Source organism: Schistocerca gregaria, chromosome 1 (assembly GCF_023897955.1).
Source record: "Schistocerca gregaria isolate iqSchGreg1 chromosome 1, iqSchGreg1.2, whole genome shotgun sequence".
Classification (NCBI taxonomy): Eukaryota; Metazoa; Arthropoda; class Insecta; order Orthoptera; family Acrididae; genus Schistocerca; species Schistocerca gregaria.
Genome location: NC_064920.1, coordinates 341,823,095 through 341,967,273, shown reverse-complemented (window position 1 = coordinate 341,967,273; position 144,179 = coordinate 341,823,095). Strand labels below are relative to the sequence as shown.

Genomic DNA, 144,179 nt, shown 5'->3' with positions numbered 1-144,179 from the left:
CCTCATTGTTTTCATTTCTGTTGTCAATAATCTAGGCACCCAATGTGCACAGATTTTTCTGTACCCTAGTGACTGTACCGGTGATACCACGCTACCCAATGACAAACGAGACATTTCAGCAAGCTGTCGTGTAGTAACACATCATTCATTTTGGATGATTTGATCAATGGTCTCCTTATTCACATCACTCACTGCCGTCGATGGTCTACCGCATCTTGGAATGTCCAGTAGAGAGAAATCATCTTCTTTAAACCTCTGCAACCACCATTGGATACTGCTGCGATCCACTGAGTCCTCCCCATATTCAAGGAGCAACTTCCTATGAATCGATGTGGCAGAGTCATAGCCGGTCTTGAAGAGTAACTCCATCATCGACCATTGTCGAAACCTGACATCTACTTCACGATCCGTTATGGCTCAGCTGTAAATAAAAGAAAATACATTTATATACCAACTTCAAGCTAAATGTTCCAAGTATGTTCACAAACAATTTCACTCTCCTCCTGCAAAAAAATTTAAAAAAATAGAGACGACTGTGCAAAACTTTTTGAACGCCCTTTGTAAGACAACAAGGTATAATGTCAGGTTCACATATTGGTCACTCTGTATATGGATTAGCAGGAATTCTGCTATTCCTGATCAATCAAGACGCTTTCTTTGGATTATGTATAGCTACATACAAATTTTCTCCTTGGCATCCCTTTCCTTCCTACGAAGCTTTGATAACTAGACAGAAATAAAAATAATCTACTTGTTATGGACACCAACTGTAACCGTTCTCCAAAGAAATATAAATGACAAAACAGTGCAAGATAAAACCAGAAAGGAAAAAAAGTTGTGAATTATGTAAAACTGGCTCAGAATGGATTGCGGGAGAAGACAAATGAAGAGTGACAGGAAAATAGTGTAAGACGGACGAAGAGGCGAGCAACGGGTATCGCTTCGCGAGGATGGGTTTTACAAGACCGACAGAGGTTCGGGCCAAAGGGAATTCATCCGGTTGACCGAAAAGTGAGAGGGAGACTTGCTTGTCAGGATGAAATTTCGTGAGGCAGATGTAGAGGACCTTATTATGACAAGAAGGGTAATCATCTCAGAAGATACAGTAAATTTGTAACTTTTTTTCCGAACCTCAGTTACAGAAGTGACTTCCCTAAAAGGGGTATACACACGATAGAAAAGTCCTTTCACAGAGACATGCCTCCATTCTGTCTGTTTAATGAAATGTAAGACCAGCAGAGCCGTACAGCTGACTGACTTCTTCCCAGCGACTCCAACCTGTAATTCTGGCCGCGTCCGTCCGTGACTTCTTCTCACTGACTCCAATGTCGGAAGGACTCCTTTTCTTGTAGCTACTAGACTCTGGACTGTCAGCCGTAGAGTTTTGTCTGGGTTCCCTCTTCGACACCTCCTGTCCCTGACATGACGTAATGCCGAAGAGGTCCTCATAGCCTTATCGATTGCCCTGGTGCGTTGTTTTTCAGGTACTCTTCAGTGACTTAAGTGGAGAGGATAGGCAGCTCCTCCGTATATGATCTCAAAATATGTCCTAAGTCCTACACTGGCTTAGCAGGACGCAGTGTGTCCCTCACCACGAACCTTCTCTCTTTCTCTCCTGCAGCTTCCGCTTTCTGTCTCAATTCTCACCTCTTTTTTCTCTTTCTTCATAATTTCTGTCACGTTACTTGTTTGCTCATGCCTGTGGTCCGTCTATGTAGCGCCCAAACTCTAATTTTACTTCAGTGTTGCTTCCAGGACTTTACTTTTTGTTCTGCGCACCAGACTGTTTGTCAGTGGTGTACGACAGTTTAGCCTAATAAAAACAGTACCTATATGACGCAACCGGGTTCATTTTTTTGTGTTATGAAAGAAAATGGAGTAACTAGGAAGACTAGGACTACGGTTTGCAGGAAGATCGATAATAGTCTTCGCTCTAGTGTCACAGACCACTTGTCCTTCAAATTTTGTATTTGTCCTTCACCTCAGAATGACGCAAACAGGTTCACTTGTTTGTGATGGATAAAGTAGGGTTACGGCTTGCAGGATGATTGATAAAACTTTTTGCTATATTGTCTCAGACCTTGTACTTCGTCTCAGAATGGTAAATAGTGTTCGGGACAACATTACGCCGTACTATAGCGTGACGCTCAAGGGAGAGCGAACAGGTGTTGGAAATGGGGCAACCACGTTCAGCCACTCACGCAACTCTCGTTGGCTTTGCTTCTGATGACACGGCAGCTACGGGACAACGATGTAACGGAAAATATCTTCCTAGGAAAGCAAATGTAAACAGCTGATGTCTATTGGTATTTGTCATAGTGCGATTCTTACGTAAATGCGATGTCTGTCGCATAGTTCTGGAATGTTCGCCTGCACCGGAGAACAGAAGACTCCGTAATTGTATCTTGTAGACGCCAAGAGCGGCTGTCCTTGCTTTTAGCAGTACTAGCTTATTCTGAGTCTTCTAATATGAATCCCGTGACCTATTTCATGGACTTGCGTGTAACATACGTCAACACTGAGTAACTTGTCAAGAGTGTATCTACGTCTTGTGCGTGGCTTGGGAAAAGAATAGCACAGGAAAGATAATTCAATGTCTATTCGATGTCCAGATCACTATATTGTTTCAGCATGTGCAATGATATCGAAGGAGTATCATCATCTGTGCAGAAGTCCCTGCACCAGCTACTGAAAACTTACATTGCAGCAGGAGGTGGTCATTCTAACAACCCTACCACAACAAAGGTCAAAAATTAATTATGATTGTAGTGTTGCTCACGCTGCTAAATATTGCATTTTCTGGCAACAACAAAGTTATATTATGTGGCAGATATCATTAGAGCACAGTTAATAAAGTCATTTCATGAAGTGATGAATAAACTAGGCACTCATCTTTTCGTGTTTCCCACGCTGGTCTCGTAGTGAACTCATGGCTCAGTCGTCGAAAACCTAGGTAGTGATGATTCCAAGCTCGGATGCAAAGAGGCCTAGGTGTTATACTGCGATATTCAAAAGTTTTATAGATGCCCTTCACAAACCATTATTGAAGATTAAACTTTTTCAAGTTAAGACAATGGTGTTGTTGTTGTTGTTGTCTTCAGTCCTGAGACTGGTTTGATGCAGCTCTCCATGCTACTCTATCCTGTGCAAGCTGCTTCATCTCCCAGTACCTACTGCAACCTACATCCTTCTGAATCTGCTTAGTGTACTCATCTCTCGGTCTCCCTCTACGATTTTTACCCTCCACGCTGCCCTCCAATGCTAAATTTGTGATCCCTTGATGCCTCAAAACATGTCCTACCAACCGATCCCTTCTTCTAGTCAAGTTGTGCCACAAACTTCTCTTCTCCCCAATCCTATTCAATACCTCCTCATTAGTTACGTGCTCTATCCACCTTATCTTCAGTATTCTTCTGTAGCACCGCATTTCGAAAGCTTCTATTCTCTTCTTGTCCAAACTAGTTATCGTCCATGTTTCACTTCCATACATGGCTACACTCCAAACAAATACTTTCAGAAACGACTTCCTGATACATAAATCTATATTCGATGTTAACAAATTTCTCTTCTTGAGAAACGCTTTCCTTGCCATTGCCAGTCTACATTTTATATCCTCTCTACTTCGACCATCATCAGTTATTTTACTTCCTAAATAGCAAAACTCCTTTACTACTTTAAGTGTCTCATTTCCTAATCTAATTCCCTCAGCATCACCCAATTTAATTTGACTACATTCCATTATCCTCGTTTTGCTTTTGTTAATGTTCATCTTATATCTTCCTTTCAAGACACTGTCCATTCCGTTCAACTGCTCTTCCAAGTCCTTTGCCGTCTCTGACAGAATTACAATGTCATCGGCGAACCTCAAAGTTTTTACTTCGTCTCCATGAATTTTAATACCTACTCCAAATTTTTCTTTTGTTTCCTTTACTGCTTGCACAATATACAGATTGAATAACATCGGGGAGAGGCTACAACCCTGTCTCACTCCTTTCCCAACCACTGCTTCCCTTTCATGCCCCTCGACTCTTATGACTGCCATCTGGTTTCTGTACAAATTATAAATAGCCTTTCGCTCCCTGTATTTTACCCCTGCCACCTTTAGAATTTGAAAAAGAGTATTCCAATCAACCTTGTCAAAAGCTTTCTCTAAGTCTACAAATTCTAGAAACGTAGGTTTGCCTTTTCTTAATCTTTCTTCTAAGATAAGTCGTAAGGTCAGTATTGCCTGACGTGTTCCAACATTTCGACGGAATCCAAACTGATCCTCCCCGAGGTCTGCATCTACCAGTTTTTCCATTCGTCTGTAAAGAATTCGCGTTAGTATTTTGCAGCCGTGGCTTATTAAAGTGATAGTTCGGTAATTTTCACATCTGTCAGCACCTGGTTTCTTTGGGATTGGAATTATTATAGTCTTCTTGAAGTCTGAGGGTATTTCGCCTGTCTCATACATCTTGCTCACCAGCTGGTAGAGTTTTGTCAGGACTGGTTGTCCCAAGGCCGTCAGTAGTTCTAATGGAATGTTGTCTACTCCGGGGGCCTTGTTTCGACTAAGGTCTTTCAGTGCTCTGTCAAACTCTTCACGCAGTATCGTATCTCCCATTTCGTCTTCATCTACATCCTCTTCCATTTCCATAATATTGTCCTCAAGTACATCGCCCTTGTATAAACCTTCTATATACTCCTTCCATCTTTCTGCCTTCCCTTCTTTGCTTAGAACTGGGCTGGCATCTGAGCACTTGATATTCATACACGTGGTTCTCTTCTCTCCAAAGGTCTCATTAATTTTCCTGTAGGCAGTATCTATCTTACCACTAGTGAGATAAGCTTCTACATCCTTACATTTGTCCTCTAACCATCCCTGTTTAGCCATTTTGCACTTCCTGTCGATCTCATTTTTGAGACGTTTGTATTCCTTTTTGCCTGCTTCATTTACTGCGCTTTTATATTTTCTCCTTTCATCAGTTAAATTCAGTATTTCTTCTGTTACCCAAGGATTTCTAGCAGCCCTCGTCTTTGTACCTACTTTATCCTCTGCTGCCTTCACTACTACATCCCTCAGAGCTACCCATTCTTCTTCTACTGTATTTTTTTCCCCTATTCCTGTCAATTGTTCCCTTATGCTCTCCCTGAAACTCTGTACAACCTCTGGTTCTTTCAGTTTATCCAGGTCCCATCTCCTTAATTTCCCACATTTTTGCAGTTTCTTCAGTTTTAATCTACAGGTCATAACCAATAGATTGTGGTCAGAGTCCACAACTGCCCCTGGAAATGTCTTACAACTTAAAACCTGGTTCCTACATCTCTGTCTTACCATTATATAATCTATCTGATACCTTTTAGTATCTCCAGGGTTCTTCCACGTATACAACCTTCTTTCATGATTCTTAAACCAAATGTTAGCTATGATTAAGTTGTGCTCTGTGCAAAATTCTACTAGGCGGCTTCCTCTTTCATTTCTTAGCCCCAATCCATATTCACCTACTATGTTTCCTTCTCTCCCTTTTCCTACACTCGAATTCCAGTCACCCATTACTATTAAATTTTCGTCTCCATTCACTATCTGAATAATTTCTTTTATTTCATCGTACATTTCTTCAATTTCTTCATCATCTGCAGAGCTAGTTGGCATATAAACTTGTACTACTGTAGTAGGTGTGGGCTTCGTATTTATCTTTGCCACAATAATGCGTTCACTATGCCGTTTGTAGTAGCTTACCCGCATTCCTATTTTCCTATTCATTATTAAACCTACTCCTGCATTACCCCTATTTGATTTTGTGTTTATAAGCCTGTAGTCACCTGACCAGAAGTCTTGTTCCTCCTGCCACCGAACTTCACTAATTCGCACTATATCTAACTTTAACCTATCCATTTCCCTTTTTAAATTTTCTAACCTACCTGCCCGATTAAGGGATCTGACATTCCACGCTCCGATCCGTAGAACGCCAGTTTTCTTTCTCCTGATAACGACATCCTCCTGAGTAGTCCCCGCCCGGAGATCCGAATGGGGGACTACTTTACCTCCGGAATATTTTACCCAAGAGGATGCCATCATCATTTAATCATACAGTAAAGCTCCATGTCCTCGGGAAAAATTACGGCTGTAGTTTCCCCTTGCTTTCAGCCGTTCGCAGTACCAGCACAGCAAGGCCGTTTTGGTTAATGTTGCAAGGCCAGATCAGTCAATCATCCAGACTGTTGCCCCTGCAACTACTGAAAAGGCTGCTGCCCCTCTTCAGGAACCACACGTTTGTCTGGCCTCTCAACAGATACCCCTCCGTTGTGGTTGCACCTACGGTACGGCCATCTGTATCGCTGAGGCACGCAAGACAATGGTGATGTAAAAAAAAGTAATCAGCACTCCGAATTTAAGTTACACTTGTTTTTTATTACTTTTGTTGCAACATCACTTCACAATATAAAACATACTTGAAAACATCTTCCTTACTGTTAAAGTTCACATTTAATAAACTGACTACAATTTGCTTCGTTTCAACATGACCACCAAAACTTGACTCTCTAATAACCGCTTACGTACCCCAAAAATCTGAGTTACAAGTACGTCAAAGATCATAGTGACAAAAGAAAGAATACACATAAGGATAATATCATTGCAATATATACATATCGATGTATCAATGTACCTCTACATTAATGAAATCATATCTGAATGTTGTCACAGAAATATGTTAACTATTTTATAGAAACACAGTAGAATATTGCTGGTATCGAGAGGTTGAGGTGAGATGGCGTAATGGTTACGTAATTCAAGTACCATTACAACATGTCGTAAGTTCACTGTTGAGACACTGTAAAGGTGATTGGAGACAATTGTGATGAGTACTTGTGCAGTGTAATGTTGTGTCTATACAAATGCAAAAAAATCAACGCACATTTTGATCAACAGAACATACGACGTATTTAACGTACTAGAGTAAAGTAGAAGATCGAGTAAACGTAGTAAAATCGCAAAATGCTTAGTATTTTCCTCATTAAACAAGTAATGTTTTACGAGATTGAGTGTTGGAAGTGAGACCCTAACTGCCCGTCGACGTTAACTTTGAATGACGACAATTTCTTTGTTATCTTTATTTTCCTGATGACAATCTGCTTTTGTTGTATCCACTCGTGATGAATATCTACTTGTTATACTCCCGTCAAGCACGGGAAGGTGTAGCTATGACACTGAAAATCACGAGTGTCAAATGTCAGCAGAATGTGCTGAGAACGAAAACACGTTGTACTTGTCACATTCTTGCCGAAGAAAAAAGTTGAAAAAGGAGGAAAACGAGGTGGAAAGAACCGAAAGGATCTAAAAGTTAAAATAACTATATTTCTCCAACAATAAAGAAATTTCACTGGATGTATGGCTCATTAATCACTCATGAAATACAAGTGATTGCAGAGGCGTGAAAAAAGTGAATAAAAAGCTTGAAACGAACAACCTAATCAAAAATTAGGCTTCGAGGATTTATTGAAGGGTAGATATGTGTACTAGATAAAATTATCGATTACACAGACCTAAAGGAAAGGGTGAATTATTTAACGAACGTATTACCTAAAGACTGCTTACTTAGTTCCCTAAGGCCTGTAAACAGTGTCTTCTTAGGCAGACGATGACATTGTAATGGTACTTGAATTACGTAACAATTGCGGCACCTCACCTCAAACTCTCGATACCAGCAATAGTCTACTGTGTTTCTATAAAATAGTTAACATATTTCTGTGACAACATTCAGATTTGATTTCATTAATGTAGAGGTACTATGATACATTGGTATGTTCATATTGTAATGATATTATTCTTATGTGTATTCTTTCTGTTGTCACTATGCTCTTTGTCGTACTTGTAACTCTGATTTTTGGGCGCGTAAGAGGTTATTAGAGAGACTCAAGTCTTGGTCGTCATGTTGAAAAGACGCAAAATTGTAGTCAGTTTATAAAATGTGAACTTTAACAGTGAGGAAGATATTTTTAAGTATGGTTTATATTGTGAAGTGATGTTTTGTGAGTTACGTGATATTGCAACAAAAGTAATAAAAAAGAAGTGTAACTTAAATTCGGTGTGCTGATTACTTTTTTACATCACCATTGTGGTAACTTGCAAAAGTTTAATCTTCAAGAATGGTTTATGAAAGACATCTATAAAAGTTTTGAATATCGCAGAATAACACGTAGCCCTCTTTGCATCCGAGCTTGGAATCATCACGACCTAGATTATCGACGACTGAGCCATGAGTTCACAACGAGACCAGCGTGGGAAACAAGAAAAGATGAGTGCCTAGTTTATCCAACATTTCATGAAATGACCTTATTAATTGTGCTCTAATGACACCTGTCACATAATACAACGGTGTTGTTGCCCGAAAATGTAATATTTAGTAGCGTGAACAACACCATAATCATAATTAATTTTTGACCCTTGTTGTGGTAGGTTTGTTAGAACATTCATCTTCTAAAATTTTCTCGTTTCCTTTTCTAAACCTTATATAAACGGGCAGAATCTTTCTAGAGAAGTTTTCCAGAGGAGTTTGCTGAATAACTCTGTAGAATTTTAGTTCTGCATGGAGACGGAATACGTGGACCACAGAGCGTCCTTTTGAGCGTCACCGAAATACACAATTATCAAGCGATGAGGAACGGTGATAAGCTCAAATTCGAGATGGCTGAGTTAAATTTACCGTCCAGCAATCTAGATTCGATTTTTCCTTGATTTCCTATAATTTTCCTTGGTTTTCCATGTTCTTATTATAAATGTCTGAAAACTGTCACCCATCGTGTGTTCACATACGTCTTGATGGTATGAATAAAAGGAAGATAGAGATGGATACTGGGACCTATCCTATACCTGTTTCATACCTAGTGACAGCTTCTATAGAGTGGCCAATTACTCCTTGTCTGGAAAACTAGCTGTTTATATTAAATTGTAACGAAAGGTCCAAAAACTATCCCGGAATGTTCTAGTTTGGTCGTGCTGCAGCAGTTAAGTATTCCTTCTCCGGTTGTTCTCTGCATGATTCGCGGAACCTGAGTCCCTTTTCCTTTTTACTTGCTCCGATGCACTGCGTGTATTAAGCAATGGTCGTCTCTAACAGTTGTTGTTTGTGACTTTCGACTACTGTTTAATAATATTCAGTGAATACACATTCGTGGAATTAAATTTTCTGACACAGAATTTCCAATATTACGCTGTGACTGAATAGATTCTGTCGCCCTCATGGTTGGTCATACCATAGATTCCAACATACGTTCCATATCTATTGAACTAATATTATCTTTATTCGTATCAAACAATACCGCTGAACATCAAGGATTCTTGGGGTACCAACACTTGAAAGATACTGCTTCTTCAGTCACTTATCTTGTTTACACATTAGCTGAACGCAGTGATCCGTTTCCTCTTCATATGGTGATAGATGTTCGAGACACAACTGTTTTCTCAAAATGGGCAAATATAACTTGCAGTATCCCGTTACTGATTTGAGCAGAACAGTTAAAGCGGAGATGCCATAAGCAAAGGCTGACACGAACAAACTCACAGCTAATTGACGGATTTCTACGGAAGAAACAAACGATAATATTGAAAACGTATACAATACCTCGTTTACTGAATTGTGTACAACCTGAAAAGTTCTCTTTTGTTTTCAGACATTCCTTTCGTTTGGTGCCATCTTCAATCAATGGTTTTAATGATGAATCCGAAAGTTCGCGTTTCAGTTGTAAGTATAACTGTGGTAGTTGGCAGTTGCGAATCTACTCGTCACATCCCATCCACATCAAATCTTTCGAAGGTGTCTTACAAGGCTAGCCCACCATAGGTTACACTCTCTGACACAGTCCAAACTTGGCAGGTGGTGGAAGGATGAATATGAAGGGACACTTGTTTTTGGTTAGGCACTAGCAATCTATAGCTTCCGAAGAATGAGATTCATATCAAAAGAAATAATGATTTCAAATCGGGCTAAAAGGAACTCGTCAAACTTCGGTTACACGATAAAGCAGTCTAATCTAAAAGCCGTAAATTCAACTAAATACCTTGGTATTACAATTACTAACACATAGAAACTGTAATGGGGAAGGCTAACCAAAGATTGCTTTTTATTAGAAGGACACTTAGAGGAGGTAACAGACCTACTAAGGAGACTGCCTGCACTACGCTTGTCCGTCCTCTTTTAGAATACTGCTGTGCGGTGTGGGATCCTTACCAGATAGGATTGACGGAGTACATCGGAAAAGTTCAAAGAAAGGCAGTAAGTTTTGTATTATCGGGAAATATGGGAGAGAGTGTCACAGAAATGAAACAGGATTTGGGCTGGACATCATTAAAAGAAAGGCGTTTTTCGCTGCGACGGAATATTCTCACGAAATTCCAATCACCAACTTTCTCCTCCGAATGCGAAAAAATATTGTTGACACCGACCTACATAGGAAGGAACGATCACTACGATAAAATAAGGGAAATCAGAGCTCTTACGGAAAGGTATAGGTGTTCATTCTTCCCGCGCGCTATACGAGATAGGAATAATAGAGAATTGTGGAGGTCGTTCGATGCACCCTCTGCCAGGCACTTAAATGTGAGTTGCAGAGTATCCATGTAGAGGTAGATGTATAAAAATAAAATCTTAACAATTTACACGGATTAACACCTTCCAGAAAACTGATACCAACAGTTTTCGTTTGTCTCCAAGAAGTTAGCGACACATTTGGTCCTCGAATTCAACGAGACATAAACCAGTTAATGGAAAAACATTAGAATGTGCATACGATAAGCACAAAAAGTGAAAAGTTCACAGACGATACCATCAGTTTCCCAAAAAAACTTTTGCGACCTTACGTAAAAATGGAGACGTTTACGCACATCATTGACACGTGGGACCCCCAGGGGCTCAGCATTCACTTGCTGAGTACGGGCTTGGCGACCCCGGGGTCCTGAGCTGGGGACTGGTCTGCGCCGCCAGTGTCCTGTCACCGTAACCCCCGGACATGCTTCAGCGACCACCGTACGGCGCGGCGGTGAAATGTTGTGTGCTGCGGGGAATGGTAATCTTGGCTTGACCGCCTGGATTGCGAGGAAGGCCAACCTCTATAAAAACCCCTCAATCTTTCGGTGTGCTCCGCGCCTAGAAGATACATGGCTGTTGGGGTGGAACAGTCGCAAGCGGGCAACCTCTGGGGCACTTGCCGCACCCCACTTGCATAAGGCTTACTCAGGCACGCGGGGCTCTGTCTGAGCGGACTTTTAGTTCCCTAGCTGCTCGTGGGACCGCAATGGACCCTTCGACCTCTACATTTCCCCCTACCAGTGGCTTGGGTGGGCCGCTGGTAGGAAAACACACCCCATCGAAAAAGCGGCTACGCGCTGCGAGTCCTCCAGCGCCTGGTGTTGCTAGAGATTTAACAGAATGTAGTAACGGAGCACATGCTGATAATCAGAATGTGTTTTTGATTATTAAAAGGAAGGAGGGTAGCTTTGAGAGGGTTTCTCCCTTTTACATCCACAAGGGTCTTGAGGGAATTGCAGGAACACTGAAATCTGTAAAGCGACTGCGCAATGGGACTCTGTTAGTTGAAACTTCTAGTTCCCGTCAAGTCGCTGCCCTTCGGAAAGCAAATTGTCTAGGAGAGTACGCTGTCGAGACCGAGCTCCACTCCACTTTGAATTATAGTAAGGGTGTTGTGACGTGTAGGGACTTGGTGGATATCCCCATAGACGTGCTAAAATCTGAGTGGGCTGACGAAGGAATTGTTGACGTGCAGCACATTATGAAACGAGTCAATGGGGACCTCGTCAAATCTGACTCGTTTATTCTCACATTCAGTTGCCCGAGACTCCCGGAGCATGTTAAAGCGGGGTTCTTACGTTTGCCCGTACGGCCATATTTCCCCAACCCAATGCGCTGTTTTAAATGTCAGCGCTTTGGGCATACTACGTTGGGGTGCAATGGGATAGCCACGTGTGGTAAATGTGGTCAGCCTGCCCATGACGGAGCCGATTGTTCATCGCCTGTGAAGTGCGTGAATTGCTCTGGGAGTCACCCTGTCTGGAGCCGGATCTGCCCCATCTATCTCGAAGAGCGGAAGGTACAGGAGATTAAAACATCTAAGCGCATCCCCTATGGTGAGGCAAAGAAGATCTTTAAGGCCATGCAACCTCCTGTGTTTTCAACATCTTTCGCTTCCGCTCTCAAAAAACCGGTACAACTGGCCACTGTTGCTACACAAACGGAGGTTGCTAGTGTTAGCACTAAAACCTGCGCTTGCCAGTGCACTTGTGCTGCTGCGGTTGTTTTGCAATCTGCGGCTCTCCCCGCTACATCGGACAAGGCCGTGGTTGCTGACATTGAGGTACTTCCAGCCTCCCCCCATATGGCGCCTTCTGCCCAGGCGAGTCAACCTCCAACTGTTGACAAGACTCTGCATTCCAAGCCCCCCAAGACAAAGCCTCAGAAGATGAAGGTTCTGCCACCTGAGGAGACTAGTCAGCGTCGGTCCGATGATGATGCCATCGTACTGTCTGACATCTCCCGTGGGTCGTCATCGGATCTTATGGACATTGATGTCGACCGGGGGCGATCTTCTCGCCCCAGGAATAAATCTCCGGCCAGTACGGTCTCTCCTCCAAAGCACAGAGGCACGGTGAAAGTTCAGCCACCCTGATCACTGGCTCCCATATTACAGTGGAACCTGAATGGTTTCAGGACGCATGTGGCCGAATTACAACTCCTTATACGAGAGTGCCCCTTGTGCTTATGTCTCCAAGAGACACTTTTCGGGCCACTGATTCTCCTTCTTTACGCGGCTATACCGTATATCGAAAAGATGATCTGACGGGACAAAGGGCAAAGGGTGGTGTTGCGGTTTTTGTCCGTGACGTGCACCCCTCATCTGAGCTCCCTCTCGTCACCGACTTGCAAGCAGTTGCAGTTGACATTCTTGTGGGTCGGAGGCTCACAGTCTGTTCTGTTTATTTACCACCTCCGGATGCGATAGACTCTGAGGCTCTCACGGACCTTATTAGCCAACTCCCTCGCCCATTTCTTCTTCTGGGGGACTTCAACGCTCATAATGTCTTACGGGGCTCTCCGACTACTTGCCCCAGGGGTCGCATTCTGGAAAGCGTCATGATGTCTGAAGAACTGTGCCTCCTCAACTCTGGTGCTCCCACTCATTTCTGTACTGCTTCCGGATCGTCATCGGCTATTGACCTTTCCTTTTGCTCTCCAGCACTCGCGGATTCTGCTCTGTGGGAGGCTGCAGCTGACCTCCATTCTAGTGACCACTTCCCCCTCTGGATTCGCCTCCTGGATGAGGCTGTGGCATTACCAGTGCCGCCCCGGTGGCACCTTTGCAGAGCTGACTGGACACTTTTCAGCCAACTGGCTGTTTTGGAACACCGTGCCAGTGTCCACGAATGGGTAGCCCATGTTGCAGCCGTGATCTCACATGCTGCTGAATTGTCAATCCCACGGTCATCCGGTCATCCCAAGAGGCGTCCTGTCCCTTGGTGGACCACTGAGTGCCACTCAGCCATCCGCGCCAGCCGTGCAGCACTGCGCCGCTTCAAGTGCCGTCCCTCAGCTGACAATCTTGCGGCCTTTCGGGTGGCAAGGGCCAGAGCGCGGCGAGTGATTAAAGAGAGCAAACGACGGTCATGGCAATCGTTCTTGAATTCCATCTCTCGCTCCACTAGTTCTACGAAAGTATGGGAAGCCATCAGGAGGATTTCCGGGAAACTCAGCCAGCTACCTGTCACGGCATTGCTGCATCAGGGATGTCTCCTCACGGCGCCGAGAGACATTGACCAGACACTGGCCATGCATTTTGCGGAATCTACCGCCACTATTAACTGTGATCCAGATTTCTGCCGCTATCGCACTGCCGTCGAAAGGGGTCACTTGGACTTCCGGTCTCTAAATTCTGAACCCTATAACTGCCCCTTCACAATGTGGGAACTGGATTCTGCGCTGTCTGTGGCTCATGATACTGCGCCTGGTCATGATCAAATCCGGTACAGCATGCTGCGGCACCTGTTGCTGCCATCCAAGGAAGTTCTCCTGAACTGTTTCAATATGATATGGTTATCTGGCACGTACCCTGACTCGTGGAGGGAGGCAATTTTGATTCCCCTCCTCAAACCAGGGAAGGACCGAACGCATCCCAGTAGTTATCGGAGTATTGCCTTGACGAGCTGTGTTGGGAAGACGTTGGAACGCATGGTCAACCGCCGCCTGGTTTGGCTGCTCGAGACCAGGCAGCTCCTTAGCCCCTCTCAGTGTGGCTTTCGGAGATGTCGTTCCACTATAGACAACTTGACCCTGCTTGAGGCCGCCATCCAGCAGGCCTTTCTACGTAACCAGCATTGTCTAGGGGTCTTCTTTGACATTAATCAGGCTTATGACACTACTTGGCGCCGCCTTATCCTCAATCAACTCCATGAGTGGGGCTTTCGTGGCCGTCTCCCCATCTTCATTCGGTCCTTTCTTTCTCACCGCCTCTTTCGGTATCGGGTTGGTAAGGTGCTATCGGATTTGTACGTGCAGGAGAATGGTGTTCCTCAGGGCAGCGTTTTAAGTGTCACCCTCTTTGCCGTTGCTATTAACAGTATCACGTCCACTATCCGGAGTCCTGCCCAATGCTCCTTGTTTGTGGACGATTTTGCTGTTTTCTGTTCTTCCTCCAGTCTTGTCAGTGCTAGTCGGCAGTTCCAGCTTACGATAAAGCGCTTAGAGGCATGGACTGCAAAGACGGGTTTTACCTTTTATGCAGACAAATCTGTGTGTGTTCATTTTAATCGTTCTCGGCGTCTTTTTACCTCCCCTGAATTGCGTCTGAGGGACACCGTTCTTCCCTTTAGAGACACTGTGAGGTTCCTGGGCCTCACTTTTGATTCCAAGTTGTCGTGGTTGCCTCACCTTAAAGACCTCAAGGTGCGGGCCCTGAAGGCACTGAATATTTTGAAGTGTCTGAGCCATCGGTCCTGGGGAGCAGATCGGGCGCGTCTGCTGCAGTTTTATAGGGCTTTCGTCCGATCGCGTCTTGACTATGCTTGCACTGTGTATGGGTCAGCAAGGCCTTCGTATCTGAAGATCCTTGACGCAGTACACCATGAGGGTATCAGGCTGGCCACTGGTGCCTTCCGTACCAGTCCCATCCCCAGCCTGTGTGCTGAGGCAGGGGAACCGCCGCTCGCCATCCGGCGGAAACTCCTCATGGTGCGACGGGTGTGTCATTTCCTTGCCTGTCCTACCTCCCCTGCGTACCCTACCGTTGCCCGACCGCCTATGGAACGTCTCTTTTCCAGTCGTCCCAGGGCAACAAAACCATTTGGGATTCGTGCCAAGCATTTGCTTGAGTCCCTTGGTGTGGAGCGTGTGGCCCCCCAACGACAAGGTTTTACTCGCCTGCCTCCCTGGTTGCTCCAGAGGCCCAGCATCCTTTTAGACTTGTCGGAGAACCGGAGGAACTGCACTCCGGCGTTTGTTTGTACCTCCTTATTTTACGATATTTTAAACCAGCATCCGGACCATGTACCTGTATTCACAGATGGCTCTAAACAGGGGGCACTGTTGGTTGTGCTGTTGTTTTCCCTGACCGAGTCGTCAAGTTACGGCTTCCTGCGGCGTTTACCATCCTCGATGCCGAATTGTTTGCAATCTTGCGGGCATTGGAGCAGATGAGATGTGTTACCAGTCTTAAGTTCCTCATCTTTTCTGACTCCCTGAGTGCCCTTCAGACCATGCAACACTTGTACCCAGCGGATACGGTCGTCCAGAACATCCATGATGCCCTACTCCACCTGCAACGGCAGGGGAAGGAGGTTTCTTTCTACTGGGTGCCGGGGCACGTGGGTATTAGGGGAAACGAACTGGCGGATGTGGCTGCCAAAGATGCATGTTCCCTCCCTCACGTTGTTGAATGTGCCGTCCCCCTCCATGCTGTAACCTCCCTTTTGCGTTTTCGTGTTATGCATCAATGGGAAGAGGAGTGGTTGGCAGTTTCTGACAATAAGCTGCGTCTGGTAAAGGCCACTACGCGACCATGGCGTACGTCCTACCAGTCATACAGGCGGGATGAGGTTCTCCTCACTCGCCTCCGCATTGGACACAGTCCCTTCAAGCATGGTTTTTTACTCCGGCGGGAGGACCCCCCAATCTGCAGTGCTTGTGGCGTCCAGATTACTGTCCGCCACATTTTACTTGACTGTCTTTTATTCTCTGACCAGAGGGCGGTGGTTTCCTTGCCACCGCATTTGCCCTCTATTTTGCAAGACGACGCAGTGACTGTGGTTAAGGTCTTACGGTTTTGTGTCCTGTCCAATCTGTTGCCTCGGATTTTAGGGAGAAGGTTTTAATGTGCTGCTGGGTGACTGGCTCACCCAGGTTTTAGGTAAGAGGTCCGCCAGTCACGATTACCTCCTTGTTTCCCTTCGGTATCTGTTCTCTTTTCCTTGTGTTTCCTTTCCTTTTTTAGTGTGTTTCTTCTCCTCTTGTTTTGCCTCTGTATGTGCGCATTTGGAACTGCGTCAGGCCTGTGTCTTTTAGGCGTTCTCCTTGTTCGGCGTCCGTCTTCGTCCCTTCGCCGCTTGTGTTCCTGTTTCTATGCGTTTGGGCGCTGATGACCACGCTGTTTAGCGCCCGTAAACCTCAAACACACACACACACACACACACACACACGACATGTGGGGTGGGTAAAACGGTCCATCCCGACAGGCTGTTTGTGGATTAAATAGGAGTACCGACATGTTCACGCCTTTACCCACAATCCTGCTTTCGAGAAAATGTTTCGATAATGGTGGCTGCCCTATCGCCGGCTCGTGAATTTATTTTCCTAACGATATCCACACAAAAAAAATTGTACTGTTGTATATGTACCTTTGCAAGTTACTCGTGGTGTTCCGAACTTTTATGTTTTTAGTGTTTTTATGAATGCAGTAGTTCTGTAGAAGTTACAAAAGTAAAATCCAAAACCAGAACTGGAACGCTAGAATTTTTTTATAATTTTAATTTTCAATTGTTGTGTTCCGAACAGCCCTTGGAAGGCGCAACGGTGCCGACCGGCCTCCGTGTCATCCTCAGCCCACAGGCGTCACTGGATGGGGATATGGAGGGGCATGTGGTCAGCACACCGCTCTCCCGTCCGTAGGTCAGTTTCCGAGAACGGAGCCGCTGCTTCTCAGTCAAGTAGCTCCTCAGTTTGCCTCACAAGGGCTGAGTGCATCCCGCTTGCCAACAGCGCTCGGCAGACCGGATGGTCAGCCATCCAAGTGCTAGCCCAGCCCGACAGCGCTTAACTTCGGTGATCTGACGGGACCCGGTGTTACCACTGCGACAAGGCCGTTGGCTTCAGTTACTGTTATTTATATAAAATTATATAAGATCTGTAATGCAACAATCTATTTTCGATAAGGTCTCAAACGATTATTTCTTTTGTCAAAAATTCCTCAGTATTTTACATCACATAAATATTGATGTGACATACTGCTGCGACAACAAAAGAAAAACGAAACAAGGCTCGATTTGAATTCAGGGCGCAGAATTTCAGAACTCTGTCCTTGGTCACTGCGCTACCAACTCACTCGGTCTTACGATGACCGAGTGGACTGATGATGTCGCATAGAAAGTTTGACCGACATTACCTCGAAAATTACTGAGTGTTGGCACCTGAGCCGAAACAACTATCTCGTTATTATTTTCATCCTTCTTTCACAACACTAAGTTTTTATTGTTCCAGAGAGCGACCTATAGCTTGTTCTCCTTGTTAGTATGACACTAAACTATGCAAGTCATTACCGCCAACCACGTAGCGTGTGGAAGCCAGGATCGACGCTTAGTCGAGAATCGAAGTCGCAATAAAGAAGGAGCTTTACGACAACAAGTGACAGGGGTCCGGGGCACTAACGGTGAACGAAAGCCGGAACTGTTACAGAATAACACATACTCCGAAAAAGTTACAAAATTAGGGTCCTGTTCCAGAAAGCGAGTCAGTTGTTGTATCTGTAAGCTGACGTAACTATTGCTCCAAAAATGAAATGTGCTACCCTGGATCTATTTTTTTTTTGTTGTTGTTGATACTTCTTGCGCTCTAGATAGTTCTTGCTTCAAATGGCTCTGAGCACTATGCGACTTAACTTCTGAGGTCATCAGTCGCCTAGAAATTAGAGCTAATTAAACATAACTAACCTAAGGACATCATACACATCCATGCCCGAGGTAGGATTCGAACCTGCGACCGTAGCTGTCGCTAGGCTCCAGACTATAGCGCCTAGAACCGCACGGCCACTCTGGCCGGCTAGTTGATTACGTACACATTCTAAAACAAAACAAAACAAGAAAAGGATGCACCACGTAGGCTATATGCAACTGCAGAGCAGTTTCACCACGTTTGAGTTGGACTCTTACCACGCTAGGTCAATCCTGTTTCTTGCATCAGCTGAACAACGATTAAGAAGGGCTACCAGTCCTCTGCCAGGAAGAAATAGGGAGAATGTCTCTCTCGCCACTATAACAGATTCCCCACAATTACACGCCTATAAACGCTAAATTCCCAGCACAGAATTGAGACTGATGCTTGCAGCGTAAGGATGTTGAATTATTTTATAAATGTGTAACTATATTGTAAATGAGAAACAAGACCAGCTCTACTTCTAATGATGTAAAATTGTATGTACGAGGGTCAGTCAAAAAGTAATGCCTCCTATTTTTTTTTCTATGTTTAATTGTCAGGAAATTTAAATGCAATTACATAGGTTGAAAACCACAACATTGAGGATCATTTTGTCATTTTTCAATGTAATCTCCGCCCATCTCTACAGTTTTGGTCCATCTTTGAACAAGGGCATGTATCCCAGCACGGTAAAAATCACAGCTCTGCTTCCTAAGCCATTGACGCACGGATGTTTTGACGGCCTCCTCATCTTCAAAATGAATCCCACGATGAGCTTCTTTTAGTGGCCCGAACAGATGGAAGTCTGATGGTGCCAGGTCAGGGCTGTATGGGGGATGAGGCAAAACTTCCCATCCAATTTTGACAATCTCGTCAGAGGTGTGACGACTGGTGTGTGGTCTTGCATTGTCATGCAAAAGAAGAACATCTGCCATTGATTTTGTTGGGCGAACTCGCTGAAGACGTGCTTTAAGTTTTTTGAGGGTTGTGACGTATTGAACAGAATTTATTGTGCATCCCTGCTCCAAAAAATCAACCAGAATCACACCCTCTGTATCCCAGAAAACTGTTGCCATAACTTTCCCTGCCGATCGCACAGTTTTGAATTTTTTCTTCCTCGGCGAGCTTATGTGATGCCACTCCATTCACTGCCTCTTTGATTCAGGTTCAAAAAAATGCACCCATGTTTCGTCCCCGGTCACAATTTTTTTCAGAAACTCATGTCCCTCCAAACGGAAGCGCTGCAAGTGTTGGGAGGCTATTGTTTTCCTTGCCTCTTTATTCTGATCGGTTAACATTCTTGGAACCCACCGTGCACAAACTTTTGAGTACCCCAATTGTTTAATAATCGTGATCACACTGCCTTTACTAAGAGAAATAATGCGACACACTTCATCTGCAGTCACCCGACGGTCACCACGAATGATGTCATCAACTTGCTGAATGTTGTGTGGAGTCACTGCACTCACCGGCCTGCCGCTCCGCTTTTCGTCAGTCAACGGTGTTTGCCCTTCAGCTTCCTTACAACGACGAACCCATCGTCTAACAGTGCTGACATCCACTGTCACAACACCATACACCTTCTTCTGTCTTCCATGAATGCGTATGGGCGTTTCACCTTCTGCATTCAAGAATTCAATCACACAACGCTCTCTCAAACGAACATCGATGTCGGCCATCTTACAAACTTCTGCTGTGCTGCCACCTGTTGACACAGAAAGTTACTACTGCAGTGGATTGCAGAAGAAGGTTTGAGGAATGGCGCCAAATTCAAATTTTTCACTTAACTTAATTTTTTTAAGTAGAAAAAAAATGGGAGGCATTACTTTTTGACCGACCCTCGTAATATTGCCTAATCCTGTTGACAATGAGAAAACGAATGGTCACATGTAATGATGTATGTCATGTTGCATAATTCTGCTGACAGTTCGGAACGAATGTGATAAACGGAACCAGTGATCCGATGGCACCGCTCATGATGCAAACAAAAAATTTTATAGTCCATCAGGACAGATTTCATGAAATTTTTCCTGAGGGATGGGAGGTGTCGTGAAATTCGCTATGAAGGGGTGGATACGGCACTAAATTCAAAGTTGTAAGCAAGGGTCTGCTTGAGAAGGAGTTGGCGCAATCGGGTATTCAAACAGCGACAGACTACCGACGGTGGGTGCACAGGCTGTGTACACATGGAAACAGCCTCTGATCAGCCAGCGCGTGACCGAGGTCTCGTACAGCAGCTAGTGACACAGACACAAGTGACTCGTGAGTTTTCCATATATGGTAATGGACACTCCTCGTTGATGATGTGCGTCAGAGGGAATGTTCTAGAATCTCGACGAGCGTTATAAAAAGGGTACTCGCCCCAACCAAAAGAGGGATCACAGTTGGTAGTCGTCTGGGACGCTACCCCTGTGGCAGGCGTCTCCATGCTGAGAGCTTAGAACATTTAGAGTCTCGTCGGGATCGAGATATCACTGAGAAGATAGAAGGCAGCTGACAGTTAGTTACGTGAAGCCGTATATCGTAACATTGTGTATTGAACAGAAGAAGCTAAAGTCAGTAGTAAGAGAAGTGAACTTCCACCTAACTTTATTAGTCTGAGTTTTATTAGACCTGAGTTTTCTTGCGCTGCACCTAGGGACACGACATACTGGCCACATTTTCGCGCGTTTCGCTGGTTAGAAGGGAAAAAGCTTACTGACGGGACAACAAATATCTGCCGGCCGCTGGTGGCCGATCGGTTCTAGGCGCTTCAGTCTGGAACCGCGGGAGCCTACGGTCGCAGGTTCGAATCCTGCCTCGGGCATGGATGTGTGTGATGTCAGGTTAGGTAGGTTTAAGTAGTTCTAAGTTCTAGGGTACTGATGTCCTCAGATGTTAAGTCCCATAGTGGTCAGAGCCATTTGAGCCAACTAAGCTCTCAGAAGGATAGCAGGGACGAAATAAAACCTCTCGTTTTGGGAGGTCAAATAGTTCAAATGGCTCTGAGCACTATGGCACTTAACTGCTGAGGTCATCAGTCTCCTAGAACTTAGAACTATTTAAGCCTAATTAACCTAAGGACATCACACACATCCATTCCCGAGGCAGGATTCGAGCCTGCGATTGTAGCGGTCGCGCGGTTCCAGACTGTAGCGCCTAGAACCGCTCGGTCACTGCGGCCGGCGTTTACGAGGTAATATGACTTTTATTTCAGTGATTATAAAATGAAGAGAACAGTGACGTTGGCAGTACCACCACACTGTTGGTGTCAGTATGACGTTGCATTACCTGCGGCCTGAAATGAAGTAAAGCCAGTTTACTTCAGCAATGTACTTAAATTTATGCTACGACAGTGTTTTATTCTGCTATTCGTAACCGTTACTTTCTCATGAAATTATTGTTGGAACATAGTTGTAGAGCCTAGTAAATTAACTACTTTTTTGCGGTGAAAGAGAGCATTAGCAAACAGTCTTTCCTACATCATTTTACTGAAACCAGTGTTCCACAAAGTTAGATCTCTGGTTGGCAACTACCTGTAAGCCGAGTCAGATGTGAGTTTAGCAACGTTGAAAAATGTTCGTACATTGTTGAATAGGATATTACAGTAAGACTAGTTCCCCGAAAATGTCAACTTGTACAACGCAGAATGATTGTGCTTCAACGGAAAACAGTTGATCTTCTGCAATATTTTCTTCCTTGTTCTACTTGAAATAGATGATGCGACCAAGTCATCTCCAGAGAACGACAGTGACATTTAACAGAAGGCATAAACGTCCCCTGGCTATGAAAGTGGCGTTTACTGCGCCAGTTTTAGCAGTTGACAAGCGTTGTTGCTAAACGCAAGTAAATGAAGTAATGGAAAGCTCTTTTTTTATGAAGTAGCGTCTCCATTAGGTAATTTTATTTTAATGTAAACTACCAGCAACTGGAGACATCGGGTATGTCTGATAAACAAAGTAAGAACCTACGGAATATCAGACCAGCTGTGTGGCTGGATTGAAGAGTTTTTAGCAAACAGAACACAGCATGTTGTTCTCAATGGAGAGACGTCTACAGACGTTAAACTAACCTCTAGCGTGCCACAGGGGAGTGTTATGGTACCATTGCTTTTTACACTATATATAAATGACCTGAGTCGAAACAAGGCCCCCGGAGTTGACAACATTCCATTAGAACTACTGACGGCCTTGGGAGAGCCAGTCATGACAAAACTCTACCAGCTGGTGAGCAAGATGTATGAGACAGGCGAAATACCCTCAGACTTCAAGAAGAATACAATAATTCCAATCCCAAAGAAAGCAGTGCTGACAGATGTGAAAATTACCGAACTATCAGTTTAATAAGTCACAGCTGCAAAATACTAACGCGAATTCTTTACAGACGAATGGAAAAACTGGTAGATGCGGACCTCGGGGAGGATCAGTTCGGATTCCGTCGAAATGTTGGAACACGTGAGGCAATACTGACCTTACGACTTATCTTAGAAGAAAGATTAAGAAAAGGCAAACCTACGTTTCTAGCATTTGTAGACTTAGAGAAAGCTTTTGACAACGTTGACTGGAATACTCTTTTTCAAATTCTAAAGGTGGCAGGGGTAAAATACAGGCAGCGAAAGGCTATTTACAATTTGTACAGAAACCAGATGGCAGTCATAAGAGTCGAGGGGCATGAAAGGGAAGCAGTGGTTGGTAAAGGAGTGAGACAGGGTTGTAGCCTCTCCCCGATGTTATTCAATCTGTATACTGAGCAAGCAGTAAAGAAAACAAAAGAAAAATTTGGAGTAGGTATTAAAATTCATGGAGACGAAGTAAAAACTTTGAGGTTCGCCGATGACATTGTAATTTTGTCAGAGATGGCAAAGGACTTGGAAGAGCAGTTGAACGGAATGAACAGTGTCTTGAAAGGAGGATATAAGATGAACATCAACAAAAGCAAAACGAGGATAATGGAATGTAGTCAAATTAAATCGGGTGATGCTGAGGGAATTAGATTAGGAAATGAGACACTTAAAGTAGTAAAGGAGTTTTGCTATTTAGGAAGTAAAATAACTGATGATGGTGGAAGTAGAGAGAATATAAAATGTAGACTGGCAATGGCAAGGAAAGCGTTTCTGAAGAAGAGAAATTTGTTAACATCGAATATAGATTCAAGTGTCAGGAAATCATTTCTGAAAATATTTGTTTGGAGTGTAGCCATGTATGGAAGTGAAACATGGACGATAACTAATTTGGACAAGAAGAGAATAGAAGCTTTTGAAATGTGGTGCTACAGAAGAATACTGAAGATAAGGTGGATAGATCACGTAACTAATGAGGAGATATTGAATAGGATTGGGGAGAAGAGAAGTTTGTGGCACAACTTGACTAGAAGAAGGTATCGGTTGGTAGGACATGTTTTGAGGCATCAAGGGATCACAAATTTAGCATTGGAGGGCAGTGTGGAGGGTAAAAATCGTAGAGGGAGACCGAGAGATGAGTACACTAAGCAGATTCAGAAGGATGTAGGTTGTAGTAGGTACTGGGAGATGAAGCAGCTTGCACAGGATAGAGTAGCATGGAGAGCAGCATCAAACCAGTCTCAGGACTGAAGACAACAACAACAACAACAACAGTAGATAGTGTCGGAAGTTTCATGCGGCTTTTCGTGGGTGATACTGTAGTATACAGAAAAGTTGCAGCATTAGAAAATTGCAGCGAAATGCAGGAAGATCTGCTGCGGATAGGCACTAGGTGCAGGGAGTGGAAACTGACCCTTAACACAGACAAATGTAGTGAATTGCGCATACATAGAAAGAAGGATCCTTTATTGTATGATTATATGATAGCAGAACAAACACAGGTAGCAGTTACTTCTGTATAATATCTGGGAGTATCCGTACGGAACGATTTGAAGTGGAATGATCTTATAAAATTACTTGTTGGTAAGGCGGGTGCCAGGGTGAGATTCATTGGGAAAGTCCTTAGAAAATGTCCATCAACAAAGAAGGTGGCTTACAAAACACTCGTTCGACCTATACTTGAGTATTGCTCATCAGCGTGGGATCCGTACCAGGTCGGGTAGACAGAGAAGATAGGTAAGATCCAAAGAAGACAGGCGCGTTTCGTTACAGGATTATTCGGTAAGCATGATAGCGTTACGGAGATGTTTAGCAAACTCGAGTGGCAGACTCTGCAAGAGAGGCCCTATGCATCGCGGTGTAGCTTGCTGTCCAGGTTTCGAGAGGATGCGTTTCTGGATGAGGTATCGAATGTATTGCTTCCCCCTACTTATACCTCCCGAGGAGATCACGAATGTAAAATTAGAGAGATTAGAGCGCGCATGGAGGCTTTCCGGCTGTCGTTCTTCCCGCGAACCATACCCGACTGGAACAGGAAAGGGAGGAAATGACAATGGTACCCTCCGCCACACACCGCTGGGTTGCTTGTGGAGTATAAATGTAGATGTAGATGTAGATATTAACTTGAAAAGTATTTCCTAGACATAGAAGGAACTCGTTACCGTACCGTTGCCGTAGAAGTCGAAGCCATTTGTAACCAATTAAATAGTTACCTGTTTTTGGGCATCTGCTTCTAAAAATGACCAGGAAGCGTTAAATGCTTCCTTCATTCAAGCACATAGCAACAACAGAAGAAATTAATAGCGATAATGGCATTAATAATCGTAACATTTGATAACTTCACACTCTGCAATGGTTTTTCTCTAGTTAAGTACCGAAAGTATCAAAATGGCTTCGAAGCGAGACTATGATGGCTAAAAGTGTCTTTACATCCTTCTAACGTGAGACTAGCATAGTTTCCGTTTCAGAAGCCTGCTGATAATTAACCAGTTAATAGAGAACAGAATTGTTTTCACCGTGGCTAGTTTGCAAGACATGCGCCTCGTATATTATGAAACAATCATAAAAATAGCATATGTGGGCTTCCGTGGTCTGTTAGATTGGTGCTGCCTTCTTAATTTCGAGGCATGTCTTCGATTCCCACTTCCGACGCGTATTTTAAACACGCACGAACAGATTCCTTCATCTCTAATAACGCCAAATGAAGAACGTCAGGTTGCACCCTAATTCAGAATCCGCATTATAAAAATCACATCCCTTCGCTACCAACTGGGGCAGAGCCAGTTTAGGTTGAGCCATAGCAAAGCCGAAAGTCGTGACAGACAGAAACTCTGATACAAGGAACTTTATATTATTTAAGGGGAGCCGGAGGTGCCTATGCTGCCCGTGTTAAAATCACTAAGTCTGAGGAACATTTTTGAAAAAACTACCAAATATAGAGTGGTATTGCAGTTATGACAGAGGGATTTTGGAGTATCTTTTCTAGTTTCCTCCCAATTATTGTTTTATTAATGACCCAATTTTTTTACAAATAATTGCTTTATAATTAAATTGAAATGAAACTACTGAACATATTGCCAAATGGCTGTGTTACAATGTAAGTTTGAACACTAGGAGTGCTGTATAAAAATTTCATCTCTGTAGCTTGAGTGGATTTTGAGAAAATGTTCCTTATATTCAAAAAATTCTAATTTACGGAAAATGGCTATCAAAGTTTCTCAATACATTCGTGCACTATAGGATGAATTATCAGGGTCTTCTTCTTCATCCTCCAAAAGCTTCCTCTTCTGTCTTCTTTTCTGTCCTGTTGTTCCACCGTACTTCACATGTCTTTCTCTTCTTTCTGCTCCTCTTATCCTTTCTCTGTCAATATTGCTTAGTGCTTGTACAGTGTTCACCCCAGCTGTAAATCCTAATGCCTTAAGAACTTCACACTTCACACTGTTCCCTTGGTTGTAGGTTGCTATTGCATCACAAATGCCAAAGTGCAGTGTTTTTATGCTTACAAACACCCTTTTAGCAATCACTTTCCAAATCAAATTGTTTACGCTCTCATTAGGATACTGTGTCTTTCCGTGTAGACATTTGTGTAACAATTCTGGCTGTGCTAAGTCTCTCTCTGTCTCTTGGATTCTACTTCGACATCGCTTTTGCCCATCAATCATTATTCTCATGGTGACATGACAGGCCTATTTCCGTTTCGTAGTGTCTGATCTCTCCAAGATGTCTTTGACGTCAGTAATTGATCTCATGTCTTTTGTCCTATTTTTTGTATTTCCTTGTAAATACCGACTTGGGTCTTCCCATGACTCACTATGCAGTTCTAAATTTTCGTCTTGTATATTCATGAAGTGTTCAGGTTTCACAGTTGTAAGACAACGCGGATAGGACACACTGATCAGAAACTGATTTTTTTTCTGCTTTACTGCCGCAAGGTCTTTCCCAGGAAAGCTCACGGCACCAGGAACCTGTGTTCGTTATGTCTGTGATGTTCGATTCTTTGATCATATTTCACCATTATATACACTCTATCCTGGCTGCGTGTAGACAAGCGCCGAGATCTCCGTACCATCTGTCTTACCATCGTACATTGTTCCTCGTATCTCTCCTCGGGTTTGACGCTTGAACAACTTGGCAGAAACACCCCTTCCCATGCGAGCAATATGCTTTGTGTCATATTCCACCGTTCAGCCACTGTCTCAAGGCCCTTCTCAGTAGGAGGAAACCGACTCTAGAATAACTCAGAGAACCAAACAACATTTCCATCTTCGGAAGACAGTTAATGACATAGCTACTAAAGCAACAATAATTATTACCATTGTCACTATAAGCACTCGTTACCTTTTACACCCTTGTTACCAGCCTAATTTTCTTCGTTTCCCATTGTTCTTAACTGTTGGTCTGCTTAAATCTTGTTTCTTCAAAACTCGCTATATCAGAAAACATCTGCTTTTTACACCTCAAATTCTTAACATTTCTATCATTTTTATTATTATTTCTTTCTTATCTCAGACGTTATGTATGGTCAAAAGTGGAAAGTGACGTGGACCTTGATCAAGTATGACATCCTTTTTACTGTGCGGTACATATTATATTGCATTTAGGAACTTTCAGGTAATTGAACATGTATCAATAATCATGGATTTCTGTAGTTGTATATATAAGTTTGGATGTAGCTGTATTGCATTGATGTACTGGAGGATATTGTGTGGTATGACTCCTGTAGTTGATAGTATAATTGGTATAATGTCAACTTTATCCTGATGCCACATATCCTTGACTTCCTCAGCCAGTTGGATGTATTTTTCAATTTTTTCTCCTGTTTTCTTTTGTATATTTCTTGTATTGGGTATGGATATTTCGATTAGTTGTGTTAATTTCTTCTTTTTATTGGTGAGTATGATGTCAGGTTTGTTATGTGGTGTTGTATTATCTGTTATAATGGTTCTGTTCCAGTTTAATTTGTATTCATCATTCTCCAGTACATTTTGTGGTGCATACTTGTATGTGGGAACGTGTTGTTTTATAAGTTTATGTTGCAAGGCAAGCTGTTGATGTATTATTTTTGCTACATTGTTATGTCTTCTGGGGTATTTTGCATTTGCTAGTATTGTACATCCGCTTGTGATGTGATCTACTGTTTCTATTTGTTGTTTGCAAAGTCTGCATTTATCTGTTGTGGTATTGAGATCTTTAATAATATGCTTGCTATAAGATCTGGTGTTTATTGTTTGACCCTGTATTGCAATCATGAATCCTTCCATCTCACTGTATATATTGCCTTTTCTTAGCCATGTGTTGGATGCGTCTTGATCGATGTGTGGCTGTGTTAGATGATACGTGCACTTGCCATGTAGTGTTTTCTTTTTGCAATTTACTTTCATCGTATCTGTTGATATTATGTGATCTAAAGGGTTGTAGAAGTGGTTATGCAATTGCAGTGGTGTAGCCGATGTATTTATATGAGTGATTGCTTTGTGTATTTTGCTAGTTTCTGCTCGTTCTAGAAAGAATTTTCTTAAATTGTCTACCTGTCCATAATGTAGGTTTTTTATGTCGATAAATCCTCTTCCTCCTTCCTTTCTGCTTAATGTGAATCTTTCTGTTGCTGAATGTATGTGATGTATTCTATATTTGTGGCATTGTGATCATGTAAGTGTATTGAGTGCTTCTAGGGCTGTGTTACTCCATTTCACTACTCCAAAGGAGTAGGTCAATATTGGTATAGCATAAGTATTTATAGCTTTTGTTTTGTTTCTTGCTGTCAGTTCTGTTTTCAGTATTTTTGTTAGTCTTTGTCTATATTTTTCTTTTAGTTCTTCTTTAATATTTGTATTATCTATTCCTATTTTTTGTCTGTATCCCAGATATTTATAGGCATCTGTTTTTTCCATCGCTTCTATGCAGTCGCTGAGGTTATCCAATATGTAATCTTCTTGTTTAGTGTGTTTTCCCTTGACTATGCTATTTTTCTTACATTTGTCTGTTCCAAAAGCCATATTTATATCACTGCTAAATACTTCTGTTATCTTTAGTAATTGGTTGAGTTGTTGATTTGTTGCTGCCAGTAGTTTTAGATCATCCATGTATAGCAAATGTGTGATTTTGTGTGGATATGTTCCAGTAATATTGTATCCATAATTTGTATTATTTAGCATGTTGGATAGTGGGTTCAGAGCAAGGCAGAACCAGGAAGGACTTAATGAGTTTCCTTGGTATATTCCACGCTTAATCTGTATTGGCTGTGATGTGATATTATTTGAATTTGTTTGTATATCAAGTGAGGTTCTCCAATTTTTCATTACTATGTTTAGGAACTGTATCAATTTAGGATCTACTTTGTATATTTCCAATATTTGTAGTAACCATGAGTGGGGTACACCATCAAAAGCTTTTCGGTAATCAAAGTATGCGTAGTGTAGAGACCTTTGTTTAGTTTTAGCTTGATATGTCACCTCTGCATCTATTATCAGTTGCTCTTTACATCCTCATGCTCCTTTGCAACAGCCTTTTTGTTCTTCATTTATAATTTTGTTCTGTGTTGTATGTGTCATTAACTTCTGTGTAATGACTGAAGTTAATATTTTGTATATTGTTGGTAGGCATGTTATGGGGCGGTATTTAGATGGGTTTGCTGCGTCTGCTTGATCTTTAGGTTTCATATAAGTTATTCCATGTGTAAGTGTATCAAGGAATGTGTATGGGTCTGCAATGTAACTGTTAAATAATTTAGTTAGATGTGAATGTGTTGAGGTGAACTTCGTTAGCCAGAAATTTGCTATTTTATCTTTTCCATCGGCTTTCCAATTGTGAGTAGAATTAATTGCTTTGGTGACTTCATGTTGCAAAATTATCACTTCAGGCGTTTGTGGTATCATCTTGTATGTGTCTGTTTCTGCTTCTATCCACCGTGCATGCCTGTTATGTTGTACCAGGTTTGACCATATGTTGCTCCAGAAGTGTTCCATGTCTGTTTTATTATTATTATTATTATTATTATTATTATTATCACTATTAGTATTAGTGACAGCAGCAACAGTAGTACAAGTACTGCCAGTAGTACCTTTATTAGTTTGTAATCAGTATTACTTTCTCACATTGTCCCTATAGCCCTCAAAACATTTTAATACTCTTTGTCATATTGAAATTGTTATTTCTTAGGTGGCTGTGATCTAAAAATGCACTGCATGTGTATTGAAACCCTGGTCCACTGAAAGAGAGAACCTAATGGTAATAATCTGACCAGGTTAAATAAATAAATAAATAAATATTTGATATGAAGGTGGTTAAATTGGGTTCATATGATTCCTGATATGGCATTGCATCAGTTCTTATAAAAAATAATTTTATTTCATACAATTCATTCATAACAACAACACCTACAATAAATACTACAATAAATATATTTACAATAAAAATTACTATGAATGTGTATTTTAAATAGATCTGTTGCAGCGACGCTAACGAAAGTTTAATCTATCTGCTGACGTGATACTTCTCACATTTAGAAAGACGCTGTAGCATGTAAACAGCTACCACGAATGGTGGGCACTGCTTTTCTAGTGGAACAATACATTTAAAAACAAACAATACTGGAAGAAATTAAGAGATGTAGATCATCTTCAAAAGTGAAGCATATGCTTCCAAAGCATTCACTATCACTAAAAAATTTAAACCCTTTGGACGACGTATCTGTGCACTAAATACGTTATAGATTTGGTTTACAGGTCATTTGAAACTTTTATGGACTTCGTAGTCGGAAAGGCGAGGCGTTGCGGTACGAAACGTATTGCACCGCCATTCTTTTTAAATAAAACAAGAAAAAGAACTAATTATAACATTCCTCCAAGTAGGCCATGGTCATCAGGAAAGAGAGCTAATTACAATATTTCTACAACTAGACCATAGTCTTCGAACCTAAACAGAAGATCACAGATTGAAAGATATAGTCCAAAGCGTAGCGACACGTATCTTTGTGTACAGACGTTACCGACCGTCTTTCGGAATACATACGGGCAATTTTTCTCAAGGGAATCATAAGATTGGCCAGTTCATGCTGTGAACCCAGGACGCGATCTCGGCGTGAAGCGGCTGCGAGATCAGTAGACGCTGGGGCAATTTCTCTGGTCGGTCCGGATGAAGAACGCCCTCGAGACGCCGTGGCGGTCCACGGCAGAGTAGGCGCGCTCCATCACCTCCAGCGTCGGGAAGCGGTCGCGTGTCAGGATCCAAGCGTTACCTGCCGACAGGGAATTTGCCGTTAGCTATACAAACAGCGAACGACTAACTCTCAAGTAGCCTGGCCCCTATTAGTGGACACTAATGTGAGTTGTGTACACTTTTCGCCTTTATGATGGCGCGAAGTCTCCTGGAAACATCTGAAGTGGGGCCTCTGACGCTCTTTGGAGGAATGGCAGCCCATGCTACCTCAAAAGCAGAAACCAAAGAAGGTAGTGATGGCAGACTCTGGGACCTGGAGCGAAGTCGACGATCTAACTCACTCCAAGGACATACCGTTGGATTCAAGACGGGAATCTGAACAGGGGTAAAATACAGTAGCGAAAGGTTATCTACAGTTAGTACAGAAAACAGGGAAGCACTGGTTGAGAAGGGAGTTGCAGCCAATCTCCCATGTTATTCAGTCCGTACATTGAGGAAGCTGTAAAGGAAACCAAAGAAAAAGTTAGAGCGGGAATTAAGGTGCTGGGAGAAGAAATAAAAACTTTGAGCTATGCCAATGACATTGTAATTCTGCCAGGACTTGGAAGAGCATTTGGACGGAATGGTCAGTGTCTTGAAAGGACGATATAAGATGAACATCAACAAAAGCAGAATATGGATAATGGAAAGCAGTCGAAATAAATCAGGTGATAATGACGGAATTAGATTAGGAAACAAGACACTTAAAATAGTAGATGATTTTTGCTATTCGGGCAACAAAATAACTGATCATGTTTGAAGTAGAGAGAGGATGCAAAATGTTGACTGGCAATGTCAAGAAAAGCGTTTGTAACGAGGAGAAATTAGTCAGCATCGAATTGCTAGGAACTATTCTTTGAAGGCTTTTGTCTCGAGTGCATCCATGTATTGAAACGAGACATGGATAAGAAACCATTTATACACGAACAGAATTGAAGCTTTGGAAATGTGGCGCTGTAGAACTATGCTGAAGATTAGGTGAATACATAACGTAACTAACGAGGAGGTACTGAATGTAATTGGGGAGACAAGGTGGGATAGGTTGATAGGACACATTATAAAAGAAGTAGGTCATAGGAGTAAAATTATGTCATTTTAGTGTGGACGTAACTTTGCTAACATTTAACAAGTGAAATTCTTATCGGGAATGTTACACCTGTAGGGAAATTTCTCTGTGGACTAGTGGAGTGTTAGTCGAGAAAATATGCTTACTAGATAAACGCTTCGCCAAATAGCCTGAACTACCTGTTCTTTCGACGTGAAAGTCATAAAGTTAATAATTTTAGCCGTCCTACAAAGAAAGCCGTGGGCTCTATTCCAATTGGACGAATTGTATCCACTTATTATAACGAATGTTCAAGATTTATTGGGGAATGGTGGGTATCTCTTTTTATGCGGGACTCCCATTTACTTGACATATCTCTTACATCTCAGACTTAGAAGGCAGCAAGTAACTGAAAATTATTTTATAATATTAGTGGGTTACGGAAGTTCTAAGGAATGACGAGATACGTTTGAAGTTCTCTAACGCTATAGATACAGCAATAAGGAATAGCGTAGTAGGCAGAGGAATGGACACCTCTAAAAAGGGCCATCACAGAAGTTGGGAAGGAAAACATAGGTACAAAGAAGGTAGCTGTGAAGAAACCATGGGTAACAGGAGAAATACTTCAGTTGATCGATGAAAGGTGGAAGTACAAACGTGTTCCGGGAAAATCAGGATTACAGAAATACAAGTCGCTGAGGAATGAAATAAATAGGAAGTGTAGGGAAGCTAAGACGACATGGCTGCAGGAAAAATGTGAAGACATCGAAAAAGATATGATTGTTGGAAGGACAGACACAGCATACAGGAAAGTCAAAACAACCTTTGGTGACATTAAAAGCAACGGTGGTAACATTAAGAGTGCAACGGGAATTCCACTGTTAAGTGCAGAGGAGAGAGCAGATAGGTGGAAAGAATACATTGAAAGCCTCTATGAGGGTGAAGATTTGTCTGATGTGATAGAAGAAGAAACAGGAGTCGATTTAGAAGAGGTTGGGGATCCAGTATTAGAATCGGAATTTATAAGAGCTTTGGAGGACTTACAGTCAAACAAGGCAGAAGGGATAGATAACATTCCATCAGAATTTCTAAAATCGTTAGGGGAAGTGGAAACAAAACGATTATTCACGTAGGTGTGTAGAATATATGAGTCTGGCGACATACCATCTGACTTTCGAAAAAGCATCATCCACACAATTCCGAAGACGGCAAGAGCTGACAAGTGCGAGAATTATCGCACAATCAGCTTAACAGCTCATGCATCGAAGCTGCTTACAAGAATAATACACAGAGGAATGGAAAAGAAAATTGAGAATGCGCTAGGTGACGATCACTTTGGCTTTAGGAAAAGTAAAGGCACGAGAGAGGCAATTCTGACGTTACGGCTAATAATGGAAGCAAGGCTAAAGAAAAATCAAGGATTTGTCGACCTGGAAAAAGCGTTCGACAATATAAAATAGTGCAAGCTGTTCGAGATTCTGAAAAAAGTAGGGGTAAGCTGTAGGGAGAGACGGGTCATATACAATATGTTCAACAACCTAGAGGGAATAATAAGAGTGGACGATCAAGAACGAAGTGCTCGTATTAAGAAGGGAGTAAGACAAGGCTGTAGTCTTTCGCCTCTACTCTTCAATGTGTACATCGAGGAAGCAATGATGGAAATAAAAGAAAGGTTCAGGAGTGGAATTAAAATACAAGGTGAAAGGATATCAATGATACGATTCGCTGATGACATTGCTATCCTGAGTAAAAGTGAAGAAGAATTAAATGACCTGTTGAACGGAATGAACAGTCTAATGAGTGCACAGTATGGTTTGAGAGTAAATCGGAGAAAGACGAAGGTAATGAGTAGTAGTAGAAATGAGAACAGCGAGAAACTTAACATCAGGATTGATGGTCACGAAGTCAATGAAGTTAAGGAATTCTGCTACCTAGGCAGTAAAATAACCAATGACGGACGGAGCAAGGAGGACATCAAAAGCAGACTCGCTATGGCAAAAAAGGCATTTCTGGCCAAGAGGAGTCTACTAATATCAAATAACGGCCTTAATTTGAGGAAGAAATTACTGAGGATGTACGTCTGGAGTACAGCATTGTATGGTAGTGAAACATGGACTGTGGGAAAACCGGAACAGAAGAGAATCGAAGCATTTGAGATGTGGTACTATAGACGAATGTTGAAAATTAGGTGGACTGATAAGGTAAGGAATGAGGAGGTTCTACGCAGAATCGGAGAGGAAAGGAATATGTGGAAAACACTGATAAGGAGAAGGGACAGGATGATAGGACATTTGCTAAGACATGAGGGAATGACTTCCATGGTACTAGAGGGAGCTGTAGAGGGCAAAAACTGTAGAGGAAGACAGAGATTGGAATACGTCAAGGAAATAATTGAGGACGTAGGTTGCAAGTGCTACTCTGAGATGAAGAGGTTAGCACAGGAAAGGAATTCGTGGCGGGCCGCATCAAACCAATCAGTAGACTGATGACAAAAAAAAAAAAAAAAATCTTTGTCAGGAAGACTTCAGAAATTTAGAACAGCACTTACTGGGCAGTAGTCTCGTGTAGCATAACAGTGAAATTTCTAGAAATTCCTCGACAGTAGAAATTACTCAACAGAAGAAGGAGAACAGTTGATATTTAATTTTTGGCGCGATGACAGAAATAAAACGTGGAGTACGAGCAAGATTTAGAACTAATAACAGTCGCTTCAGTATGATGTTGACTGTGACAAGTACTTACGTATGCTGAAGAGCCCGAAGTTGGTGCACGACCACACGACGGCGAAGCTGTCGTAGTCTGTGTCGAGGATCCAGTACGGCGCCGTGAACGTCACTGCAACAAAGGTACCACGTGTCTCACACTCGGCGGCGATGCGCGACACAATTAAGTCCACACCTCGGGCAACAGGTAACACAGACGGCGCTCACCCTATCTCTCCCGTACTGAGGTTTCAGACCAAAATTGGGTCATGTAAAGCAGAGCAGGTAACCGAGTTTTTAAAGTGCAGTTGGCCTAATGAAGCCAAAATCCTAATATTAATGCGATGTTTATCATTTTTACCTATGTGTAGGAGAACCATAATACTGTTCTTTTTACAAACACGGAGCTAGATGGCGCAGTGGTTAGCTCTCTGGATTCACGTTCGGAAGGACGACATTCCAACTCAGCGTTTTGTCATCCAGATTCAGGATTCCGACATTTTCTCCTACATCGCTCCAGGAAAATGCTGGGATGGCACCTTTGAAGTAGTAAGAATATTAAATATTTCGCGAACATATTTTTGAAACGTTAAGACGTATGATGGTGCTCAGAGATAAAACTCTATGAACGATGACTTTTGAGGCAATAGATAGTTAACAGCTAATTTACTTCCTCATCCTTGAAACATTCCGAACACGTGCTGCGTCTCTAATGATTTCGATGTCGACGGATTGTTAAATCGTAACCTTCCTTCTTTCCTTTTTGCTGTAGCTCACAGATTTACAGGTCTTTGGTGAAAATCCGTTTTTGTTATACTCTGAGCTTTTAGTTTGCCCCTTGCACAGAAATAGAAGAAAAAAATTACATCTTGACTTGTCGGAATGCTGCCCGACATCAGCATGATTCATTCAAGATATTTAGACAACGTGACTCGTTGTTATCTTCATCACGTGCTACCTGGGAAAACAGTTTGGCAGAAAGGATTAGTTTTCGGACAATTCCTTAACAACACTTATCAAATGTTTTGTTACACTTTTATGACAAATGACATCTGTTTATATCCATAATGTCCGCTTTTTACAGAAAATAAGTATTTACCTTTTATGACTTTTGCTTAATCCAGAACAAATACCGAATAATATCAACAGTACAAGACGTTAATTAACGATGAAACTCTTGTAGCGAATTAGCCGTTAACATTCTATTGCCTCAAAACTCTTCGTTCATGGAGTTTTTATCTCTGAGCACCAGCATACGTCTTGTTGTTGTTGTGGTCTTCAGTCCCGAGACTGGTTTGATGCAGCTCTCCATGCTACTCTATCCTGTGTAAGCTTCTTCATCTCCCAGTACCTACTGCAACCTACATCCTTCTGAATCTGCTTAGTGTATTCAGCTCTTGGTCTCCCTCTACGATTTTTACCCTCCACGCTGCCCTCCAATACTAAATTGGTGACCCCTTGATGCCTCAGAACATGTTCTACCAACCGATCCCTTCTTCTCGTCAAGTTATGCCACAATCTTCTCTTCTCCCCAATCCTATTCAATACTTCCTCATTAGTTATGTGATCTACCAATCTAACCTTCAGCATTCTTCTGTAGCACCACATTTGGAAAGCTTCTATTCTCTTCTTGTCCGAACTATTTATCGTCCACGTTTCAAAAATATGCTCGCAACTTACTACTTTACCTGTGGAACTTGATTTCACATATCTTTTGGTGCACAAGATTCCGTCATTGTAATGAAGAAAACTTTATCTTAAGTACTGCACTTAAGGTAAAAAACAGAGCTCCAGAAGGCATCTACAAAATGGATGCTACCACGGGTCAGTTGAGCGAGATGTCAATTTCAAAGTAATGGCGCTATCTTGGCGATCTATAGCATCTGTGATCGAAGCTTCACAGAATGACACACACACACACACACATGCACGCGGACACGCGCAGTGTTCAATGGTTCCAATGGTTCTGAGCACTATGGAACTTAACATCTGTGGTCATCAGTCCCCTAGAACTTAGACCTACTTAAACCTAACTAACCTAAGGACATCACACACATCCATGCCCGAGGCAGGATTCGAACCTACGACCGTAGTGGTAGCGTGGTTCCAGACTGAAGCACCTAGAACCGCTCGGCCACAACGGCCGGCCACGCGCATTGGAGTCAGGGCGCTATCAGTACAGTGTTTCTGCTGTCACGTGACCACATACGAGCTATTGGAAATGATGGTGTTCAGTTACATCAAAAGAGTCTCACTTGACAATCCATTGTGAAATGGCCGGCAATCGAATCGCACCTAAAGCAATAAACTTACACCGACGTGAGACGATTTGTTACTAAATAATCCAACCAGGGCACATGCACAGAGAAAAATATCAGATAATAATTTAACTATGTTTTTTTTCTTTCTCTGGAGCAGTTACTTATTTCCACGGAGATAATATTGAAAGTGAACGATGAGCTTCCAAATCCTTTCTAGTAATAACCTAAGTTTTGTCGCAAAAATAAAATAAGAAATCATTATCAGTTTTTCTTTCAGAGATGTAATAGTTTGGGGAAGGCACTAACGGAAGCATAGCGCCTTCTATTAAGGAAAGTCTAATGTGTTTCCATACTTGGGAGTGTACACAGTTTGTTAAGTGTGTGTACTGTGCGATAAATGGAGTCAAAACTAAAATACCTACGTGTTAAATATATATTGAACACGTGGCTGGTTTCAAACACAGAAAGAAGTAATTCGGAATTAGAAAAATGTCACGCCTGTCGTGCATTAGTACAACAAAACTGCGACATAAAGAAATGAAAATGTTTTTAGACAACCGTAATATAGCAGGGCCAATTGAGTCACTGGATACCACCATGCAGTGAAAGGCGCTCACAAATTCAGCACTATGGAACAAAAAGCACTTCCAATAATAACATACATTAAACAAAACTTAAGCTTCGATGAACTGAATGATTTTAAAATAAAATTAATTCTAAGAGGATTATGACTCGGAGTCAGCAAAATCCTTGATAGCAAAAAAACTGTTACGACAGATTAAAATTGACATTATGCGTGTTAGTTCGACGGCAATTTTAAGGTATGTCTTCATATCAGTAATAAACAACAGAATCAAATTATTTCACATAGGATAATAATCTATACACAACGTCCTACGTACCTGGCAGAGATGGAAATCGGACGTTGAGCTTGGAGTCATCCGTGCGGCCCAGGATCCGAACTTCGCCCTCAATCGTTGATCGTATGCCAGTTCTGAAAATTTGTTCCATTTAAAAACTTACAGTGTTACCCGAGTATTTGCGTTGGCGATTTTACTGAATGTTCTGCATCAGTTGCAAGGTCGTAAGGGTTTAGAGCAAATACAGAATCGTACCACATGATTAAATTACGGCTAGCTGAACATACAGATGTGTAACTGTACTTTCACTTCATCCGTTTAGCAGGGACTGCAAGAAACATGTACATATTATACGTGTCACTACTTTCTTGCGACTTAAATGATAAGGTACTAATGTGATTATCTGGTTACTTACACAGTGTCTTATTTATCGTGACCATCCCAAATATCTTATCCTCCAGAAGAATGGCAAAAATATACCAGACCAACGTCATTTAGGTACCAGGGGGACATTAACCAGTATAACAGCTTTTTTCGTAGCTTTATTCTTTGCAAATATACTAATATTGGTACATCTTTTTTAACAGCACAGTTCTTTTATTCGATGATCCATCTCCTCTTCTCAAGAACTATTCAAAAACACACCATAGTGCACCATTCACGCAAACGCTCACTTCTATTCTCCACAGACGTTTCTATCTTTTCCCACAGACGTTTCTATCTTTTCTTTGTTGACATACATTATATTCAGAGAAAACTTCAACTGAAGACGGTTGACAGAATGACATTTTCCTTGTGTTTTTATTTGTTTACTTTCAAGTCCATCAAGTGAACTAGCAACGTTATTCCGGGCGCCTGGGCTGTGTACTAGCATGGGCCAGTGAAAATCAATTTTGTGTCTCTTTTCTAAAAAGGTCATGTTGCGTGCATGGCACACTGCGGTAAGGTTTTGAACTGGCCTTGAGAGAAGAAAGTCTTCCTGGCTTATTAAATACAGTGTTACCATGAATACATTTACGTACGATGGAGACAAATTTCTCTTTCCAAAATATGAACCGTAAATACACATGCAGGAACATCTTTGTTTTTCGAACTATTTACGAATGAACGTTTTACAAATTTTACAAGTAAGAAACTCTGTTTAATATTTTGAATGTCTTCCCCTTGCTTCTAAACACCATGCGTTTTTCACACATGGGCTTTCTGAAAACTTAACACTCGGTCTAGTGTAATAAATGTAGGAAAAAATATTAAATTCTGAACATTGTTTATTAAACATATGATTACTTTAAATATTCACAAAGACCTTGCTTCTCCTTATAAAAATAATTAACTCAGTCATTTTGAAATAAATAAACAATGAAAACACAAATAAATGCATTTCCCATAGCACCCTGAAAGTAATCTCTTGCATTCGCACTATACCTATTTACCGATTGCACGCAACGTAGTTATCTTTGAGTCCGTCTGTAAGGTGTTCAGGAACTGATCTTTGAGTTTCGGATGGGCCGATCTCACTGGGACTGCTGGGTCGTGAGTGTGAGTAAGCCTCTTTCTGCCCTCGAATGCGTGGAGAAAGAGATTTTTTGGAGTCTGGTGCCGCGGGCTGCAGTCTGTTGAACGGTGTAGTGGAAAGGTGTAGGCTGGCTATGTGCAGGAAGATCGTACTTACTATGCGATTTGTTAATCATTCACAGGTAATGGATGGTTCATGCGTAATTATTTTCTTGATTCACATTGCGAAGTTATTGAAATTTTCAGGGTCTGAATGTGTGCCTCACTCGTGAGATCGGTCTCTGTGTCTTTGTGACGACAGTATATTTCGAGGGTCAGTACAGAATCTGTTTGGTATTAATGCATCCGAGTGGTAGAACAGTCAGTTTCATTACATTACCTACCTTCGAACTTTTGCCAATGTTTTGCGACTTTTATAGAATTTACATTGTTTGATTTTCTTATGAGTTGGAGCTCTGTGTGCCACGTATTTTCACAGCATTAATATTACACGTAAAATTATGATTTTATCATTTTTGAAGGTCAGTTATATGGATTTACATTTCCTTACCAGTCTGTTTCCTATTTAGACGGTTTTATGGCGTTTACCTACGATCATTCAGTGCGGAACATACCACTTGCTATCAGCATCAGCAGTTTGAAAACTATTATCAGTTACTGTACCGTGTTCCGTGTTTTTTGCATGACCTTTCAGCAGAAAAGGTACGTCGGGTTGCTGGCACAGCAGGCGCAGCTGCAGTGATACATTCTACATAAAGTGTCATTATCTGATGTCTTGTAATTGTGAGCTAATTATAACAGACTGGATTACATGCCCACAGTAATGCACCTGTCTCTAAGTCACGTTGCTTTACACCAGGGGCGTCCAAGAACTTTACTTCATCTCCGGTGATTTCACTGTCGACTGATGGTTCACCATTAATCTTACTTCCTTATTTGTATAAAGAAAGATCAGTTTCCCGGTTATACGCTTAAACATCTTCATAGGATGGAGGTAAAGCTACTGCTTCGCTACTGAAAGAGTAAAGTGGTGTAAAACCATGATAAAGGACGGGGTGAGAATTACGGAGCGTGGGCTGGAGAGGGGGGTGGGGGAGGGGGAACAGGGAGGAGGATGAGTGAGGACAGAGGAATCGAAAGCCAAATTTTACCATTGACGTTCTTCTCTAGGCACTTGGAATGTACAGAGCCTTCTCCGCTTTCATTAGTTACAGGGTTGAACCTGAATGAAGTATGTGCATATTCTTCTACTCATAAATAATATAAATGATACTCTAGTTTTCGAAATTGATGAATATTTTAAAAATGCACAAATAACGAATGGCAGACGACAAATGATGAACGATGCCCTGGAGAACCATTGTTGTACAGGATATCGAACAAAATGCTGCAAACTCAAGGGTCTGTGTAATGCATTTGATTTCTTTGCATTGCTAAAGGCTACCGAGATGCTTTTATTGTAATGACATAGGATGGGCAGCAATGTAGCAGCACACTGGTGAAGAGAATTGTAACCGAAATTACACAGTAACTTGTTACCGAAAACTATTTTGAATGTAATTGAACTATATTCTGGTAAGGCCGATTCCTGTGTACTGTAAATCCAAGTGAACTGCTTGCCAAAGCCAAGGTAGGGATAAAGTAACCGTAGAAAACTGGTCTTATGTCACCTCTACCCCTACTTCTAGCATTAGTGGATCACATCATCATCATCATCATCATCATCATCATCATCATCACCATCATAATCATCACCACTACCACCACCACCAACAGCAGGAGCAGCAGCATCTTATCTCTCATTTTACATTCCTATTTAGAGTAGTTTGCATTTGACAGCTAGAGGACTGGGCTGCCTCCGCCAGCAAAATACCAGTGACAACCCACTATTGTATTGTCAGCTGCCACTGCGTTGCAGCTTCCTTTGCACAAATCGTTGTGCCTGCTAATACTCAATTCGGAAATTTTTCCGGACGTGAAAATTCTGCAGATTCTAAGAGTGATTTAACTCTGGCGCTAATTCAAATTAATAATATATTTTTACATGCTTGTAGAGTATAAACACTATAGAGATGTATACTACATGTGAATTTCAGAAATTTTTACGTGATTTTTGTAGGAGATACTTCTCATGAATTAAATACTGACAAAATAACAAAATCCTCAGCTTATATACAGCAAACACAATGCGATACGCAATTCTGGAAAGGTCCGCTTCCGAGCCATATATGGTATTTTGATAATGAGCTACAAAATATATTTCAGGCTTTCAGTGGTATTCTGAATATGATGTAAGTTTGAGGCTGTTCCCAGACGGGAAACTTTCACCCGTATCAAAACTGTTAACATTAGTTTGGCGCTAATTAAAATTAAGAATATAATTTGACGTGCCTAAAGTCACTACAGATATATATCAAAAGTGACTTTCACATTGTTTACGTCATTTTTTCGGAAGACAGAGTAATTTTCTATTATCGCAGAGAACGGGCACTGAGACGGCTGCCTGTAGACCAGAGCTGTGTTTAGAATCAACATACCCATATCTTGAAACTCTACAAAGTCCCCCAGCATGTGATATTTTGTAGCAACTGATCAGTAACGATAAGCATTGTAGAGCAGATTTCTAAAAATAAGCTTTTAAGGTTTATTATTTAACTGCATAAAATTCTTCTATATAATTTATGATTCAACGAAATGAAGACATGTGAGATTAAAATACTGAACAGAATTTAAATCGCTAACATGTTCAACATGACTTATTCATATGCTATTTTAATGGAGCTATTCAATAGACATCCTTTTTCGTCAGTAATAGGAGAACCCGATACACTATAATTCAGAACACTATCCAAACAGATCTAAATTGTGGATTGTGTAGTTTCTATCATTTTGATGTAAATGTACAGTGATGAAGCATAATGATGTCATAAGACCGACCGTTTGTGAGAAGCAGAATTATTTTTGTACTTCTCAAATACCTCACAGTTTTGCTCATTTGTGAAGTTGAGTATCTGGATTTAGTACTGTGATCATACTTAATGTTTTACTTCATTGTTCAAAAAGGTAAAATGAACAGAAGACTGCAGTTGTTTTCGCTTTCATCAAGGATTAATTATTTGTAATTCTTTCGTCGATGGTATCGATTACATCCAAAATGTGAACATATCCTTGTACTGAAATTGTGATGTTGTTCTCTTACGGTGTGTTACATTTCGGTGCACAATAGTTTTAAAGCGGTGCTTATTGTGACACTAACAGTTGGAAGTTATCAGTTTTTGTTAAGATGTGTGTTAAACTGTGGAAATTGGAAGATGTAAAATAAATTAATTTTCGGAAGAGGAAATACGTTCCTGCTTTATTGTGTTACCGAAATGAGGTATGTGTAAACCAAACCCGGTCACGTCTCTGCTGGTTTTGCGTGAAGCAGCCATTAACCTTCGAGTACTGAGCCAAGAACGACAAGAAGTGACAATGAACGACAAGAAATAAGTCAGTGCAAAATACACTCCTGGAAATTGAAATAAGAACACCGTGAATTCATTGTCCCAGGAAGGGGAAACTTTATTGACACATTCCTGGGGTCAGATACATCACATGATCACACTGACAGAACCACAGGCACACAGACACAGGCAACAGAGCATGCACAATGTCGGCACTAGTACAGTGTATATCCATCTTTCGCAGCAATGCAGGCTGCTATTCTCCCATGGAGATGATCGTAGAGATGCTGGATGTAGTCCTGTGGAACGGCTTGCATTGCCATTTCCACCTGGCGCCTCAGTTGGACCAGCGTTCTTGCTGGACGTGCAGACCGCGTGAGATGAGCTTCATCCAGTCTCTAACATGCTCAATGGGGGACAGATCCGGAGATCTTGCTGGCCAGGGTAGTTGCCTTACACCTTCTAGAGCACGTTGGGTGGCACGGGATACATGCGGACGTGCATTGTCCTGTTGGAACAGCAAGTTCCCTTGCCGGTCTAGGAATTGTAGAACGATGGGTTCGATGACGGTTTGGATGTACCGTGCACTATTCAGTGTGCCCTCGACGATCACCAGAGGTGTACGGCCAGTGTAGGAGATCGCTCCCCACACCATGATGCCGGGTGTTGGCCCTGTGTGCCTCGGTGGTATGCAGTCCTGATTGTGGCTCTCACCTGCACGGCGCCAAACACGCATACGACCATCATTGGCACCAAGGCAGAAGCGACTCTCATCGCTGAAGACGACACGTCTCCATTCGTCCCTCCATTCACGCCTGTCGCGACACCACTGGAGGCGGGCTGCACGATGTTGGGGCGTGAGCGGAAGACGGCCTAACGGTGTGCGGGACCGTAGCCCAGCTTCATGGAGACGGTTGCGAATGGTCCTCGCCGATACCCCAGGAGCAACAGTGTCCCTAATTTGCTGGGAAGTGGCGGTGCGGTCCCCTACGGCACTGCGTAGGATCCTACGGTCTTGGCGTGCATCCGTGGGTCGCTGTGGTCCGGTCCGAGGTCGACGGGCACGTGCACCTTCCGCCGACCACTGGCGACAACATCGATGTACTGTGGAGACCTCACGCCCCACGTGTTGAGCAATTCGGCGGTTCGTCCACCCGGCCTCCCGCATGTCCACTACACGCCCTCGCTAAAAGTCCGTCAACTGCACATACGGTTCACGTCCACGCTGTCGTGGCATGCTACCAGTGTTAAAGACTGCGATGGAGCTCCGTATGCCACGGCAAACTGGCTGACACTGACGGCGGCGGTGCACAAATGCTGCGCAGCTAGCGCCATTCGACGGCCAACACCGCGGTTCCTGGTGTGTCCGCTGTGCCGTGCGTGTGATCATTGCTTGTACAGCCCTCTCGCAGTGTCCAGAGCAAGTATGGTGGGTCTGACACACCGGTGTCAATGTGTTCTTTTTTCCATTTCCAGGAGTGTACATTTTGTTCTCGTTTTATACTTCATGCTTTAAATCAGTGCAATAAATACGGCACTATTGCGTAAAACTGGACCAATTAAGAACACTACAAATGCTTTTGGGTATTTTTTATAGTTCTGAGTAGAGTAGAGAGGTCAGATTATGAACAGCTACACTTCTTAAAAAAAAAGAAAAAGTAGAGCAGGAAGTTGAAAATCATGTTAACGCAAATATCGTTGCTTAAATCTGAAAAATAATATATTCTTACTACATGGAAATATGTATTTTAGACAAATGCCAGGTGAAGAAAAGAAGCAAATTTTTCAACTTATTGAACCTGGCTAAAGTACCTTATCGAAATAGCTCCCAAAATAATACAGCTATCTCCTGTTTCAACAGCTCAAGAAGTAAAACTTTTCCGGTTTCTAGTCTATATGAATTGAATTATGACAGAAATCGGCTTTTTGTGGTATCGAATTCACTTCAAACTGCTGAAATCTTGTTGACCTAACTAGTATGTGTCAGCGGTTTTGTCAACTGAGCACCACACAGATGTCCGTTAGCCACCTGAGAGCAAAATGGTAACTTGTTTCGCATCATACACTCCTGGAAATGGAAAAAAGAACACATTGACACCGGTGTGTCAGACCCACCATACTTGCTCCGGACACTGCAAGAGGGCTGTACAAGCAATGATCACACGCACGTCACAGCGGACACACCAGGAACCGCGGTGTTGGCCGTCGAATGGCGCTAGCTGGGCAACATTTGTGCACCGCCGCCGTCAGTGCCAGTCAGTTTGCCGTGGCATACGGAGCTCCATCGCAGTCTTTAACACTGGTAGCATGCCGCGACAGCGTGGACGTGAACCGTATGTGCAGTTGATGGACTTTGAGCGAGGGCGTATAGTGGGCATGCGGGAGGCCGGGTGGACGTACCGCCGAATTGCTAAACACGTGGGGCGTGTGGTCTCCACAGTACATCGATGTCGTCACCAGTGGTCGGCGGAAGGTGCACGTGCCCGTCGACCTGGGGCCGAACCGCAGCGACGCACGGATGCACGCCAAGACCGTAGGATCCTACGCAGTGCCGTAGGGGACCGCACCGCCACTTCCCAGCAAATTAGGGACACTGTTGCTCCTGGGGTATCGGCGAGGACCATTCGCAACCGTCTCCATGAAGCTGGGCTACGGTCCCGCACACTGTTAGGCCGTCTTCCGCTCACGCCCCAACATCGTGCAGCCCTCCTCCAGTGGTGTCGCGACAGGCGTGAATGGAGGGACAAATGGAGACGTGTCGTCTTCAGCGATGAGAGTCGCTTCTGCCTTGGTGCCAATGATGGTCGTATGCGTGTCTGGCGCCGTGCAGGTGAGCGCCACAATCAGGACTGCATACAACCGAGGCACACAGGGCCAACACCCGGAATCATGGTGTGGGGAGCGATCCCTACACTGGCCGTACACCTCTGGTGATCGTCGAGGGGACACTGAATAGTGCCCGGTACATCAAAACCGTCATCGAACCCATCTTTCTACCATTCCTAGACCGGCAAGGGAACTTGCTGTTCCCACAGGACAATGCACGTCCGCATGTATCCCGTGTCACCCAACGTGCTCTAGAAGGTGTAAGTCAACTACCCTGGCCAGCAAGATCTCCGGATCTGTCCCCCATTGAGCATGTTTGGGACTGGATGAAGCGTCGTCTCACGCGGTCTGCACGTCCAGCACGAACGCTGGTCCAACTGAGGCGCCAGGTGGAAATGGCATGGCAAGCCGTTCCACAGGACTACATCCAGCATCTCTACGATCGTATCCATGGGAGAATAGCTGCCTGCATTGCTGCGAAAGGTGGATATACACTGTACTAGTGCCGACATTGTGCATGCTCTGTTGCCTGTGTCTATGTGCCTGTGGTTCTGTCAGTGTGATCATGTGATGTATCTGACCCCAGGAATGTGTCAATAAAGTTTCCCCTTCCTGGGACAATGAATTCACGGTGTTCTTATTTCAATTTCCAGGAGTGTATGTTCACTATAAAATACAGTCTAATAAGACCATATGTATACGGGATGTTTCACTATTGATGTTACACCATTCTAGAGGTTATGTAGTGGACTTAGTTGATAAAATTTTCTGTCGAAAACCGTACCGGGAAAAGTCATCCAGTGTCGCTACAGAGCGTCAAAGTTATAAATGCCGGGGATTGTAAAGCGTGTATATACAAGGTGATTTCATAATGACGTTACAAACTTTCTACGACGATTGAGAAGGGGCTATCAGTCTGAGGTAACGGCACCATTACCGGTAACGAATGAGTCGAACGTTATAAGCCAAAACCATTCCGATACCTCTGACAGAAGAGTGCACGTACTGGTGCTGTTATTGCGAAGATGGTAGGATAGGCAACTGTCAGACGTGGTAGATGGATCATAAACAAGAAAGATGGTCCAGTAAACATGGGATCTAAAATGTATAGCTGAGGAGCTATGAGCACTTGTCATCTTCGCTACTGTGAAAGACATCTCCTTTATTGAACAAGTGCCCGCAGCTCTCACGGCATGCGTTTTAGAGTCCCTATTTACTGGACATTCTTTCTAATTTTTAGTCCTCACAACCTCCTGCCAAAGTATGGAAAGCAAAAGGCTTGCTGTAGAAGACCTACAGAGGAGCCGGAGTCTATAACTGTGAAGCCCTGTACCGTCATTGGATGACGTTTCGGGACATGGATTCCTATTCAAAATGTTATGTATTCACTCCCCCTACAAGTCCCAGAAGTCTTTAAAGGGAATTTCTGAACACCCTGTGTATCCGCTGCATTTTTCTGTCTGCATGTGAAAGCTAATTTGAGAAACTACTGTAGGGATTTGTGCAGTGCTTCCACTAACAGATAGACTGATTGAGGGGAAGATTTGTGTGTATAGTATATTACCGTTACGCCAGACAAGTCGTCCGGCGGTAGGTACTTTGTGCTACCCACACAAAGCCAGAGCGCGTTGCTAGTACAAAATAATTACGTCTTCGTATTTTACAATAACAAGAGGGTTTACAGTACAGTATTAAAACAAATATTTTTAATTTTTGTGGTGTAGACCTCTAGGCGGCAGCCTAGTTACCCCGCGGTCCTGCTGGAGGCAGCACAGTACTTGACGTGGCAATGTCACGCCTCTCAACGTAACGCCAGATGTCAAGTAATATACACATATCAAAAAAAGTTTTGCATCACCTCGGTTCCGAGAGTTCCGAAACCTGTACAGAAAATCACAATACAGAAAACATAACATCATTTCCGCCCTTTTCATTGCTCATGAAAATAACACATTGCATGTTTTACCACCATACAGCGAGACATTCAGAGGTGGTGGTCCAGATTGCTGTACACACCGATACCTCGCATACCCAGTAAAGCGTCCTCTTGCATTGATGCATGCCTGTATTCGTCGTGGCGTACTGTACGCAAGTTCATCAAGGCATTGTTGGTCCAGATTGTCTCATTCCTCAACGGCGATTCGGCGTAGATCCCTCATCGTGGTTGCTGGGTCACATTGTCCACAACCAGCCCTTTTCTATCTATCCCAGGCATGTTCGATAGGGTTCATGTCTGGAAAACATGCTGGCCACTTTAGTTGAGCGTCGGCCAGTGTGGTCGAGCGGTTCTAGACGCGTCAGTCTGAAACCGCGCGACCGCTACGGTCGCAGGTTCGAATCCTGCCTCGGGCATGGATGTGTGTGATGTCCTTAGGTTAGTTAGGTTTAAGTAGTTCTAAGTTCTAGGAGACTGATGATCTCAGATGTTAAGTCCCACAGTGCTCAGAGCCATTTGAACCATTTTCTAGTCGAGCGATGACGTTATCCTGAAGGAATATATTCACAACATATGCACGATGGGGGCGCCCATTGTTGTCCATGAAGACGAATGATTCGCCAATATGCTGCCGATATGGTTGTACTATCGGTCGGAGGTTGGCATTCACGTATCGTACAGCCGTTACGGCGCCTTCCATGACCGCCAGTGGCATACGACGGCCCCCCAAAAACAGCAGGGAACCTCCACCTTGCTGCTCCTTCTGGAGAGTGTGTGTAAGGCGTTCAGCCTGATCGAGATGCATCCAAACACGCCTCCGATGATTGTCTGCTTGAAGGCATATGAGCATTCATCGGTAAAGAGAACGTGATGCCAATCCTGAGCGGTCCATTCGGCATGTTGTTGAGCCCATCTGTACCAAGCTGCGTGGTGTCGTGGTTGCAAACATGGACCTCGCCGAGGACGTCGCGAGTGAAGTTGCTCATATGCAGCATACTGCGCACAGTTTGAGTCGTAACACGACGTCCTGTGACTGCACGAAAAGCATTACTTAATGTGGTGGCGTTGCTGTCGGGGTTCCTCCGAGGCATAATTCGTAGGTTGCGGGCATCCACTGCTGTAGTAGCCCTTGGGCGGCCTGAGTGAGGCATCTTATCGACATTTCCTGTCTCTCTGTATCTCCTACGTGTCAGAACAACGTCGCTTTGGTTCACTCCGAGACGCCTGGACACTTGCCTCTTTCAGAGCCCTTCCTCGCACAAAGTACAATGCGGACGCGATCGAACCGCGGTATTGAGCGTCTAGGCGTGGTTGAACTAGAGACAACACAAGCCGTGTACCTACTTCCCGGTGGAATGGTTGCAACTGACTGGCTGTCGGACTCCCTCCGTCTAATAGGCGCTGCTCATGCATGATTGTTTACATCTTTGGGCGGGTTTGGTGACATCTCTGAACAGTCAAAGGGACTGTGTCTGTGGTACAATATCCACAGTCAACGTCTGTCTTCTGGCGTTCTGGGAACAGGGGTGATGCAAAACTCTTTTTGATGTGTGTAAATATCTCTGTAAAGAAAGGCCGCAGCAGAGCAGTATACTGGGTTGTATTGTATTGTATCGTGTTTAACTGGGGACCAAGAAAGGATAGAGAGGTTTCGTCCCCGCCTACGCCCTCAGTGGTTCACAATACCACAACAAGCTACAGCGGTCCAGTTATCACACCGCCGCCCCACACTGAACCCAGGGCTATTGTTCGCTTCGGTCCCCCAGTGGACACCTCCCGAACCCCACCCTACCCGCCGTCCTCCTCAGAACGTCTCACAACAGATGAGTGTAACCCCAAATGTTTGCGTGATAGAGTAATTATGGTGTGCGCTTATGTGGTGACAGTGTTGGTGCAGCAATCACCGACATAGTGTAATTGAGTCGGAATAAGGCGAACCATTTCGCATTCGGCGAGACAGATGGAAAATCTCCTCAAAAACCGTGCACAGACTGGCCGGCACATCGGACTTCGACACTAATCCGCCGGACGGATTTGTGCCGGAGACCGGCACACCTTTCCGCCCGGAAAACAGTGCACTGCTAACCGATCGCGCTACTCTGGGTTAGCTTAGCTTAGGTTGGGCTGGCCAGGTACTGACATGGAGCTGGTCTGCCTGTTGACGATGGCGACGCGGCCCTCGCCGGAGTCGGTGTAGTTGGCGCTGACGCACTTGCCGCCAAACTCGAACAGCGCGAAGTAGCGCTCCGCCTCGTACCACCGGCCCATGTACTGTGGACACAAAGCAGGAGTTTAAACGACACAGCACTCCTCTTCGCACCGTTCCAAGAACACGCTACAAAACAATAATTTTTATATGTGGACCACATGTGAGAAAAGGAGGTAAGTTCAGATGAATAAACATTATAGAGCAATTTAAAATATATATATATATATACCATCAAAATAGCTCCCCCGAACATCACGTAACTTGATAAGTCAGGAAATACCTTACAAGACGACAGGCAGGGACAAGATGATCCAAATCAGATCTCACAAAATGGGAACACCCAGTCCGTAGGTGCAGTCATTACGCTGCCAGGACTGTCTTTCTCACGTAGGGGTCATGAAAACAAGGCAGGAGAGATCAGAGCTCAAACTGAGTCGTATAAATAATATTTCCTCACCCATTATTGCATCGGAATAGACTAGAAAGCTGACAACGCTAGTACAATGTGTCTCCCGCCTTTCGGTGTTAAGGGGCTGGCGTACATGTAGGTGTCTAACCAGCGCAATTGTGGTGGGGTCAACACACGCAACACATGTGTTCTTATACTAACTGCTCCACTCAGTGCAGTCTCACCACATGTACCTTCTTCTTTCCATTCAATTTGTAATCTGATACTTCTGACACAAATTAAAAAAGAGTGTTGGTAAGTTTCTCCAAAAGGAAACAAGTTGTTTCAAGAGATACCACTGTCGGCACTACTATGAGATGAGAGAAAATTGAAAGATTTTCTCACCCTGGCCATGTCGAAGCCGGGCACCGTCTGCATATCTGGACAGGCCCCCAGCGCTGGTACCTGGCCCTCCACGGCTGACAGCATCACCGTCGCCACCAGCAAAGGTGCTAACACCCCAACAGCTCCGCAGCTTCTCATCTGCAAACAGAGAAAGAACTAGCCTGTAGGTTCACCGGCTCCTTTGGTAGCGTCACGTCCTGCCACTGCTCTACAATGTTGCACCGTGGAAGTGAGAAAAAAAGTTAGGAATACACAGGTTACATTGGTTTTTAAAGGGACAGGATCAATTATAGGACAATAAATTAAGTCTGAATTTGGTAAGATATTTACTTGAATGATATTTTCACTCTGCAGCGGATTGTGCGCTGATATGAAACTACGTGATAGATTAAAACTGTGTGCCGGACCGAGACTCGAACTCGGGACCTTTGCCTCTCGTGGGCAAGTGCTCTACCAACTGAGCTACCCAAGCACGACTCACGACCCGTCCTCACAGCTTCAATTCTGCCAGTACCTCGTCTCCTACCTTCCAAACTTCACTCTGCCGCAGACTGAAAATCTCATTTTGAAAACATCCCCTAGGCTGTGGCTAAGCCCTATCTTCACAATATCCTTTGTTCCAGGAGTGCTAGTTCTGTAAGGTTCGAAAAAGAGGTATGAGACGGGGTACTGGCAGAATTGAAGCTGTGAGGACAGGTCGTGAGTAGTGCTGGGGTAATTCAGTTGGTAGACCACTTGCTCGCGAAAAGCTATGGTCCCGAGTTCGAGTCTCGGTCAGGCACACAGTTTTAATCTGTCAGGTAGTTTCAGTTATTTACTTGCTCTAAGATCTCGCCTTATACTACGCTAAAATGACCGAGAAAAGTCTGCAATGAAATGAACGTAGAGTTTCGTAACGTTGACTGAGAGACTGCTCCAACTCAACGGGCATGTAGCCACCTAAAATACTGAAGCACAAACGTCTCTAGAAGCCCATTTAATTATGAATGTCCCGCTAACACTACATTTAATTATGAATGTCCAGCGAACACTATATTTAATTATGAATGTCCCGCTAACACTGTGGGGATGTACCTAATCTACGTGGAAGACTGCTTGGGAAACGCTAAAGTTCGAATCTGTGCCCTTCGCAAATGCTAAATGCCATGGTCCATGAAACAAATTAATTAATCAGGCAACACAAGTTGCACGGGAAATCCCGCAAATTGTGAGCTGCTCAGAAAACGGGCAGCACTAATGCGACATGCGACACTTACTCAAATCGTGGCAAATGTGAGCCACAATTGGCGTCAGGGCGAGAAGGCCCTCTCCCTCTGCAGAAGGACGGCCAGTGCCAGAAATGGCTATCCCACGAGAAGTGTCGAAAATACTCTTCCTCTAAAACTAGGTCCCGACGTCTTCACAAACTCTACATGGAGGGGAGGACACTCAACCATTACTGCAGCGACAAGCGAGAATTTCGCTTTTTATCTTCGTCTCTACATGGGAACCCTGCAGAAATTTACGATTCTTGGCTTACAGAACGTATCTTAACATGCAAGAGGTTGGTATCGGCTGCTAACCATGCTACACTCATTGGTAGAGGCCTTCAGTCCTAATGACAGTGGCAGGAAGGACTCAGTTGACTGGATAACAAGATGTGAACGGAAAGGCAACGAATTTTCTCACGATGCTCAAGCACCGCCGTGGCAGACCGTGCTTAAATCTGCATACAGGGAGGTGAGTTCATCACGCATAGTTATTCTAGGGGCATACAGTCTCTTAGTGGCTTCTAGCCTTCAAAGGAAAGTGTATTGGTCGACAAATCGTGGAGCTGGGGTAATTACAACCGCCTTCGCGAACTGTGGTGCTCTACGAAGCCACTTCCCTCCCCTACACTCCTTGTGACTGACCTCTTGTCGTCAAACCAGACCTTAGGATGAACACTTGGTCCCACTTGTTCCTTAACAAGGTAACCTGAAGTCTTCTTCTTAAATCAGAAAGCCTTGTACTCTCCTCAAAAGTAACAAAGAAACGAATACAAGAAGAATCAAATATATCTCAACTATACACCGACGTGACAAAAGTCATGAGATACCTCATAAAACAGTGTCAGACCTCATTTTGACCGGCGTTGTGCAGCAACTCGATACGGCGCGGACTCAGAAAATTGTTGAAAGTCTCCTGCAGAAATATTGATCTATGCTGCCTCTACACCCGTCCATAATTACGAAAGTTTTGCCGGTGCAGGAATTTGTGCACGAATTGAATTCTAGATTGTCTCATAAATACTCTATGGGATTCATGTCAGGTCATATCGTGGCCATACCATTCGCTCGAGCTGCCAAGAATGTTCTTTAAGCAAATCGCGAACAATTGTGGCTCCGTGAAATGACGCACTGACATCCACAACAATTCCGTCGTTTGGTAACATGAGTTCCAAGAATGGCCGCAAATGGTCTCCAAGTACCATAACCATTTCCAGTCACTGTGTAATAGGCAGACATCTATCCGGACCATCACACAGGAGTTCCAAACTGCATCAGTATCCACTTCAAGTACTATGACAGTTAGGCGGGAGGTCGAGCGGCTGCTCATATGACGTGAATCTGTGGAACATCTTTGGGATGTTTTGGAACGCCGACTCCGCGCCACGCCTCACTGCCCGACAACGATACGTGTCCTCAGTGCAGCAATGCGTGATGAAAAGGCTTCCATTTGGCAAAAAACTTTCCAGCACCTGACTGAAAGTAAGCCTGTGAGAGTGGAAGAGCCTGGGCCAACACCATATTGAATCCCAGAATTACCGATGGAGGGAGCCACGAACTTTTAAGTCATTTTCAGCCAGAAGACCGGATACTTTTGATCACATAGTGTAGCTACAATAAACATGTGTGTATGGACATAGTGCACTTCCCCTTGTGGTGTCCCTCACAACTTTCGTAAATTTGTTACGAATATTTTCTCTATACGTTTTTCAATGATAACGTGACACACATAATAAGTGTATATGAAATTGAATGTATTCTACAAATTCTGTGTAACTTCGTATGCAGTTCGTATGTAAAGAAAACTGTTTGGCTCAGTAGGAAAAGCTCTATCTCCAACATGATGTTAGAAATGTTAAGTAAAGCAGGTTTTCCCCCTAAAGTTCCCACTTTTCAACAATAACTCAACATTGTTGAGTTATTGTCACAAAGTGGCGTACTCCTCATAAATCCCAAATGTGACCCTCCAGTGGTCCTTTCCACATTCTCTTCCTTGGGACGCAATTGAAACTGCTGACTCTTTACATTTAAACCGAAATTGCACCCGTCTCTCCGGACAACACTCTCGCCTTCAAAATAAATTTAATATAACGTCTTCTTGCTTCTTGGTGAGTAAGCAATCCATGTGTATATTAATTGGCTTCCGACCCTCAAACGAACTTTCTTCTTGGCGCTGCTCTAACCTTTTTCTAACTACACTTCTCTGCTTACTGTTGTCTCCAGACCAGACCAGACCTTTCGTTAGTATTATTTGCTCAGTCACTCATAGGAAATTTTTCATTCTGATGGAAAACTTTACGACGGATAGGCGAGGCAAAAACTGGCGGGAGACTTGTACGAGCACTGCGTCTCTTTGCTTTAGAGCAACTAGCGACATCCTTATTGCTGACGTAATCTTAAAGTGTCCTCACCAACCAGCCACCATAGACACTAGCAGGTGCAACAATTAAATTATTACCCTGCTGTGGTGTTCTGTCGTTTCTTATGCAGCGTATTCACAACTCATATGGGCTAAAATTTGCTATTGTGGAAATGAATAACAAAAGAAGACAATTATGTATGCAGAGAGTCCATCCATTCCGGAAATCTAGAATATCGGCTATTTTTGCCTCTTATCGACACTGATACTAGCAAGATGTTGGTACAAGAGATTCCAAGATTTTCGAGAATGTTTTAAATTCAAATGTGGCGTCGAATAACAAAAGACAAAAGAAATATTTCTTTCGTTTGGTGTAACTACGAATTAATAATTTTCAAATTTTTTCCATTACTTGTACTGTAAAAACTTATTTCTTGCCAAATTTTATGATTCTAGATCAACGGGAAGTACTCTATAGTTTTGATGAGTGAGTTTGCGAATATCAAAATACGTGACATAAATAGCCTATGTTATGATTGCACTGACTTAGAAACTTCGATTATTTACACCGGCAAGGACCCATAGGCCTTAGTGTGTGTTGTAAATTTCAAACTGGTAGGTGAACTCGTTAACAGTTGGACAGACAGACAGGCAGACGTAGAACAAAGTGATTGTCGAAGGGTTCCATTTTTACCGACTGCGGCGCGATACTCTAAGGGTAGGAGACGATTCTTGACAAAGGGGAACATGTGTGCCAATTGCGGGTTGTAAACAGTTGTAGCACACGTCGAGCACAGACGGGTGCCGTGTCGGTAGCAGCACAGTAGGGTGGGAGGGAGGGAGGTCAGCGGGGAGGTCGTCAACCGGTTTCGAGGTCGGCGCGCCCGCAGCAGAGTGCTCGCCGTCTGGAGAGGCGCGAAAGGTTCGCGGAAGTGTGCGACTGGAGTAGCGAGGCCGCCGCCGCGGCGGCATTGGCCGTGACAGAGAGACTCACTGACCGCGCTCCGCAACACGTGACTGGCTTCTTTTGTGCCCCAGTGCTGTCTCTCTCTCTCTCTCTCTCTCTTAACGGCTGTGTTCGTGTCCACTCAAGAGGTACACAACGGTTCTTTGTGGCGTTCGGAGGAATCATCCTGCGCGCGAAATTTGCGAGGGGACTGCTCCAGTTTTACAGTAAAATGCCTCTAAGACCAAATGCCTCTTCCACCAGTATTACCAAATGTTAAAATCTATAACTACTGGCCGGCGTAAACAGAGGAAAAGTGATCAAAAAAAAAAAAAAAAAAAGAATATTTAGCCAGGTGCGATTAAGACTGATACACTGAGATTTCCGTACAAACTCAGTCATGTAAACAGACAGTTCATCCATCCAGAAATGGAGGATCTCGACGTTTTTTGCATCTTATCGACAGTGATTCTGGCACGATATCGGCCCTTGGCATTGTAAGACTGTCGAGAATGTTTCACTTTTAAGTTTTCAAGTCGGACAACAAACAACAAAAGACACATTTATTTCTTTTGAGATAATTGCAAATAAACAATATTCTGATTCTTTTCCTTTACATGTGCTACGAAACCTTTCTTTTTGCCAGATTTCATGAGTTCAATTCAAGGGGAAGTACCATATAGGTTTCAATGAGTAACTTTGCAGTGTCAAAATATGTGACACACACTATGTGATAAAAAGTGTCCCGACACCCCCAAAAACAAACGTTTTTCACATTAAGTGCATTGTGCTGCCCGGTACTCCATATCAGCGACCTCAGTAGTCATTCAACTTCGTGGGAGAGTAGAACGAGGTGTCCCGCCGAACTCACGGACTTGGAACGTGGTCAAGTGTTTGGGTGTCACTTATGTTATACGTCTGTGCGCGACATTTCCACACTCCTAAGCATCCCAACGTCCACTGTTTCCAATGTGATAGTGAAGTGGAAACGTGAAGGGACACTTACAGCTCAGAAGCGTACAGGCCGACCACGTCTGTTGACTGACACAAACCACCAACAGTTCAAGAGGGTCGTAATGTGTGATAGGCAGACATCTATCCAGACCATCACACAGGAATTCCAATCTGCATCAGGATCCACTGCAAGTACTATAGCAGTTGGAAGGGACGTGAGAAAACTTGGATTTGATGGTCAAGCGGCTTCTCATAAGTCACATATCATGCCGGTAAATGCCAAACGACGCCTCGCTTGGTGTAAGGACCGTAAGCGTTGGTCGATTCAACACTGGAAAAACGTTGGAGTAGTGAATCACGGTACACAATTTGGCGGTCCGTTGGCAGGGTGTGGATATGGCGAATGCCCGGTGAACGTCATCTGTCAGCGTGTGAAGGTCCAACAGTAAAATTCGGAGGCGGTGGCGTTACGGCGTGGTCGTGTTGTTCATGGAGGGGGGCCTTGCACCCCTTGTTGTTTTGAGTGGCACTATCACAGCACAGGCCTACACTGATGTTTTAAGCACCTTCTTGCTTCCCATTGTTAAAGAGCAATTTGGGGATTGCATCTTTCAACACGAACGAGAACTGTCCATAGTGCACGGCTTGTGACGGAGTGGTTACACGACAATAACGTCCCTGTAATAGAGTGGCCTGTACAGAGTCCTGACTTTAATCCTATAGAACAGCTTTGGAATGTTTTGGAACGCCGACTTCATGCCAAGCCTCACTGATTGACATCTATACTTCTCGTCAGTGTAGCACTCCGTGAAGAATGGTCTGCCACTCCCCAAGAAACCTTCCAGCACCTGACTGAACGTATGCCTGCGAGAGTGGTATCTGTTGTTAAGGCTAAGGTTGGACGAACACCATATTGAATTCCAGCATTACCGATGGAGGGCGCCACGAACTTTTAAGTCATTTTCAGCCAGGTGTCAGGATAGTTTTGATCACATAGTGCAAATGGCCGTATGTATTGGCTGCATTGAGTAAGAAGCTTAATATTTTGGTACCACCAAAGGACTATTGACATGAGCATGTGACGTAAATTTCAACTTGATGCGGCTACCTGTTCCTGGAAAAGAGAGGTCTTAACAAACGGATCCACACACAGTCTGATAACAAGTGACAAAATTTTTAGCTTCTTGTGATATACTTACAGATTAAGAGTTCTCGAATTTTTTACTTTTGGTTGTACTGAAACCTTGCTTATTGCAAAATTTCATGATTCTAGGCAAGAAGAAGTACCCTACAGGTTTTGATGCGTGAGTTGGCGAGGATCGTGACAGAAATGGCAGTATCTTTTCTTTTGGCTGCACTGTCTTAAAAGCAAACGTTTACACTGCCGCTAAGGGACGACGGACCATAAAATGTGACTTAAGTTTAAACTTGATACGTTTACCTGTTACTGAGGACATGTGATCATTACAGACTGATGGAAGAACAGACAGTCTGATAAATTTGTGATATAATTACAGATTAACACGTGAGGCTCGAACAACTTTACTCAGTGCTTAATAGTCAAAAATGTCGCGGTCCATGTACATGACACTGATTAGCATCTGATGACGTACGCTGCTCCAATCTGGGGTTACGCAGCTCCAACATGTCTGCATGGCCCGCAGGTCGTACAGAACAAGGTGGAACGTATCATAAGCAATGTTCCACGAAACATACGCAATACACACCAACGCAGCTAAAACCGCCTAGAGACTGTCTCGGAGTCATGATCGCAACCAAGGGTGGAAACATAATTGTGTAAAGACACTCTTTACTAGGGACACTTAACCACCTATCGTGATCGGGCCAAATATCTCACAAAATAAGGGTCAAACGAAAAAACTACAAACAACGAAACTTATATAGCTTGAAGGGGGAAACTAGATGGCGCTATGGTTGGCCCGCTACATGGTGCTCCCATAGGTCAATCGGATATCAACTGCGTTTTTTAAAAATACGAACCCAATTTTTTATTACGTATTCGTGTAGTACGTAAAGAAATATGACTGTTTTAGTTGGACCACGTTTTTCGCTTTGTGATAGATGGTGCTGTAATTGTCACAAACGTATGGCTAATAATTTTAGGCGAACAGTTGGTAACAGGTAGGTTTTTTAAATTAAAATGCAGTACGTAGGTACGTTTGAACATTTTATTTCGGTTGTTCCAATGTGATACATGTACCTTTGTGGACTTAACATTTCTGAGAACGCATGCTGTTACAGTGTGATTACCTGTAAATACCACATTAATGCAACAAATCCTGAAAATGATGTCCGTCAACCTCAATGCATTTGGCAATATGTGTAACGACATTCCTCTCAGCAGCGAGTAGCTGGCCTTCCGTAATGTTCGCACATGCATTGACAATGCGCTGATGCATGTTGTCAGGCGTTGTCGGTGGATCACGATAGCAAATATCCTTCAACTTTCCCCACAGAAAGAAATCCGGGGACGTCACATCCGGTGAACGTGAGGGCCATGCTTCGACGACCAATCCACCTGTCATGAAATATGCTATTCAATACCGCGTCAACCGCACGCGAGCTGTGTGTCGGACATCCATCATGCTGAAAGTACGTCGCAATTCTGTCATGCAGTGAAACATCTTGTAGTAACATCGGTAGAACATTATGTAGGAAATCATCATACATTGCGCCATTTAGATCGCCATCGATAAAATGAGGCCAATTATCCTTCCTCCCATAATGCTGCACCATACATTAATCTCCCAAGGTCGCTGATGTTCCACTTGTCGCAACCATCGTGGATTTTTCGTTGCCCAATAGTGCATATTATGCCGGTTTACATTACCGCTATTGGTGAATGACGCTTCGTCGCTAAATAGAAAGCGTGCAAAAAATCTGTCATCGTCCTGTAATTTCTCTTGCGCCCAGCGTCAAAACTGTACACGACGTTCAAAGTGGTCGCCATGCAATTCCTGGTGCATAGAAATATGGTGAAGGTGGAATCGATGTTGATGTAGCATTCTCAACACCATCGTTTTTGAGATTCCCGATTCTCGCGCAGTTTGTCCGGTACTGATATGCGGATTAGCCGCGACAGCAGCTAAAACACCTACTTCGTCATCATCATTTGTTGCAGGTCGTGGTTGACGTTTCACATGTGGCTGAACACTTCCTGTTTCCTGAAATAACGTAACTATCCGGCGAACGGTCCGGACACTTGGATGATGTCGTCCAGGATACCGAGGAGCATACATAGCACACGCCCGTTGAGCATTTCGATCACAATAGCCGGATTGCTAAACGGTCCATTTTAACACGGGTAATGTATCACGAAGCAAATACCGTCCGCACAGGCGGAATGTTATGTGATACCACTTACTTACACGTTTGTGACTATTACAGTGCCAGCTATCACAAAGCGGATAAAGCGTTCCAATTAAAATATTCGTATTTCTTTACGTACTACACGATTATGTAATAAAAAATGGGGCCTCCTATTTTTAAAAATGCAGTTGATATCCGTTTGACCTATGACAGCGCCATCTAGCGGGCCAACCATAGCGCTATCTGGTTTCCCCCTTCAAGCTAGACGAGTTTCGTTCTGTGTAGTTCTTTCGTTAAATGCTTATTTCGTGACATATTTGACCCGGTCTCTATCAATGGACCACCCTGTATAAAGGAGACCGCGTATAGAACCCTAGTGCGAACCATTCCTGAATAGTCCTCGACTGTTTGCGATCCAGGTCAGATCAGATTAAAGTGAGCCATCGAAACAATTCTGGGGCGAGCTGCTAGATTTGTTGTCAGTGGATTCGAACAACACGCGAGTGCTACGGGAAAGCTCCGTGAGAGGAAAGACGAAGTTCTTATGGCGAAAAGTGTTGAAAAATTATAGACAACCAGCATTTGCGGCTGAGGCTGACTGTGTAACGGTTCTGCTCGTGCCAGTCTATAATTTTACATAATATCTTTGAAAACAAGGTGAGAGAAATTACGCCTCGCACGGAGGCAAATTGAGAGTCATCTCTCCTTCGCTCCATTTGCAAGTGGAACAGGCAAGGAAATGACCAGTACTGGCTTAGGGCGCCCTCCGCTCTGCACCATGGTGACTTGCGGATTATGTGTGTAGATGTAGACGAAGTATTAGTAATGTTTCGTATTGTGGTGGATGTATTTCACAGTTTTCCAGCAACCCTAGGACACTTCTCATTTGATTTACCTTCCACTTATCCTCTATACCACGTACTCGCATGACTTTAACTTGCTGGTGTTCTGTTTACTCAATTGCTTTGCCCAAGAGTAGATTTTTATCGGGTAACAGTTCATCAATGATAAAATGAAAGTTTCATACGGTAACTAACGCCATCCATTAAGACACAGACACAGTTTGATTCCGTGATGATGTTACAAACTTTCACGGATGATGCAGAAATCTCTCAATCTGATTCCTGGACTGAAAGCGGCCGAGTCGAAAGTTATATGCGAAAATCATTGCGGTAGCTCTGACAGTGGGATACGTGTACTAGTACTATTGTTCCTGAAAAATATCCCAGTAGTTTTACGTCAGAGGATGTGGTTCCAACATGATGGACCCCCACCTCACTTTCAACTGAGGATTCGTTAACACCTAGATCAGACATTCTCTGCGAAGTGAATACACAGAGCATGTCCTGTTTAGTGGCCAGCACATCCAACTCTCACTTGATTTCTTCTTCTAGGGTCACGTAAAAATTCTTGTGTACGGAACTCCTGTCAAGACTCAATAGCGTCTCCTGACAAGAATTAGTGCTATCTGCGATAATGTCCTGACCACACCGAGCATATTAGAACGGGTACGACAGAACTTTGTCCGACAAACTCATGCCGGCTTTGACGCTGGAGACGCCATTTTAAACAACTGTTGCCATTGGGTAGCTTATGAAACTTGTGCAGACAAATAGAATTTGTTATTACTATGCAGTAGACTTGGGGGTTTTGGACCATCTCACACCAAGTTACGTGAGCCATTGCTAGTTGCCGCGCGGGATTAGCGGAGCGGTCTAAGGCGCTGCAGTCATGGAGTGTGCAGCTGATCCCGGCAGAGGTTCTTCGTCCTCCCTTGGGCATGGGTGTGTGTGTTTGTCCTTAGGATAATTTGGGTTAAGTAGTGTATAAGGTTAGGGACTGAGAACTTAGCAGTTAAGTCTCATAAGATTTCACACACATTTGAACACTTTGAACCATTGCTAGTTCGTCAACAAGGGAATTTTTCTGAGGATACTGGGGAGTATTCGGCAGGTATTCTGTATACCACTTTCAGGTTTCGGAAGTTGGCGACCTTAGTTTGAGCGCTGTGCGATGCTGAGGCCGAACTTGAGTAGATTTTCGCTTATACCTTTCAATTCGGTCGTTTCCGTCCTGGGGTCCCTTACCTCAGATTGATGAACTTACCTTTCCTCATTATGCCTGATCGTTTGTAACATCATCAAGTAATCTCTCTGTATAATCTAATAATTACCATATTACACTTTCACTCAAAATTACTTCTATAACAAATGGTTCTAAGCACTATGGGACTTAGCATGTGAGATCATCAGTCTCCTAGACTTAGAACTGCCTAAACCTAACTAACCTAAGGACACCACACACATCCATGCCCGAGCCAGGATTCGAACCTGCCACCGTAGCTGCAGCCCGGTTCCGGACAGAAGCGCCTAGAACCGCTTGGCAACAGTGGCCGGCGAATTCTGCGTCTATGGATGACTGACATTTTACGATAGAAAAAGTTTTCCTTTGCCACAAAGTTCAGCATATCTACAGTTATAACTTCTTTTCTTTAGCAGGCTACAAATAGCACCAAGGTCACAAAGACGTTTAATATCCGCTTTTTGTAAGTAGGTTATAATTTAGAATTGAACAGTTCCTTGAATGATGCACACTTTATAAAGCAGGATCAATCAATTTCTTCTACAATCCACATTCCCACAGCAAGATTTTAATATCGTATGTTGTCAAGTTCTAGTGTATACTATGAAATCGTCACAAAATTAATGACATGTTGCTTCACGTGAACTTGGACACAGAAATGGAAACTCTACGATAACTGCATACTTGAACACAAATGCAGGTGATAGTTAAGCCTGCAAGTTGATCTGTTGTATTCCACCACTGACGGCACTTGGATAATGATTCCAATACCTTGCAACTGTCAGTCGTCAGAACTGTGTTCTGTGTGGTTGTAAGTGTATTATGTCGGAGCTAAGTGAAATCGAACGTGTGCAAATCGTTGATGTTCGTGTGGTGGATGCTTCCGTAACCTAGGGAGCCGAAATGTTTGGTGTTTCAGGGGGCACTTACACAAGGAAAGCGGAAAAACCTCGTCCGCTTAATCACAGCGCGGACGAGGGTGTGCTTTGAGTGGTCGTGACAGACCGCCATTGAAGAGGAGTGTGACAAAAAAATACCAGGGCGACAGCTGCAGAAAGGGATGTCACTCGCGAAGCGAGTCAGCACCAAAACAACACGAAGGCAGCTACAGAAGCAGGGAACTGTCCGGCGACCTGGAATTCCAAAACAGCTCATCAGTGATGCAAATGCCCGTAACATGAAAACGTGGTGCCGAAGCTATAAAACGTGGACTGTGACGCAGCGGAAGAATGCACTTTGCTCAGACGAGTCTTGTTTTACACCGTGTCCAACTTCTGGAGGCGTTTACGTCCCAGTAGTGAAATTTGGCGGGTGTACGGTGATGATTTGGGTAACCATATCACGGAATTCCAGGAGCCATATGGTTACTTTGCAAGGTCGCATTTTTGCGAAGGATTATGTACCACTGTTGCTGATCAGATCCATCTCACAGTACGTTTGCACCTAACATCTCTGAGGCGAAGTTATTCGCATTCAGCTAATTTATTTCGAGTTAATTTCGAATGGCTGGTATCGTCATCAAAGTCCGTTCATGCAGACATTCAAGTAAATGGCACCATGTCTGGTGAAGCGCTCTGTTTGCAATGTTTCGATGTATGTGTCCACCACCTATATATTAAGTCACTTCTGTAATGAACCTTGACTGTTCATACAATGATACAATGGAAGATGACATGGTAAAGAATTACTAACCCAAATCATTGTTATCAACGCTCAAAATGTATTGGTTAGATCACGTGGAAACGAATTTACAAATTTATAGTACATAAAAACATTCTCACTGCAAGAATTTGGAAACTGTAAAAGAATACGGACAGAACAAGCCGTCTTCTATTCAGCCTAACGGACGATATTAGCATCTATCTTGTTGCTTTACAGCAGAAGTATCTCGTCGGTAGCAGAGCCCACTAACAGTGAACAGATGTGCAGAACTATAGACCTATATCTCTAACGTCGATCAGTTGTAGAATTTTGGAACACGTATTATGTTCGAGTATAATGTCTTTTCTGGAGACTAGAAATCTACTCTGTAGGAATCAGCATGGGTTTCGAAAAAGACGGTCGTGTGAAACCCAGCTCGCGCTATTCGTCCACGAGACTCAGAGGGCCTTAGACACGGGTTCACAGGTAGATGCCGTGTTTCTTGACTTCCGCAAGGCGTTTGACACAGTTCCCCACAGTCGTTTAATGAACAAAGTAAGAGCATACGGACTATCAGATCAATTGTGTGATTGGATAGAGGAGTTCTTAGATAACAGAACGCAGCATGTCATTCTCAATGGAGAGAAGTCTTCCGAAGTAAGAGTGATTTCAGGTGTGCCGCAGGGGAGTGTCATAGGACCGTTGCTATTCACAATATACATAAATGACCTGGTGGATGACATCGGAAGTTCACTGAGGCTTTTTGCAGATGATGCTGTGGTGTATCGAGAGGTTGCAACAATGGAAAATTGTACTGAAATGCAGGAGGATCTGCAGCGAATTGACGCATGGTGCACGGAATGGCAATTGAATCTCAATGTAGACAAGTGTAATGTGATGCGAATACATAGAAAGATAGGTCCCTTATCATTTAGCTACAAAATAGCAGGTCAGCAACTGGAAGCAGTTAATTCCATAAATTATCTGGGAGTACGCATTAGGAGTGATTTAAAATGGAATGATCATATAAAGTTGATCGTCGGTAAAGCAGATGCCAGACTGAGATTCATTGGAAGAATCCTAAGGAAATGCAATCCGACAACAAAGGAAGTAGGTTACAGTACGCTTGTTCGCCCAATGCTTGAATACTGCTCAGCAGTGTGGGATCCGCACCAGGTAGGGTTGATAGAAGAGATAGAGAAGATCCAACGGAGAGCAGCGCGCTTCGTTACAGGATCATTTAGTAATTGCGAAAGCGTTACGGAGATGATAGATAAACTCCAGTGGAAGACTCTGCAGGAGAGACGCTCAGTAGCTCGGTACGGGCTTTTGTTGAAGTTTCGAGAACATACCTTCACCGAAGAGTCAAGCAGTATATTGCTCCCTCCTACGTATATCTCGCGAAGAGACCATGAGGATAAAATCAGAGAGATTAGAGCCCACACAGAAGCATACCGACAATCCTTCTTTCCACGTACAATACGAGACTGGAATAGAAGGGAGAACCGATAGAGATACTCAGGGTACCCTCCGCCACACACCGTCAGGTGGCTTGCGGAGTACGGATGTAGATGTAGATGTAGAACATCACCAACTCACCTTTATGTAAATTTTGTTCTACATGTGTAAAGCTGCATTAATAAGTGTGGCAGTCAGCTTCATAATCTTTGAAAGAATTGAAAGGATTATAAATGAGATGTGGATGAAATAGTTCTAGTTCCGTGTGTGTTGCAACGAGCATGCGAAAAATTCACTGCCAAAACTCATGGTGAGCCGGTGCGGACGTATTCAGTAACTTGAGAAAAAGGAAATATGACCAGCGAAGAATAGAAACTACAAAACACAAACGAAGGGCTGAACTAAATGTTGTTCCCCATGCCTATGAGATGTAGGCCCTACTGCATAACGATACGTTGAAGGAGAAATTTGAATTGACTCGGTCTTCATTGAAACAAAGAAAATATCTCCAACAGAGAGACTAGTGCGTTCACTCAGAGAGTCCTGGTGCACCGTTAACAAGCAAAGCATTTTACTGTCACAAGGTAGAGCCAGTGTCTGGTCTAGAACTTACTTCGATCTCGTTGTTGTCTACGCTTTCCGGGGACCTAACATATCGCTGGGCCTGCACTGTAATGCTTCAGATTTTGAATCTATGGTTTTCTCACACTCTATATGTCGAACACAGTGCTGCAGAAGTATTTGGGAGCTTTGTGATTCAACACAGTTGAGTGTTGGGACAATGATAATTTAAATAGCTCTATACAGAAAAAAATAGAAATAAAATTTAAAAAAGTGGAAGACCAAGAACGAATTGCTAGGATTTAGAAATGGGTAAGACAGTGATGCAATCATTCACCCCTACTGTTCAATCTGTACAGCGAAGAAGCAATGACGGAAACAAAGCAAGTTTCAAAAGTGGGATTAGAATTCAAGGCGATATGGCATCAATGATCAGATTCACTGACCACGTTGCTGTTCCTGGTGAAAGTTAAGAAGAAATGAAGGAGTTATTGAATAGATCAAACAGGCTAATGGAAACGTAATACGGACTGTTAACCGAAGAAAGACGAAATTAATGAGAAGTAGCAGAAATAAGATTAGCGACACTCTTAATATGAAAAATTGTGACCATGAAATAGATGAAGGGAATGAGTTCTGCTACGGACGGTCTAAGGAGCGCATACAGAACACTAGCGCCGGAAAAAATGAATGTTCCTGGCCAAAAGAAGTTTACTAGTATCTAACATCGACCTTAATTTGATGTACAACATTGTGAGACTGTGCGTTTGCAGCTGAATATCGTGTGGTTGTGAATCATGGACTGTGGAAATCGAAGCATTTGAGATGTGATACTACAGACGAGAGTTGAAAATTAGGTGGAGTGATAAGATAAGAAATGAGTAGGGTCTCAACAGAATCGGTGAGCAAATGACCATACATAGAAACTGACAAGTAAAACAAACAGGGTGATCGCACATGCATTAAGACGTCAGGGAACAACTTCCTTGGTACTATACAGAGAGTTGTAGAGAGCGAGAAAGGCAGAGGAAGACAGAGATTAAAATATATACAACGAATAACTCATTACTTTGAGTGCAAGTGCTACTCAGAGATGAAGGGGTTGGTTCCCATCCTTGCCTGACTTAGGTAGGCCACAATCACTACTGAGTTGGCGACTTGTCTCAACCAGCTTTCATTATTTTCCGACATGTGATATTTTGTATGAAGGTACCTTTTCTATTGCTTACTCTTCGGCAATACGGTATTCAAGCAAGCATCTCTTTTCGAAAGATTACTACAGACGTCCTGGTATCAGGCTTCACTATGAAGACAATACTAGTTTCCGCTTCAAATAGCACACGGATGGAATGAAAACCTAAATAAATGAATGAATGAGCCGCATGATTCTGTTGATATATTGCGTCTCAGCCAAAGATCTTCGAGAATGGGAAACTGCTGTTTTCGGTTCACACAGTCCTGCTGTTACCATTGTACTGGTGTGCGTCGAGAATTGTCAGAGAAAGTCTGGCAGGAGATATTTTTATTGTGTTCGTCATAAACATCCGCTTTGAGCAGTCGTCACTGCTGTGTGCGAAGTAGAGCGTCCGTTATCGTCCGAAACTGTGTAGGAGCATAACAACGGAATGGGAAGAAAAATGTTTGGAGAAACTGTTTGCGTGCAGCCGCTCACGGAATCAGTGTTGGAAAGTGCAGTTCCTTGCAACCTGGAGGGACAGGTTACACTCGAGGAGTAGAAAATTGGTCATTATTTCGTGCTAACTGCGTCGTTACCTAATCGTCTTCATTCAGGTAACTACAAAGGTAATGTTTATGTTTTATTACGCTTCCTTCAGTTGCTGTTAACTGTTTCGAATAGTGGTGTACAGCACGCCTCATATGCGGAATGAATCCGGTCTCGGAGACCGATAAAATATTGTTAGAATTGCCTCACTCAAAAATCGACCAAGGGGACATTTGAAGGACCAGACGGACAGATAGGACATTAATATTTTGGAACCACACTAACCGAGCACTTCATGTATCCGCTCCTGATGGCTGTGGCTATCGGTGGACATTAATTCCGGAAAACAGATTATGTTTGTAAAATTGTACAATGTCAGACTTCGTTCGTGTCAGAACGGAAAAACCTTCACAAATTTCTATCACCACTGAACAGTATACTGTACGCGCTAGCCCGCAGAGCGAGTTTGTACAGTGGTTGGAACAATGTACTCGCATTCGGGAGGACGATGGTTCAAATCCGAGTCCGGCCATCGAGATTTAGGTTTATCACGGTTTCCTTAAATCGCTCCAGGGAAATGCCCAGATGGTTCCTTCCTCATCCACAAGACGTTACTCGATGTCAACGACACATTCAACCCCAATTTTCTTATCTTCCTTCCTTAGCACTAACCTACTCTGACCAATGGACAATTAAGACAAATAGTAGTGAAAGACCAAGAACGAAGTGCTAGTATTAAAGAGGGTGTAAGACAGGGATGTGCTCTTTCGCCTCACTGTTCAACCTATACACAGAAGCAGCAATGACGGAAATAGAAGAAAGTGTCAAGAATAGAACTAAAACTCAAGGTGAAAGGATCTAAAACTCAAGGTGAAAGGATATCAGTGATAAGACTCACTGGGGAGAGTGCCATACTCAGTAGTGAAAATGAAGAAGACTTACTGGACCCGCTGAATGTAATTAACAGCCTGATGAGTACAGTATATGGACTGAGAGTAAATCGAAGAAAGGCAATAGTAATGGGAAGTAGTAGAGATGAGACCAGTGAGAGACTTAACATCAGGATTGGTGATCGCGAAGCAAATGAAGTTAAGGAATTCTGCTATCTAGGCAGCAAAATAATCTATGGTAGACGGAATAAAGAGGACTTAAAAGCAGACTAGCATAGACCAAAAAAGCATTCCTGGCCAAGAGAAGTCTACTAGTAACAAACATAGGCCTCTATTTGAGGAAGAAATTCCTGAGAATGTACGTTTGGAGTACATCACTGCATGTTAGTGACACACGGACTTTGGGAAAACCGGAGAGAATCGAAGTATTTGAGAGGTGGTGCAAAGTTAGAATATTGAAACTTAAGTGCACTGTTAAGGTAGGGAATGACGAGGTGCTCCGCAGAATAGGTGAGGAATGGAATATAAGGGAAACACTGACAAGAAGGAGAGACAGTATGATAGGGCATCTGTTAAGACATCAGGGAATAACTTCCATCGTACTAGAGGGAGCTGTAGAGCGTAAAAACTGTATAGAACGACAGAGACTGAAATATATCCTGCAGATAAATGAGGACGAGGATTGAAAGTGCTACTCTCAGGGCTGGCATGGAAGAGGAATTCGTGGCGGGCCGCGTCAAACCAGTCAGAAGCCTAATGATTCAAAGAAAAAAAAAAAGAAATTGCAACCAAATTGGCTTGAACTGTACCATATGCTTAGATATGCAAATGTTGATTATTCCAGTATTTCATCCCAAGCATACGAAGTAGATTGGGTTTACGCATACAGCGGATTTCTCATTTAGATATGATATTTGAATGTGTGTGTTTGTGAGAAGGTCGATTCAGGAACGTCTACCACACAAGTCAGAATTCGACTGTGGCAGGATCATGACTTACCGAGATAGCGGTTTATCGCTCCGCGATGTTGTTGCTTGCAATTTTCGGGATCATTCAAGTATAGAATCGATGGGGCCAAGAGGGCCGTACTGGACGGAATGCAGAAACTCAACGGACGCACGCGACTAGCGCACGAGGGGCAGACATACATCTTGCCCGGCCATGTTGGTTGTACAGCCATATCACTTACTTAGGGGATATGGGGGTTTTATTACAGGAAAAAAATATCGACATGGACATTGAGAGTATGTCTGGAGCTACACGGACTCTCGGCTTCTCTTGAGGCAGCAGCAGAGAGAGGCGCGGCGACGATGATACGTCCAACGACAGCAGTGGACAGTAGAGAGGCGCCACGCCGTCTTTCCAGATGAGTCGTGGCTGTGCATACAGCGTTCCCATGTACTTGTGGAAGCGGCCGAGTAGAATGAGCGTTGCGAGATGGCATTTGTCACCGTCAAATGGGCCCAGCGTTTGGCGAGATGCCGTTGGGTACGCAACGTAAACATCTCTGGTTTCCAAAGCTAATAATTTAGACACCATCATTCTTGACATGTTAAGGTTAATTCCCTATCTATATCTATGTGTACATCCACACCATTACTCCACAATTCACAATTTAGTGTCTCGCAGAAGGTTCATCGTACCACCTTGAGCTATTTCTCTATCGTTCCACTCTCGAACAACGCCCGGGAAAAACGAAAACTGAAATCTTCCCGCGCGAGCTCTGATCTCTCTTATTTTATTATGGAGATCATTCCTTCCTATAGAGGTGGCCGCAACAAAATATTTTCGCACTCTGAAGAAAAACTTGGCGACATAAAGTTCATGAGAAGAGCCTGCCGCGATGAAAGCCGCCTTTGTTTTGAGGATTATCACCTTCAATTCGCGTATCATACTCGTAGAGCTCTCTCCCCTATTTCGCGATAGTACAAAATGAGCTGCCCTTCTTTGAACTTCTTCGATGGTCTCCGTCCATCCTATCTAATGTAGCTCCCACACCGCACAGCAAGACTCCAGAAGAGGAGGCACAGGCGAAGTGTGCACAGCCTCTTTAGGAGACGTGTTCCATTTCTCAGTGTTCTGCCAATAAATAGTAGATTTTGGTTTGCTGCACTCCCGACATTATTCTCGTGATCGTTCCAACTAAACTTAATCGTAATTGTAATCCCTAACTATTTATCTGAATTTACACCCTTTATATGTGTTTGACTGATCGTGTAACCAGAGATTGACAGATTCCTTTTGGTGCTCATGAGGACGACTTCCCACTTTCCATTATTTAGAGGCAGTTACCACTTTTCTCATCATACAGATATTTTATCTAATTGTTTTGCAATTTGTTTCAATCGTACGATGACTTTATAGACTGTAAATGACAGCACCATCTGCAAAAAAAACTAAGACTGCTACTCAGATTGCCTCCTGAATCCCTTATGTAGCTCAGGTGGGGCAGAGCAACTATAACACCTCCAGGGAGAACGCCAGATATTGCTTCTGCTTTACTCAATGACTTTCCGTCGGTTACTGAAAACTGTGGCCTGTCTGAGAGGAAATTACGAATCCCTTTCTTCTAAATCTCCAAGATTGATGTTTCAACAAGATAAGGCGAGACAGGTCGTCCGTGTTGTCGTGTCGAGCCCGACACGGAGGATATTCGACTGTTTCCTCGCTAGCGAGTTCATTAGATCCCTCACCAGTTGAAAACATCTGATCATAGGTTTCCGACAGTCAGACACTCCACCACCCTGCAATCTCAGATATTGATAAACTTTAACCTGTCATCCACTACAAGCATGACTCGATGCCCAATCAGGTTAGAACTGTAACTGCAGCTGAAGGAAGCAATTTTGTACAGCGCCAAACCACCTACAAACAAACCATCCATCCGCATACCCATCATCACAGTTTTGATGTCCAGCAGAATACGCTGTGCAAACAGATAACATACGATAACACAGAATAGAGCATATATAGTTCATATGCAAGTTCGCGCAATCGGTTTCTTTCCGTTAGGACAATTCACGGCTGTGGCGACGGAAATCGTATCTGGCCATGAAGCTAAAACAGAGTTGTCATATCATGAAATGACGGATCCTTTAAGACGACATGGGTACTAGGAAACAGATAGGTACAGGCCTTTGTCAAAGGCTACCTGTAAATGAGAAGACATGGCATATACACTATGAGATCGAAAGTATCCGGACATCCACAAAAACATACGTTTTTCATATTTGGTGCTTTGTGCTGCCATCTACTGCCAGGTATTTCATATCAGCGATCTCAGTAGTCATTAGACATCGTGAGAGAGCAGAACGGAGCGCTCCGCGGAACTCACAGATTTGGAACGTGGTCAGGTGATTGGGTGTCACTTGTGTCATACGTCTATACGCGAGATTGCCCAACTCCTAAATTTCCCTAGGTCCACTGTTTCCGATATGAGAGTGAAGTGAATACGAGAAGAGACACGTATAGCACAAAAACGAACAGGTTCAATTCGTCTGTTGACTGACAGAGACCGCCGACAGTTTAAAAGGGTCGTAATGTGTAATAAGCAGACATCTATCCAAACCAGCACACAGGAATTCCAGACTGCATCAGAAAAAAAAAATGGTTCAAATGGCTCTGAGCTATGCGACTTAGCTGCTGAGGTCATCAGTCGCCTAGAACTTAGAACTAGTTAAATCTAACTAACCTAAGGATATCACACACATCCATGCCCGGGGCAGGATTCGAACCTGCGACCGTAGCGGTCGCTCGGCTCCAGACTGTAGCGCCTAGAACCGCACGGCCATTCCAGCCGGCAACTGCATCAGAGTACACTGCAAGTGCTATGATAGTTAGGAGGGAGGTGAGAAAACTTGGATTTCATGGTCGAGCAGCTTCTCATAAGCAACATATTACGCCAGTAAAGGACAAACGACTCCTCGCTTGGTGTAAGGAGCGTTAGCACTGAACGACTGAATAGCGGAAAAACTTTATGTGGAGTGACGAATCACGGTACACTATGTGGCGATCCGATGGCAAGGCGTGGGTATGGCGAATACCCGGTGAACGTAATCTGCTAGCGTGTGTAGTGCCATCAGCTAAATTCGGAGGCTGTAGTGCTATGGCGTGATCGTGTTTTTCATGGATGGAGCTTCCACCCTTTGTTGTTTTGCGTCGCACTATCACAGCACAGGCCTACATTGATGACTTAAGCACCTTATTCCTTCCCACTGTTGAAGAGCAATTCGGGGATGGCGATTGCACCTTTCAACACGATGGAGCACCTGTTCATAACACGGCCTGTGGTCGAGTGGTTACACGACAATAACATCCCAATAATGGAATGACCTGTCCAGAGTCCTCATTCGAATCCAGTGGGTTGTTTTGGAACGTCGAATTAGTGCCAGGCCTCACCGACAGATATCGATACCTCTCCTCAGTGCAACACTCTTTTAAGAACAGCTGCCATTCCCCAAGAAACATTCCAGCACCTGACTGAACGTATGCCTACGAGAGTGGAATGTGTCATCAAGGCTAAGGATGGGCCAACAGCGTATTGGATTCCAGCATTACCGATGGAGGGCGCCATTTTCAGCCAGGTGTCCGGATACTTTTGATCACATAGTGTACCTGAGCCTCGTAATCTGCAAGCTTCCGGATCTCACGAACGTTCAGAGAAAGTTGGATTTTGGACCACTAGTGCTTCCTGAAACGCTATTGTTTCTTACAGAGAAGTTCCTCGGTCCGCTCAAGAGACATCATTTGTGACACCAAAATTTGTTCCATAGTTCTACAATGTATACGTATCAGTCACGTAAGGATACAGTTCTGCGCATCTCTCCTGCGACATTGTCAGTCACTGGGGGTGCTCTTCCTTGCACCAGCAGCTTGCGATAAGCTTCCCAGAAGTGGGGTCAATTCTTTCTCATATTCTCTGCAGAATCTAGCATATATTCCGTCACATCCAGCGCCTTTCTTCTTCCGAGTGGCCAGAGCAGATTCGGTTTCGTCCTCAGTTTTCACTTCAGTATATAAGGTCGTATCTGTTCGACGTTCGAAAGTAGCTGCTGAATTCATGATTTTATCACCTTCTGTTTCGATGCCAGCATATTCGATGAATGCATGGACAGATGGCATTCCACTGACTGAATTTGTCACATCAAAAGTTATTTTAGTAATTCGATACATAAAATCCGGATTTCGAAACCAATGAATACTCATCATTTATCTGCAGTTAAGGCTGCTCTTTCTTTCCTTTCTTTCTTAAAAAAAAAAAAAAAAAAAAAAAAAAAAAAAAAAAAAAAAAAACAGGAAAAAATGTTTTCGCTTGTCTGGGTGGATTCAGTTAAGTTTGAGCTTCTCTTTTCTAGCGGCTTAAGAGTTCTGTTGCCAAAGGGATTTGCAATTTCCTCTCAGACAGGCTACAATTTGCAGTAACTGACGGAAAGTCATTGAGTAAAGCAGAAGCAATACGTGGCGTTCCCCCAGGAAGTGTTACAGTTCCTCTGCCGTAACTGAGCTACGTAAAGGATTCAGAAGAGAACCTGAGTAGCACTCTTAGTTTTTTTTGTTTTTGTTTTGTTTTTTTGCCGATTGTTCTTTGTCATACAATGAATCATAGGTTGGTAGTCCGTGGACATGGAGCTAGCGATCAGTCATTTTCCAAATGGTTTCCGTCGAGTTCAAATCAGCGAATTTTTTGCCAAGATATCCAAGCGAGGTCACTGTCACCCTGCTCAAACAACTGTCGTACGATTCTGGCCTTGTGACGCCAGAGAAGGCACCAGGCATGAAGGTATGCAGAAGAGCCACAATAATGTTCACGTAGTCTGCACCTATCATAGCATTTCGATTTCCAGTAGCGATCCCGTGGCAGTCCAGATGAGAGTACACAATAGCATAATACTGCCCAAGCCGGTTTGCATGTTTCAAACATCCGTTCGCCTGGATAACGGTGTTTCCGCACCATCAACCTGGCGCAACAAGATTGGATTCATCCATTCACACCTCGCGTTTCTAATTATTCAAGGAACGACCTCGGTAATTCGGTGCTCACCCAAACGTAATTAACATGCGAACAAATAGGTGTCTTCTAATGTGGAGCCACACGTTCAGAATATTCCCTGAACGGTGTGCTCCAAAACACTCGTGCCTCAACTAGCTTTGTACTCTAAGTCCATATTCTACCACTCTGCTCCAGAACGCTGCCTATCCTACTTTACATTGCGAGCAACATGCAGCTCGGGGGAGTTCCACGTTCTGTGACTATGTGTGGACGTCCGACACCATGCCCCTTATTCGCGGTTTCAGCATTCTTCAACCACTTTCCATTGAGTCCCTGGTAAACCATCAAGGTAAGTGGGACTGCTGCCGGATACGAATTACTTGAATAATGATAACAAAACCAGCTGCTGTATTTGAATCTTCGTAGTTTTTTTTCTTTTCAATACATGTTACCAGTTTCGATACCAAATGTTGTCATTTTCAGGCCCCAAGCATAATGTGCCATCCACAACCGTTTTCATATGCTGTGAACGGAATCGTATGCAGTGGGTCACACTTAAGTGGATTGTGTACCTTCCGTGGCAACAATAAGACCACCAGTGGTCAGATGACACACAGAGTTCTTCTTGTTGCCACAGCCCCGTCCGTCGGAGTCTTCCCTTGGGCGTGGGTGTAGTGCCATCAGCTACATTCGGAGGCTGTAGTGCTATGGCGTGATCGTGTTTTTCATGGATGGGGCTTCCACCCTTTGTTGTTTTGCGTGGCACTATCACAGCACAGGCCTACATTGATGACTTAAGCACCTTATTCCTTCCCACTGTTGAAGAGCAATTCGGGGATGGCGATTGCACCTTTCAACACGATGGAGCACCTGTGGCCGAGTGGTTACACGACAATAACATCCCAGTAATGGAATGACCTGCCCAGTGGGTTGTTTTGGAACGCCGAATTAGTGCCAGGCATAAGTTAGTTTAAGTTAGTGTAAGTAGTGTGTAAGTCTAGGGACTGATGACCTTAGCAGTTTGGTCCCTTAGGAATTCACACACATTTGAACATTTGGAAAACAGTATGTTGGAAGTGGTGGATGTTCGTGAGATGAAAAAGGAATGTATTCTTTGAAGCGTTACATCCACGATGACTGGAGAACTCCACAGCTCTTGGCAATTATAATGACAACAATGAAACGGCAATCAACAGGAATTTTGTTAAATAAACTACTTATAGGGTGACAATTATTGAACTACATGAAAAAAATAAAAATTAGTTGCAAACTACGGCGTGCACATACTTTATTCAACAAGTAAACGTCACTACTGATATTCAGATTTAGGTTATGACATATTCGATAAGCCTGCCATCATTGGCGATGATGTGGCGTAGTCGAATAGCGAGATTCTACAAGACCCGCTGGAGTGTCGGAACATCTATGCCTTCGATGACTTGAGAGTTTTCATCTCATTAGTGGCTCTGGGGTTATTAGTGTACACCTCGTCTTTAATACAGCTCCACAAAAAGAAGTCGCATTATTCAGACCCGGAGAATATGGGGGTCAATCGAGACCCATGCCAACGGCCTCTGGGTACCTCAGAGCCAGAATGTGATCACCAAAGGGCTCCTCCCATGCAGCAAATGCTCTCCTGCTTCGATGGGGTTGAGTTCCGTCTCGCATGAACTATTGTCCGAATCAGGGTCACTTTGGATAATGGGGATGGAATCATCTCTCAAGACCTTCAGGTAACAGTCAGTAGGCACTGTGCCAACAAGAAATATCGCATCGATTATTCCGTGACTGGGCATTGCACACCACACAGTCACAGTTGAGGGTGAAGAGACATCTCGATCGCGAAATGAGGATTGTCAGCCCCCAATCGCGCCAATTTGTCTTTTCGGCGAACCCATCCGAATGAAAGTGGGCTTCGTCGCTAATGTGAATGTGCTTACTAATTCCCATCAAACCCCGCGGCCAACCGTGCAGTTTGAACGTCCTAACTCAAACCATTCGGAAATTATGACAATTTTATTTCATATAGTTCAATAATTGCCACCCTGAATTTACTGGTATTTAGTTTCGCAGCACCGATTTTCAGACAGCGACGTACATTTCTTTTTCAGAATTACCTTCTGAGACTGTCCGCAAGTCATTGTGGAGTTTGGAATGCTTTTTGTACCTATAAAACAATATTTTCGCAGCCTTAGTAAAGTTTATTTTCCAATATTTCCTGACAGCTTGCGTTTCGGCAGCATTTCGCTATTATCAGACGCCTTATTGTTATTTATGCATCGGCTGCAACTATTACTGTTACTTAAACGTCAGTTGTAACACGTACCTGACGATGATAGCATGCTGCCGAAACGCGTCATGACAATAAATATTAGATAATGTACGTGACTGAAACTGAAAAAGTGTTTAAGTTTCGTAATACTGTCAGAGATCTCAAAGGATTCCTTGAAACATAGAAAAATTAAGGATTTCTGTATTGTTTTAGGGAACTCATGATTTTTCTCCACGTAAAGTACGTAATTTGCAAAGAAATGTGTGCCCCGTTTGAAGTTCAGCTCAGATCTGAAATGAACCATTCATTAGACTGAATTGTGACGTACTGCAGAATTTATTTCTATTTTTTCAGAATCACGCAGTAATTACATGACAGCGACGACGAGGTAAGGTGTAGTTAAATCGCATCTAGCAACAAAATGCAAAATGTGGTGTCACCGCCAGACACCACACTTGCTAGGTGGTAGCCTTTAAATGGGCCGCGGTCCGGTAGTATTCATCGGACCCGCGTGTCGCCACTATCAGTGATTGCAGACCGAGCGCCGCCACACGGCAGGTCTAGAGAGACTTCCTAGCACTCGCTCCAGTTGTACAGCCGACTTTGCTAGCGATGGTTCACTGCCTACTTATGTTCTCATTTGCCGAGAAGATAGTTTGGCATAGCCTTCAGCTAGGTCATTTGCGACGACCTAGCGAGGCGCCATTATCAGTTACTATTGATATTGTGAACTGTCTACCGTCAAGAGCGACGTTCATCATTAATGGATTAAAGTTAAGTATTCCACCAGCTACGTCCGTTGTTTCTAAATTCTAATTTCCTTGTCCTGTTCCAGGCCTCACGCCAGCCGGCATGAGTTAAATCGGCCTCCTCTAGTAGCACGGTGTTGGCTCTCCTGCCAACCACAAAACAAAATATGGTACATAGTGCCTTAAAATACCGTGGAATGTTGCTAAAATCTCAAGGGAAAACAAGACATTGGTTTCCAGAGTTTAAAAGAAACATAAAAGGAAACGAATGCATTCATTATTACTTCGCACACTGAACAGGCCGCAAGCTGATAAGACGAATAGCTGTGGTATTGTTTTAGAAGATGCACAGTTTCTCTTCATGAGAAAAAAATACGTAAGGTGCACAAGACATGTATGTCTTACCTGAAGAAGAGCCCAGGTCTGAAATCAACGATAGCATTGTAATCTATTACAGTGTTGATTACATTTGTGAATAGTCTTGATGTGCACAATAACTGTACGACCAGTTTTGATCAAACAAGAAACCATCCTCAAGTGTCGATCCATAACATCGTGTACGTAGAGCAACACTACAGACTAACTACATCAAAACCACAGAGTGCAGGAAAGCAACCGTCTCACACATAAAGTGTGTAATACGTTGATGGCGCGAAGTATATGTCTGTTCGTTGCGTTTCAAGCTAATGAGACGACAGTAACGATGAAGAAGTACTGAAGTAACGACTTACCTTAGGAGAGAGGTTAAAAAGGTACATCTACGTTTATAGCCATAGTAAATATAGTGAAAGCTCTTGACAGTGCTCGATTACATTCTATGAACTTCTGAAGCTAGCAGGGTAAAATTAAGGGAGAAAAAGTTATAATAAAGGGAAAAAATGATTATTTGGAACTTGAACAGTAACCAAGCTGCCCTTATAAGTGTCGAAGGACATGAAAGCGAAGCCATGTTTCGGAAGACAATGAGACAGAGTTATGGCCTATGTCCGATGTTATTTAATCTTCATGCTGGGCATGTAGTAAGGAAACTAGGGAGAAATGTGTAGAGAGAGCTGAGGTTCAGAGAGAACAAATGAAAACTCTGAGGTTTGCCGATGACATTGTAATTCTGTTCTAGGGGAGGGGGGGGGGGGGGGAACTGATGAGCTCAGAAAGTCCCATAGTGCTCAGAGCCACTTGAACCATTATTTTTGTAATTCTGTGACGGAGCGTAAAGGGCTTAGAAGAGCAGCTGAACGGAACGGATTGTGTTCTGAAAAGAGGTTACAAGATGTACATCAACAAAAATAAAACATTAGAATTGGAATGTACTAGAATTAAATTAGACTATGCCGAAGGTTTTGGATTTGGGAATGAGATACAAACGAGTAGCTGATGAGTTTTGCTATTTGGGCAACAAAATAACTGATGATGGCCGAATTAGTGGGGTGTAACACACCGAGTGGCAATAGCAAGAAAAGCACTTCCGAAAAAGAGAAATTTAGTAATATCGACTACAGATTTATGAGTTAGGAAGTCTTTTCTCAAATGGAGTGTGGTCGTTTACTGAAATGAAATTTGGACGATAAGCAGTTCAGACACGAAAAGAACAAAGGTTATGAAATGTGGTCCTGCAGAAAAATGTTACAAATTATGTACTTAGTCTGAATAACTAATGAGAAGATCTAGGAAAAAAGAAATTTGTGCCACAACTTGATTAAACGTAGGGATCGGATGTCAGGACACATCTTGAGACGTCAAGGAATCATCGATGTGGTAAAGGAAGAAAGAGAGGGAAATGTATATTGGGGAGGGAGAGCAAGGTATGAATACAGTAAACAGATTCAAATTTAAGTAGGTTTCAGTAGTTATGTAGAGATGAAGAGGCTAGCACAGTAAATACTAGCGAAGAGAGCTACGTAAAACCAGTCTTCAGACAGTAACAACGACAATGACGAGAAAAAGTCTGTTAAAGTGACATCGGGCAATAATATACGAACCTGTTCTCACAATGTCTTAAAATATGCTGGAATACTAATGAAAAATCAACCAAAAGTAGCAGACAGGTTTCCGTCGTTTCAAACAGAGATAAAAGAGAATGAATCTGTTCTTTTATCCTTTCGCCTCATTGAAAATACCGCAATGCCGATAAGAGGAATAGAACATGCCGACAGTTAAGAAAGTGGTATGTCCTGGCAGCTTAAAAGCATGTGCCGGACCCGGACTAGAACCAGCGACCTTTACCTTTCTTGATTAAGTGCTCTACCAACTGAGCTACCCTCGATCCATGATCCGTCCTCACAGCTTAACTTCCGCTAGTACCTCACCTCCTACCTTCCGAAGTTCAAAGCCGTTCTCCCGCGAAATTTGCAGGACTAGCAGTATGTCTCTACGATATCCTTCATTCCAGGAGTGCTAATGTTGCAAGTTGCGCAGGAGAACCTCTGAGAAATATAGAGAGTAGGAGGTAAGGTACTGGTCGAAGCACCGCTGTGCGATGTGCTGCGGTAGATCAGTTCGTAGAGCACTCACACGCGAAAAGCAAATGTCCCATGTTGGAGTCCTGGTCCGCCACATAACTTTGATAATATATATTCGATAATGGCAGCATCGGTCGTAAAGATTAAAAACGTTTATTTTACAAATCGATTTCGGCCACTGTGCGACCATCTTCAGTGCTAAAAATCTTTTGTAATTCTAATACGGAAGCTGGTCGCACAGTGCCCGAAATCGATCTTTAAGATAAACGATTTAGGTATTTACCAGCGATGCTGCCATTTATCCAAAATACACGTCTATTGGCAATACGACAACGTAATTTTAATCTTGCCAGTATGTTTCTTATCAGCGCACATTCCTCTGCAGACTGAAAAATTCATTCTGAAAATTAGCAAGCTCTTCGCGTGTATTCCTAAAAAGGCGTCATTACCTTGCTTCTGTATAGTGGAGTAAGTCGCAGCTAACGGCCACACAGCAGGCTAGTTCTGGCGGTCGCTCCAAACTGGAAGGAGATGCGGCGCTCTATGACGTCGTAACTGTACTCCCGAGCAGCGGCGCGCACAGTACCGGTGACAGAGGCGGGGTGGCGCAGCTGTTCAGTCACATCCGTGGAAGACGTCAGCGGTGCGCGGCGCCGTTGTGCTGTCTCCGGAGGAGTGCCGTGGCGGCGCGGGTGAGCGGCCGCGGCCGCAGCTTTCTGGGTCAGCCCTTCTCCCCTCCCTCCCCCCCCCCCCCACCCTAACCGCCCTGGGGGCAGATCCGCCTCTGCCGTATCAGGGGCGCCTCCGCGGCGGTCACGGCCGCCTCCGGGAATACCCTGCCTGTCACCGTGACGTGCGCCCTTTCAGATGAGTGATACGTATGCAAGCTTTTAGCTACATTAGTTATAATGACACCACACAAAAACTGCGTTCCACATTTGTTCAGATTACGGCCATCAACACGCACGACTTTCCATTCTTCGGAACTACTCGACGAGTTCCTCGAACATTTGAACTCTAATTAAGGCACCTGGTAACTATCAAACTTGTTTGTCAAATGCGCTGTTTTCTACACATGGTTTTGTCAACAAACGCCCAGAAGTACCTGAAAAGTTTGTCAAATTTGACCTCATTTTTGATCAGCTATAGTTCTAGCGAAGTATAGTGACACTATTGGGAATGGATACCAACGCAGACAAAACGTTTCTTGCATTGCCCTTTAGCACTATATACTGGACAGAGCTTACTTTGCAAATATGCAGCTCTTCAAAAATAGCCTTGTTACAAGAAAAACTAAACTGCTAATACGTTATTCCCTAGTCCGCCCAGTCATCACATACGGCTCCGAGGTATAGCCTTGCCAGAACACGATAAAATGCACTAAGAAGCAATGAGCGGAAAATACTACGCAAAATCTATGGGCCAATAAGGGAGGAAGAAGGCTGGAAATAGCTCTGAGCACTATGGGACTTAAGATCTGTGGTCACCAGTCCCCTAGAACTTAGAACTAGTTAAACCTAACTAACCTAAGGACATCACACACATCCATGCCCGAGGCAGGATTCGAACCTGCGACCGTAGCAGTCGCGCGGTTCCGGACTGTGCGCCTAGAACCGCGAGACCACCGCGGCCGGTGAAGAAGGCGGGAGAATACGCTACAATGCCGAACTACAAGAGTTAATACAAGGCAGGGACATAGTAAAATTTGCGAAATCACAGCGAATTCGATGGCTAGGACACTCGGAGAGAATGGCAGAGGATAGAATTCCAAAGAAAATGATGAAAGGTATGACCCATTCAGTTAGGCGAAAAGGGAGACCTAGAAGAAGATGGATCGACAAGGTAATAATGGATATCACTAATATGGGAGTCCGAGGGTGGAAAAGAGCAGCAAATAACCGAGAAGTGCGGAGGAAGATTGTTGAAGAAGCCAAGGCTCACCAAGGGCTGTAGCGCTACTGAAGAAGAAGACTATGTATAAAGAAGACAGAAAACAAGACTCTGATCCAGTCAATGTTTGGAACTGGGAGATAAGATATACAGCACCAATTTGAAAATCTAAACAATTTTCATTAAAACATCACAGCGTGGGAACGTAGTGTACACATCGTCCAGGGAAGAAGCAGAGAGCTTCGATATTGTTATTTTATTGTGGTCCCGCTTGTATGGTGTGCGTAGTATATTCATTTTCTTCTTAACCTCTTTCTTCGTAATATGTGAATGAGAAAAGACGCGACATTTTTACTACTTCGATAATTGCTACTGCGCTTTTGGTTTTGCCCTTGACCATAGTTTCCACAACTACGGAAACCCGAGGTACAGTGAGATAAATTGCTAAAAAAACCTCTTTCTCGCTAAACATGCGTGGAGAAACATCAACACAGACAACGCCCGTTATCTTGTCGAACTGATCCTCAACCAAAAGTTCTCTCAGATACATTTTGTGTTTGAGAGACAAGTGAAAAGAAATCCCCACATTGCCAAATAAATTACAAAACTGCCCAAGATTGACAAATTGTCCGATATTTTATACTGGTATGTAGAAGTACAGATGGATCCCTGCGCCACTGCGAGTACAGAAAACGCACGCCTACTGCCCTTATATCGGTATATATATATTTTTTTTCCTTACTGATGTTCTCCCGCTACTTCGGAGCCAAAACCCAAACCTGCATCCAAAACCCTCATACGAGTCTCACGTTTATACACTACGGTGGACAAATGGTTCAAATGGCTCTGAGCAATATGGGACTTAACATCTGAGGTCATCAGTCCCCTAGAACTTAGAACTACACTCCTGGAAATTGAAAAAAAGAACACCGTGAATTCATTGTCCCAGGAAAGGGAAACTTTATTGACACATTCCTGGGGTCAGATACATCACATGATCACACTGACAGAACCACAGGCACATAGACACAAGCAACAGAGCATGCACAATGTCGGAACTAGTACAGTGTATATCCACCTTTCGCAGCTATGCAGGCTGCTATTCTTCCATGGAGACGATCGTAGAGATGCTGGATGTAGTCCTGTGGAACGACTTGCCATGCCATTTGCACCTGGCGCCTCAGTTGGACCAGCGTTCGTGCTGGACGTGCAGACAGCGTGAGACGACGCTTCATCCAGTCCCAAACATGCTCAATGGGGGACAGATCCGGAGATCTTGCTGGCCAGGGTAGTTGACTTACACCTTCTAGAGCACGTTGGGTGGCATGGGATACATGCGGACGTGCATTGTCCTGTTGGAACAGCAAGTTCCCTTGTGGTCTAGGAATGGTAGAACGATGGGTTCGATGACAGTTTGGATGTACCATGCACTATTCAGTGTCCCCTCGACGATCACCAGAGGTGTACGGCCAGTGTAGGAGATCGCTCCCCACACCATGATGCCGGGTGTTGGCCCTGTGTGCCTCGGTCGTATGCAGTCCTGATTTTGGCGCTCACCTGCACGGCGCCAAACACGCATACGACCATCATTGGCACCAAGGCAGAAGCGACTCACATCGCTGAAGACGACACGTCTCCATTCGTCCCTCCATTCACGCCTGTCGCGACACCACTGGAGGCGGGCTGCACGATGTTGGGGCGTGAGCGGAAGACGGCCTAACGGTGTGCGGGACCGTAGCCCAGCTTTATGGAGACGGTTGCGAATGGTCCTCGCCGATACCCCAGGAGCAACAGTGTCCCTAATTTGCTGGGAAGTGGCGGTGCGGTCCCCTACGGCACTGCGTAGGATCCTACGGTCTTGGCGTGCATCCGTGCGTCGCTGAGGTCCGGTACCAGGTCGACGGGCACGTGCACCTTCCGCCGACCACTGGCGACAACATCGATGTACTGTAGAGACCTCACGCCCCACGTGTTGAGCAATTCGGCGGTACGTCCACCCGGCCTCCCGCATGCCCACTATACGCCCTCGCTCAAAGTCCGTCAGCTGCACATACGGTTCACGTCCACGCTGTCGCGGCATGCTACCAGTGTTAAAGACTGCGATGGAGCTCCGTATGCCACGGCAAACTGGCTGACACTGACGGCGGCGGTGCACAAATGCTGCGCAGCTAGCGCCATTCGACGGCCAACACCGCGGTTCCTGGTGTGTCCGCTGTGCCGTGCGTGTGATCATTGCTTGTACAGCCCTCTCGCAGTGTCCGGAGCAAGTATTGTGGGTCTGACACACCGGTGTCAATGTGTTCTTTTTTCCATTTCCAGGAGTGTACTTAAAGCTAACTAACCTAAGGACATCACACACATCGATGCCCGAGGCCGGATACGAACCTGCGACCGTAGCGGTCGCGCGGTTCCAGACTGAAACGCCTAGAAATGCTTTGTCACCACGGCGATCAAAAGTATCCGGTCACCACCAAAAACATACGTTTTTCATATTAAGTGCTTAATGGTGCCACCTACTGCCAGGTACTCCCTATCAGCAACCTCATTATAAGAGAGCAGAATTGGGGGCATTCCGCAGAACTCACGGACTTCCAACGTGGTCTGTTGACTGGGTGTCACTCGCGTCTTATTTCAGTAAGCGAGATTTCCACACTCCTAAACATCCATAGGTCCACTGTTTCGGATGCGATAGTGAAGTGGAAACGTGAAGGGACACGCACAGAACAAAAGCGTACAGGCCAACCTCGTCTGTTCACTGACAGAGACCGCCGACAGACCATCACACAGGAATTCCAGACTCCATTGGGATCCACTGCAAGTACTGTGATAGTTAGGCGGAAGGTAAGTAATCTTGGATTTCATGATCAAGCAGCAGCTCATAAGCCACACGTCACGCCAGTAAATGCCAAACGTCGCCTCGTTTGGTGTATGGAGGGTGAACATTAGACGATTGAACAGTGGAAAAACGTTGTGTGGAGTGACGAATTACGGTACACAATGAGCGATCCGTTGGCAGGGTGTGGGTATGCCGAATGCCCGGTAAACGTCATCTGCCACCGTGTGTAGTGCCAATAATTAAATTCGGAGTCTGTGGTGTCACAGTGTGGTCGTGTTTGCCATGGAGGGGGGGCTTGCACCCCTTGTTGTTTTGAGTGGCACTATCACAGTACAGGCCTACATTGATGTTTTAAGCATCTTCTTGCTTCCCACTGTTAAAGAGCAATTCGGGGATAGCGGTTGCATCTTTGAACACGATCGCGCAGTTGCTCATAATGCACGGCCTGTGGCGAACTGTTTACACGACAATAACATTCCTGTAATGGACTGGTCTGTACAGAGTCCTGAGTTGAATCCTATAGAATTCCTTTCAGATGTTTTGGAACGCTCACTTCGAGCCAGGCCTCACCGACCGACATCGATGCCTCTCCCCGTTGCAGCACTTCGTGAATAATGGGCTGCCATTCCCCAAAAAACATTCCAGCGCCTGACTGAACGTATGCCTACGAGAGTGGAAGCTGTCACCAACGCTAAGGGTGAGAGAACACCGTACTGAACTCCAACATTACCGGTGGAGGGCGCCACAAACTTGAAGGCATTTTCAACCAGGTGTCTGGATACTTCTGATCACATAGTGTATATATTTCACAAAATATGACAGTTTCTTTGGACTAAAGCTGTAATATTGCATGCCGTTAGCTAGTTAAATATTGGTACCCGTGTTATGAATTATCAGTGTAACTTTCAAAAAACACCTCTGCTCCAGTACAACCCAAATAACTGTGCTGTTGCGTCAGGTTGTTTCGGAATAAATAATTTTATTTTTCCGTGAGATTTCGGGATTGAAGCCGGACGTCGACATCTTTCAGTTCACAATCATTCAGACATCATTAGGTGAATGTTTTACTCTGTAGGCTGCAGGAGCACGTCGCTAAACAGTCGCGTAGGCGCATGCATACAGGTTACCGCTATACGAGCGCCATCTGTCGAGTGTAGGGTACTCTTTGAATATTGCTCTATCTGCGACGCACAGACGCATGCGTGATGGCCGTAGTTCATGCTCGTTCTGTCTCATATCGCTGGCCCACGGAGTTAAAATTCTGCTCTCACCAACTAAAATTAACTATCACTAGAGATGTCGTTGACGGTAAAATATTTCCTTTCTAAAGACATTAAATGAATCACCTACAGAGCCGAAAGTCTCCATCGCTATTAATAACATCTACTGTCGAATTAATTTCCACCGATACTTCGATAATTGAATCCCAGGAGAAGTTCGTTGTGGGCAACATTTCCTTAGCAGTAGAATAGAATATCTTGTGGAGGTACATTGGCTATGGTTTACATAGTCTGCTGCAGAGGCCGAGAGTGGCAATTAAGTTTCATGTACCATTCACATGCTTTGAAATTGGCCTGGCTAATGTAGGCTTCGACAAATTAGTAAGGTATTTTCCGGATTCCAGCCTTCCGCAAACCCAAGTCATCCTTTATCGAACCGAGAAAGGTGGTCGAAAGATTATTTAACGTAATGTTAATGTAGGATTCTGCCTAATGTAGTGCCAAAATATGGGAGGAATGCACTGGATTTGAACAGCTCCTCCTCCACTTGATCTTGTGAATTATCATATTTCTTCTTCATTCTAGCTATGTTAGTCTGATACGGAGAAAATCCGTTGTCTTTCAACATGGATTGTAAATGTCTCACTTTCTTTGCAAGGCTATCTTCGTGAGACACAACATGTGAAAGACGGCGGTGCCTTCTGGGCAGGCCGCTGACGTGGTAATACATGTCAGGCACCTCTCCTTTCATTTTGTTTAAGTGATTATCATACAATTTCATACGCCTTTGGTGTATCTAAATTTTCCCTGATTGATATTTAACTGACGGACCATTAGGGTTAGCGTAAACCTCTAGTTGATCTCACTGTACTTGCATGACTTGAGTAGCAGTAGTAGAATTAAACTCGGCTATATAGACAGATTTTTGGACGCTGGAGGTGACCATTGCCTTAGGGGTAGCTTTAGAACTCTCCCCGAGCAGCAAGCCAGCTTGCAGATTCCTTTGGAGTCACCAAAACGGGCTGTGGGTCTGGCCGGGCAGTGGTTTATGGGCCGCCATTCTGGTGGCCTCCCTCGTTCCGCTAGTGGCCAAGCAAGAGGGTGGGAACGCCGTGGCTGAATGCAAAATGTCACTTCTTTAGAAACTGGCGGCGCCGGGCATTCTGGCGCCGGCCTAACTGCTTTATCAGGGAGTGGACGTGGTGTGGGAGTCTGGCCACCTTATTCTGTGTGCGGGTCCAGTAAAGGTGCGTTTGGCTGTCGCCCGGCTAATGTGTTCGTTACAAGAACGGGTACCTTGGGACGAAAAATGTCTCCAGATGTCGAGTTTCTTATATGCCGCTGCGCTCCGCCGAAACGACGGCCACTGTATCGTTTTATGGACGAGGCGGAGCTTGTTTTCACTAGGAAGCTTCCATCATCTTGTGAAATGCGCCAGCGTTTGGCTGCAGGACCTCCACGCATCGTGTACTGTTTATTCGGAGAAAAGAAAGTGTACTTCAGTGCAGTGATTGGTTAAGGAAGATCGGGGTCTCCTTGCTATAAAACGTGATTGGCACCGTAACCACTGCTGGGCTATGATAGGTTTATTCGAGGACATCGTGGGGAACAGCTGTTTTTCAGAAGGTTTTGAGTGAAGGGGAGAGGGGGGACTTGTTTCTCAATTGCCACGGAATACAGTTGCTAGAGCTCTTCTGTTTATACGGAGAGAGCAGTTAGCTGCAAAGACGTCCGCACACCTGGGCGTAACTATTTTTGTGGATGTGAGACTATCACCGGCGGTCGTGGGGTCATCTCCCACGGTACGACGATGCAGCAGCGCCCGCAAGCAGACGACAGCGCCGCGTCATTCACCGGCTATATCGGTAACGTTGCGCAGCTTCGGCAAATTCAGAAGCCTATCAGTCGTTTTCACGGCCATCTTCTTTCATACCAGGCTTGTACTGGCAGTAGTCACTCCCGGTGTGCATTGCATGCTTAACTCCTATCTTGCGGCGAGAGACCAATCAGTGGACCGTTAAAGCAGAGTGTGCTTGCCTAGTCTGCCATCCTTCCACTCACAGTAGCCAGTCTCATTTAAAACTTCCTGGCAAATTAAAAATGTGTGCCGGACCGAGACTCGGACTCGGGACCTTTGCCTTTCGCGGGCAAGTGCTCTACCATCTGAGCTACCCGAGCACGAATCGACAGCAAACCACCACCAACAACGATAGTTCGGGTATACATGCCGACGTCGCAAGCTGAAGATGAAGAGAGAAATAAAGTTTGCGAGGTTATTGAAAGGGTAATATGATACATAAAAGGAGATGAAAATCTAATACGCATGGGGAACTAGAAAGCATTGTAGGAGAAGGAGTAGAAGAAAAGATTACAGGAGAATATGGGCTTGGAACAAGGAATGAGAAAGGTGGAAGACTATATGAGTTCTGTAATAAATTTCAGCAAGTAGCAGCGGATTCTCTGTTCAAGATTCACAAGAGGAGGAGGTATACTTGGAACAGACCTGTTGATATGGGAAGATTCCAGTTAGATTACATCACGGTCAGACGGAGATTCCGAAATAAGATTGTAAGGCGTACCCAGGAGCAGATATAGACTCAGATCACAATGTAGTAGTGATGAAGAGTAGGCTGAAGTTTAATCACTAAGAATCAATACGCAAAGAAGTGGGATATGGAAATATTAAGGGATGACATGTTTGAAGTTCTCTAATAATGTAGATACATAAATAAGGAATAGCTCAGTAGGCAGTAAAGTCGAAGAGGAATGAGCACCTCTAGAAAGGGCAATCACAGAAGTTGAAGAAAAAAAAAACCTAGGTACAAAGAAGGTGACTGCGAAGAAACCATAGGTAGCAGAAGAAATACTTCAGTTGATCGATGAAAGAAGGAAGTACAAAAATGTTCAGGGAAATTCAGGAATGCAGCTATACAAGTCGCTGAGGAATGAAATAAATACGAAGTGAAATCTAAAAGGAAATGATTGTCAGAAGGGCTGACTCAGCCTTCAGGAAAGTCCAAACAACCTTCAGTGACATTAAAAGCAAGGGTGGTAGTATTAAGAGTGCAACGGGAATTCCACTGCCAAATGCAGAGGAGAAAGCGGATAGGTTGAAACAGTACATTGAAAGCCTCAGGGGTGTGACAGAAGAAAAAACAAGAGAAGAGATAGGGGATCCAGTATTAGAATCAGAATTAAGGAGAGATTTCAAGGTCAAATAAGGCAAAGGGATAGATAACATTCCGTCAGAATGTTTAAAATCATTGCGGAAAGTGGCAACAAAACGATTCTTCACCTTGGTGTGCAGAATTTATAAGTCTGGCGACAATACCATTTGAGTTTTGGAAAAATATCATCAACACTATTCTGAAGACTGCAAGAGCTGACAAGTGCGATAATTATCGCACAATGAGCTTAACAGCTCGTGCAAGTTTCTGACAAGAATAATATACAGAAGTATGGAAAACAATTGAGGATTTGCTAGATCATGCGAAAAGATAAAGGCACCGAAGAGGCAATTCTGATGTTGCGGCTGAGAATGGAAGCAAGACTAAAGAAAAATGAAGACACTTTCATAGGATTAGTCGACCTGGAAGAAACTTTCGACAATGTAAAATCGTGCAAGATGTTCGAAATTCTAAGAAAAGTAAGGGTAAGCTATAGGGAGAGGCGGATAAAATACGATATGTACAAGAGCGAAGAGGGAATAATAAGAGTGGAAGACCAAGGTCAAAGTGTGCAATACAGGGATGTTGTCGTTTCCCCCTACTGTTCAGTCTGTTAATAGAAGAAGCGATGATGGAAATAAAAGTATGGTTCAGAGGTGGAATTAAAATTCAAGGTGAAATGATATCAATGATACGATTAGCTGACGACATTGCTATTCTGAGTGAAAGTGAAGAAGAATTACATAATATGCTGAATGGAATGGACTATCTGATGAGTGCAGAAGATGGACTGAGAGTAAATCGAAGAAAGGCGATTGTAATGAGAAGTAGCTGAATTGAGAACGGCGTGAATCTTGACATCAGGACTGATAGTCACGAAGTAGATGAAGTTAAGGAATTCTGCTACCTAGGCAAGAAGCAAGGAGAACATCGAAAGCAGACTAGTACTGGAAAAAATGATGTTTCTGGCTAAGAGATGTCTTCTAGTACCAAACATAGGTCTTAACTTGAGGAAGAAATGTCTGAGAATGTACGTCTGTAGCACAACATTGTACGGTAGTGAAAGATGGACTGTGGGAAAACGGGAAGAGAATCGAAGCATTTGAGATGTGATACTAGAGACAAGCGTTGAATATTAGGTGCACTGATAAAGTAAGGAATGAGTAGGTTCTGCGCAGTATCAGAGAGGAAAGGAACATGTGGAAAACACTGCCAAGCAAAAAGGACAAGGAGATAGGACATCTGTTAAGACGTCAGGGAATGACTTCCGTGATACTAGAGGGAGCTCTAGAGGGCAAAAACAGTAATGGAAGACAGAGATTGGAATACGTCAAGCAAATAATTGAGGACGTAGGTTGCAAGTGCTACCCTGACATGAAGAAGTTGACACAGGAGAGGAATTCGTGGCGGGCTGCAGAAGACAAATGAACCCCCCCCCCCCCCCCCAAAAAAAAGGCAGGAAAATCAGTCTGACTTCGCTATTTTGATTCCTAAATTAGGACGGGATGGTGAGTCAGTGAGGAAGTTTGCCAGGAGAATTAGAGAAGTTTGGAGGAGTTTACAAATGGCGAACAGGAAGGCACTGGAATGCCAGGAATAACCAAGCAGATGCATGGGCAAATTGCCGCATTACCACGTGGGGAATTAGGTGACGGTCACTAGCCCCTGTGTGTCATAGGGAAAATGAAGAAATATTTAACAAAATACCAGCGGCCATATCAGGTAGTGGTAATGACCTCACTGGTCAACGTGAAGTTACAGTTCCCCACGAACACGTCTGTTATACATGTCAGTCACCTAAAACCGTTTAAAGGAACGGTGGAGGGGATACCACATTTATCGAAAACCAGCCGGGAAATTAAAGTTAAAAAGTGTATAAGAAAGGAACCTGGAATTGTTGAACAACGCAAGGGCATGGTGCGCCGTATAGGTTAAGGTCTTGTAAGTAGGTTTTATAATTCTAATGTGTCGGTTTTATTTTGTTTAGTATATCAGGGAGTATGTATTGTCATTGCTTTAGGGATATTTTTTTTGTTTCTTTTGTGGAGTTGTTAGTTTCTCTTGTCATTATTACTGATAATGCTTTTTTGTGGATTGTGCATTCTATATGAGGGAGAGGTTGAAAGAGTAATTTGTAATCCGTGCGGGCGGCCAGGTAGGAACTGATATGCGGATATGTGAAGCGAGCTTGTTTCTGGAGAAAGTCAATGGGACGAGGTGTGGGAAGGAGCTTCTGCTGTCCTGGACATTCTTTCAGAGGATGGGTAGTAACTTGTTACACTCTGCATTCAGCCGAAAACTGCTACGAATTGCTACGAAGGAGGCACACCGATAGCACTGAGAAAACTCCAGCTTTGGGAAAGCAGAATGATCATTGATGGCACGACTTGTCAGGCAGTCGGGGCGGACTTTTGTCTTCCGGCTACACTTTTGGGTCCAACTGGTATGACATTGTCGCAGAATACCTTGTATTGACCACAAGGATCTCTGATGGTATTACCCATTCAAAATTTACCATAACTCAATGACACACTCAATCCATAGCTTTTGCAATCCTTGGGCAGATTAACGGAGCCACGGCAAGGAGGAACTTCGATGTAGCAAATGATACAACATCTACACCATTTCCGGGAAGAGAAGGAGCTCAAAGTATTAGTTGTCAGCACATCAGTCACCAGTTTTTGCGTGTTTCTGACAGTCTTTTGTGTACCGTATTTCAGTGTAAGATGCAAGAGGGCACAGGCTGTGGACGTGCCAAGACACCAGCGTCGTCGAATAAGTACAGGAATGGATTTGGAGAAATCTCGAAAATTTTATACAGCTGTAGTTGTAAGGCAGTAATTAAGGGACCGGCTGGCACATTGGATGGCAGGCGCAGGCAGTATTGATATTTAGCAAACGCTCGCAGACGGGAAGGCACAGCCTGGCTGGCACTATACCCAAGTGTGAAGTAACCAGGGCAGCACAAGGCCCTGACACGCTCCGAATAGTTCATACGTTGCAGTTACAATGGCGCTTAGTGACTTGTGTGTAGGGGCCAAAGCAGGATGAGAAAAGCTGACCTTGTAATTATTAAAGAGCTCTCCATTTGCGCTCCGGTCGCAGGTTCGAATCCTGCCTCGGGCATGGACGTGTGTGTTGTCCATAGGTTAATTAGGTTTAATTAGTTCTAAGTTCTAGGCGACTGATGACCTCAGACGTTAAATCGCATAGTGCTCAGAGCCATTTTTGAAAGCTCTCCATTTGCCCACTCCAGAGTAACTACATCAAATGTGCAGGCAAAATACGTATAAATAAGACAGCCTAGAGGCTCAAATCGGGCTGTTGCATCATCTTTCTGTCTTCCTCTAGAACTGGAGAGAATGACAATTGCTCAAGATGCAAGCCAACCATGACGATATTTTGGTGATGGATGTCAGTCGCCAATCAGCCCGCTGGAACTACCTCGAACCTCCGCTGCATAGACGCATCATAGCTGACTGAGAGGGATGCTGGCCTGCGCTTTCTGGGTGACATCGTCCGGCGGACTGCAAGTTGCCATCCACAGGGGTGGGTCCTGGGCCAGAAATCTCGTCCTCCTGGATGGAGAACCATCTGCTGTCACTGAACCAGCTTCCCTGTGCGGATTTATAGAGCTGCTAAGGCTCAGTATAATGACAGCGGTCAGCTGTTTCTCTTTGGTGCCCCAAATGGGGTCCACGAGTCACGCTTGAGGAAGCAGTCAGCCATGTGCTACCAGACAGAACAGCACACGCGACGTCCTTTTAGCTATGCCCTGAATAGGAGCGCTATGTCCACAAGGCTTGGTGGTGGTGCGCCGATGATGCTATTCCAGCGTTGGCATTGGCACTGGTCCGCACGCACATGATGTATGGCACCGTCGCTGAGATCAGTAGAATGCCTGCTGTGTACCTTCAATGTAATAAAGTCAATGACACACTTGCCTGTGTTTCTCTGCATGCTTCGACATGAGTCAACCCTCTTTTCCAAATCCTACCTCTCGGTCTCTCTGACATGTTACAACCCCTGAGCTCTGGGCCTGTAACAGTAGTCTGGTTACAGATCGGTTTCATGCTGAAAAATTTAAGCTTCCCATGACAGCAGCAGAGCATTGTAATTGATGCAGCATCTCTGGCGATAGTTCCTGTATTTCATAGACCACTTTTGCTTGGTTTAACTGTCAGTGCAATATGACTTGTTGTATGTTTGTCGATCTGTACAAAATAGTTTTTTTGCTGAAATTCGCGTAATTTTTATGTCTGTAGAAAGTAGTGGATAGTGCTCCCACATCAACAGCAGCATTTTAGCGGGTACATTCAGTAACAACCAATCATAACGCTCCACTCACAGGAAGTCCCACGACTTCAGTCACAAGGCATTCTTGTGGGGGCCATAGGAGTCGCTACAGGCTGGTTAGAACAAGGAAGGGGCAGAATAAAGTATTTATGGAAATTTCCGTGATGTCAGAATCACGTGATATATTCTTTATTCGAGTGTCCAGAGACAATTCCAGGCAGACCGGCCACTTCTGATTTGGAAAGAAGATATGCTGTACCCCACCTGCCACTGTGGCCTTAGAGCATGTCCATACCAGCAGCTTTCGGAAATCGATAATTCCAGCCATTTTTCTCGTCTGTGCTTCAAATTCTAGGGGAATCTTCTAGACATCCGATTTGCTGTGTGTCTGTGGGTTTTATTTTTCACGGTCTGCTATTGGTTTAGAAATACGTCAAGAACTTTTAGATATGCTATTGTTGTCATTCTTCTGTCTGTGCTTAGACACCAGAGTGAGGAAAATAAAAAATAAGAGCCTTAACATCCCTGGCTCCAGAAGCAAATATAAATTAAGCCCACTCAGTGTTTAAGAAAAGAGATGAAAACCACAGCATCTGTAGGAATCACGAATTTTTCTGTCTGACAATGCCTTCAGACAGGCAGCTAAAACCGAAAAAGTGTTGTGCATCCTATTTAGAGCTACAGAGATATTTATTTATTTATTTATTTATTTAGATATGTAGGTGGAGGGAGTGCTCTATCTACAGTTTGAGTCTGCCTGTTACTAGTCTCGAGTGGCACTCTGAATCTTATAAACACCAGTTGTGTGACATCATCAATTCCAAGCTGTATTGGGCTCTTTAAAAATAAATAAGTAAAGTGTCTGAAATCCATCCCTGCTAACTGTTTAAATAAACATTATTTTGCACTGCCTTGTCTCCCACAAATTCCAATGCCTTAAATTGTTTAATGCAATGTGGTTGACCCTATGAATGAATTTAATTCTGGAAATATACCCCCGGCCGTGGATAAGCCATTTCTGTGCAATATCTTTTCTTCCAGGAGTGGTAGTTCCGCAAGTTTTGCAGGAGAGCTTCTGTGAAGTTTGGAAGGTAGGAGATAAGGTACTGACGGAATTAAAGCTGTGACGATGGGTCGTTAGTCATACTTGGGTAGCCCAGATCGTTGAGTACTCACTCGCAAAAGGCAAAGGTTCCAAGTTCGATACTCGGTCTGGCACACAGTTTTAATCTGGCAGGAAGTTTGATTTACGACATATTAGCCTACTGCCGTGAGGTCCTTCCACTCATAACACTCGAACACAGACTGAACGATTTTTCCCGCCATTATGTTCTGGGATGGTTGGTTGTATTCTTAACTATTTAAAGAAATGAATAAACAGGGTGAAATTGTTCAAATAAATACTATACTGATCCTCCCATTCTGGCAGCTCAACAAAGACTAAGCGAGTTTCCTACCATTGCAGGCGATGGGGGTAGTGGAGCAGACACATCGTGAGGGGGGAGGGGAAAGCGACAGGTTCAAATAGCTCTGAGCTCTATGAGACTTAACATCTGAGGTCATGAGTCCCCTAGAACTTAGAACTACTTAAACCTAACTAACCTAAGGACATCACAAACATCCATGCCCGAAGCAGGATTCGAACCTGCGACCGTAGAGGCCGCGCCGTTGCAGACTGAAGCGCCTAGAACCGCTAGGCGACACCGGCCGGCACAAGCGACAGGTGAGGATTCAGGAGTTTGCTGAAGGGTGGTGGGGGAAGGGACACACATGCTGGTTGGCGAAAATCCAAGAAGTCATCGTGGGGTGGAGGTAAATAACTGATCAGTTTAATTAATTTGCATAATTAACTCGATATCTACTTGATATCGAAAGTGCAACAGAAACAGTTTTCCCTACTACTGCTAGAGGCATCGTGATTTTCAAAACAAAACGACGAAGGGCTCTGGTTGCTTCAATGATCAAATATTAATCATTACAAACACTGGCGAACAGCTGAAGTATACCACTGCAGTACATAACATAACACATAATTTCAGTTACTTTGTAGGAAAAATTTTGATGTGAAAGGAAAGATACAAATTTTCAAATGGATGATTTCCTCTTTCTTTCTTTGTTATGAAAACGCCTAATCTCTCCCCTAATATAATAATTTTCACTGATGAATCAGTTGCTATCTTTTCATCCGTAATATCCGTGTCGATATTGCGGATAAAATTTCGCCTAAAATATCTGTGGGGTGGAATGTTTACCATGATATTTGCCTCAAAGAAAGTAGTTGTAGCATCTTGCAGTGAAAAATCCAACCTTTTCTGTTCCTCCCATTGATTTCGATATTTGAAGTGTTTCTCTTGTAGATGGGTTGGAGAGGTAACACTTGCTGATGTCATAGGCTACAATCCTTGGACGCAAAAGTAGAACAAGTCAATCATATCCATTTTGTAAGCATTATATCTATCCTGTTCATAATTTGAGACGATACACTGCGATTGCTGCTACCATTGTGCTTCATTCGTCTGGTGAATGATTGTGGATGGACCTACACAAATTACATTTAAAAATAAGGCTTAAATGACTTTAAAGCTAAACAGTTTTGTAATAACTGACTGTCAACATGTTGCAAAGATAATACAAAAAGTTTTATTTCATGATTCAAACTATTTAACGCGTATACATCCTATAGGCACTGGTAACGGTCCACTCAGGTGTTCAATTTCTGTCCATTTAAACTAGACAGTAATTTTATTAAACGCACTGCGAATGCATGTCATAATGTTGAGTATATCTGAAACCTTGATGTCGTATACCTGATCCACTGAAAATCTCCACCAAAGAAATTTAGTGGTAGGAGGTCAGGTGATCTTTCCTGCCACAGAATCGGACCATCTCATCTAGACTACCCCTCTTGCTGGAATACGACATCTGATTGAAAGTGTTCCACTTTTGGCATAGCGAACACTTGTAACATTCGGGGTAAATATCATTATTGATGGTCGACGTTTTTAAAATAATGGACCATTGTATGATTAAGTATAAGGCCATACAACACACTGACCTTGAGACAGACTCGTTACAATTCAATTGTAACATGAGGACACAATGCGCTCCACACACGGATGTTATGAAGATTCACTTTATCGGATGCTTATGTTGTCTCATGGGCAATCATATCTTTACCATAAAGCTACTGTTTGCACTAGTCTCGGGTAGTATATTCATTACAAATTGATCGCGCTTTGAACCTGACACAGTTGCAGGCTGTAAGCATTAGGACGTGATCATACATGCAAGGCTGTTGTTCGGGGTGTTTACGACTACCTGTTCACCGTCGGACTTGTTACAAACGCTTGCCGTAGTTGCAAACGTTGGTGTCTTGAACAGGAGGGTGCTCCGCCCTTAGGTCATGGAGGACGCTACTTCTTTCCCTTAATGACGTACGTCAAACCCGCGTAGTTGATGGGGTTGGTGGTTTCCATTCGTACTGTATGCGAAATTTTCGTTGCACTTGGCTATTGGACTTCGTGCCTGTGTACCACGCTATTGACTAAGTTATCTCCCACGACGTTCACTTCCTTCGTCGAATCTGCAGCAACTGGAGAACAAAAAAAAAGTTTATTACCTACCTGGTCACATGCTGAAAAACAGTAGGTATAATACAGTGTGGTTTTAAAGTTCGTAAATCCTAAAGTTTTGAAGATAGTTTATGGTCACACTGTGGTTCTGCCTTGTTGTTAAGATCTGTTACAACACTGTAAATTGTAATTAAAGTTGTCCTCCCCATCTACTATCTACTCCAAATGGTGTTTGCTGGCTATGCTAGAAACCATGAGGTCGATGTCTTTGTTGATAAGCATTGCAGTATCCTCTCTGCGTAGCCTAAATGTTTCTGCTGCCACTACCGTATGTAGCTCTGTCTTTTCTTGAACCGTCCGCAGCTCGTGGTCGTGCGGTAGCGTTCTCGGTTCCCACGCCCGGGTTCCCGGGTTCGATTCCCGGCGGGGTCAGGGACTCTCTCTGCCTCGTGATGACTGGGTGTTGTGTGATGCCCTTAGGTTAGTTAGGCTTAAGTAGTTCTAAGATCTAGGGGACTGATGACCATAGATGTTAAGTCCCATAGCGTTCAGAGCCATTTGAACCATTTTTTCTTGAACTGAGCAGTCACTTGGCACAGATGTGTTTCCCCCTGCGTGATATATTCCAGTTCACTTGTTACACAAGTGTCAGCAGTTCTTTATACAGACAAGGAAGCGCATTACTGCTCTAACACTGAGTCTGTCTTTCCCTGGTCGGCAACTTTGAAGTACCTTGTTTCGTCACTCGCAGACGACCTTCAGATCACTTCTATGATGTGTTCTGTTATTGTTTCTCAAGATGACATGTGGCCCATAATGAAGATCACGTAAGAAACTACTCACTCTATGTTAAAGCGTCAGCCAATGATTACCTACAACGGTTTAGTAATCCTTCTTAGTTACGATACCTCAACTCTAGAAATCAAGGAAAACTATATGTATATCATTTAACCTAGAACATCAAATGGAGATAAATGTGTTGGCTGATAGATTTGGTAATCTAATGTAGCAGTAATTCTTCCAAGTTTTAAGAAAACTCGCTGTTGTTGCACGTTTGTTATGAGTTGTATTCTAATTTAAGCGATGGAAACTCTTGCAGACGAAAACTTTGTACTCATCCAGCAATTGGCCAGGTAGTTTCAAAAATCCCTCGTCACCGACGCTCCTGCTTGAATCGGAATACCATTCCATACACTGAACTGTCTGCAGATGAACATAACTGTGCATGGGAAGAGGCATAAGTGGTGGAGAGCTATTGTTTTGTACAAAGAAACAATCTGATTTTGGCTGATATACAGATGTTCCAAAATGTAATGTGGAGGAAGATTTTCGAAAAAGAAAGGTTCAAATGGCTCTGAGCACTATGGGACTTAACATCTGTGATCATCAGTCCCCTAGAACTTAGAACTACTTAAACCTAACTAACCTAAGGACGACACACATATCCATGAACGAGGCAGGATTCGAACCTGCGACCGTAGCAGCAGCGCGGTTCCGGACTGAGCGCCTAGAACCGCTCGGCCACCGCGGCCGGCAAGATTTTCGAAATTCGCAGGGAAATATTAGTAATAATACGGGTAACATACCGTACGTTCAAGAACCAAGATGACACAATAAGATTGGAAGATTAAGAATGTAGTGCTCGGTTAATGAAGCGTATATGACACGGACTTAGACTTTCGTCTCCTACTGTTCAAAGTGTAAATCGAAGAAACAGTGACCACAACAAAAAGAGTGGTTCAGAAGCGGAATAAAAATTTAGGATAAAACGGTAACAACGATAAAATTCGCTGATGACTTTGTTGTCCTTATTTGAATGTGACAAAGAACTGCAGGAAGTGATCATTCTGATGATCAAACACCACGTATTCAGAATAAAACGGAGCAAGACGGAAGTAATGATGCGTAGCATAACTGATTTTGGCGGTACACTTAACATCAAAACTGAGGACCGCGCAGTACACGAAATGTATTCCTGCCACCTTGGAAGCAAAATAATATGCGATAGAGAAAGCAGGGACGGCATAAAACGCAGAATAGCAGTAGCACTGTGAAAGAGGCATTTCTGGCCAAACAGAATCTCCCAATATGAAACATTGGCCTCAATTTGAGGAAAAAACTAAGAACGTAACGCATGGAGTACAGATTGTGCAGAAGTGAATGGTGGCCTCTGGGAAAACCCAAAAAGAAGGAAACAGAAGGAAACTAGAAAGAAAACTCTGACAAGAAGAAGAGACAGCATAATAGGGCATTTATTAAAGTGCAAGGAAACAACTTTTATGGTACCGGAGGCAACTGTAGAGGGTAGACAGGGATTGGAATATATCCGGCAAATAATTGGCGACACAGGGTGCAAGTTCTACTATGAGATGAGGACGTTGCGACAAATCAGTCCGAAGACCGATGAGTAGAAAAAGAAAACTGAGGATTTGAGAATGTTCTTGATAGCTTTTAGAAGTTCCTTTAAAATAAACGAAATCTGTAGGGTGTGTGAACACCGTCATCAGTTTTAGATGGGCCACAGAAACCACGAATTCGTCAATCGATTCATCGTTCCAAGTAGTTATTGTTGCATAACATTCGCTTCTGGATCGATTTTGTTTTATCAAAACTTCTCTCTCAGTCATAGCTTCTGCGAAAACTCTCTTACTTCTTGCAGCCACATGATTGTTTTCCAAATAACTAACGAAGTCAAGCACATATTGATAGTCTCGAAGAAACAGTTGCTATTCCTCACATTCTGCAGAACATTCGTTGTTCCACGAGACCATTCCATGTATTACCTCGTAAGAGTCACTTTTTGCGTTGAAGAATCTGATGCTTGTCATGAGTAACGAATACAGAAATTTTGGGTATTGTTCCGGAGTAATATGGTTTACTTCAGTCCCTATAGAAACTAGATCTGTGCGTCGTAATGCAGACAGATCGAGATTGAATTCCTTTGTTAGGAATAGAGAAATACAACTGCATATACTTAAACTTTTATGGATTAGTAGTGCTACTCAGCCATTTTCATTAAATAGATCCGTTCTCCTTACATGGTATCCCAGAAATTTTAAATTAGCATATGCCCTAATGCAAGTTTTACACACGATTGCAACCACTAATTGTTTGAATACGCCTCTCGCAGAGAGGATTCTTTATTTGCGTATTCAGATCGCATAGTTAACTGAATTATTTCTGAATCACTTTACGATGTAGAACAGAACACGAGAAAGTATCGGGGGCGGGTATTATTTGTCATTATCTTGAATACGTGAAATTCGAAATAAATCTTTACAAATTAATATTTTGTGTTCTAAATTTTTTCCTGGAGCTACAGTCATAAGCCACTACTGGCTACATCTTAATTAGAATGACTCTTGAATTAATATTACACTACACAAAAAGAGTTGAGTATTTTGCTACACCCGTTGCTAGGTATCAAATTATCATTTAAGGTACAAACAAGATTTCTATCTTACATTAAATATTTTTGGATTTCCATGAAACTTTAAACTTTCTGTATCTCACAAAAAGTTACACGTGTCTTATGAATATCCAACCCCTTCAATTACACACATAAAATAAAGTTTTGCATCACCTCGGTTCCGGGAGTTCCGGAACCTGTACAGAAAATTGGAATAATCAACATAAACATAAATTCCAGCTTTTTTATTGTTCATGAACACCACACATTGCATGTTGTACCACCATACAGCGAGACCTTCACAGCTGGTGATCCAGATTGCTGTACACCGGTAACTCTAATGCCCAGTAGCATGTCATCTTGCATTGATGAATGCTTGTATTCGTCGTGGCATGCTATCTACAAGTTCATCAAGACACTGTTGGTCCAGATTGTCCCACTCGCCAACGGCGATTCGGCGTAGATATCTTAGAGTGGTTGCTGAGTCACGTCGTTCATAAACAGCCCTTTTCAATCTATTCCAGGCATGTTCGACAGGATTAAAGACTGGAGAACATGCTGGGCACTAGTCGAGCGATTTCGTTATCCTGAAGAAAGTCATTCACAACATTTGCACTATGGGGGTGCGAACTGTCGTCAATGAAGATGAATGTCTCGCCAATATGCTACCGATATGGTTGCACTAGCGGTCGGAGGATGGCATTCACGTATCGTGCAGAGGTTACAGCGCCTTCCATGGCCACTAGCAGCGTACGTCGTCTCTACATAGTACCACCCCACAACAGCAGGGAACCTCCACCTTGCTCCACTCACTGGACAGTGTGTCTCAGGCGTTTAGCCTAACCGGATTGCCTCCAACACGTCTCCGACAACTGTGTTATTGAACGGATATGCGACACTCATCGATGAAGAGGACGTGATGCCAATCCTGAGCAGTCCATTCGGCTTGTTGTTGGGCCCATCTGTACCGCTCTGCATGGTGTCATGGCAGCTCATGTCGTGGTTGCAAAAATGTACCTCGGCTTGGATGTCGGGAGCGAAGTTGCCCATCATGCAGCCTATTGCGCACAGTTTGAGTCGTAACACGACGTCCTGTGGCTCCACAAAATTCATTATTCAACATGGTGGCGTTGTTGGCAGGGTTCCTCCGAGCCATAATCCGTAGGCAGCGGTCGTCCACTGCAGAAGCAGCCCTTGGACGGTCTGTGCGAGGCATGTCATCGACATTTCCTGTCTCCCTGTATCTCATCCATGTCCGGACAACATCGCTTTGGTTTACTCTGAGACGCCTGGACACTTCCCTTGTTCAGAGCCCTTCCTGGCACAAAGTAACAATGCAGACGAGATCGAACCGCGGTATTGACCGTCTAGGTGTGGTTGAACTACAGACAACACGAGCCGTGTGCCTCCTTCCTGGTGGAATGAGGTGTAATAGGCTCTGCTCATGCATGGTTGTTTGCATTTTTGGGCGGGTTTAGCAACATCTCCAAACAGTCAAAGGGACTGTGTCTGCAATACAATATCCACAGTCTGTCTTCAGGAGTTCCGGGAACCGGGGTGACGCAAAACTTTTTTTGATGTGTGTAGTTTTCAACATGTGACTAGATAACTCATAAAGATTTACTTCGTCATTCAAACAGGAAAATGTTTGCAAGTTCTATTTTCACAGACAATGTACAGTCGGGTATGCAACTTTTCCCTATGTATGATCAAGAAACTGAATGGCGATATCTTGCAACTGCACTGCGAATGCATGTCTTCAAGTCCTATAGGTCTATAATCTTGGTTCCGTACACTTGATCCTCTGTGAAATTGGAAAAGAAGAGGTGTAGTGAAACGATATCAAGTGATTAAGGCGGCAACCGAATCTCATCCATTCCACCTCTCCGGAATGTTTTCATCTAGAAATTGACGGACACACGGGGACCACGTAAGAGGTGCCCCATCCTGCTGGAATACGACGACAGGTTGAAAGCTTTGCAGTTTTGGCACAGCATTTACTTGGAATATGTCCAAGTGCACGCCTCTGTTGCTGGGTGACTAGTTCACAAAAATTGGACCAACAATGCAAGTATGGAAAAGTCATCGTCATACACTGACCATGTGACTGTCTCATTACATTTTATGTATAACGTAAGGACACAGTGGTCTTCAAAGAGAAACGTTATGTGACGGATCAGCTTGTCGGATTCGTGGAATTGACTCACCGGAAAAACATACCTGTACCATTAAGTAACTGTTTATGCTAATCTTGTTTTGGAGCGACGATGTCAGCATCCGCAACGCCCAGTGTATAGAAACAATGAAAGATCCTCTTCATTTTAGGCGTCTAGGGATCGCCATCATATATGTCCACGTAAGAACAGTGCTGACGACTCATCCAGTCACTAAAAAATGTCCGTTTCTATACACTCTTCAGCTAGCAGAATTTGCGGATTTCAGTCCACAGATTTTCTTCACAAGTTCTCTGGCACACATGTATCTATCCAAGTGTACTGTAACAGAAAGGCTACATCGTACGTATTAATTCCCTTTCGTCTTCGTAAGTCCACCGTTCTTTTGTTCTACAAGAAATTTACTGTAAACACTAACAGAAAACTCAACTTATCAATCAGCACGTATCTTTGAATTTTTTTTTTTTCAAAAATGAGAAGTCTTTGTACAGCTAGGACTTTTCGCTGACGTAGTCTGGACTGTCCGTTCCGTCTCAAGTTGTCTGATGTTGACCGAAAAGCCGAATTTTAGTGTGTTTTAGTTTTAAATATGAAATACGAGGGGACTATGCTCCAGACTGAACGCTGAAAGGCATAATCAGTCTTAAATGATGATGATGATGATGATGATGATATGAAATACGAAAGACAGAATGGTCTTAAACAAGTAAATAGAAGCGTATGGTTTTCCACGTTGATGTTATGAAAATAAAATCATAGCTAAGGGAATTACAGAACTGTGAACGTGGAATAAGTTGTAGCAGATTCCCCATTAATTATAACTATTTGACATCGGAACCAACGTCCCAGTCCCGAGTATAGAGTAAATTAATCAGCCACGTTACTTCACTGTCCGCAAAAATTCGTCACGAAATACAATTATCACAGCTCACAACTAAAGTCTTTCAGTAGTCAAAATTTACAGCATATGAAAGCATCGTGAAAATGTCTGAGTCCCAACGCACTGGTCGAAAGTCTATCACCCCTAAAATATAAAAAATATTGATATGTTGCGGGTGACTTGCAGGCCAGGGACAGAGTTTAGCCCCTGTCGAAATGGAACAACCTCTCCATATGCTCACCAGAGCCGGGTTCATCACTGTCTGACCGCAGAAAGATTTTTTTTTTCATATCATAGTTTTTTGCCTGGTGACCACACAACCAGCTCAAGCGTGGGATGTCAATTACGATACGAACATACGGACAACATATCACCCACTTTCCGAGCAAAAAAAGAACCCTCCGATGTGGCCGCGCTGATCGCACAGCTACAGTAGCAGACGACCGCCTAAGCACGAAGAAGCTTATTTAAAATCTCGGGAAGCGACACCACGTTAGTGCTGCCGCAACTTCCTACAAATTTACGTTAAAATGACCGAAATTTATATTAAAATGTTTTTCATAACATTATATATGTTGGAAGGAGCCGTCTCCACACTAGTCATTTCCGACATTACAAAACACTATCATATGTATTACGATAATACAAACATGAAGTTGTGCCATCAAGGACAACTCCCAAAAACAAGAAATGCACGTAAATGATGTTATATACAGGGTGAACCAGCACTCTGTTCCCAAACTTTCAGAGGTTGTTCAGAGATACCTTCAGAATATTTTGGTACAAGCACCCACGATATCCACTAACTCGTTACAGGGGTACATTTTTCTATATGTATTGCACTGAAAATAGGGTGTAACAGAGCAAGTGCCTGGGGTATGCGCTGTATGCCTCGTTTCCTTTCCCTCGCGGTATCTGTTGTTCACATCAGTGCTTTCAAGCTTGTACTCAGAACTGCTCGGCTCTGTCTTCGGTTAGTTTTTCTGGCAGTGTTTGTTGTACGTTAACTGTGATAGGTAGCTGTATGGATACTTTTACTGATAAAGATTTCGCTGATACGTACCTCATGTAAGAGTTCCAAGAACGCAAGAGAAGACCACCACAGTGACGATGCTATCCTGAGCTGTCTCCACAGCAATGACAGCCACGTCACAGTACAGTACAGTGTTTCGTATGAAGGTTGTTGCGTTACTCTTTGTCGTGTGTTGTGTGGTATCTTCTTGGATGTAACAGTATTGCCGGCCAGGGTGGCCGAGCGGTTCTAGGCGCTACAGTCACGAACGGAGCGACCACTACGGTTGCAGGTTCGAATACTGCCTCGGGCATGGACTTGTGTGATGTCCTTAGGTTAGTTAGGTTTAATTAGTTCTAGGGGACTGATGACCTCAGAAGTTGAGTCCCATAGTGCTCAGAGCCATTTGAACCATTTTTGTAATAGTATTCCGTAGGTAAAATAGTCTCTTACTCAGATATCTATGCAGGGCTACACAGAAGGTCATCATTAGAAAAAACAGAACTGGCATTCTACAGGTCGGAGCACGGAATATTAGTTCCCTTAATCGGGTAGGTAGGTTAGCGAAATCAAAAACAGAGATGTTCAGGTTCAGTTCGATTTGATGGGAAGTTAGTGAAGCGCGAAAGTCTTTGCTGCCAGTTGATGAAGTCATTGTGGGTTTTCTGAAATAATATCTGTTGTAAAATAGTCGTGGGTGCTTGCAACAAAAAGCCGATGGCAGATAGTATAGCAGTGACGGACGTGGTTGAGCACACGTCATACCATGTATTACTGACAGTGTATCATTAATGACATTTATTAAATATACAGAATTTCAGCGCTCCAAAAATTAAGTGAAATGTGTTTTACCACACCTGGTTTTTATATTCAAGCTCGCGCGTTCATTTTTATACCACTGCCGTCTACCTGCAGACGTAGTTACCTGTACTTAGGTAATTTGAGAGTAAAATTTTCACTCTTTCGTAGGTAATTTCATGTTCAGTTCAGAAAATAACCTTTGTTGTCCTCACTTTTGAGCTAGAGATCGTAAGTTAGGTTAGGTTAGGTTGGATCAGGTAAGGTTAGGTTAGGTTTCGTAATCAAAATTTCATAAAGTTTCAGTAATATATTCAAAGTTATAGCTAACTACACGCATAAGTCCTGTCGCTTACGTAGATTTCTTGGTCAAGGGAGAGTCGTCCACTCGTGCTAGATGGCCATAGAACTTAATATGCCTTTTCCGTGGAGGTAAAATAAAACGCAGTCAGCGAACACAGTTCTTCTGAGCTTCTGCGCATCCAGATATCGTCTTGAATTTTGGGTCCAAGTCTTTTCCTCTGTATTTATCGTCCTATTCTCTCGATATCTTTGATGTTAGTATATAATGACGACGTCTCCATTGCGTAGAATGCTCCTGTAACAACGACAATGTGGTAGTGACAATGTTTGGCTTTGATGGACAGCGATTTCTTGTTGTACACGTAATACTGTAGGCTTTAAGCAATTTTTCTGCACCTGTTTTGTTAGCTACTTTTTGGTTGCTAGTGTTTTCAATAATTTCACTTACATATTTTAAGTATTTAACTCGTGTGATGTGCCATACTTGGCTGCAGGTAATGCCAGCCTAGGGCTCTTGGAGTTCCTTCGTAGAAGGTTTGGAATTCGGTCTTGATGCGGTCTCACGAAGCTCTAGGTTGCGAGAATGGATCTGATAGGTCTTCAGCATAATCTAGACACATGATGTTCGTTCGTTTATCTATGATTTCCATACTTAATGCGTGTATTCCCCCCCCCCCCCCCCCCCTCCCGGAAATTAAGTGATGCAGGCGGAGCTGGTTACTTCCTTTATATGAATGTTTTCACTGTTTCTGGGTTTTTATTGTAATTTCATTTACATATTTTTCAGCCCTTAGAGTTATACATAAGCCGTGCCCAGAATTGGCAACATATTTAGAGACAAATAATTATGCGCGTTATTTCAAAGAGATGTGAATAAAAAAACATTTCTAAAAACGTTTGTCTCCTGGGGGAAAAAGTCATTTTATGTGTTTCACGTTAAGGAACTCTCAGCAGACCATTACTGGATACTGTAGGAGCTTTGAAAGCTAACATGTGCTGAGAGGTCTCCCTCCCCCTTCTTCCTCCTTCGCAATTTGCTGCTGCTCCCGCGCAGCACAGAGCGCAGGCAGCGTCATGCTCGGCCAGGCTAACAGCCGCATGCAGGAGGTGCCACAGAGGCGAGCGCCGGCCTCGTAGGCAGCGGCCGACCGGCGCCACCTCCCCGCAGCTCCTGCTACCCTGGGCGGCAGCGCAGATGACGTGGCACGTAACACGTCACTCATAGCTGTCTAGTGAAGTAAGGAGGGGGGGCTGGGGGGGGGGGGGGAGGGGGTTGCGAATGCGGTATCAGATTTGATCTTAAAAAGGCGCCTTCACCTGTCGGAGGTTGATGATCCGCGTGGTTCGCTCAGGACGTGACGTTGCAGCGTGGATGGATCTTCCGACGTGCAGTTGTACTATCCCAGAAGTCTTTCCAACCATGACTTCTCTTCGCCTTCCAACAGACGCTTCCGCTTGTATTTTCGCATGGTAACAAGTGTTATCTTTCGCCTCTTATAATGTGTCCTAGAAATTAGTTCTCCTTTGTTTTACAGTGACCAAGAGTTCTTTTTACTTTTTCATCCGATAAAGGACTCCTATGAAATATTCAGCATCCAAGGTAAGCATAAGAGACGGCGATACACATACATCTGAAAACAGTGTTTTTCTCTAGATTGAGGCCCGAAGCAAGTGTCAATGCGGCCCAGAAAGTAATGGGGTAATAATAAAATGGGGGTAACAAAAAATTCCATAAAATTCCATTAATTGAAAATTGAACATTTTCAATTCTAAACTCACGCACCACGATGCTATTCTCTCATTGGTCCACCCCATTCTTAAAATTGCCGCCCATGCTATACTTAAATCCTCAGTCCCGTCCTTATAATGTGTTAACTTCAGTTGTAACTGCGAAACTAGAGATTTAGAGCAGTATAAGGAAATTAGTTTAAGGAGATACAACGAAATTCTGTTTTATTTCTGTAGAATTGTGATACAGAACCTTTTCCACCGTATTACTGAATTTATTGAAAATTCCTTAGAAAGTGTAACAGATACAATTAGCTCTAGCAAGGAAGGAGATATTTCTAAAATCAGATTGCCTCGTCGATTAATAATCTGGAGAACTGATGGTTCAAATGGCTCTGAGCACTATGGGACTCAACTGCTGTGGTTATCAGTCCCCTAGAACTTAGAACTACTTAAACCTAACTAACCTAAGGACATCACACACATCCATGCCCGAGGCAGGATTCGAACCTGCGACCGTAGCAATCGCACGGTTCCGGACTGCGCGCCTAGAACCGCGAGACCACCGCGGCCGGCGGAGAACTGATGAATTGCGAATGTTTCAGTTCTTGAAAAATCTACTAAAATGGATTTCAAACGTAAACTTTGTACTTCAGAGTTAATCATTGGCCATGGATGAAAGGGAAGAGACACTTTTTCGATCACAAAACAGCGCGGACGCCAGGGGCGGCGAAGGTCAGGTGATATTCGCGGTGACAGCTGAAGCTTGTCTGGAACAATGGATTGCCAGTTTCATACTATGCTCCACAGATGGGGCTGTCTCATGAATTCCACCAGCCACTAAGGTGATCATGTGACCGAGAAAACCCACCCGTTGGGCAGCACCATTGCTGCTCATTTATCATGGCCACTTTTTGTTTCCAGTGCAAAATTAAAGCTTACCCAAAAAGTAGTAAATATAGAACCATATGTGTCACTGAAGAGCCAGTAGTCTCACCAACTGCGACATGGTCGCGTATACAAACAGTGATCCAATGCTGTCAAATGTTTTTTATTTCAGTCTTTGATCACAATATGATTTTTTTAGACGATGACCAGTTTCAGTCCGTGATGACCATCCTCAGATCTTTTTTACACCATGCACTAAAGTGATTAGGCCATTATGGCATCGTCAAAACATATATAAATATAATCAGCGTAGTAGTATCGTCATAAAGATCTAAAATAAGGTGCAGAATAGGCCGCATCGTCCACACAGTCATTGTTGTAGCCAGTTGCAATAATGCCAGTAGTCTCATGTAAAGCTAAAAAGACGGACGATTACGCGTGTGGAGGCGCGCCTTCGTTATCGGCGTTAGTTGGAAAGTTATTGTAAATTAAATGTTATAAATAATTCCTGAACTGTTAAAGTGAATATCACGGCATTGCATTATGTGATTGCTACGAACGAGGCGTCTATGGCTACGTCTCGCAAAACTGTATCGGACGAGATAGCCGATTCACGGAAATTATTCAAGTATTTAAATGAGAGGCTGAAAAGTGGATTTTCAGCGATTAAAAGCAGTTTTTCTTAGTAAATAAATAGAGAAAAATTAAATGTAGCTGCAGTACCGTAAACTTTAGGCATATAGAAAGTGATTTAATGTATAATTTAAATTGATTGATAATATGTATAATTGTAAATTTGAAAACGGAGAAAACCGTAGAAATTATTCTTTATAAATAGATAGATGAAGAAAACTGATAACACCGTAATATTTCTCGGAAAATTTCCATGTGGTCTGATGTATAATACGTGTATAAAAGGTTAAAATCAATAATTTCAGCAATTTTCACGTTCAGTAATTTGACTTCAGTGGCGCCCGACTTAGGTTTCCTATATGAACACGTGCAATTTGCAGGGGAGTCTAGCCTCGGATGCCGTTGGAGGCGGTCTGACTGTGGCGGTCTGTGCGAGAAAATTTTATCTGATGAGCGGAGAAATAGCCGCTATTAGCGTGTGTGAATTATTCGATTTTGCACTTTCGGACATAGATATTTTACGGCATCTGATGAACTTGTTCCTTTTAGGGTTGCGTGTGATACAAGCCGCCGGCCGTGGTGGCCGAGCGTTTCTAGGCGCTACAGTCTGGAGCCGCGCAACCGCTACGGTCGCAGGTTCCTGCCTCGGGCGTGGATGTGTGTGATGTCCTTAGGTTAGTAGGTTTAAGTAGTTCCAAGTTCTAGGGGACAGAAGACCTCAGAAGTTAAGTCCCATTGTGCTCAGAGCCATTTCAACCATTTGATACAAGCCACACTTACAAGGTTTCAATGGCTAGCCACGGTGAAATTTATATTTTGATACACAGTGGAACTTTAACGGTTTTGTAAAGATAACTCACGCAGTTAATCGTGGTTTATTCAACCGCCTCCAAGAGCTTAAAGAAACTCGGTCAGGCTCTGAAATTGATTTATTGTGAACTGTGGCATTCGATTTTTCCGTTTTCTTATTTGAAATAAAGTCGAATTTGTGAAACGCTAAAAAAATCCTGAGTGCATACGCGATTTTTGCATCGCAAATCTTGGCTACATCTATGTTAAATACTTTTATGTAAACTGGGTACACTGCGACAAATGTGAGTTGGCTCCCCATAGATGGAACGCAGCCAAACTTGTGAGTCCAACTACATTTACGGTGACCCAATGAAGTGTTCGTGCTGTGTAATGTGTGGGTAAATCTTTTCGTCCAGAAGCACGTGCAGCCTCAAAGCTGATACAGAACTTGTGAATCTTTTAAATACCCAAGGGGAATCTTTAGACCCGTTACAGTGTTCACACTGCCCGCAGGTCGCATGTGGCCAGAATCAAGTATTCTTGCACCCTTCTATCTCAGTACTATTTTACAATAACATGCATCTAGCGAGTAATACCCAAATCCAAAAACGGCAGCTAACGTTAAGGGCCTTTTTAAGAGAGTAGTTTTCCGGCCCAGTAACAAACAAAAATGGTTATAAGGAACAGTAATATTTTAAGGTGGGCTTCATGTAATCGACGTTAGTGAATTCGGCCGAGAGCTAAGTTGGTCGTTTGCCTCAGGGATAGAGGGGTAAGTAGCACGGCCACTGTGCCATTTAGACGATGTGGAGGGGGGGGATGTTTCATTGTTTGCATTTCAATACTGATAACTCACTTGCGTGTGCGACTCGTACCGATCAGCTGCTATGGTATAAATTTTGACTCAAAAGTAATCGGGACTTGTGAATGTGCATTACAGAGGCGCCATCATCAAATGAGGTACATATTAGCAGAAAGGAACATTAAATTAAGGCTGTTGTAATACAATGCGGTGAGTAAAAGGAAACAGGCATTTAAATCGTGTATCATACTTTTTATTATGAAAGCTCACATTAAACATTACACTCAAATACAAGTATAAATACTACTATTATTCAAAGTCTCCAGAATGAATTTTCACTTTGTAGTGGAGTGTGTACCAGACCGGAAAATAAACATAAGGCCTTCGATTTTCATGGGAAAGTTCTCTACCTCAAGGAAGTTTCATATCGGCGTATACTCCGCTGCAGAGTGAAAGTTCATTCTCGAAACAATTGCCCACCCTGTCTCTGCAACATCCTTTCTTCGAGTTCGAGTCCTGCCAGGAAGTATCATATTAATCAAAGTCACTAACACATTGTAAAACCAACAACTCATCCCAACTGTTAGATGGTTGAGGTTGGCAGCAATCTGAGACAGACCTTAGTCGACATGTAGACATAGTGTTCCAAATGATACCAACTTTTCACGATCAGTACTTGGGGACCGGCGGCCAAAGCATTGCGCCCATTCTGTAGTTTTTTTGCTGGAGGCTCATAATATACTAATTGAGTATGTTAGCAGTTAATGGTATGATTGGTACATACGCAGTTCTAAGTGCCGTCTCATAATGTCAGTACTGTCTCATGAGGACCAATGTTTGACGACCGCTGATCTAAATGGTCCAGTGAATAACATCGGAAATTCTACGAGGATTTTTGCAGTAGATGTTGTATATACAGAAAGGCAGCAACGGCAGAAGACAACCGAAATGGAGGGAGACGTGCAGAGGGTAGATGACTGCTGCAGGGGCTGACAGCACACCCTGATCGTAATTAATGTAAAATGCTGTGCGTAAGTAGGCGAATGGTCCAAAATTGCTAGAATAAATTATTGTTGATAAATAACTGGTAACAGTAACAACTCGCAAAATACCTCGGAGTAACCGTTCGGCGCAACATGAAGTGGAAGGACCATACAAAACAAACACTAAGAAAAACATATGCCAGGCTGAGATTCATCGGAATAATCTTAAGGAAATGACATTCACACCGGAAAGGAGTAGCTTACAAAACACTTGTTCGACCCATTCGTAAGCACTGTTCGTCAGTCTGGGACACTTGCTAAATACGATTAACAGAAGAGAGGTAAAGGAAGGGAACTGCTGAAATTGGACAGCGTTTCTTTTGAAGAAGAGAGGGACAGCAATTACTTCCTCCCACGCCCGTCTAGCGAAAGGACACTGACGAAAAAGTCAGACAAATAAGAGCTAGTAAGCAAGTTTATCTGCACTCGTTACTCCCACGCATCATTCTCAAATGGTGCAGGGAAAAGCGTACTTTATAGTGGGACCAAAGGTAGCCTCCATCATGCACCTTATTATGGCTTGGGAAGTATAGGTGTAAACGTAGATGGAGATATACAAGGAGCAGCCAAAAAGAAATTCCTCCAATTCTTTTTTAATCTGCCAAGAACTTCAAATGCAGCTACACAGGTTGAATACCACAACAGCGATGATCAAGACTTTTCAATGTAATCTCCTTCAGTTTCCACAGTTCAGATCTATATTTTAACGATGGAGTATTCCGCTGTGGTAAAACGCACGGTCCTGCTTCAGATGCCATTGACGCACGAACGTTTTCACGGCCTCCTCATCTTAAAAGAATCCCATATGGGTTTTTTTTTGCAGCCCATATAGATGGAAGTCTAACAGTGCCTGGCTTGGGTTGTGTGGGGGATCAGGCAAAACTCCCCGTCGAGTTTTCACACTCACTTCATTGGTGTGACTACTGGTGTGTGTGGTCTTGCATTGTGATGCAAAAGAAGAACATCTGCCATAAATTTTGCTGGGCGACCACATTGAACAAGTGCTTTAAGCAGTTTAATGGTTCTGACGTAATGGACAAAATTTAATGCGCATAGATGCACCAGAAAATCAACCATAATCGGTCCTCTACATCCTAGAATACTGTACCCATAACTTTCCCTCCCGATCGCACAGTTTCTTAGGTGAGTTTCTGTGATGCAATTCCATTCACTGCCTCGTTCATTCTGGATCAAAAAAATGAACCCACGTTGTAATCTCCAGTCACAGTTTCTTCCAGGAACTTCTGTCACTCCAAAAGGAAGCTCCGCAAGAGTTGGGAAGCAATTGTTTTTCTGGTCGGTTGACGTTCTTGGTACCCAAGTTGCACAAATTTTCGAGCATCCCGGTCGAATAATTGTCATCACACTGCCTTTGCTGAAGGAGGTAATGAGACACAAATCATGTACAGCCACCCGGTGGTCACCAGGCGTGATGTCATCGATTCACCGAGCGTTGTGCGGAGTCAGTGCAGTCACGGCCCGCCGCTCCGCGTTTCGTCAGCTGGAGGTGGTTGCCATTGAGTTCGTTACTGCGACTAACCAATCGTCTGACAGTGCTGATACCCGTACACATTTTTCAGTCTTTCATGAAAGCGAATGGTCGTTTCACCTTCCGCATTCAACAATTCTACCACAGAACGCTGTCAATACAAACGTCGAGTTCGGCCGTTTTGCAGGCAACTGCAGTACTGGCATGTGTTGACGCAGAAACCTATTACTGTAGTGGATTGAAGAAGCTTTTTGCGGAAAAGTGTCAAATTCTAATTTTTCACTTAGCAAACTTAATTTAAGGAGAAAATGAATAGGAGTCATTACTTTTTCACTGATCCTTGTAGATGATGGTTGACAATTAACGCATATCTCGAAGCACACTTTGCCCCCAAACGTTTAGTGCTGTTTCTCCGGCAGTCTGTTATTTTTGTCCTATCGAACCATTGTTCACTTTCTGTTCATCATGGAAGCCTTTAAGGGTGTCGAGCACTGGCCTATGACTTGTCCAGTCTGAAATGTCTCCTCGATTTAATGGAGCTCATTCAACATTATTTCTCACCTCACTAAATCATTTGTCGCAAACTTGAAGTCTGATGGCAATTATAACATAAATCTATTTAGCCAGCCGCTTCTCGTCGCACCTGAACGAATGTTCATAAAATTTTCGTCTTCTTTTTCCAACTGAATCAATTAAACCTTCATTTTCTTGGTCTAGCTGCTTCCTTCCTCACGTTTTATACTGTACACCCACCATGACTGGAGCGATTATCTTGTATAGGATTATTATCTAAAATTTGTCGACCTCTCTTGGTCCTGACATTTCCACCATCCAGAGGCATTCGCTAGGATACAAGATTCTCTATTTTACAAGCAGTGTCGCAGGTTCTTAGTTAAGCTCCCCTTGAAATCACTTTTCTCACTTGTAAGGTTTGTGTCATGCGTAAAACATTGGCCATCTTTTCCTCCCTGGTATTGTTGGTGTCTCTCTCCCTATACTTCGATAAAAATTACTTTGTGACTTATGTTTTAGCAAGTCGCGTAGTAGGGGCCAGCCGCCAGCTAATCGTAGTTCTTTCTTTACAGTCACGTGCTCGCTGTATTACTTTACTGTAGTCACATGCAGCGTCTTGGGTAGCGAGGATGGCAAAACGCCAGCAACACTGCACCCACCACTGCAATCAGTAAGTCATAAATTAGTTTTGATTGGAGTGTAGCTCCATTTGCACTGTTTTTCAAGACATTTGAAGCTGTCAGCACTTTCTATCTTACCATGTTCCACCTCCAATAAAGACAGCCAGTTTTGTTGTTTGTCATGTATTTTCGTTTTTCAAAAGCAATTCGTATAGTAACCGGAATACGACACGACCAGGAGAAGCTGCCCGACCAGCCGAGAGCGTCGAACAGTGATATGCCGAAACCCTTCAAGAACAACAACAACATAGTATGATGGAACGGCAAGTCCAGAGTGTAAACCAAATCGAGGACCTAGACAGCAATATGTGAAGCCAAGCAACGCTGCGTGCAAGGAACGATAAATTAGTGCAGTAGGTACACAACTGAAGTTTGGGCAGCTTTTCTTTTTCTTTATTGTAACTTCATTCCCTAGCCCGACATGGACAGGGGACGGCTGGCAGCGGCACACCCCGCCACTCCTCAGCCGAGTGGCATTACAGGAATGAAAAGATACATATATAAAAGGCGATAAGAAGCAGAACACGCGCACTAAGCAGGCAGTGTATCGATCTCTGACCTTGTGTTTGGATTGCATTGGTTTTCCTTTTCTTCCCCTGACATGTTTATTTGATACATTGTCTGTCATTAAGTGCCTGCTTGTTTGTCTTTTCCCTCTGCTATCGATATCTGCGTTTTTGCTTCCGGGAAACTGCTATGGAGGAAATGAGATCTTTGACCGGTTGTAGCCTCGTGTTGTGGTACGGAAGTATGGGTGTTGTGCGCAGAGAGTGTGGTGGACATGGGAGGGCAGTGTGGCTCTCCAGCACGAAGCAGGCATGGTCGGTAGTACCGAATCGCCACGTGATGTATGTCGGTTGTGTGTAACGAGCGGGTTGAGTTGACAGAAGAGCTCTCCGGGTGTTGGTTTTTTACAGAATCGCCCCACGAGTAGTTGCTGTTCATTTCGCCTTGCTGGGACGTTAACAAGTTTCTTTAAATTCTCCGTTTTGACAATGGAGTTTGAAAGGAGAAACCTAACATGAAGGAGAGGTCACTACCCGTCAATGTTGCAGAGAAGACGTGAACTCTGGTGACACAGTGTGTTGTCGCGTGACCGTGGCATGTTGGGTACGCTGGCGAAGTGTGCATGGTCGGATGTGTGGATCCTTGCCATCGGAGGTAGTGTACTGCCTGTTAGAGCATAATTGCAAGTTAAGTTCGTGGAAGGTTTAATCATTAAGTAATAATTTTGTGTAACCAGCGTCTCTTCTGCCTTGTGGCCTCTGGCGATGGGGTGTCCTGTCTCCGGCACTGGTGTAATTGAAGACAGTGATCTTTCCTCCTCCTCTCATTATTGTCCGATGGGAGGTGTAGTTTTGGCAGTTAAATTGTTTCACTATTTTGTCAAATGTTATGAGTAAATTCATGCTTCTTGTTGGTTGGTCATGTGGTCGCTCATTCAGGACTGTGTGGTGTAATGATTCCTTGCACGAGGTTAGCTCTAATTCTGGTTCAAATGGCTCCGACCACTATGGGGCTTAACATCTATGGTCATCAGTCCCCTACAACCTAGAATTACTTAAACCCAACCAACCTAAGGACATCACACACATCCATGCCAGAGGCAGGATTCGAACCTGCGACCGTAGCGGTCACGCGGTTCCAGACTGAAGCGCCTAGAACCGCAAGGCCACACCGGCCGGCCAGCTCTAATTCTGTCAGCAAGTTAAGCCATCTTATAACAAGTTTTCGCTGGCTAAACGTCGGTTCTGTGACCAGCCTGAGAGTGGCAATTGTGTTTACGAGCGTATTTAAATTGGTCAGTATTCTGTCTAGCATATGGCCGCCTTACATGGGTCCGTCATGTCTGTTATTTTCTAATGATATTCCAGGACACTTAAAAAAACTTTTTTTTAATTCCTCCAAGTTTGTAAATTCCTTTTATTGCCATTACTCATATGTTTGTTGAGACCTGTTTAATATTTTTTAATGGTGGTGTTGGTAGCTTCACTACCTCACCGTACTTTATTAACAAAGTTCTGTATTTACTTTAGTAGCCTGTTTAGTAATGTTCTTTAAATTTTTTTAAAATGGTTGTATTATTATAAATTACTTTGATTGGCGTTAGCGACATGTTTTAAAAGATTGCTGTACTGCTAGCTCTGGTGCTTAACAAAAATTTTTTCACTGTTGCATTGCTATAAATTTATGATTGCCGTTAGCGGCGTGTTTTAAATGGTTGTTTATTGCTGTACTGCTAGCTTCGGCGCTTTTTTAATTTTTTTAATTGTTGTATTGCTATAAAGTACTTGATTGCCGTTAGCGGCGTGTTTAAAAGGCGGTTATTGCCGTACTACTAGTTTCTGTAAGATACGAATAAAACATCTGTGAAACTCTCAACTCGACAGTAAACTACTAAAAATTTGGCCCCGTGTCCCAACTTGTGGTGTGGTTTGTAGTAACCGTAACCACTGTGTGTGTCAGTAAGGGAGGAGACAATCGATGTTAAAATACATGCTTACGTAGAGACTTTCATTGGGAGACACAGTTAAAAAATGGCGCGTGTAGAATGTAAAATACACTGAAGTCACAAACCCAAGATAAAAGTTGGCGTGGTACTAAAAATCCACACTAAAATGATGGTACTATTAAAACTACTGCACGAGAAGGAGCACACACAATGGAGAGCAAAATCTGCCAGGAGGGACCTGCCGAGGGAAAGGAGGGGTGGCCTGAGAGAAGAGTGAAAAGTAGGGGGCACCATGGAGGGTGCTTGGATAGGGTGGGACGAAAAGAAAGGTATACGATACTACGATATTGCAGTGCCGGTATTATTCTCATGAAGATGCATTACGGCAACCACAGCTGTTACAGAGCCCATCAGATGATCACCCAGCACTTCCATATGTCGTCACCAATGGCTCTGGCCATGAGTCATGTACAGACAGCCAATGGTAAGACGACCACCAGCAATAAATGAGAAATCCGGTCCGGCACAAATTTTCACTGTCGTCATACCACTCTACAGCTGATGGTAAACATTGCGAATTCATCTGATGTGAAAAGAAAGGGGGTTGGGGGCCACACCAAGGGCAGGTGATGTACAGGTGAGAGAGAAAGATGGAAAGCAAGACAGGAGGATCGCATAAATGTCGAAGGGATGCACTGTAGAGGAAGGGGCTTAATTATGGAGGAAAAAACCGTTCAGGGGAAGGGAAAAGGAAGGGAGAAGAGCCCTGAGAGGGTGGGGGAAGGTGGGGCTAGGGTTCGTAGGAGAGGTAGATGTTAGGGCGGAGCTCATCATCCGGGAGCCGTAGGCGCTGGAACGTTAATTGGTAAAGGAGGTGGAAGGTGTGGAGAAGGAAAGAGGGAAGGACACAGTGGTAAAGGTGCGGCTACGGGACGGGGATAGACGCGATAGGAGACACCAGGGGGTGGGGAGGATCGAGAATGCGGATGATGTACAGGGTGCAGATGTGTTCGAGAAAAAGGAGAAGATATGGGAAGAGGATCGCGTCATATAGGATCCATGTGGGGGATGGGAGGCGAATACAGGTGGAGTGCATGGCGTTCGAGGATTTGTAGGGTTTTATAGAATCTGGGTGGGTCGGAAACCTGACCGACGCTCCCATATCAAAGGATGGGATAGATCAAGAATTTGTAAGTGTGGAGGATGTTTCAAGGATGCACTCCCCATATCCAGCTGGGAAGGAATTTCAGGAGGCATGTTGTGGGCTTTGTGTTAGATCATAAGGAGATGGGTAGTCCATGTTACGTGATTGTCGAGGGTGAGGATGAGGTATTTCAGGGTAGGAGTGAGGTGGATAGGACAACCATAAGTGTCAAAATGTCATGTTGTACCATAATCATAGTAAACAGATAACATGATATGTGGATGACATTTTGATAGGAGAAAGCAATTGCAGTAGGCACAACGAAGTAATTGGTACACTGTTAGACAAGATGAGAGCACATGGGGCGACTGTTAATATCACAGAGTCCAGTATAGGGGCCAATCAGGTACTTTTATTGGGACATATAATTTCAGGTGGCGATAGACGAATTCGGCATACCCCAGAACAGAAAAGAGCTCCGTGGACTTTTGTGAGTGGTCAGTTTTTATGAAAAGTTCATTTATGTAGAACAATGAAACACCCCAAAACTGTGTTCCATGACCGAAAACGCCATTTGTGTGGGACGAGATGGCGGACCGAGAATTTCACAGTTTAAAACCAGCTTTGGTTGCGACCCGGATCTTGTCACACCCGAACCTGTCGGAAGACTTCTGCGTGGCCACAGACAGCTCTCAAACAGGTCTCGGTGTTGTCATCTTTCAGGAATGGAGGATGGGAGGATGACTCACAAAACCATCGTCTTCGGGAGCGGAGTGCTCTCGAAGTGCAAACGAAACCATTATGTAACAGAACTGGAAGCTTTGGTGGTGGTCTGGGCATTCCAGAAATATAGATATTTCTTATTTGGCCGAAAGACCAGAATGTACACAGACCATAAGGTACTCGAATTTCTTATGATGGAAAAGTTGACAACAGGGAGGGTGGGACTGTGGATTTCGGTACTCCAGGAGTATGACTTCACGCCCATCTACGTCCCAGGCCCCACAAACATAATCGCTGTCGCACTGTCTCGATCTCCCATCGGAGGCACGAATCGAAAGGGTAGAAATGCTGGGGACGAACCATTCTCGATTTACTATATCAAATAGGTGTCAATCAAAAACTTTATAATAAAATCAATGAGGAATATAAATGGAGAACAAGGTAAGGACCCACATGTGCTCAGTTTGTAAGTAAAATGTAGAGACAGGACACAGACGCAGCTCAGGCATCATTACCTTCTCAGGAAAGTAGTGCTTTTCTATAGGACTAAGGTGAATAGCACCGTCTGAGTAGTGTGTGTGCCAGATGACATTGTAAACAAAGTAGTCTGGTACACGCATCGCAATAGTGCTCACTTTGGCACGAAAAAATGCTTCCTACAATTGAAGAACCTGTGTCATTTGCGAAATACGGAGAGGAGAAAATGCAAAGTAATGGGCGTTTGCAAACAGTATCAGAGAGCCAAAACACTTACCGTACGCAAGCAGGCACCAATGTTTCCGATTGGTCCCTCCAAATTGCGCGAAGCAGCAGCGTCAGATCTCATGGGCCCCTGTGTAGAACATCACGAGGGTATGGCGCTAACACTTCTAAAAAAGGCAACAGGAACATCCATCAGCAACGCATTGCGTCGGGACTTCTTACAACAAGTGGGGCGTGTCGAACGAATGCTGTCAGATAACGGTCCACAATACCGTTCACCTAAGTGGCCGGACATATTGCAACAGTACAACACCCGACCGATAAACATCAGCAAGTACCATCCTAGTTCCAGCCCAAGTGAGCGCGTTATGACGGACCCTGGAGGCTCTTTGCAGAGCGTACAGCGCTAAGAAACACACGACCTGGGACGTGTACTTGCGAAACTTCCAAGACGTAATCAATGAGTTGCCACACGGCACGACAGGTTACCCTCCGGTCACAGTGCTAAACAACAAGCATCCTCCGGAATTAATACGTGACATTGTAGACTTCCCACCAAGACTCAAACTTAGGCACAAGGAAATCGTACGTCGCGTGCTCCAGAATATAAAAATAGCAGGGCAGAGACGCAAAGAACAAGCAGATAAAAAGGCGTCAGGGTAGAATAATTTCGAGCTTGTCAGTCAATATTACCAGTATTCGTCAGGTACAAGTCGAAATTTCTTTGCTAAGGGGTATGTTACGTGAGGTAGCACCTTACATGCGTTTTATTCAGAAAATAAATGACAAATACTACGGGGACAGGTATAGCCGTTAGACAGAACAAAACTAATACCAACATATCACGGCTCATACTGGTACGTAAGATTTCGAGAAATGTGCATATTATCATTATGAGGTGGTTTGGACGTACACAGGAAAGAGCTGTTTTGAGCTGTAGAACAAGTGAGGTGGCCGGCGGCTGGCTGCAGCTTCACACGGCGGCTGCTTCGGCGGCAGAGTGGCATCAGTGACCTCGTGGTCACCGGGCGAGCCTGAGACCACACAGGTGGAAGAAGAGAGGGAGAGCGTATGCGAGACAGAGACAGACTGCTTTTCGCCGTTGCGGCTATACAACGGTTGGAACAGGACATAAATAAGGCGCGCCCATGACAGGTGGGAGAACCGCGCGAAAATTCATAGTTCTGATTGGCCGAAAACACATAGGGATACATGTGGAAGGAACTGGAAAGTCTGGCGGCAACAAGAGGTAATGGACTCTGGTGTCTGGTGTGGTGCTGGGCAGACAGGAGTATCTGGTCGGCGAGTGGAGGCCTAGACATGGGTTTTGACATATTGCTGGCACTGTGACCAGTGATTTCTCTCTAGTTGTTCAGAGTTAGTCCATACGTCTCCACAAAAGCAGAATCATCTGTTGCTCTGAGAAGAGAAAACAGATTTGTGGTCACTTGTGGCGTGCGAATGCAGCATTAAGGGTTCCTCTGCTGCCAGGCACTTGAGTCTGCCAACTACACCTGGCATTTGTACAAGTGGATTGTGTATCGATTCGTGACGGACTCTGGAAATGAGCAACAAATGGTCAGGAGTTTTCGAACGGAAATCACGTCCACGTTTTTAGGTAAAGTCGAGCTTTCACAGGGGAAATACGACATCAAGCCGGTGTCTGGAACGACCGTCGTAAACTACGCATTGAATTACGTTGATATTAGTGCAAACAGCTGGCAAAGTTGGGCACTATAATTGTAAATGAGCACGTGTTCCTCTAGCTCTTTGCTTGAGCTCTCTGATTCTGTGTCCCTTTAAGTGGAGCCTCAGTAGAAGAACAGCTTGCGTGACACGTATAAACCAACATAAGTTAGGGAAAGGGGCGCGATAACGAATAGAGTTTCCATTGTGTCCGTGGTAGGATACTTAGTTTAGGGAGTTAATTTGATTGGTGTTGTAATGTCATAGGATAGTAACATTCTCATCCTGCATTTAATTTATAAATTTCTTATTTGATTACATACCATAATTAAATTTATTATCATTTCCGTAGGTTGTAAACCACTTATTGGTACTAAAAGTTTTTATTAATAGAAATTTTCATTCAAAATTGATGCAGACGGTATTGGGAATATTATTCGCGCAGACGTCCCCGGAGGTTGATCAGAAAGCCTCCCCGGTGCGTCTGACAAACAGGTTTCAGGCACTGTCTCTGGCTGAGCCAGATGCAGATGCCTGCCCTGTTTCAGAGGATGATTCTCAGCCTTCAAGGTCGGGGGAAACACAGAGGGTGGGCTTATTGGTAGTTGGGAGCTCCAATGTTAGGCGCGTAATGGGGCCCCTTAGGGATATGGCGGCTAAGAAGGGGAAGAAATCCAGTGTGCACTCTGTGTGCATTCCGGGTGGAGTCATACCTGATGTGCAAAGGGTCCTTCCGGATGCCATGAAGAGCACAGGGTGCAGCCAGCTGCAGGTGGTGGCACATGTCGGAACTAATGACGTGTGTCGCTTTGGATCTGAGGAAATTCTCTCTGAATTCCGGCGGCTATCTGATTTGGTGAAGGCTGCCGGTCTTGCTTACGAGATGAAGGCAGAGCTCACCATCTGCAGCATCGTTGACAGAACCGACTGCGGACCTTTGGTGCAGAGCCGTGTGGAGGGTCTGAATCAGAGGCTCAGACGGTTTTGCGACCGTATTGGCTGCAGATTCCTTAACTTGCGCCATAGGGTGGTGGGGTTTCGGGTTCCGCTGAATACGTCAGGAGTTCACTACACTCAGCTGGCGGCTACGCGGGTAGCGGAGGCTGTGTGGCGTTGACTGGGCAGTTTTTTAGGTTAGAAGGCATCGGGAAAGTACGGGGTGCATGGCAAATACAGGACGTGCTTTGATCAAGGAACAGTCGGAATTGTAGTTGTAAATTGTTGTAGTTGTGCTGGGAGAGTCCCTGAGCTTCAAGCGCTAATAGAAAGCACAGAAGCTGAAATCGTTATAGCTACAGAAAGCTGGCTAAAGCTTGAAATAAGTTCTGCAGAAATTTTTACGATGTCTCAGACGGTGTTCAGGGAAGACAGATTAGGCAGAATTGTTGGTGGAGTGTTTGTGTCTGTCAGTAGTGGTTTATCTTGTAGTGAAGTCGAAGTAGATACTCCGTGCGAATTGGTATGGGTGCAGGTTATACTTAACAGCCGAACTAAGTTAAGAATTGGCTCCTTCTACCGACCCCCAGACTCGGATGATATAGTTGCGGAACAGTTGCGAGAAATTTTGAGTCTCGTAACAAAAAAATACCCCACTCATACATTATAGTTGGTGGGGACTTCAAACTTCCCTCGATATGTTGGCAAAAATATTTGTTCAAAACCGGTAGTAGGCAGAAAACATCTTCCGAGATTGTCCTAAATGCTTTCTCCGAAAATTATTTTGAGCAGTTAGTCCACGAAACCACGCGAATTGTAAATGGTTGCGAAAACACACTTGACCTCTTAGCCACAAACAATCCAGAGCTGATAGAGAGCATCATGACTGATACAGGGATTAGTGATCACAAGGTCGTTGTAGGTAGGCTCAATACCGTTTCTTCCAAAACCACCAGAAACAAACGCAATATAATTTTATTTAAAAAAGCGGATAAAGTGTCACTAGAAGCCTTCCTAAGAGACAATCTCCATTCCTTCCGAACTGACTATGCAAATGTAGAAGAGATGTGGCTCAAATTCAAAGATATACACTCCTGGAAATGGAAAAAGAACACATTGACACCGGTGTGTCAGACCCGCCATACTTGCTCCGGACACTGCGAGAGGGCTGTACAAGCAATGATCACACGCACGGCACAGCGGACACACCAGGAACCGCGTTGTTGGCCGTCGAATGGCGCTAGCGGCCCAGTATTTGTGCACCGCCGCCGCCAGTGTCAGCCAGTTTGCCGTGGCATACGGAGCTCCATCGCAGTCATTAACACTGGTAGCATGCCGCGACAGCGTGGACGTGAACCGCATGTGCACTTGACGGACTTTGAGCGAGGGCGTATAGTGGGCATGCGGGAGGCCGGGTGGACGTACCGCCGAATTGCTCAACACGTGGGGCGTGAGGTCTCCACAGTACATCGATGTTGTCGCCAGTGGTCGGTGGAAGGTGCACGTGCCCGTCGACCTGGGACCGGACCGCAGCGACGCACGGATGCACGCCAAGACCGTAGGATCCAACGCAGTGCCGTAGGGGACCGCACCGCCACTTCCCAGCAAATTAGGGACACTGTTGCTCCTGGGGTATCGGCGAGGACCATTCACAACCGTCTCCATGAAGCTGGGCTACGGTCCCGCACACCGTTAGGCCGTCTTCCGCTCACGCCCCAACATCGTGCAGCCCGCCTCCAGTGGTGTCGCGACAGGCGTGAATGGAGGGACGAATGGGGACGTGTCGTCTTCAGCGATGAGAGTCGCTTCTGCCTTGGTGCCAATGATGGTCGTATGCGTGTTTGGCGCCGTGCAGGTGAGCGCCACAATCAGGACTGCATACGACCGAGGCACACAGGGCCAACACCCGGCATCATGGTGTGGGGAGCGATCTCCTACGTTGGCCCTACACCTCTGGTGATCGTCGAGGGGGCACTGAATAGTGCACGGTACATCCAAACCGTCATCGAACCCATCGTTCTACCATTCCTAGACCGGCAAGGGAACTTGCTGTTCCAACAGGACAATGCACGTCCGCATGTATCCCGTGCCACCCAACGTGCTCTAGAAGGTGTAAGTCAACTACCCTGGCCAGCAAGATCTCCGGATCTGTCCCCCATTGAGCATGTTTGGGGCTGGATGAAGCGTCGTCTCACGCGGTCTGCACGTCCAGCACGAACGCTGGTCCAACTGAGGCGCCAGGCCTAAATGGCATGGCAAGCCGTTCCACAGGACTACATCCAGCATCTCTACGATCGTCTCCTTGGGAGAATAGCAGCCTGCATTGCTGCGAAAGGTGGATAAACACTGTACTAGTGCCGACATTGTGCATGCTCTGTTGCCTGTGTCTATGTGCCTGTGGTTCTGTCAGTGTGATCATGTGATGTATCTGACCCCAGGAATGTGTCAATAAAGTTTCCCCTTCCTGGGACAATGAATTCACGGTGTTCTTATTACAATTTACAGGAGTGTATATAAATGACCTGGGTGACAATATGAGCAGTTCTCTTAGGTTGTTCGCAGATGATGCTGCAATTTACCGTCCAGCAAGGTCATCCGATACCAGTATCAGTTGCAAAGCGATTTAGAAAAGATTACTGTATGGTGTGGCAGGTGGCAGTTGACGCTAAATAACGAAATGTCTGAGGTGATCCACATGAGTTCCAAAAGAAATCCGTTGGAATTCGTTTACTCGATAAATAGTACAATTCTCAAGGCTGTCAATTCAACTAAGTACCTAGGTGTTAAAATTACTAACAACTTCAGTTGGAATGACCACATAGATAATATTGTGGGGAAGGCGAGCCAAAGGTTGCGTTTCATTGGCAGGACACTTAGAAGATGCAACAAGTCCACTAAAGAGACAGCTTACAGTACACTCGTTTGTCCTCTGTTAGAATATTGCCGCGCGGTGTGGGATCCTTACCAGGTGGGATTGACGGAGGACATCGAAAGGGTGCAAAGAAGGGCAGGTCGTCTTGTATTATCACGTAGTAGGGGAGAGAGTGTGGCAGATATGATACGCGAATTGGCATGGAAGTCATTACAGCAAAGACGTTTTTCGTCGCGGCGAGATCTATTTACGTGATTTCAGTCACCAACTTTCTCTTCCGAATGCGAAAATTTTTTGTTGAGCCCAACCAACATAGGTAGGAATGATTAGCAAAATAAAATAAGAGAAATCAGAGCTCGAACAGAAAGATTTAGGTGTTCGTTTTTCCCGCGCGCTGTTCGGGAGTGGAATGGTAGAGAGATAGTATGATTGTGGTTCGACGAACCCTGTGCCAAGCACTTAAATGTGAATTGCAGAGTAGTCATATAGATGTAGATGTAAAGATAGCCAAAGTCGGATAGCACTAAGTAAGTACAGATGTTTCATACACAATATAACCCCGTAAGTGTCTAGTTTGCAGGTAATGCAGGATACTCGGAGATGCTCAAGGTGGAAGAGTAGGGTGGGGAATTTCGTTCGTAAGTTCGAAAAGGATGCATGTGGGGTAGGATAAGCAAATCAAAAACGTTAGGAAGAGTGCATGGCGTGATAAAGGGAGCGAGGAGCAGATGTACATGATACATTTACATACCAGAGGATGGGCTGGATCAAGGATTTATATGTATGGGGGATCATGGAAGGGTGAATTCCCCATGTTCAGATGGATAATAGTTTTAGTGATTTTAGTATATTGTGGGTTTTCTGTTGAATGATTAGTTCATGGGGTTCCCATTTTAGTCGCTGATCAAGTGTTACTCTTCTTACTTGGATAGTACGGTCGTAACTGGTAAGATAAGAGTCGTAGGGTCAAGCTGTAGGTGGTTCGGCCTATAATTATTGACGGTTTTGGTTGGGTAAACTTTGAGGAGTCACTGTTTGTACCAGGAGGTGAAATGACTGACTGAGCTGGAGGGATCATTAGGATTTCTGAATGGTAGAGGCGATAAAGACTGTGTCATCAGCATACTGGAAGAAAAGGTCAGAAAGTGGGGGCTTTTGCAAATCAGCGTATTAGAGGACATACAGGAGAGAGCATGAACAGAAGTTAGTGGCACACCTGCGGTGGGACGGGGGATATGGGAGTTTGTGTTGATGCTGGTGTCATATGATGAGCTATTAGAGACAAGGCATGGAACGGGGTGGACATAATTCACAGTATGTGCATAGATATGGAGCTAATGAGAAAATTAAATTGTCATACAGATTTTTCGATATCAAGGGAGATAAAAATGGTGGATTAGTGGTTGTTGGCATAGGAGATGAGTAAGGTACTGTGAGTTGGTCATCAGAGGAGAAACTGGATTGGGAAACAGCAGTGGTTAGGTGTTGTTGTAGGGATTTATGGATGTGTGAAGGTAGTCTTGACTCAGCAACGTTGCTAAACCAGAAGTGAGGTTGATGGGACGGTAGGAAGAGGTGTCAGTAACCGGTTTATTAGGCTTGAGGCAGAGAGGGATTCGAGAGGTTTTCCACAGCTCAGGATATTTTTTCCTTTTTTTGTCATAAGTGTACTGACTGGTTTGATGCGCCCCGCCACGAATTCCTTTCCTGTGCTAACCTCTTCATCTCAGAGTAGCACTTGCAACCTACGTCCTCAATTATTTGCTTGACGTATTCCAATCTCTGTCTTCCTCTGCAGTTTTTGCCCTCTACAGCTCCCTCTAGTACCATGGAAGTTATTTCCTCATGTCTTAGCAGATGTCCTATCATCCTGTCCCTTCTCCTTATCAGTGTTTTCCACATATTCCTTTCCTCTCCGATTCTGCGTAGAACCTCCTCATTCCTTATCTTATCAGTCCACCAAATTTTCAACATTCCTCTATAGCACCACATCTCAAATGCTTCGATTCTCTTCTGTTCCTGTTTTCCCACAGTCCATGTTTCACTACCATACAATGCTGTACTCCAGACGTACATCCTCAGAAATTTTTTCCTCAAATTAAGGCCGGTATTTGATATTAGTAGACTTCTCTTGGCCAGAAATGCCTTTTTTGCCATTGCAAGTCTGCTTTTGATGTCCTACTTGCTCCGTCCGTCATTGGTTATTTTACAGCCTAGGTAGCAGAATTCCTTAACTTCATTGACTTCGTGACCATCAATCCTGATTTTAAGTTTCTCGCCGTTATCATTTCTACTACTAAACTCATTACATTCGTCTTTCTCCGATTTACTCTCACACCATACTGTGTGCTCATTAGACTGTTCATTCCGTTCAGCAGATCATTTAATTCTTCTTCACTTTCACTCAGGGTAGCAATGTCATCAGCGAATCGTATCATTGATATCCTTTTACGTTGTATTTTAATTCCACTCCTGAAGCTTTCTTTTATTTCCATCATTGCTTCCTCGATGTACAGATTGAAGAGTAGGGGCGAAAGTCTACAGCCTTGTCTTACTCCCTTCTTAATACGAGCACTTCGTTCTTGATTGTCCACTGTTATTATTCCCTCTTGGTTGTTGTACATATTGTCTATGACCTGTCTCTCCCTATAGCTTACCCCTACTTTTTACAGAATCTTGAACAGCTTGCACCATTTTATATTGTCGATCCCTTTTTCCAGGTCGACAAATCCTATGAACGTGTCTTGATTTCTCTTTAGCCTTGCTTCCATTATTAGCCGTAACGTCAGAATTGCCTCTGTCTTGCCTTTACTTTTCCTAAAGCCAAACTGATCGTCACCTAGCGCATTCTCAATTTTTTTTCCATTCTTCTGTATATTATTCTTGTAAGCAGCTTCGATGCATGAGCTATTAAGCTGATTGTGCGATAATTCTCGCACTTGTCAGCTCTTGCCGTCTTCGGAATTGTGTGGATGATGATTTTCTGAAAGTCAGATGGTATGTCGCCAGACTCATATATTCTACACACCAACGTGAATAGTTGTTTTGTTGCCACTTCCCCTAATGACTTTAGAAATTCTGATGGAATGTTATCTATCCCTTCTGCCTTATTTGCCCGCAAGTCCTCCAAAGTTCTTTTAAATTCCGATTCTAATACTGGATCCCCTATCTCTTCTAAATCGACTCCTGTTTCTTCTTCTATCACATCAGACAAATCTTCACCCTCATAGAGGCTTTCAATGTATTCTTTCCACCTATCTGCTCTCTACTCTGCATTTAACAGTGGAATTCCCGTTGTACTCTTAATGTTACCACCGTTGCTTTTAATGTCACCAAAGGTTGTTTTGACTTTCCTGTATGCTGTGTCTGTCCTTCCAACAATCATACCTTTTTCGATGTCTTCACATTTTTCCTGCAGCCATTTTGTCTTAGCTTCCCTGCACTTCCTATTTATTTCATTCCTCAGCGACTTGTATTTCTGTATTCCTGATTTTCCCAGAACATGTTTGTACTTCCTCCTTACATCAGTCAGCTGAAGTATTTCTTCTGTTACCCATGGTTTCATCGCAGCTACCTTCTTTGTACCTATGTTTTCCTTCCCAACTTCTATGATGGCCTTTTTTAGAGACGTCAATTCCTCTTCAGCTGTGTTGCCTACTGTGATATTCCTTATTGCTGTATCTATAGCGTTGGAGAACTTCAAACGTATCTCGTCATTCCTTAGAACTTCCGTATTCCACTTCTTAGCGTATTGATTCTTCCTGACTAATGTCTTGAACTTCAGCCTACTCTTCATCACTATTGTGATCTGAGTCTATATCTGCTCCTGGGTACGCCTTACAATCCAGTATCTGATTTCGGAATCTCTGTCTGACCATGATGTAATCTAATTGAAATCTTCCCGTATCTCCCGGCCTTTTCCAAGTATACCTCCTCCTCTTGTGATTCTTGAACAGGGTATTCGCTATTACTAGCTGAAACTTGTTACAGAACTCAATTAGTCTTTCTCCTCTTTCATTCCTTGTGCCAAGCCCATATTCTCCTTTAACCTTTTCTTCTACTCCTTCCCCTACAACTGCATTCCAGTCGCCCATGACTATTAGATTTTTGTCCCCTTTACATACTGCACTACCCTTTCAATATCCTCATACACTCTCTCTATCTGTTCATCTTCAGCTTGCGACGTCGGCATGTATACCTGAACTATCGTTATCGGTGTTGGTCTGCTGTCGATTTCTGATTAGAACAACCCGGTCACTGAACTGTTCACAGTAACAGACCCTCTGCCCTATCTTCCCATTCATAACGAATCCTACACCTGTTATACCATTTTCTGCTGCTGTTGATATTACGCGATACTCATCTGACCAGAAATCCTTGTCTTCCTTCCACTTCACTTCACTGACCCCTACTATATCTAGATTGAGCCTTTGCATTTCCCTTTTCAGATTTTCTAGTTTTCCTACCACGTTCAATCTTTTTCTCATGGCAACCTCCCTCTTGGCAGTCCCCTCCCGGAGGTCAGAATGGGGGACTATCCCGGAATCTTTTACCAATGGAGAGATCATCATGACACTTCTTCAATTACAGGCCACATGTCCTGTGGATACACTTTACGTGTCTTTAATGCAGTGGTTTCCATTGCCTTCTGCATCCTCATGTCGTTGATCATTGCTGATTCTTCCGCCTTTAGGGGCAATTTCCCACCCATTGGACAAGAGAGTGCCCTGAACTGACTTCTTATGCCGGAAGTCTTCGGCCGCCAATGCTGATTATTTGTCAAAATTTAGGCAGTGTCGATGATCGAACCCGGGACCAAAGACGAAATCATTATGAATCAAAGACGCTACCGCTAGACCACAGGATAAAAGAATGATAAAGGTTGGCTAGGGTTTCTAGGTACGAGATGTGGCATTCTTTCAGGAGCCTGTAGGTTACGAATTTGTGACTAGGAGGACTGCTGTGTATTTTATGGAGTGTCTCTTGAAGCAGATGCAAAGTCGTTGCCTTTGCTTAGGTTATCAGGGAGGGGCGATTATTGGGTAGGAGATGGTAGAAGGGGGCAGGGTTGTCGTCAATAAGACGGTGAAATGCCTTGCAGCAGGTGGAATAATTTTTGACCTGGCATTGAATTTGGCGCCAAAGATGGCGTTTCTTTGCGTTCTGCAGATTTCGAATGTGTCATTGCAGTTTTCGGTGGTGTATAAGTCTTTCTCAATCACTGGTCTGCAGGTGCGATCAGTAAAAGTGAAAGGACTCTCAGTGGAGTAGTGGAGCATGTGGAGTGAGTGTGAGATGGTGTGGATAGATAGGCTTCATTTAATGTAGTGAGTTGTGGCGTTTGACAAGGTCTGTTGTAGGAGGGTGGCAGTATGGTTGATATCACTGGGGTGGTGGAAGGGTATGGGATGGCTTTTGAGTCGGTTAGTAATGAATTCCCCTCGTATGTGGGTAGGCCGTGGCTGCAAAAGGAAAGGGATGGGGATGAATGGAAAGGAAAGAGGACGGAAGAATTAGAGCTCGTAGGAGGGATAAATATCGGGCCAGATGTCGGTGTCTGGGAGAGAGAGTTAGTTAAAGTTGCACTGAGATATTCTAGGCGCTGCTGCTATGGTCGCAGGTTCGAATCCTGCCTCAGCCATGGATGTGTGTGATGTCCTTAGGTTATTTAGGTTTCAGTAGTTCCAAGTCTGGGGGACTGATGACCTCAGACGTTAAGTCCCATAATGTTTAGAGCCATTTGAACCTTTTTTGCATTGGAATAGGGTATGGAGTTGTATAGATTTAGGGACAGAGGAATGTGTTTGTGAAGGTTTGGCAGCATAGTAGGATTGGTAATCAGACGGGGAGACAATGAGATAATTGAGATAATTTGAATCTAGTTTCGGGACTATATAGGAGATTAGAAGGTGTTCAATGTGGATGAGGAGATGTGGGATTTTTATGAGAAGATAGAGGATCCACGTGGGTGAAGGGAAACAGATGCAAAAAGTGAGATGGAGTGCATGGTGTTCAATGATTTGGAGGTACTTATAAATTTTGGTAGGGCAGAGATCCATACACCATTTCCATAGCATAGGATGGGTTGGATCAGGATTTTGTAGGTGTGGAGAATAGTGGAGGAGGGTCATCCCCAAGTTTTTCCTGTTAATAGTTTTAGTAGTTTCAGACTATTGGGCACTTTCTGTTGGATGGTTAGTAGGTGATGTGAGTTGCTGGTTGAGGGTTGTCCAAGACATTTTACTGTGTTATAGGACGGTTGTAAATGGTAAGATAGAAGTCGTGGAGGTATGAGTGGTTCATCCTATAATTATTGCCAAGATTTTGGAGGGGTTTATTTTGAGGAACCATTGGGTACACTAAGAAATAAACGCTTTGAGGTGGATTTGGAGGAATTGGGATTTCTATAGTGTGAGGTAGAGGACTAAGGAAGTGGTGTCATCAGCATGCAGAAGGATGTCAATTGGTGGTGGTTGTTTGGGTACATCAGCAGTGTAGAGGAGATGAAGGAGAGGACAGAGCCTTGGGGCACTCCTGCAGTGGGATGGAAAGTACAGGAATTGGTATTTTTAATAGTGATCAAGGAGGGGAAATTATAAGAAGGGTATGGTAAAGGAGACATAGTTAACTGGAAATCTGGAAAGGAGACCAGAATGCCATACATGGTCATAGGCTTTTTCTACGTCGAGGTATTCAAAAATAGGAGATTTACAGGAGTTTAGTTGGTGGGATAAAAGATCGTTGAGGTTCAGGAGCTTTTCGTCGGAGAAGAAATTGGTATGCCACACTGTTTAATGGGAAGGAGGTGGAGTTGGTTCAACTGCTCACAGATGCATCAGGAGAGGATGGAATCGATTAACTTGATAAATACTGTGGTTTGTGGGGTTTGAGGAAAAGTAGGACTTTGAATGTTGTCCATTGTAGAAGATTGTAATATGTGGAGAGGACAGTAGTGTAAAGGGTTGCAAGCATGATTAGAAAGGAGATAGGGTGTCCTTTGAGGTATCAATAAGTAATGCAGTTGGGAATGGGGTAAGTGTTCCGTTTTTTGTGGGGTATTTGTTTTATGTCACTTGCTGAAATTGGTGAATTTAATTTTGTTTGTGGTATTTTGGCCAAGTACTGAAAACTGGGAGTCAGGGATGATACAGTGGTATGGATGGTAGGGAAATGTGAGACAGTACGTTTGGAGCACAACATTGTATGGCAGTGAAACATGGACTGTATGAAAACCGGAACATAAGTGAATCGAAGCATTTGACATGTAGTGTTACAGACGAATGTTGAAAATTAGGTGGACTGACAAGGTAAGGAATGAGGAAGTTCTGTGCAGAATTGGAAGGGAAAGGAATATGTGGAAACCATTGACAGGGAGAAGGAGCAGGATGACAGGACATCAGGGAATAACTTCCATGGTACCAGAGGGAGCTATAGAGGGTAAAAACTATAGAGGAAGTGACTGGAATACATCCAGCACGTAATTGAGGACATTGGTTGCAAGTTCTGTTCTGAGACGAAGACGTTGGCACACGAAAACAAATTGTGGCAGGGCACATCAAACTATTCGGAAGACTGATGACCCTCAAAAAGAGGCGAAAAGCGAGTAATCGAAACATAGGTCATCAGGGATGGAGAAGATGTCAGACATATGGGATGCAAAATGGCTCACTTCGCTCATATTGTCAGGTAAGGGATGGTTGCCTTGGAGAAGTGGCTATAAGATATGGGGTTATTGCCAGTGAGTTCATGGAATGCTGTCCAGTACTTACAAGAGTTAAGGGGAAGTATAGAGTTGAGTTTGGTGCAATTCTGGCGGCAGTCCCAGCGTTTTCTTGCTTTTAATAAGTTCCTGATATGTTTCTTTATTTGTCATTGGTGTGTGTATACGAGTCATGAGTCTGCAGGTAGGAGCAGTACATCCGATGGGATTCTCGGAGGAGGAGTAGGGCTTGTGGGGGGAGGGTGGGGCTATAAGGATACGTCTTGGTAGGAATATGGGTAAATATAGCATCTAACAAGGTCTGCTGTGGAAAGGATGTGGCGTGAGGCATGTCATCAGGTTGTTGGAAGGACAGTGGGTGGCTTCCAATTTGGGTTTCTATGGATTCCTAGTAGTCATTCCAGATGGCGTGGGAGCAGTCTTGTTGGATAACTTTTCAGTGGAGCATTGGATGGGGCGCATGAGGATGGGATCTTGTGAAGGAGATGATGAAGAGTACAGATGGATGGTCGCTTCCAATCAGATATTCTGCAGTAGGGCGCCCAAGGGGGCTGGGAGGTGCTAGGATGCCATCAGGGGCGATGTTGCTTCGAGGACAGATGTGGTATGAATGAGAACAACGTCACTTTGTAGGGAGTCAGTAAACTAATTCCACCACTGGAATCCTGTGGAGGATATACTACGGACGTTGAGGACTGTGGCAAAAATATAAGTTGGAAATGTACGATCAGTGTGGATGAGGGAGTTACAGGTGATGAGATGACTACGTCTGATGTAGATGGTGACATTGGTTAGGGTTTGGAAGAAGAGAATAAGGATAAGGTGTTTGGAGGAAATATTGTATGAGGATTGTCGCCAAACAGATATATTCTTATTGCTACTTCGACTCTGGCCAGGGGAAGGGGATATATGTGGGGGAGAGGATAGAAGGATACAGGGAAAGGCACAGAAGAAGGTAACTGCGAGTAAACTATGAGTAACAGAAAAAATACTTCAGTTGATCAATGAAAGAAGAAAGTAAAAAAAAAATGTTCAGGGAAATTCAGGAATACAGAAATACAATTCGCTGAGGAATGAAAAGAATAGGAGTGAGGGAAGCTAAGACGAAACGGCTGCGTGGAAAATCTGAATAAATCGAAAAAGAAATGATTGTCAGAAGGACTGACTCAGCATACGGGAAAGTAAAAACAACCTTTAGTGAAGTTAAAAATAAGTGTGGTAACATTAAGAGTGCAATAGGAATTCCACTATTAAATGCTAAGGAGAGCGGATAGGTGGAAATAATACATTGAAGGCCTCTCTAAGGGGAAAGATTTATCTGATGAAGCAGAACAAAAAACAGGAGTAAATTTAGAAGAGATAGGAGATCTAGCATTAGAATCAGACTTTAAAAGAATTTCAGAGGACTTAAGGTCAAAGAAGGCAGAAGGAATAAATAACATTCCATCAGAATTTCTAAAATCGTTCTGGTAAGTGGCAACTAAATTACTATTCACGTTGGTGTGTAGAATATACCTTACCCATCTCCTATGCCAACAAACACTAATCCACCATTTTTATCTCCCTTGATATCGAAAAATCTGTATGACAATTTAATTTTCTCATTAGCTCCATATCTATGCACATACTGTGAATTATGTCCACCCCGTTCCATGCCTTGTCTCTAATAGCCCATCATATGTCACCAGCAACAACACAAACTCCCATATCTTACATCCCACTGCAAGTGTGCCACTAGGTTCTGTTCATGCTCTCTCCTGTATGTCCTCTAAAATGCTGATTTGCAAAAGCCCCCACTTTCTGACCTTATCCTCCAGTATGTTGATGACACAGTCTTTATCGCCTCTACCATTCAGAAATCCTAATGATCCCTCCAGCTCCATCAGTCATTTCACCTCCTGGTGCAAACAGTGACTCCCCAAAGTTTACCCAACCAAAACCGTCAATAATTATACGCCGAACCACCTACAGCTTGGTGACATACCTTCTGACTTTCAGAAAAGCATCACACACACAATTCCGAAGACGGCGAGATCTGACAAGTGCGAGAATTATTGCAAAATCAGCTTAACAGCTCATGCATCCAAGGCGCTTACAAGAATAATATACAGAAGAATGGAAATAAAATTGGGGATGCGCTAGATGACGATCTGTTTCGGAATAGTAAAGGCACGAGAGATGCAATTCTGACGTAGAGGGTAATAATGGAAGCAAGACTAAAGAAAAACGAAGATACGTTCATATAATTTTTCGACCTGGATAAAGCGTTCGACAATGTAAAATGGTACAAACTGTCGAAATTCTGAGAAATATTAGCGTAAGATATAGAAAGAGACGGTAGTGTACAATATGCACAAGAGCCAAGAGAGATTAATAGAGGTGTAGGACCAAGAAGAAATTACTCAGATTTAAAAAGGTGTAAGACATGGATGTAGTCTTTTGCCCTTACTGTTCAGTCTATACATTGAAGAAGCAATGAAGCAAATAAAAGAAAAGTCCTGGACTGGAATTAAAATTCATGGTGAAAGCGTATCAATGGTACAATTCGCTGATGACATTGTTATCCTGCGTGAACGTGAAGAAGAACTATATCACCTGCTGAATGTAATGAACAGTCTAATGACTGGGTTAAGAGTAAATCGAATAAAGATGAAAGTAATGAGAAATAGCAGAAATGAGAACAGAGAGAAACTTAACATCAGGATTATGGTGATGTAGTAGATGAAGTTGAGGGATTCTACTACCTAGGTAGCAAAATAACCAATGACGGAAAGAACAAGGAGGATAAAAAAAGCACACTATCAGTGGCAAAAAGGTCATTCCTGGCCAAGAGAAGTCTGCTAATATCAAACATAGGCCTTAATTTGAGGGAGAAATTTTCGAGGAAGTACATCTGGAGCACAGCATTGCGTGGTAATGAAACATGGACAGTGGGGAAACCGGAACAGAGGAGGTTTGAAGCATTTGAGATGTGGCGCTTATGGCGAATATTAAAAACATGGACTGGTAAGGTACGGAATGAGGAGGTTATGCACAAATCGGAGAGGAAAGGAATATGTGGAAAACATTGAGAAGGAGAAGCGACAGGATGATAGGACATCTGTTAATACATCAGGGAATGACTAGAAGGAGCTGTAGAGGGCAAAAACTATAGAGGAAGGTAAAGATTGGAATACATCCAGAAAATCATTGGGAACATAGGTTGCAAGTGCTACGTATTCACAGGACAGGAATTCGTGACGGGCCACATCGTACCAGTAAGAAGACTGATGCCTCAAAAATAAAAAGAAGGTGTGAAAACGAGAGAGATGTCAGTCGTCTGCCGTTTTGTAGGTTCCTTAGCTGCTGTTGGAGGGAAGAATGGTTGTGGGATGGCAGGTGACAGGATATGGCGTTGATGATTATCTGGGAGTTATGCAGGTCCTCAAACACAGCGGGTCGGTGCAGTGAGGCTCGATGAGGTGATGTTTGCGACATCACCTACATCATATATTGCAACCGTTACTCGGGAGGCGGTGGAGGTGACTGACGAGTCGAAGCTGGAAGAGAAATGGTAGGGGAAGCTGGGGACATGCTCCTGCAGTAGAACAGGACAGGTTAGGTAGGATTTAGGGCGGTTGGATAAAGGTAATTTTCCATGTGGTGACAGTGGGTGCTGGATATGGAGATGTGTATGGTGGTGCATGATGATGAACAGTGGTGAATGGCATTGATTGTGGTGAGTGACAGCCGAAGAGGCGCTGGGACTTCGGTGACGAGCTGTGGTGAGGTTGTGAACGATGAGAATGTCCCCGGTGTGACAGGGAAGGCAGTCGGTAACTGAGTAAGATCCTCTGCAAGCTATGGTTCCAAACAACTTGGATGGATATTACAGCGTGAGAGGTAGGGAATATCTATACGAAGAAAATGCAAGTTTAATCGACTCAGTTAGATAAAGAAGACTAAAATATTACGGACAAGTGTTGGATATTATTGTAGCTTACAGACAGATTAAAAATTTTAAACGTTATCTCCGGACTGGATTCTAATCTATAAAAGAATATGAGGTAAAATATTTGTTCTTTATTGACGCTGTTAACTACACTTTATCTCACATCCAAGCAGTTGACAAGACTTCTGTCCGATTAATACAGTCAACAAAGAAACTATGACTTCACTTAAGAAATTAAAAATTTAAAGATATTTGTCTTCCATGCTGTAGAACGAATCACCAATGACTCCACCGCAAACTGGAAAAAATGCTGCGGGGTTTCGTCGCTACACTCTCTTGCAACAAAGGAAATTTCTTGACTTATGTGGAGTTCCGTACGTCCATCACTGAAGATTCCCACAACCATCACCAATTCCGTTATGCGAATTCAAATTTTGTTTCTATGCCTCTAACTTGTTGCCATCGGAATTGGAAAGTCATGTTCTTAGTCTAGTATTAAGGTACAGAATGGTTCTTAAACCTCATGAAGTCCATACATTAAAACCTAAGGTTCACAATCATAGTACAAAAGGAAAGTAAGTTGCCGCTTTTCAGCGTGTTGGTTGAGCGGAAATCGTATGGTCGTAACGTTCTTTAAAAAGAAATAAAATCTTTTGGGTACTTAGTAAAACTATTCTGCTGTGAATGGAATAAACTGAATAATGGCGAATGCATACAAATATTTATATTGTCTTATTGCTAAAGTGGTACAGCGGAACGCGATATATTCTGGGCTCTCATAGCGAAAATAAAATGTTATCCACAGACTCATCGGCGTGCAATGCTGGCCATAACACTTTGAAATGTACAAGAAATTCTTTTTTCTGATAAATGAAAACATTTGAGAAAATCCAACTTCTTTGAAAAACATATGCCATGGACAGGGAGGCGGTACTAAATGTGGTGAATTACTAATACTGAGTTTTTTTTTTAGCAAAATTGCATTCCAAGTTAAATTTGTCTTTTCAAAAATATCTGACAATTCAAGTTACATTAGTCAGAGAAATACGTCATATTTACTGATTGATTCACGAACAATGAGGTTTATATAGCAAGTATTATCTTACCTCATGAAACCAGCATAAATGCAAATCTTCAAATTACACACAGCTCTGTTAACAAACAGAAACATTAAAAAAGTGAAATATCTAACAACCATTTTTACCAATCAATTTACGTACATTCTGGGGTTATTTAACAACTGACAATTATCAGCCAACTCATCTACATTAATGCTCTTGCAAAACTAAAATCGTAATTATTTAACATCTTTGCCTTGCTTGTGAGAATTGCTTCCATGTTCTCGTAGCTCCTATATTAACCTAACGCTTGGTGGCTTCACAGAGCACACCACAGAAACTACCTACTCTATCGTCTTTCTCTCTCAGACAACTGTGCGCCAAGCGATCACTTACTCAAACATTACAGTCTCAGACCAGAAACAGTATCTTTGGCTCTGCGGTCGTGCACAGTCAGCCATCCGCATTATAAAGCCTATCAGAGATATAAATCGTTTATAGTATACAAGTTTCATTTTAGTTTCCATTAATATTATTATGGTATTATAAAGCCCATCAGAGATTAAAAAAAGTTCAAATTTGTGTGAAATCTTGGGGAACTTAACTGCTAAGGTCATCAGTCCCTAAGCTTATACACTACCTAACCTAAGTTATGCTAAGGACAAACACACCCATGCCCGAGGGAGGACGAACCTCCACCGGGACCTGCCGCACAGTCCATGACTGCAGCGCCTGAGACCGCTCGGCCAATCCCGCGAGGCTATCAGAGATATACATCTTTTATAGTATACTAGTTTCATTTTAGTTTACATCAGCATTATTATCGTATTCGGGTGTCACATACAAGTGTGCACTCGTAGAAACCTTTTATGGTCAGTAAGGAGATCCTTGTATAGGCAGATAAGCAAGATAAGAAAGATGGGCGAATCGTATCACTCGTAGTGAAACATGTTTCTAAAAAGAAAAGAATGAAAATCAAGAATACTAATGACAAAGCGAGCTTTTCAGAAAAAGAAACGCTTATTATGCAGCAAAATAAGGTTGGAGTGAAGGAGAACGTCACTTCAATGTTTCCTGTGGAGCAGTTTTCTGTATGCCTGTTAAAGCTGTACATCAAAGAGAGAGAGAGAGAGAGAGAGATGGATTTTTTATGGGGGATTGAGAAAATAAAATGGTGAATAGAGTGAAGAACGGTGAAGGAGTGGAGGCAACAAAGAAATCTTCTAAATATGGTTGCGAAAGAGAAAGCATCTGGTGATGAAAACAAATTCACACAACAGCTATCGAAAGTACAGTGGCGGGACAGAAAAATGCCGGACAAGTCGAGAAGATCTTTCGATCTGAGGGTTCCACGCAGACTTAATAACGTATACAGACAATTCAACCATAGGTTCTGATGAATGGTATTGCTGGTATTAAAATATTTTTCGTAAGTGGCCGTATCTTTAAATTGCTTTGACTTAGAAGCTTAAATCTTTTACACAGCCGAGGGACCGTAGACCTTACCATTTGGCATAAATTTCAACTTTATGCACCTACCCATTCCTGAGGAAAAGGTGTCATAAAAGACGGACTGGCAGACAGATGGACAACACGCTGATACTATCAGGGTTCCGTTTTTACCGACCAACGCACAGAATCATAAAATAGGTAGGAGAGGAATAAAAATGCTGAATTAAGCGAAAAGAGTTATATATAGTTGCCCTGAAACATGATCATATAGAGACCCGTCAAAAATCAGAACACCTAATGGTGACGATGAATAAATGGTTACGTCGTATTGAAAGATGTAGCGTAATATAGGAAGAGTTGGAGGGCACCATCAAAGAGGCCAAAAAAACTTAACCAAAATACCAGAATGGAGAGCGAGGAATTCGAACGTAGATGTAAGCGACATTTGGAAGTTATTTTTCAGTTACACGGTAATTGTATGAACACTGTAGAAACTCTGCTGACTCCAAACAACAGCCGGTCGGTGTGGCCGAGCTGTTCTAGGCGCTTCAGTCTGGAACTGCGCGACCGCTACGGTCGCAGGTTCGAATCCTGCCTCGGGAATGGATGTGTGTGATATCATTAGTTAGGTTTAAGTAGTTCTAAGTTCTAGGGGACTGATGACCTCAGATGTTCAAGTCTCATAGTGCTCAGAGCCATTTGAACCATTTTCCAAACAACGGTGTATTACTCGTTGACATGTCACAGTTGACACGTAGGAGCTATCCGAGAGGCCTGTAAATTGACTGACTGAGGCTGAGGGCAAACTGGCCACACGCAGCTGATCGTGGGGGTGACACGGAAGACCACTCATTCTTCGCGGCCACGGCCTTGCTGGACTGCCAGCGAGAGTACGGCTTACGGTAGGTCGGTTCCCGGAAGCAGCTACGTACGAATTCAATACACGCCGGTACTCGCGCCGCGCGCTCAATATTGTAGGCGTGCGCAGCTCTGTGGCGGGCGTGTGGCTGTCACTGGTAACGCTAACTGTGTACCAGGGTTGGAGACTCGACTTGTGCCCTGACATCTGGCGCACCAGCTGACCCACACTGTTTAGCTGTGTTTCACTGTAACTGTTGCCCTTCTTACATTATCTGGCACTTAATCCTCGAGTTTCAACCTTTGTCGGTATCAGTTCGTGAAACTGATAGCACTAAGTGGAAAATTGAGAGGTACAACGGCTAATCGATGAAATCATCCTTTTAGGACTGCCGGCTTGTGCACCATTCGGTTTTAACTGGTGAAGTTCATGTCACTGATGTTGATAGTTGTCTCCTGAATATTGTCTTAGGATTTTTCCTTAAAAAGGTCTTTCTTACGGAGTCGTTATGGTAAATGAGGTGTCAGACTAATTTAGTTTCTCTTCTTTCGTAAAACAGCCTCTTCCTTTGTAGTTTATTGTAGAATTACGGAACTGCAGATCCGCTGACTATGCAAACAACTGTTTTTTATATATCTCTAACATGTTTCAGCATCTCTGTGGGTACGCCTACATTTATACTTTTATCAGCTTCTCTAAAATGTAATCACGTTTAAGTACAAATGTTTGTTACGAAACTAGGACTAAAACAGTTTATGTCTGGTGTGGCTGTTATCTCATTCCCTACATTCTTTTGTTTTATAGGATCTTTTTTACGTAACTGCGTGCCAGTAGCTTGTCTTCTGCAATTAAATGACGTTACTGTGAATTTGGATGGCGAGTTAAGAAATCCCAATATCTATAACACTAATTTTGTTTTGCAAGGCTTTTCGCGACCATATATCAACGGTTCAAAAAATGGTTCAAATGGCTCTGAGCACTATGGGACTTAACATCTATGGTCATCAGTCCCCTAGGACTTAGAACTACTTAATCCTAACTAATCTAAGGACATCACACAACACCCGTTCATCTTTAACGGTTACTTCCAGTTATTTTTGATGTATCTGTCCTCATTTGTGGCGGAAATGACACTGAAACGAGATACATGTTTCTGAGGAACTCGTAAGTTACACTTCTTGAACTTCCATGGCCAGTTCGACAACACATTTATTTGTACAGAAGTGACGTAACATTTGCCACACCAGCCTTGCCTCTCTGCCCTCACACATTAGCTGAGTTCTTGGAAAAACCTGCAAAAATACGTCTAAATTTAGTGAGCATGAAAACCGATTATTTTCGCTACTAACTATGACACACACTGCCTACAAATTCGGCACTAGGCGCGCCTATGGCGCCCATCTCATCTTGGCATCCTAAGCTACCGTTTGCATCGTTGTGGTCTTAAACCCGCTCAGTGCACTACACAAATCACAATATTTATGTTGCTGCTGTGTGCCGAATCCCAGATTATGTTCCCTTCTTTTCTTACCACACCAGCGCGAAATTTTAATTTCGTTTACTTTCTTTATCCCCTTGTGTGTTCGTTCCTCAGTTTGAGTCGGTTTCTTTGTATGATTCCTTCAAAGCATTAAAGTGCATAGACTAGTGGAATCTATACTACTATATAAAGACTGTATGCGGTATAAAATTGTTACCAAAAATTTCGGAAAGTTCTTGATTGATTTATTTCAGTTTTCTTCAGGTGCATTCCAACAAACGTTAGGACGGACACCGACTAGAAACATATATATAAAAAGGAACGGTTTTAAACAAAAATTTCGGAAGTTCTTTACCGATTTACTTCAAATTTTTACACGACACTCTAATGAACGTTCGGGCAGGCATATGCTACATATTTTTAAATATACAGGGTGTTACAAAAAGGTACGGCCAAACTTTCAGGAAACATTCCTCACACACAAAGAAAGAAAATATGTTAAGTGCGCATGTGTCCGTGTTGTGTACATAGTTCCACGTAGTCAGCGCGTACACAACTTTCTCACTAGAGCGCGCCCCACTAAGCACAACAGCGCAGGCGCAGCGCAGGCGTCCGTCTCCGCACTATGAGATGGCGCTGTCTTAAAGACGGACCAAATTCTGCTTCCGCCGACCCGCGTATTAATATGTAACGCAGCCAATGACATTGCTACTAACGTAGAACCTTTTCTCCTCGCGGATCACACTCGCGCAGTGATATCTGAACGCGGGAGGTATTATAACGAGTGTACAGACCTACGATTAGTCAGTCTGCATTAGTCTGCATCAGTCTGTATTAGTCTGCATTTATCTGCACCTGTCTGTATCAGTCTATAGTCAAGTTTCAGTCTGCGCCTAATAAGATTACCATATTCCTGTACAGAGCCGTGAAGATAAAAGTGTAGACACTTTGTCAATTATCAGAAATATGTGTGAATGAGATTAACGTACCAAGACCAAAGGAACTTCAGATTGTCAATTGTAAACAGCATCCAGAATCAAGTTATGTAATGTCTATCCTTTTTATTATTGTAATAAATGTACGTGAAAATTAATCAAGTTCTGTTTAAAGTTGGTCACCATCAATTTGCTACTCTAAGCGTGCAAGTGGCATTTCTATCGTCTGACCTAACGGAAAAAGGTAAACACGCCACGATAAGATAACGAGACATATTGCTGACACTCGCCTACTTCTTTAGAGCGCCAAGTCAAATAATCTGATGGTCTGTGTACCGAAGGTCTTACAGTACGTTCACCACAGTCCAGAAACGCTTACTTTCTATGTTAGAGCTCATGTTATTACTTCTCTTCAAATCACATTAATCATGGAATGGAAACACATAGCAACAGAACGTACCAGTGTGACGTCAAACACTTTGTTACAGGAAATGTTCAAAATGTCCTCCGCTAGCGATGATATATGCATCCACCCTCCGCCGCATGGATTCCCTGATGCGCTGATGCAGCCCTGGAGAATGGCGTATTGTATCACAGCCGTCCACAATACGAGCACAAAGAGTCTCTACATTTGGTACCGGAGTTGCGTAGACAAGAGCTTTCAAATGCCCCCATAAATGAAAGTCAAGAGGGTTGAGGTCAGGAGAGCGTGGAGGCCATGGAATTGGTTCGCCTCTACCAATACATCGGTCACCGAATCTGTTGTTGAGAAGCGTACGAACACTTCGAGTGAAACGTGCAGGAGCTCCATCGTGTATGAACCACATGTTGAGTCGTACTTGTAAAGGCACATGTCCTAGCAGCACAGATAGAGTATCCCGTATGAAATCATGGCAGTGAATCAAGGAAGTACAGCACATACTGACGAAACTAAAATGAGCTGAACATGGAAATTAAGCATTTCCGGACACATGTCCACATAACATCTTTTCTTTATTTGTGTGTGAGGAATGTTTCCTGAAAGTTTGGCCGTACCTTTTTGTAACAGCCGGTACACGGTACCGTATATAAATATGTATACATAAAAGCTATACTTCTGTATTAAGACAAATCGTTGTTTAACGTTGTCACCAAAAATTTCGAAAGATCTTCCGACCGATTTACTTCGAATCCTGATACGATACTCAAATAGACACATAGGTGGACACACACACACACACACACATACATACTGAAGAAACTGCAAAAAGGTGGGAATTTCAGGAGATGGGACCTGTACAAACTGAAAGAACGAGAGGTTATAGAGAGTTTCAGTGAGAGCATTAGGGAACGATTGACAAGAATGGGGGAAAGAAATACAGTAGAAGAAGAATGGGTAACTTTGAGAGAAAAAACAGTGATGGCAGCAGAGGATCAAATAGGTCAAAAGACGAAGGCTAATAGAAATCATTGGGTGACAAAAGAGATATTGAATTTAATTGCTGAAAAGAGAAAATACAAAAATGAATACAAACGTCTTATAAATGCGATCGACAGGAAGTGCAAAATGGCTAAGCAGGAATGACTAGAGAACAAATGTAAGGATGTATAGGTGCATATCACTATTGGTAAGATAAATACTGCCTGCTGGAAAATCAGAGAGACCTTTGGAGAAAAGAGAACTACTTGCATGAATGTCAAGAGCTCAGATGGAAACCCAGTTCTAAGCACAGAAGGAGAAGTTGAAAGATGGAAGGAGTATATAGAGGGTCTATACAAGGGCGATGTACATGAGGACAATATTATGCAAATAGAAGAGGACGTAGATGAAGATAAGATACTGCGTAAAGGATTTGACAGGGCACTGAAAAAGGCCACGGGAGTAGACAACATTCCATTAGAACTACTGACAGCTTTGGGAGAGCCAGGCCTAACACACTCAGCCATCTAGTGAGCAAGATATATGAGACAGGTGAAAAACCCTCAGACTTCAAGACTAATATAATAATTCAAATCCCAAAGGAAACAGGTGTTGACAAATGTGAAAATTACCGAACTATCAGTTTAATTACCCACGGCTGCAAAGTACTAACACGAATTCTTTACTGACGAATGGAAAAACTGGTAGAAGCCGACCTCGGGGAAGATCAGTTTGGATTCCGTAGATATGATGGAACACGTGAGGCAATACTGACCCTACGACGTATCTTAGAAAATAGATTAAGTAAAGGTAAAACTACGTTTCTAGCATTTGTAGACTTAGAGATAGTTTTTGACAATGTTTACTGGAATACTGTCTTTCAAATTCTGAAGGTGACAGGGGTAAAATACAGGGAGCGAAAGGCTATTTACAATTTGTACAGAAACCTGATTGCAGTTATAAGAGTTGAGGGGTATGAAAGGGAAGCAGTGGTTGGGTAGGGAGTTAGACAGGGTTGTAGCCTGTCTCCGATGTTATTCAATCTGTACATCGAGCAAACAGTAAAGGAAACAAAAGAAAAATTCGGAGTAGGAATTAGAATCCATGGAGAAGAAATAAAAACTTTCTTCTTCGACGATGACATTGTAATTGTCAGAGACAGCAAAACACCTGGAAGAGCAGCTGAACGGAATGGACAGTGTTTTGAAAGGAGGATATAAAATGAACATTAGCAAAAGCAAAACGAGGATAATGGAATGTAGTCGAATTCATTCGGGTGATGCTGCGGGAATTAGATTAGGAAATGAGACGCTTAAAGTAGTTGGGGGGCAAAATAACTGATGATGGTCGAAGTAGAGCAGACTGGCAATGGGAAGGAAAGCGTTTCTGAATAAGAGAAATTTGTTAACATCGAATATAGATTTAAGTGTCAGGAAGTCGTTTCTGAAAGTATTTGTATGGAGTGTAGCTATGTATCGAAGTGAAACATGGACGATAAATAATTTGGACAAGGAGAGAATAGAAGCTTTTGAAATGTGGTGCTGCAGAAGAATGCTGAAGATTAGATGGGTAGATCACATAACTAATGGGGAGGTATTGAATAGAATTTGAGAGAAGTTAAATGTGTGGCACAACTTGACAAGAAGAAGGGATTGGTTGGTAGGGCATATTCTGAGGCATCAAGGGATCACCAATTTAGTATTGGAGGGCAGCGTGGAGGGTAAAAATCGTAGAGGGAGACCAAGAGATGAACACACTAAACAGATTCAGA

General features: G+C 43.5%; 1 protein-coding gene and 1 pseudogene across 1 annotated transcript; both read right to left on the bottom strand.

Annotated features, from left to right (window-relative positions):
* Positions 1-17,228: 17,228 nt before the first annotated feature.
* On the bottom strand, positions 17,229-17,346 carry LOC126290959 (5S ribosomal RNA; annotated as a pseudogene).
* A 12,463-nt stretch (positions 17,347-29,809) lies between these two features.
* On the bottom strand, positions 29,810-79,611 carry LOC126344479 (apolipoprotein D-like). The gene is made up of 6 exons (XM_050002022.1): positions 79,384-79,611; positions 50,275-50,412; positions 49,413-49,543; positions 37,595-37,686; positions 34,472-34,564; positions 29,810-30,724 (listed from the first exon to the last, which is right to left on the bottom strand). Exons 2-6 carry the CDS (start codon positions 50,410-50,412, stop codon positions 30,585-30,587), a joined length of 594 nt encoding a protein of 197 aa, XP_049857979.1. The 5' UTR covers positions 79,384-79,611; the 3' UTR covers positions 29,810-30,584.
* Between the last annotated feature and the right edge of the window lie 64,568 nt (positions 79,612-144,179).

Excerpts from the sequence above, each read along its gene's own strand:
- LOC126344479 (XM_050002022.1), bottom strand. The coding sequence starts at position 50,412 with ATGAGAAGCTGCGGAGCTGTTGGGGTGTTAGCACCTTTGCTGGTGGCG. Across the intron at positions 49,544-50,274 it reads CCGGCTTCGACATGGCCAGG|TACATGGGCCGGTGGTACGA; the intron begins GTGAGAAAATCT and ends TTGTGTCCACAG. Across the intron at positions 34,565-37,594 it reads CCGATTTCCATCTCTGCCAG|TGACGTTCACGGCGCCGTAC; the intron begins GTACGTAGGACG and ends CCTTTGTTGCAG.